Source organism: Chlorocebus sabaeus, chromosome 7 (assembly GCF_047675955.1).
Source record: "Chlorocebus sabaeus isolate Y175 chromosome 7, mChlSab1.0.hap1, whole genome shotgun sequence".
NCBI classification, from domain to species: Eukaryota; Metazoa; Chordata; class Mammalia; order Primates; family Cercopithecidae; genus Chlorocebus; species Chlorocebus sabaeus.
The window spans coordinates 61,944,911-62,082,875 of NC_132910.1; the positions used below are offsets into that span (position 1 = coordinate 61,944,911).

General features: G+C 37.8%; 1 protein-coding gene across 1 annotated transcript; it reads left to right on the forward strand.

The window, feature by feature from the left end:
* The first annotated feature begins 28,212 nt into the window (after positions 1 to 28,212).
* On the forward strand, positions 28,213 to 111,664 carry ENPEP (glutamyl aminopeptidase). The gene is made up of 20 exons (XM_037990910.2): positions 28,213 to 29,178; positions 41,058 to 41,199; positions 43,509 to 43,640; positions 58,775 to 58,895; positions 61,460 to 61,614; positions 62,051 to 62,164; positions 65,184 to 65,318; positions 67,133 to 67,198; positions 71,751 to 71,816; positions 71,957 to 72,108; positions 79,720 to 79,799; positions 91,519 to 91,655; positions 91,786 to 91,841; positions 97,333 to 97,483; positions 98,549 to 98,622; positions 98,732 to 98,836; positions 98,920 to 99,090; positions 102,531 to 102,671; positions 109,103 to 109,181; positions 110,855 to 111,664. The coding sequence occupies exons 1-20, from the start codon at positions 28,535 to 28,537 to the stop codon at positions 111,005 to 111,007; spliced, it is 2,874 nt and encodes a 957-aa protein (XP_037846838.2). The 5' UTR covers positions 28,213 to 28,534; the 3' UTR covers positions 111,008 to 111,664.
* Positions 111,665 to 137,965: the final 26,301 nt, after the last annotated feature.

Genomic DNA, 137,965 nt, shown 5'->3' on the forward strand with positions numbered 1-137,965 from the left:
CTTTTAGAATTGTGAATACATTATCCCACTGCCTTTTGGTCACCACTATTTCTTTTTTTAATTAATTAATTTTTGAGACAGAGTCTCGCTGTCACCCAAGCTGGAGTGCACTGGCGCTATCTCGGCTCACTGCAGCCTCCGCCTTCTGGGTTCCAGCAATTCTCCTGCCCCAGCCTCCTGAACAGCTGACAGTAGCCACCACACCTGGCTAATTTTTGTATTTTTAGTGGAGGTGGGGTTACACCAAGTTGGCCAGACTGGTCTCGAACTCCTGACCTCAGCTGATCTGCCCACCTCGGCCTCCCAAAGTGCTGGGATTAGAGGCATGAGCAACCACGCCTGGCCTGGCCACCACCGTTTCTAATGACAAGTCCATTGATAATATTAATGTGGTTCCCTTATACATACTGAATTTTTTTTTCTTGCTACTTTTAAGATGTTCTCCTTGTCTTTGGCTTTCAAAGATTTGATTCTGACATCTCTAAGTGTGAATCTCTTTCTGTCTATCCCACTTGGAATTCTTTGACCTTCTTGGGTGTATAGATTAATGTTTTCCATCATGTCTGGGAATTTTTGGGCTGTTATTTCTTCCAGTACAGTTGACCTTTGAACAATACAGGGGTTAGGAGTGCCAACCCCACACACAATAAAAAAATCTGCATATGTTGACTCCTCAAAAACTACTGTTGACCAGAAGCCTTACCTATAATATAAACTGTCAATTAATACATATTTTATATTTCATGTGTATTAAATACTGCATTCTTATAATAAAGTAAGCTAGAGAAAAAATGAAATTATAAGGAAGAGAGATGTATTTGTTATTCATCAAGTAAAAGTAGATTATCATAAAGGTCTTCATCCTCATCATCTTCACATTGAGTAGGCTGAAGAGGAGGAGAAAGAGAAGGGGAAGGGTTGGTCTTGCTGTCTCAGGAGTGGCTGAGGTAGAATAGGTGAAGGCGGGAGAAGGGGAGGCAGGGGAGGCAAGGGAGGGAGGCACACTTTGTGTAACTTTATGGAAATACATCATAATTTCTGTTTCCTTTTTCATTTCTCTAAAAATGTTTCTGCATGGTACCAATCCTTCTTCCACCTTTGCTTTGGTTTCAGTGCCTGTATCATGAAAGGACACATGTTGTAAAAGAAGTTAAAAGCAATCTTGATCAATCAGAACCCTTCTGCCAGATGGTCTCATGTCAGTTTGTTTTCTGGCACTGCTTCTACTACATCTTCTTCCTCATTGTGTAAGCCTGGTTTGGAAGCACTTCTTTCCACCAAGCTGCCTTCTGTTAACTCCTCTGTGTGGTGTCTATTAACTCTTGAATTTCCTTGAGATCCATGTCTTGAAACCCTTCACTCCTCACCTTTCTTTTTCTTTATTCTTTTCTTTCCTTGCCCTCCCTCCCCCCTCTCTCTTTCTCATTCTTTTGTTTTCTTTCTTTCTCTCTCTCTCTCTCTCTCTTTCCTTCCTTCCTTCCTTCCTTCCTTCCTTCCTTCCTTCCTTCCTTCCTTCCTTCCTTCCTTCCTTCCTTCCTTCCTTCCTTCCTTCTCTTTCTTTTCTTTGCCATAGCCACAATCTCTTTCATGATTTCCTTGACTGATTCTGTCATAAATCCTGTGAAGTCGTGCAAAACGTTTGGCCATAGTTTTCTCCGGCAGGAATTTATTCCTTCAGGCCTGATGGCTTTCCTGGCTTTTTCTATCACAATGATGACATCTTCCACGGTGTAATCCTTTCAGACTTTCATAATGTTCTTTCTTTGGAGTTCTCTTCCATAGCCTTAACAATCCTTTCCATAGAGTGTGGCGTGTAATGAGCCTTTGTGACCCCTGATCTACAGAATGAATTAGAGACACTGTTTTTGGGTCATGTAGACCCAAAAACTTCAGTGCCTTCAGTGTTGAACTCATGGGATTCTGGGTGGCCGGGAGTATTGTCCAATATCAAAAGAACTTTAAAAGTAGGTATGTTTAATGTGTCCCACAGGCGTTCATTTTTTTCCTTTTTGTTCATATTGGATCATTTCCAGAGACCCATCTTCAAGTCTGCCAATTCTTTTTTTCTGCTAGTTCAGATTTTCTTTTCTTTTTTGAGTCGGAGTCTTGCTCTGTCACCCAGTCTGGAGTGCAGTGGCGCAATCTCGGCTCACTGCAACCTCTGACTTCCTGGTTCAAGCAATTCTCCTGCCTCAGCCTCCTGAGTAGCTGGGATTACAGGTGCGTGCCACCACACCTGGCTAATTTTTGTATTTTTAGTAGAGATGGGGTTTCACCATGTTGCCCAGGCTGGTCTCAAACTCCAACCTCATGATCCACTTGCCTCGGCCTCCCAAAGTGTGTGAGCCACTGAGCCCAGCCTCTAGTTCAGATTTTCTTTTGAGCCTCTCTAGTAAGTTTTCCATTATAGTTTCTGTATTTTTCAACTTCAGATTTTCCATTTGGTTCTTTTTAAAGGTAATTTCTATTTCTTAATTAATATATTCTATTTGATGTGTTCTTGACATCTGCATTAATCTTTTTGGGTTACTGTAACAAAATACCATAAACTGGGTAGCTGATCAACAATAGAAATTCATTTATCAGACTTCTGGAGGCTGGGGAGATCACCCAAGATCGGGATGCCAGCAAGGTCAGGTTTTAGTGAGTACCTCTTCAGGATCACTGACTTTGGATTTCTCACCATGTCCTCACATGGTAGAAGAGACAAAGCAGGTCTCTGGAGGACTCCGCCCACATGATCTAATCACCCTCTATAGGCCCTATCTCGTTATACTATCATATTGGTAATTACGTTCAACATATGAATCTTCGGGAAACACAAATGTTCAGACCACAGCAATATCATGCTTTCTTTAATTCTTTAATTATAAAGTTTCTTAGTTTTAAAAACATATAATAGTTGCTTTGAAGTCTTTAGCATCTGGTCCCCTTAAGATGGTTTCCACTGACTTTTTGCCCATGTACATAGGTCATACTTTCCTGTGTTTTCTGTTTGTTGTTTTGTTTTTAATTTTGCTAGCTCGTGAATTTTATTGAAAGTTAGACATTTTAGAGACTAGATTATAACAACTTTCAGTTCTGATTCCCTCCCTCTGAGAAGTGCTATTTGCTGTTTGTCTGGTGATTTGCCTGGATGAATTCTTTGAAGTCTGTCTGCCCTGCAGTGGTGTGTTATCATTGATAGGTCTGGTTAGTTTTTGCTTCTCCCCTTCTTCTTCTTCTTCTCCTCCTCCTCCTCCTCCTCTTTTTCTTTTTTCCTTCCTCTTCCTCCTGTTCCTCTTCCTCCTCTTCCTCCTCCTCCTCTTCTCCTTCTCCTTCTTCTTCTTCCTTTTCCTCCTCTTCCTCTTCCTCCCCTCCTTCTCCTCCTCCTCCCTCTCTCCTTCCTCCTCCTCCTCCTCCTCCTCTTCTTCCTTTTAAACCAGGCTTCTTGGTATTTTCCTTGGATCAACACAACTCAGTAGTTAGCCACTCATTGGTCAGAGGACTTGCTTAGATACCTTGAGTCAGTAAGGCTTCTACCTTTAGCCACTGGCTCTATGTATGGCTTGGGAAATACCTTGAAACCTCAGGAAGTTCAGAAGTTTGCCTCAGATTTTGCCTTCTGCATGCACAAGGCCTCATGTTCAGACAATGACAGTTAGATAGCTGGAGCCCTCTCCAGCCTCTCCTGTGCGCTTGTGTGGCCTTGTGCATGCCTGCAATCTTCTTGAGCCCAAAGAATATGTGAGAGCTTATTAAGATCCTCTATGGCAGTCCCATTCATTTCTCCAATCTCCTTGTTAAATTTCTGATCTGGTGGTCTGTTACTTGTCCCAACTCGTATGGCTTCAGGCTAACTGCCATGTTGGCCTTCCCTGCCATTTGCCACAGAGATTATTTTTATCTATGCTATTTTTAGCTATTTTAGCTATTTTTATGCTATTATTTTTGTCAATGCGTTTAAGCATGCATTTTCCTGCATTCTGTTCTAAATCAATCAGCCCTGGCACTGAGGCTGGCTGTTCTCACAGCTTGTTCCACCCTGACAACTATGTGCCATATATCTGATTGGGATGGGGTGCAGAATGCCGGTAACTGTATCCTAAAACTCCACAGACTTTCTGTTCTCACAGTACCTCCGTAGTTTTTTCTTTTCTTTTTTAAATAACTGCTCCTCAAATTGCTGTGTGTCTGGTCAGTTTCTAGAGTCTTGAAATGATTGTTTTTGAACATTTTTGTCCAGTTTTATCATTGCATTTTGAGGCAAGTAGGTGCTAAGTGTCTCTCTCAGCTTTTGGAAGTTCTGCTTCCTGCAAGACCCTTTAAGACCCAGCTTTTAAAGTCACACATCACTTCTGCCTCATTCTGTTAGTCAAAGCAAGTCACAAGGCCAGGCATATTAAGAGAATGGGAAAATAGATGCTACTTCTTGATGGGAAAAGTGGCAAAAAGTTACAATGTTAAGTGGCAAGTATACAAAGACAGGAGAATTTGTGCAATCATGTTGCCAGCAATTTATTACAATGTGAACAGATAGAGCTAGAGATAGAGATATGGACACAAATATGAATATGGACACAGATGTGGATCTAGGTATAGACAGAGGTATACATTTAGGTAATTGTAACTTCCTTAAGTCTATCACTGAGAAGCAAATGACATGTTAAAGTAGAGACAGAAATAAAAGAAGCTATTGAAAATAAAGCTGCTATTTTAGACCTAGCATACAATCAAAGTCTTTGCAATGCCTAATTTAAAGTAAATTTAAGTAAAACATTATGTAGTATACATTTGAAAATGTGTTAAGAGAGTAGATCTCATGTTAAGTGTTCTTACACAATATTTTTTTAAAACTCCAACCTTTTAAATAAAATAGCTTGAGAGAAAAAAAAATATGTATGCTTATGAAGGGATACTGATCACTAGAATTTCCTAGTCTAACTCACTAGCACAGCTGGCTGTAGCATAGTCCTAATGAGGCCCTTTCAAAGTCCTCTAGTCATAGCTAGAGACCTACAGATGTGGGTCCCGTGCACCCAGCACTTTGAGCTGCTGTGTAGCTAACATCACTGCTGTGTTCTGGTTCCTCAAGGTTATGGCCCCTGAGCCAGTGAGGCCTCATGAAGGCAAAGGCTGCTATGCTGCTACACTCCACTGCTGGCCCTGTCTCATAATGGCCCTCCATGCATGCTGTGGCTGCTATCCCAGATGCAGTCCCCAATGACCAGCAGGTGCAGTGTTACCAGGGCTGGCCAGATCTGCTGTTGGCCTGATGTCAGGAGCCGGGTCTCTGTCTCTCTTGTACCCACAGGCACAGACAAAAGTCAAAGTGGGCAAGCTGAACTAAGAGACAGACACTGCTGTCTTCAGAAGTCTTCCTCCTCCTCCTGATGCTGAGTACTGGTCTAGACCACACTTGAGGGCCTACTTTCTTCCCTTAGGATGAATGTTTCTTTAAGAGGCAATTCAGCTTTGATGTAAACAGACTCTTGGAGGATCTGTACCACCACTCCTCAATCTAGACATACTGAGACAAAGTTGAGAGTCTCTATTAAGTTCTATTAAATTTAAGCTGCAATCTCCACAGTAATACTGTCTTTAGAAGCAGTGTTTGGCACTGCTTGATAGACACATCTGTGCAGACTGGGCCAAGACATTGACATTGAATTCCCATGTAACGAACATTATTATTCATATTGTACAAGTAGCAACAGATTGAAAAATACTTTTTCTGATGTCTTTTGTTCTGATAAATGTTTTCATACACAGGGGAAAGAATAACTTTCATGAAAAATATTAGACTGACTTTTTACCTTGATATGCTAAAAAATGTTTTTTGGTAATAAAACTTGGATAATTCATTTTGGGAAACTACCTATTTAGTGTAATTTGCTGCATCTGTGTGATTTTCAATGTGTTATTTTGCCTGGAGATTAAGGCATAATCTCTTGAAACAGTCTGTTTTGACATGAGAAAGGAAAGATGACTAACAAGCATAATTGTGTTTCTTGTTTTTGTTTTCTTTTGTTGGTCATATTTCTATGAGTGAATAAACTATTTCTTGGGGCAAAGTTAGCTTTTTATTTTTCCTAATGTTACATGCACTTTTTAGTCAAAGAAAATTTTGCTTAGTACATTAAGGCTGAATCTTAATTAGTGACCTAAAGGAGTAAACATACCTCCTATCTTGATTTATATCTTGCCCATTAAGTAATTTCTCTAATAGGGTCTAGCTCTCTTGAAGACAATAAGCATGCAGAATTGAATAGTTACTTTTCCCTTAAATCTGAAATGCTATAATGCCTGATTTTTCAACATATGGAAATGCTAGCAATAAGTAAATGATGTAATTACCTAGCAATTTTATTTTTTTAATTAAAATATTTTAAATATTACTCCAAGCTCTGTAGTGTTTTATGATTATAAAACTCATTTGATTTTTAAAGTATAATAATTCAAGAACACCCACTGAAAAGGTATTTCTTTTAAAAACAAAACTCACAAAGAACTAGAACCTACTAGTTCCTAAACATTAGTATGTTTACACATTCTAATGGTGGTTTTAAAAGTTATTATGCTTTTAGTTCTCATGCTCTTGGGATTAGTCACATAGAAATCTATTATTTGAATACAGTGGAAACATTGAGATTAATATTTCTTAAAAAATAGATAAATGGAAGGTATGGTTGGCATTTTCACTTTGAAAATACAGGACTATCTATATTTGGTATAGTTGCATGAATCATAATTAGGAAGTATGGAAATTTTTTCAAAAAGTTAGAAAGTAGTTGGGAATATTTCTTTTGTAGTGAGGGAGAAGAGACTGTAAATCAGGAAGGAGATTTACTTGGATATAACAAACTATTGGAATTCTTCCTAAGATTTGCATGCATGGACGACTCTGTTTAAATTCATGCCATCTCCTCCTACCACCGTTCCCTCTTAGTCTCATTTCTTTCAAGTACACTTTAGAGGAAAACATTTTTATAGAACTAATGTACACAGCTTCACATATGGTTACAACTATCTTTGTGTAATAGGCTGTAAATCATAGCATTTAAGTGTAAGCATGTCTGTGTGTCAGAATGATAAGGTTTTTGCAAAAGACAATCCAAATACAATTTCATCATGTGAAATCTGGAAGTAAGTAATTTTAATTCCACATCAAGTTAAGTTTTGTACAAACACCATTTATTTCAAACTACGCCCCGGGATTGTCCCCACAGAAAATGTTTCACATTCTAATGGTGGTTCTTTATGAACAGAGGGGGCTGGATTTGAGACTTCTTAAGTGAGCTGGGTTTAATGAGTTAAATCAATGTGTGGAATAGTACTTGGCACATAATAAATTCATATTTGAATTAGCTTTCACCATGTAGAATAGTAGGAGTAGTAGATAAAAATCAATGGATAAGAGGTTGTAGAGTAAGAGTTACATATTCATCACAGTAACTCCTCCACAACACAGCAAAATGCCAAGAGATAAAGTTTAGTAGAATCCAAAGGAGAAGGTTAAATTGGGAAGAATTTCCAAAAATATTTATCTTAGAACTATTTGATTTATTTTGTTATTTACTTCAAGAAACAGTTTAGCAGACAAAGAGATAGGAAACATGTCCACAACTTCCCCTACGTAACTGGAGTGTCGAAGCTTCAATTTGGCGCATAATAGCGGTCCCCTGGGAACAATCCAAAGTATGACATTCACTCTTATATGAACAAGAAGATCAGATTATCTTCCTCTCTAGGTTTTCTTTCCTTTGGTATGCCCCAGAGTCCCACAGAATGCTTACTTGTTACACAGACCAGCCATGTTTTCTTTTGGCATGCTACTGGAACTCAGATTGCCCCCCTTTAAGAATGACGAACTCTACAAATGCTATGAGAAGTTGGGGTCCAGAACCTGTTACACTGCTTCTACCTGTTGTTGTAGCAGAAACCTAGATACTGCGAGGAAATTCTACATTCATCCCAGCTGGCATGGCATCACAAATTAAAATTCTACCCACTGTCTCTCAACTCAACCCATGCAAAGGTGAGTATCTGGTAGATTTATTTTTTTAAATAGCACGTTCTTCTGTTCTGGAACTTTGTATAGTTTAGCTGCTTGCTTATGGATGTGGGATGGAATACAAAAGGGAGTCCAGTCTGGGATAGGACAGGAGAGGGATAAAGTCAACAATTACACACCAAAGATGCTGTGTGGACCTTTGCCAGATTTAGTGCACTATTCATACATCAAGTGGATGCAAAGCATCCAGCTCATGCCTGCATGAAACCTGAGTGATTCTCCAGAGTTATGGGGACTATTAGAGGAAGACAGAGAACTTACTCTCCTTTCTATGCATGAAAATGGACTGATCTAAGAAAACTCCTACTCCCTGTCTGAGTTTTTACAGAATATCTCCAAAGCAGAGATCATATTTTTAAAGAACCTACATTAGCTCACATGGAAATAAATTCATCTTTTAATCTTTAAAAATAATTTATGTTTCTTTATTTTAAAAGAAAATAGAGATAGGATCTCATCATGTTGTCCAGGCTGGTCTTGAATTCTTGGGCTCAAGAGAGCTCCCCAGTCTCCCAAAGTGCTGGGATTATAGGCATGAGCCACTGTGCCCCACCCATCATTTAATTTTTAAAATAACTTTGCAAAAATGACAGCTTAAGATGCTGCAAGGAATATTGAAGTGTCTAAAATGGGAGTGCCTGTGATCTAACAGGAAAATAAGTCACACATTTATCAAAAGTATCATAAGAGAAGAGGAGAGGTAAATAATGTAAAGTGCCAATTGGAGAAATGTCATAGGATAATCAAGTAAATGGTAAAGAAAAATGATAATATTTTTAAGTTCATATTTCAAATCATAATATTTGAAAGCTACGAGGGTGGGATGGCTTAAAGAAAGACCCACGGCCTCACGGAACTTGCAAACTTGCGCTGTATTTGATGGGATTTCAATGAGCAATTCTAAATTTTTTCGCCCACAACATTTGCTGTGACTTATTTCCATATAACTTTTGTTTCGTAGCATCATCTTTAGAGAAAAAGGAAAGTTTCAAGAAATGCGAATTGGCGATGAATATAAAATTTAGCATTCCCCACAGTAGAAACCCTAAAATATTACAACTTAGAGACAGTGGACTCCCAACTGCTCCTGGGCTCTCAGCTAGGATAGTACCACAAAACTGCTATTAAACTCTTATCTCACAAAGGTGGGGAGGGAGACACATTGTTCATAAGAAGGGCACCATGCACACCAGTTCATTGAGTCCATAACAGTGCGAGAAATTGCCCATCATTCTGATCGTTACCTGATTCAGTGAACATGACTAATGGACAAGAGTCAAGGCCTCTGCAATACTGCTGTGTATGTCCATGTGAGATTGGTAGCATCATTTTCTACTGCCTGTAGAAGTATCTTATAGACAGATGCTAAGAAAACTGCTGAATGTGGAAGTGCTTGCCGATGAAGCAGAGACAGTATGCTGTTGGCCTCCCCAATGGCACAGAAGAGCAATAAGGTTCTGCATATAGCAGATAAATGTTAAAAAGAGGTGGTGAAAGGGAACACTTGGAATTGGACAAATGAAGATAATTAAACCCATGAGGAAGCTATTTGCCTTCCTTCAGAGCAAAGGTAAATCAAGGGAAGTCAGACAAAGGTGCATACCTTTGGTGAGATAAGAGCACGGATAAATAGTCACTACAATTAGAACTTAACAGATGAGCCCTCCATTGCATGGCTTATAAGTGAAGGTAAAACATGCCCAAGGAATATGAGATTATTTTCCTAGCTTGACTTGATTGTGTCACTCAAAATATAAAGCATGAATTTCAAAACATCTCACATAAAGTTTGATATTTTATTGTATTTAAAAAAGCACAGTTGCCATTATAATTACTTTATAAAGGGTGAAATTTCAGAAAGTCTTCTTTAGTTTATTGTCCATTTCCTATTGCATCTGACTTGTAATGTTGAATTGAAATTTTCTCTCAGGCTGTGAATTTACCATGTAAATTTTCAAGTACTATGATTGCTTGAAGAGAGGACTTCATGCGATCATTATTGCATGAAATATATTATATCTGAAAATTATACTTTTCAGATACAATGTCAAATGTTTGTTTTTATTATTCTAGTACTTATCACAAATTTTAAAAGTACTTCAACCTAAAGAGTATGTATTGATAATAAAAATCCAGAAATTGTACCCTAATTTATTTTCCTTTTAAAAATAAGTACCAGCTGGGTGCAGTGGCTCACGCCTGTAATCTCAGCACTTTGGGAGGCCAAGGTGGATGGATCATGAGGTCAGGAGTTGGAGACCATTCTGGCTAACATGGTGAAACCCCATCTCCATTAAAGATACAAAAAATTAGCTGGGCCTGGTGGTGCATGCCTGTAATCCCAGCTACTTGGGAGGCTGAGGCAGGAGAATCGCTTGAACCTGGGAGTGAGCGGTGATCATGCCATTGCACTCCAGCCTGGGTGATAGAGCAAGACTCCATCTCAAAAAATAAGTAAATAAATAAATAAAGTACCACTATATAAATAAAATAACATTACTGCACTCTTCACATCAGTAGTGGAATTATGTACATTGTATTGTGAATACCAAGATGGATTCATGTCCCAGGGTGTGTTCGCCAAGCAGAGGTGACCGTGGAATGAAGCATGTGAGACAGATAACCATGTAAATTAATACTCTTGAAGCCACTGTGTGTGATACTTATGTTTGAGTTTTACATCTTCAAAAGACAGAGATAAATGAAAAGCACCAAGACCTTATAATCACCATTCCAAATTGAAGCCAAATCCCTAAATTCAAAAATGTTTTTCAAAACTTCATGTTAATTGTTGATTTACTTATTGCCAATTTTATTATTAGCTTTCTATGTGGAAGGCACTGTGACAGAGAAATATTAATATTGTAGAAATAGGCAAGCCTGTAACTAATAAACATCCAATCTTATTAGATGTAGTGGAAAGAGCCTGGGACTGGGTGTCTAAAGTTGATTCTGCCTCTGCCTGTCTTAGTGACCTTTGGAAGGTTCCTTAGCCTCACCCTGGGTTTTAGTTGTCTTATCTGTTATCTGCAATTATATCTAAATTGCGTTGCAGCCCTAAATTTTCATGTTCTTATGAAAGATAAATTTGTCTTTATTTTTAAGTCAATTGCAGGTGTAGGCAGTTATGGTTGAATACATTTTTAGGATGAATTAGAAAAATTGATTAGGTCATGATGCTAATGAAACCATGTTCATAATTCCGATTTTGACCTAAGTTCTAAAAGACACTATCCAGCCTTGCAGATGAACATTCTGATTGCAGATTAGGGCACAGGTGTGGTAAGAAGGCATGATAAGAACTTGGCTAGATAAGAGACAATTCCACTAAAAGCACCTACTTATAATAGCACTACAGTTTCACCTTTGTAGTCAAAGGACAACATGACATTTCACTGGTTAGGCTGATTTTCCATTACTGGAACGAATGGAAATCTCTCCAGGAACTTGAATGTTGAAGGGTGAGGTGAAATCAGACCACTGGCATTTTGGTGGTGGCCTGAAAAGACTCTAACAGTTTGAGAATGGTGACAGAGAAAGGGAAGAAACTAGGAGGAAGGACTCTCTCTACTCGAGAGAGTAGCAGAAGAGAGAAGGAAAATGTGCTCCTTGTTTCCTGAACAGTAGACCGTGTAGCTTTTTTTTTTTTTTTTTTTTTTTTTTGAGGTGGAGTCTCGCTCTGTCGCCCAGGCTGGAGTGCAGTGGTGCAATCTCGGGGCACTGCAAGCTCCACCTCCTGGGTTCATGCCATTCTCCTGTCTCAGCCTCCCGAGTAGCTGGGACTACAGGCGTCCGCCACCATGCCCAGGTAATTTTTTGTATTTTTAGTAGAGACGGGGTTTCTGTTAGCCAGGATGGTCTCAATCTTCTGACCTCGTGATCCGCCCGCCTTGGCCTCCCAAAGTGCTGGGACTACAGGTTTGTGCCACCGCACTCGATCCCACGTAGCCTTTTTTAGGAGCAAATAAGGTGCAGTACTGTGCACTACTCAAGTTAATTTTTATTAAATTCCAAAACAAAATACATGTATTATGTACTTGCTATCTATACCTAGAACATTTCTAGGCAATGAGGATACAAGAAAAAGTCCCCGCTTGGTGGAGCTTACCTTGTAGTTGGGGAGACAGAGAATGCACGTTAACAAAAAAGTAAAGTAACTTCAGATGGGGAAAAGGCTCTGAATGGAACAGAAAGGACTGAGGAGGAGGTAGAAGGAGATGGTCCTGTCTGGGGAGATGACATTTGAGATGAGGCATGAATGGTAAGAAGACAGGCTTGTAAAGATGTTGAAGAAGTGTGTTTTAAGCAAGCAGAATAGTTCAGAAATGAGACTCCAGAGTATTCACAGAACAGAAAGAAGGCTCAAGAGCATGGCGCCTGGGGGAAAAGAAGAAAAGAGACCTTGTAAGTACTTGCAGGCCAAGAAAAGTGTTTCGTTTTTGTTTCAATTGCACTGGGAAGCCATGGAGAGTTTTAAGCAAGAGAGTATTGCGATTTATGTTTTTAAAAGATTACTATGGCTGCTGTAGATACTGCACTTTTCTATATAAAGTTTACTTTTTTCTTTCTCATGAGAAAGAAAAAATCATTCCATACTCCTTTTTTGTTTTTTTTGTTTGTTTTAAGATGGAGTCCTGCTCTGTCGCCCACGCTGGAGTGCTGTGACGCTATCTCCCCTCACTGCGAACTCTGCCTCCCGGGTTCACGCCATTCTCCTGCCTCAGCCTCCCAAGTAGCTGGGTCTACAGGCGCCCGCCACCACGCCCAGCTAATTTTTTGTATTTTTAGTAGAGATGGAGTTTCACCGTGTTAGCCAGGATGGTCTTGATATCCTGACCTTGTGGTCCGCCCGCCTCGGCCTCCCAAAGTGCTGGGATTACAGGTGTGAGCCACCGCGCCCGGCCCATTCCATACTCTTTTCTTAGTTCAATAAACTGAATGAATCAAGATTTGGAGGAGTATTATTACAGTACAGGAAAGTAACAGATGTTAATAAACATCTTTAGTTTTCCAGAAGGACTTTGGCCCGTATACTGTTAATGTATGTGTATGGCTGCGTATGTTTATTTTTTTCATAATACTAAAGAAATATGTCTTCAGAAAAATACTCCAAAATAAAATAAAAACAACATAAAACTGTAAAAGAGGCCTGGTGCGGTGGCTCACGCCTGTAATCCCATCACTTTGGGAGGCCGAGGTGGGTGGATCACAAGGTCAGGAGTTCAAGACCAGCCTGGCCAACATGGTGAAACCCCATCTCTACTAAAAATACAAAAATTAGCTGGGCGTGGTGGCACATGCCTGTAATCCCAGCTACCTGGGAGGCTGAGGCAGGAGAATTGCTTACACCGGGACCCGAGAGGCAGAGGTTGCAGTGAGCCATGATCACGCCACCGCACTCCCTGCACTCCAGCCTGGGCTGCAGAGCGAGACGCCATCACAAAAAAAAAAAAAAAAGAAAAGAAAAGAAAAGAAAAAGCCACAAAAGAATTTTCCCATAGTTGTATATACTGCTCAAGAAAACCAATGTTTAATATTTTATTTTTTGATTTCCTCTCTTTTTTCTATGTATATATTTTTGCAATAACAGTTTTATATAAGTTCATATCATTTTGTTGCTTGCTTTTTGCACTTCATGTATATGTATATTAAATTACTGGCATGTTCTTCTTTTTCTACAATAAGGCTGTATTGGTTAGTAATTAAAACAGTTAAATATAACATCATAATAAAAATCCATTCATATCTTATAGAGGAAAGTTGGCTAAATGCTGTTATATGAACATAGCTAAACTTTTACATTTACAATTAAAACAGGAAATAAACTTTTTTTCAACTTAAGTTTGATCTGGTCATTATTTTATCCACTCCCAGATGATGTCTTCTATGAATTTGGTACCATGCAATGCAATGTGAGTACAAAGGGATTAGAAAACATAATGAATGATTCTAATCTCAAAATACTGTGTGGGGGGGAAAGGGCACATATTATGTCAAGGAAGTACAAAATAACATAAAATAGCAAATAAGATGGTGTACAACATAAGTTCTGCAGTACCTTGGAACAAAGAGAAATCAATTCCATGAAAACGAGGTTAGTTCCTTTGACCAAACACATTTTTGTGCCACACATTGTACAAAGTATCATGAACACAAACAAGCATAAGGTAGTCTTAAAGCTCTAGAGCTGTGCTGTCCACTAGGGTAGCCACTGGCCACATGTGAGTATTAAGGACTCAAAATGGTTAGTCCAAAGTGAGATGTGGTATAAGCATAAAACATACTAGGTTTTGATGTTATCCAACAAATGTAAAATACATTATTAACTTTTATATTAAGTACATATTTTTATTTTGAGCACATGAAACAATAATATTTCAGACATATTAGATAAATTGGGTTAAATCATAATATTGAAATTATTTTCACCTGGTTCTTTTTGAATTTTGAATGTGGCTACTAAGAAAGTTTATAGTTACATATATGGCTCACACTCTCTCTTATTAATCAGTGCTGCTCTGGATTTTTAAAATCCAAGCAAGAAAATGGCAAATTAAAGTTATACAAAATAACCTGTACCAAGTGCCAAGACATGAGAAAGAGAAGCTACAAATTGACAAGCACCTATAATATCCCTAGCAGTCTGTGAGAGAGAGGGAAGATCTTGGTTGCTACTGAGGAAAATGATTGTAATGCTGATGGAGAAATGAAACATGGCAAGCAGTGTGGAGCTACCGTGTTTCTGTGGGGACTGATACTATTCAGCTTTGGACCAACTGAATTGTTGGTGGAATACACAAGTGGACACAGGTAGGCATAGTTTTGACCTTGACTCTCAGAAGAAAATTCAGACTCATGATGAAATCTGTGGGTTCTTTAAGTAGATGTGATGGTTAAAGTCATAAGATTGAGTTATCCAAAGGCGCAAGAGGGAGAAGAGAAAATATCTGACTTGTGGAGGAAGTACACTTAGAGGGAGGAGGTGAAGACTTTGGAGAAGACAACATGGGGTGAGAAGAAACTGAGCAACGTAGTGTCATCGAAGCCAAGGGAGAGGAAGATGAGGGTGGGGGAATGGTTCATTCATTATTTTTTCTCCATGCTTTTATTTATATTAGTTCAATTTCATCAGCAACATTTATTAAATACCTACTTTACGTCAGGTATTGTGAGGATTTCTGGAGATACAGCAATAAATATGTGGTATAGAAAACAGTGTGGTGAAAGGGGAGACAAGCAAGGATGGCTACGGAAATGGAAAGAAAAATCTAGAGATTACTGAACTTTGCATCAACGGGTAACCAAAGCTACTGGGATCACACCACCACAACAAGAACCTAAACTAAGCAGACAGAATTGGAGGATTACTAAATAAGTTACATAAAAAAGGTAACCAAATTTATTTATTTATTTATTTATTTATTTATTTATTTATTTAACAGTGTCTCTCTCTGTTGCCCAGGCTGGAGTGCAGTGATACGATCTCTGCTCATTGCAAACTCTGCCTTCTGGGTTCAATTGATTCTCATGCCTCAGCCTCCCGAGTAGCTGGGATTACAAGTGTGGGCCACCACACCCGACTAAATTTTGTGTTTTTAGTAAAGATGGGGTTTCACCATGTTGGCAAGGCTGGTTTCAGACTCCTGACCTCAAGTGATCCACCCGCCTTGACCTCCCAATGTGCTAGGATTACAGGCCTCAGCTACCACACCTGGCCACCAAATATTTAATTACATGTATTTTTGCCAAATAAATACAGCTAAAGCAGAGTTTTTCAACCTCAGCCCCACTGACATTTGGACTAAACGATGCATAGGGAGGCTGTCCTGTGCATTGCAGGATATTTAGCAGCATCCAGGACCTCTACCCCAATCCACCTGCTTCCTCAGTTGTGACAATCAAAAATCTCCAGATATTGCCAAATGTCCTCTGGGAGGATAGCAAAATTACTCATTTTTTGTTTTGTTTTGTTTTGTTTGTATTTTTGAGACGGAGTTTTGCTCTTGTTGTTCAAGCTGGAGTACAATGGCATGATCTCGGCTCACTAAAACCTCTACCTCATGGGTTCAAGCAATTCTCCTGCCTCAGCCTCCTGAGTAGCTGGGACTACAGGCGTGCACCACCACGCCTGGCTAACTTTTGTAATTTTAGTAGAGACGAGGTTTTGCGCTGTTGGCCAGGCTGGTCTTGAACTCCTGACCTAGTGATTCACCAGCCTCTGGCTCCTAATTTTTTGTCTTTTTAGTAGAAATGGGGTTTCATCATGTTAGCAAGGCTGGTCTCAAACTCCTGATCTCAGGTGATTCACCCCCCTCGGCCTCCCAAAGTGTTGGGATTACAGGCGTGAGCCATCTTGCCTGGCCCAAAATTACTCTTGATTAACAACCACTGACCTAAAATAACAATTCAGAGACGAAATAAAACTAATACCTATGGTAAAGGGTATTCATTAAAGTCATGTTTGCAGATATTTCCTTCAGCTCTTGGTAGCTTAATACAACAGGCTTTTGTTTATTGCTCACATAAAGATCAGTTGGTGGTGTGGAGTTGGAAAGGAGGATATGTTCATTTGGAAGCTCAGGCTCCTTCCATCTTGTGATGCTTCCACCTTCCATATATGGCATTTGAGATCTCCCCGGATGGCAACATCAGCTGGAGCCAGAGGAGGGGAGAGCACAGGATTACACAGGTGGTTTTTATACACCAGGTCTGGAAGAGAATATACCACTTCTCTGCACATCCTATTAGCCAAAACAGAGTCACATTTCCACAGTAAAGACGGCTGAGAAATTCTGTTCAACTGTAAGTCCAGGAGGATGGGAAATATATTTCATGAACAATTAGCCAATCACTGCCAATAAGCCAAAAGCTACCTTGGACCTCAAATGTAATTTTGTCTTTGATTATCAAAAGTGAATGTCTACATGGGTCAAGTTAATCAAATTGTTAGACAAATGTACATGTATCTTTTTGCCATGTGTGGACATGGTTGTGTTAGAGTCAGCAGTATTGAGTTTCAGTTGCTAAAGAAAAGCAACAAAGCAAATAATTCTATACTAAATGACACACAGTCATTATGCAAATTATTTTATAGGCAATTGGGGAAAATGAGCAATGCCAGCCTTCAGAAAGATGCAGAATAGAAGGATCGAGTATTATGATTGAAATCACAGGATTGGTTCAGAACTTGAACTCATAGTCAGAATCATCACAGGAAAATGATGTGGCCAACTTCCTGGATGTGGATGTGGGTAAAGTTACTTTATATCTACAATGCTGTATTTGAAACACATAAGAAAAATCAATCATTGAGAAAGCAAAATAGACAATTAAAATAATCACATAATTAAAATCATCTAAAATTTGAGAAGACTTGATGACTTCTTATATCTATGATTTGTTTAAAAAATAGAATTACAATCAGTTTGCATTAAACAACATTAGTGCATCACACTTGGCTACCTTATTTTTGTTGTTCTTTCCATATTCTAACATTTGTCATCATTTAACATGTAAGCTACGCAGTATTTATACTACCTAAATTACAAGGCTGCTTTCTGAACACGCCAAGCAGTTAGGGGCACCCCCAGGACACTGGAGGACAAAAAGTAATGCAATGTCCACCTCAGTTGACACATGTTGGGGTGGGGATTCTCTCAGTGTATTGCTAGGCTTGGCACCCAGATAAATATATATGTTGGATCCTGTAGTACAGTTTTCTTTAGAAACTGTATTATAAATGTGATTTGTTGTCTATGCTACCTGCAAAGGTCTGGATAGCCGATCATGTAGCTAAAATACAAAATTATTCATGGAGAGGTCTGGACTAGGCCATAAACAGTACCAAATTCCTTCTATTAGATTTGGAGTCAGCCTACTACAGTAAGTGGCAGCTGGAGCTCGTAATAACAAACTCATAACTTTGCCGGATGCACTAAAAAGACAGCAAATAAAAGACATCTGGGACCAAGTATGTGCCATGAAGTTTGGTTCTATTTCATTCGGTTTCCTTCCTCTTTTCTTCCACCTGAATATAATTACCTTAACTCCCATCTGTTTCTATGGTATTCTGAAGTGCAAATAAAATTATCTTTTGGAAAATAAAATAAGAAGTTGCTGCACCTGAGCCATCTCTAGAAGCAGTGTGGGGTCTAGGGCAAATCACTTAGCATATGACCCCCTCACAGTAAACCAAGTCTGCTCAGGAAAAAAACAGTTAAAATAAATATTCAGAACAGCCATGATGAGAAATAAACATAAACTGTGAGCAAGTAGCTGAATAGTTTTTTTGCAAGTGTGAAGACAGGAGAGATTTTGCTTCTGTACAAATTTTTGCAGCAACAGTGAAACATTTTTCTTCTTATGGCCTGTCCATCTGAGTCATTGCACTGTACAAACAAAGTAAGTCCTAAAATGAGGGAAGGCCAGTATGGGACAGAGCGGCTAGGTGATCACCAAAGACACCTTCTCCTCTCTCTAAGGATGGCGTTGTTGATCTCTATGCATCCCAGCACCCCTGCTAATAAAAGTAGTCACATGGACAGGGCACAGTGGCTCATGCCTGTAATCTCAGCACTTTGAGAGGCCTAGGCGGATGCATCACTTGAGGTCAGGAGTTTGAGACCAGCCTGGCCACCATGGTGAAAACCCATCTCTACTAAAAATATAAAAATTAGCTGGATGTGGTGGTGCATGCCTGTAATCCCAGCTACTCAGGAGGCTGAGGTGGGAGGATCTCTTGAACCTGGGAAATGGAGGTTGCAGTGAGCCGAGATCTACACTCCAGCCTGGGTGACAGAGTGAGACTCCTTCTCAGAAAAAAAAATAAAATAAAATAAAAAATAAGAGTAGTCACATGATTCATACTGGCCAATGAGTGTGAGTGAAAGTGTGCATGACTTCTAGGCTGAGGTGATTTGTCATCCAGTGGAAGCTCCTCGTGCTCTTTTCTGTGGCATCCTCAGAGGCGATATGAAGAGGGAAGCACCACAGGATGAAAGGAGCCTAAATCCCTGAGTCACTGCTTGGAAAAATGCTTTCCAGTAGAGTTCTCCAGCAAAGAATATCCACCTTGGATGTGGCCAGAGTGAGAAATTCATCTTTACTCTGTTCTATCACAGATATATTGGTACTGTTTGGGCATTAGACTCGTCTTATTAATACACAGCATAATTGGCCAGATAGGGGTTGGTCTGAAGATAGCTGGCAAGTGAGTGATATCAAGTGTAACTATTTACAGGAGATGAGAGAAGGATTGGCCATTGTGGGTCTGTCCAGATCAATGAAGGTTTGCTCGGGAAGAGAGGTGAGTTGGGTCCTGAGAATGTATTAGAAAAGAGGGAGAGGAAAAGAAATCCAGGCAGGAGCATAGTGACGATAGAAATGTGTAATTTATATCTTAAGAAGTAAATAGATCAGTTTGGCTTGGAGGTAAATTTGAAAAGGGATTTTGAGAGACTAGGAACCCTTTGGAGAGAAAGGAAGTAGGTTTTGAGTCCCACACCCACGTATCAGTGAGTGGAACTCACTGAAGATGTTTACATAGTGCAATGGCAACGTGAAAGATGATTTTAGGAAAAAGTGAAGAGGTAGGAGAGAAAAAAGAAAAGACAAACCCAGCCAGTTAAGGTGCAGGGGAGGAAATGGGTGGCAGGTAGTGAACGACAGGAAGTACGAACTTCCCGTCCTCCTCAGCCCTGTCTTTCCCTCTCCCACGAGTATCTTGCATTGAGTCCATGTTTGTGCTCCTCAAAGTGTGGCAGCAGTCTTATCGTCTACCCCAAAGCCATTTCCCCCTTCTTATTTGCCAACAAATGTTCCGACTTTGTGGCAGCAATGTGTCCTGTTCTGGAGATGAACTGGTGTTATTCAAGTCAGTCGCTTCTATTACATTCCTCTCAACAGAATGTGGCTGAAACTACAGAAGGAACTCATGATTTAGGTCCGGACAAGGCGATATCAGGGGAAGCCTGCCGAGGGCTTCTGGGAAACATCTTCTTCACTGATAAAAGGAAAGAACTGTTTAAGATAAAATCTTCTACTCTTCTTCCCTCTCTCCACTTCTTGCTTTCGAATGATATTGTGATAGTTGAAGCTATGGCAGTCAGCTTGAGTCCACACAGTAGAGACGGTGGAATGGAAATATAGGCAGAGCTTAGTTTCTTGATAGCATCATTGAGTGCCAAGGCATATTGACAGTCTCTACCTCTAGACTTTGTTTTTTGAGATAAGGTCTCACTCTGTTGCCCAGGCTGGAATGCAGTGGTGCAATCAGAGCTCATTGCAGCCTCGACCTTCCAGGCTCAAGCAACTCTCCTGCCTCAGCCTCCCAAATAGCTGGGACTGCAGGCATGCACCATCACGCCCACCTAATTTTTGTATTTTCTGTAGAGACAGAGTCTAATTATGTTGCCCAGGCTGATCTCAAACTCCAGTACTCAAGCGATCTACTTGCCTCAGCCTCCCAAAGAGCTGGGATTACAAGCGTGAGCCACCGCATCCAGCCCCAGATTTCTTATGATGAGAGATAATTAGTTGTCTTTATAGAGTAAGCCATAATTGGCTAAGTTTTCTGTTATTTGGAACTAAAAGAATCCCTGACTACTCCAAAATAAATTCCTTCTCAAAAGGTATTAATATCTAAAGTTTTCATATGCTCCAACCCATGGTGGGCCGTAGTTGGTGATTTCACACATGAAGACGTATCTGAATCCTGAGTAAAGAGATTTAAGCAGTGAAGCTAAGACTCTTACAATACATGCACATAAATATCTTAAGCCCAGATACAAATGATAAACCAAGAATGAAAGAGTCATGTGAAAACCCTTTAAAAGCTGAACGGAAAGTGAGATATCAAAGGAAAGTATCTAAAATACAGAAGTCAAATAATCCACCAGACTAGCTATTATTGAGGACAGTAGAAATAAATGAGACAAAGTATTCAGAAGATGGAAGGAAATTACTGTATCTGCAAGAAATAGTGTTATCTTGCCCTGGATTTGTATATCATTAACCTTAAAAAGGCATCTGTAATTAAAGATTCAAAATCAGAGGTGGGTATAAAATTTCTCCAGACACAAATTTAATGAAAGACTCAAATAAAATCAGTAGGTGTCATATTGCTTATACAAAACTACATACAGCCTGTTAACTGAACAAATAATTTATTAACACTGTAAACAAATATTCTGCCATGAAGACAACTAGAAAATAAACACACAAAAATCTTTGAAACCTTGAGCAAAATACCTCCCAAAGAACAAAAACCAAGTTGTCAAGTATATCTTTAGAAAATTGGAAGTGAATGAAAAAAGAGAGTGTGTTCTTATTAAAAAGACTAATATTCTATCTCATTGTGATCCTCTTTCTACTTGAAAAAACCACTATTCTGTCCTGAGGCTATGTTTTCATTTGTGTTTTTATTTAGTGCTTTTCAACAACATTTGAAGTGCCTGGGACATTATGGTTTTCAATAAATGTTTGTTGAGTGAATATGTAAAATCTGCTGTACTCTTTTTCTGTGGCTGCTGTAACAAATTACTGCAGACTTGGCTTAAAATAACAGAAATGTATTCTTTCACATTTTGGAGGCCAGAAGTCCAAAATGAATATCACTGGGCCAAAATCAAGGACAGCAGGGTCGTCTTGATCCAGAGGCTATAGGGGAGAATTTGTTGCTTGCCTCTTCTTAGGACTGTCAGCATTCCTTGGCTTGTGGCTGCATCACTCCAATCTTAAAGACCAGTACCTTCAAATCTCTCTTCTCTGTCTTTACATCACCTCTGTCTGTGTGTAAAATCTCTCTGCCTCCCTTTCATAAGGACACATAAGATAGCATATTAGGACCAACCCTAATAGTCCAGGATAATCTCCCATCTCAAAATCTTAAACTTAATCATATCTGCAAAGACATTTAAAAAAAAAAACTATATTTTGTAACATGCACAGGTTCCAGGTATTATCATGTGGATATCTTTCAGAGGGGGGCATTTTTTTTAGCTTAAGACAAAAACATTCTAAAAAAGTCATAAACTGAAAACAGAAGAGATGCTGAATAAAGAGAACAGCAACAGGAGAAATAATGTTTCTATTACCCATATGGATGACTTTGATCATCTTAGTGCAGTTAAAGTCTTTACTTCCAAAGAAAACAAAAATTGAAGACAACTTTATTTGGTTAAAGTTAATGTGGCAATAAAGAAATTTTCAAACCAAACAGCTAGCACTAATAAATACAAATTGTAAAATTATAGGCCTTTCCTCTGAAATAAATAATTAATATTACCTAAGGTAAAGAATGGGTCTATTAGAATTTTGTGGAGAACATAATCCAAAATAATCATCGCTAGTATAACTCACTTGGACTCTTTATGGAGTAAAAGAACATTGGATTAAATAGTTTCCCTATACCAACATTATTTTTGCAGACTTGTGCAGATAGAAGAGAAGAAAATATTGCCTAGAATTCTGATACCATAAAGACTGAAAGGAAATGTTGAGTAAATTAAACATTTCAGGAAGTTTTAAAACTCTTCAGAATACAGAACCATTATTTAGTGCACTCAAAAAATATATATATAAAGATAATTTCAAAATTCTTAGAACAACAGAAATTTAGACTATATTATCACTATTATTTTTCTCCTGCTGTTTTTATATCCAACCACTTTCTCCCACTGTATTATGACACATTAGGGAACTCAATACAAGAGCAGTTAAAACTTATAGGAATCATGAATCATTTAGTTTTATTTTGTTTGCTTTTCTAAATATTTTCAAAATCTCTACATGCTGAGAACAAGGCAGGGCTTTACATATATGCCTTTAAGAATATTAAGAATATTCATTATTATTTCTTATAATGCTCACATTTTAAAGTTTATCCTAGCATTCCTTACCTAATAAATATTTGTTGAAAAGTAAATATTTATTTTGTCTACAAATATTTGTTGAGTTGTTGAATGAATTAATAAAGAAATAGTGGCTGAGAAACAGTTTTCTAGGCGGGGCGGGGTGGGGGAGGTGCGGGCGGGGAGCAAATGAAGTGAACAGATTCTCTCTATAGAGTTATCAAAATGGCTGACAGGAGCATAATTCTTGCTTGTGAATTGACATCTCCTGGCATTCAGGGATTAGCGGTCAGAGATATTATGAGCATCAGTCTGGGTATCCCAGAAAACTGCAGAGAATTCTCAAGTCAGCCTGGAAACAACAAGGAATAGAGAAGATAGAAACTTACTGTTTCACTGATTTTTATTTTTATTTTTTTGAGACAGAATCTTGCTCTGTCGCCTAGGCTGGAGCACAGTGACGCGATCTCAGCTCACTGCAACCTCACCCTCCGAGTTCAAGCAGTTCTCCTGCCTCAGCTCTTAAGTAGCTGAGATTACAGGTGCCCACCACCACGACCGGCTAATGTGTGTACTTTTAGTTGAGATGGGGTTTCGCCATGTTGGCCAGGCTGGTCTTGAGCTCCTGGCCTCAAATGATCTACTTTCCTTGGCCTCCCAAAGTGCCGGGATTACAGGCATGAACCATTGCGCCAGGCCTGATTTTTTTTAAAATTAAATTATGTTTGGATGTGTTTTCGAGGTTTATTTTCCTTCTCATCTATTTTGAAAGTCCTCCTTCTTTTTCCTCTCCCTTTCCTTTGCCTCTTGTCTCTTTCTTCTCCTCCTTTTCCTCATCTTTCTGCCATCTCCCTTTATTGCGCCAGTCATTGGACAAATTCATCATTTTCCCACCAATAAAAATTAGATGTGGCATGCTGAACATTTTCTGTCTTAAAACTACTCCTGACATCTGCATCAGTTTTCAGCTCTTGGGAAAAGTTAATCTAGTTCACTTAGTCTTAAAACGAATTGAACCTTTTAAAACAGTTGTTGAGGCCAAATAAAAGATGACAAATAAGGCACAGGCATTGGAAATACAGGCGAATTTACCAGCATCACAAAGAACATTGCCAATATGGATTTAGACCTCGTGGTTAGCCAAGTCAGTTGCAATGACTCTCTCCTTTTTCAACTCTCACAACTCTCACTAAACCTTTAAAGTTTGGAAATACCTGAATTGACCAAGGCTGTTTATAGAATTTATGTGCTTAATAATAGTGGCCCTGTGGCAAGATGGAAAGAAACTGGTTCATGCCCTCCTTGTTCCCTATATATACAGCCTAATTTGCAGATTCTATTTCTTCCATTGTGAATCTAGCTTGCCCCCCACCGTTTTTGTTTTTCTTTTTGAGATGGAGTCTCACTCTGTCGCCCAGGCTGGAGTGCAATGGCGTGATCTCAGCTCACTGCAACCTCCACCTCCCGGGTTCAAGCGGAATTCTCCCACCTCAGCCTCCCGAGTAGCTGGGATTACAGGCGCCCACCATCACACCTGGCTAGGTTTTGTATTTTTGTAGAGATGGGGTTTCACCATGTTGGCCAGGCTAGTCTTGAACTCCTGACTTCAGGTGATCAGCCCTGAACCATAGAGTTCAGCTCAGATCACTGATTAGAGTAAAGGGCCAGCCAAATAATCACACTGTAGTGTTAACTGCTGACTACATTTCCTGAGATGCTCCTGGTGCCCAGGTGAGCCAGCAGCACATGTTATGGTCTGGATATGGCTTGTTTGTTCCAATGGAAACTCAGATCCCCAGTGGCCGTGTTGGGAGGTGGGGTCTAATGGGAGGTGTTTAGGTGGTGACGACTCTGCCCTCATGGGTGGCTTGGTGCCCTTCTGTATTCTACAGCAGTAAATGAATTCTTGCTCTGGCAAGACTGAATTAGTTCTTGTGGGAATGAATTAGCTCCCGTGAGAGTGGGCTGTCATAGAGCCAGGATGCACCTTGGGTTTTGCCACTTTACACATGTCTGCTTCCCCTTTGACCTTCCCTAATGTTGTGATGGTGTGAAAGCTCTCACCAGAAGCCAAGCAGATACTGGTGCCATGCTTCTTGTGCTTCCTAGCCTACAGAAATGTGAACTAAGTAACCCTCTTTTCTCTATAAATCACCCAGCCTTAGGTATATGTTATAGCAACAAAAAACAGACTATACACAGAAGGCCCAATAGCTCTGTGGGATGTGTAATTCCTGGTACCTAATAGAAAAGCTTTAAATGGAAGCTCTAAGTGAAAAAGAGAGGTGCATACTTGGCCTTTGATGTTACAGTGAGTCTCTTGCATCAGTCTACCGGCTATGGGAAGGAATTTGCCAAGAATTTCCTCACCTACTCAAGATCAGATGTGATTTCCAGGTCCTCACCCCAGGAAATGTCATTCCAGTCTTTTCTGGAATTCGAACAGAGTTTCTCTCAACATTCCTGGCACGGTATGTCTATTAACCCTTCCCATTCTTGATTATAGTTTTTCCTTCCTCTCCTTGTTCATGTATTTGTTCATTTGTTTATTCACTAAGCAATCAATAAACATTTACTGAGTGTTAAATAGGGAACAGATATCTATTGAATGTTAAATAAGGAGCAGATACTGGAATTTTAGTACTCAAAGTAGATGATGATAATGTATGTGTCAAAAGGGATGGAGATTGTCATATAGAACTTACAGTAAATTGTTGTTCTTGCACTCCACTGGCTTGGACCTAATAAGTGGAAATTGACCAGTAGTAGCCTTTTGAAATTATTTCTATCCACTGTAGATTCATTCAGTGTAAGATTACCCAATATCAACTATTTAATCTAGGAGAGTGCCTGTGATGGTGCACATGCTGGCTCTTCTACCTCCTCTCATCTGGCTGTATTAGGTAACCCTAATACGCTGACCCTCACAAGATGTGGTGCCCTTCATTGAATGCAGTCAGCTCACACAGGTTGGTACTAGTAAGATACTGTGGCTAGAACTGGGCTGTGGACTCAAAACTTACACACACACACACACACACACACACCCCATATGTGGTCTTAGGGTACTTTACTTCTTCTGGCAAAAAAAAAAAAAAAAAGCATTTAAATAGTGTATTCCTTATGGTAGAATTTCAGGCAGAGTAGAAGAGCTATTTCATAGCAGGTGGCCATTCTTAATCTTCCTTAAGTGTACCCAATGCAAAGGTCTATTATCTTCTCTGTACATAAGACCTGGTGATAAGATTGTTGTCTTTCTAAATAAGGTCAAGTTTAAGAGATTTCATATATGTTTGCCACATCTGAGATTTAAAAAAAATACTTCCAGTTTAACATAATTTTATGTACATTCTTCCAAATACTTTTTGCTTTTCCCTTCACTACATTGAGGTAAATTTGAGCCACATTTTTGCCTTTCATTCCTAAGAAACATATCAAAATATTTGACCCATCAAACTTTTATTGAAATATCAGATGATCTTTTCAATAAAAAGGGGTTTCAAGGGCTAAAATTCAGGAAGTTAATGTGCCAAACTTAAACATACTATGATCTCAAGAAGTTTAGGATTGCTTCAGAAAGTAAAATTAATCAATACAAGATGGGTCTACAATTTAGAAAAGCATATCCCTTTTTCCTTTAGTTCTTTTTCTGTTACTACTATTTTGTGAGAAAAACAGTAGAAATGTTACAGAGTAAAAAGGACCTGTCTGCTTTTAAAGTTTTGTTTGTTTGTTTAGTTTGTAATTTAGAACAGTTTGAAACAACGTTTCTCAGAGTGTGCTCTATGCAACATAAGGCCCTCAAAAGGTACCTCCCCAGAAAAAGCTCTCTTGTCAACTAAATGGGGAAAGTACTCCATTGCGTTTCCTCTCTGGGAGGCTCATAATGTGTGTCACCATCTGGAGGCTCTGCAAGAATAGAGAGTAGTAAAAGAAGATTTTTCACTTTAACCCAGCAATGTTTGCTTGGCAAGTAGATCTGTTAATATCCATGGATTGCATTTGGGGAAATACGAAGTTTTTAATAGTTATTTAATCCTTGAATGTGTATCCTTTAACGAATATTTAACAATTGCAGTAGAATGCAATCGTTGATATATGGACTTTAATTTTTTAAAAAAATTTATTTGTTTGTTTGTTTGTTTGCTTATTTATTTATTTATTTATTTAGATGGAGTCTCACTCTATAACCCAGTCTGGAGTGCAGTGGCATGATCTCCGCTCACTGCAACCTCCGCCTTCCAGGTTCAAGCGATTCTCCTGTCTCAGCCTCCTGAGTACCTAGTGCTACAGACGTGTACCATCACACCTGGCTAATTTTTGTATTTTTAGTAGAGACAGGGTTTCACCACGTTGGCCAGGCCGGTCTCAAACTCCCGACCTCAGGTGATCCACCTGCCTCAGCCTCCCAAAGTGCTGAGATTACAGGCGCGAGCCTGTATATATGGACACACCTAGCCAGATATATGGACTTTAGACTCAGACAACCTGGGTTCAGACCCCAGTTCTGCTATTTGCCAGGTGTGTAACCTTGAGCAATAACTTAACCTCTCTAAATGTCAGTCCATAGCTAAGCCGACAGTAAATATGAAGTTCATTGCAATTTTTCTTCCTGACCTTGTCATTCAGAAACAAAATGATAGATTTGCATGGATGATGGATTTACCAACAGGTCAATTTTCACATCTGAAATCTACTTTAAACGTGCTCTACCTCATCAAAGTCTAAGGAAGTCAATCTCACTTGGAGGCACACTGCGGAGACAAGCAGGGCTTCTTCCTTGTCCCTCTGTCCTTTCAGACTTCTCCCCCTCCTGCTCTCTCTTCTTCTTAACCTTTCCAGCTCCACTACTGCTTTGGCTAATTTCTTTGGGATCCCCCTCGCTCATTCATTCAGCACCAGCTGAACTGATTTAGCGTTACCTGGCTATGCTTTCCTAATCTAATTCCACAAATATTTACTAAGTACCTAGGTGGTCCTTGAATCACCCTGAGCACCCAATTCCAGGATATGACTTCTCCAAAGGACAGATTTTGAATGTTTACATAATATGAGGGGGGAAAAATAAAAGAAAACATTTAGTTTCTTTGGCAAGCTATCTGATAAAATATCTGAAATTCAAGAAGCCCTTTAGTTAGGAAGGAGAGATTGTGAACACAACAGGAAGAAGCCCCAGGCTGAGTGGCAAAGGTTGAGATTTTCTATCGTAAGCTCACCTCTCCCAAACGCTTCCTCCCTGAAAGCTGCTGACGGAGCTTTGGCAAGGGCTCATCCTCCCGTTGGCTGATAAGCGAAGCCCTGTTTTATATTTAACTCGCTGCAGTGCAGGAGGGGTAGGAGTGGAGATGCGTCGTTTATAAGGGGAGCTGTGACAGTCTTCTCTCCAGCCCTCTTCCTCCCACTCGGCTCCTCTTACGGAGTCCTCATTCCACCCCCCTTGTTTCCTGAGTGGCTGGTGGGAACGTGAAAAGGGAGAGGAAAAGGCGCAAGAAGCCAGAGAGAGAGGTGTGGGAAAAGCGAAAACAGGCTGCCAAATCAGGGGATTCCTTCCAATTTAAAAAGGAAGTCTGCTGACGTTAGTTAGTTAAATTTAACATCTTTTTACGTGTAACACTTGACTTCGGAAGCAAAAATGAACTTTGCGGAGAGAGAGGGCTCTAAGAGATACTGCATTCAAACGAAACACGTGGCCATTCTCTGTGCGGTGGTGGTGGGTGTAGGATTAATAGTGGGACTTGCCGTGGGCTTGACCAGATCGTGTGACTCCGGCGGGGATGGTGGGCCGGGCACGGCGCCGGCTCCTTCCCACCTGCCGTCTTCCACGGCCAGCCCCTCAGGTCCTCCTGCCCAGGACCAGGACATCTGCCCGGCCAGTGAGGATGAGAGCGGACAGTGGAAAAACTTTCGACTGCCGGACTTCGTCAACCCGGTCCACTACGACCTGCACGTGAAGCCCCTGTTGGAGGAGGACACCTACACGGGCACCGTGAGCATCTCCATCAATCTGAGCGCGCCCACCCGGTACCTGTGGCTGCACCTCCGGGAGACCAGGATCACCCGGCTCCCCGAGCTGAAGAGGCCCTCGGGGAACCAGGTGCAAGTGCGGAGATGTTTCGAGTACAAAAAGCAGGAGTATGTGGTGGTCGAGGCGGAGGAAGAGCTTACCCCCAGCAGTGGAGATAACCTCTATCTCCTGACCATGGAGTTCGCCGGCTGGCTGAACGGCTCCCTCGTGGGGTTTTACAGAACCACCTACACGGAGAACGGACAAGTCAAGTAAATATTAATTTTTGTTTTACCTCCCTTAAACTCACATATCTGCTTTCCGTTTCTTTTCCTTTTCTTTTCACTCTCCACTTTTAATTATTATGTTGGTCTGATCTTGATCGACTCTTGGTTTCAATTCTGGCTGTCCATCTGGGAAGCCAAAATTGTTGCCCTGTTGTATTTCCAAACCCTGTCACAAAACTTGAAAGTAGTGAAAGAGCTTTGTGGAGTCAAAAGTCAATGTAAGTCTTTTATTCCATTAGCAGAAATAATAATATACTGCACCCTATCTTGAGGATTTCCGTACATTATCTCAGGTGTAAAAACTGCCTTTGGTAAATTTCACTAGTGATATTCCCAGGCTATGTAGCAATATATATATAGCAATGTATGTGAACTTTTAAAGTGGTATTACATTAAATTTACGTGAAACGTCAGTAAATTTCCGTTATTATTTTGTCCTTTTTTTTTTTTTTTGTCCAATGTCTCTTTTTTGGAGAAGAGAGACATTGAAAAATCACATGTGATCCACAGAATTGTCTTTGTGTCTTCATCTGGAAAGGAAGACATGACTGTTTTTTTTGTCTCCTATGGCCAGAACCATGCTTTGCACGTAGGCTTTCAGGAAATACCCATTAAGTCCACACATCAGTGGCACAGATAAATTTTGGGGCTTGTTGCTCATCATGCAATATGCAAACGTAATGCTAAACCTTTTACAACATAAAAGATATATTAAATAGTTAAATACATACAAATATTTTTATACAAATATCTATCTAGGTAGATAGATATTTATTCTACTTACCCACCTATTTAGCCTTTATATCTATCAGTGGCTACTACCAGAGCTATGTTAAAGGCATAAACTCTCTCATTGAACTCCAAAAATCTTCCTTCACACTGGGGATGTAGCCCTTGCATCAGGGAGAAAGGCTACACTACACCTTGTGTTGTCTCCGGACTGCTTTGCTGGCTTAGATTCTGAAGAGGTAAATGATTAAGAAAGCTTCGTGTCACAGTTTAGAGATGTGAGTCTTGGGCCAGTCCACCCACAAATATCCCTTTCTCCTGTTGTTTTAAGCATCTTATAGAGCAAGCAAAATTTTTGGTCAAAATTCTTTCTATTGTTTGTGAGACAGACCCATGGACTAAAACAAAACATTTAAATATTCCTATATTCTTGTGTGGTAAACTGATAAATCGAGTAGAAGTGATAGTTTGAAGAAAATATCTGGAGGGGTCATGCTTATATAGATCCTATATCTTAATATTGCTAGCAATAAAACACTCTTACCATTTACGTATTTTTTTATGTTCATAAAAATTACATCATTGAAAGCATAAAAATTATCAAAAAGGATAATCAAAAGAATCTGTAAGTAATTTCACTGCCCAGTGGTAATCCCTGCTAGCATATTAATGTATATTCTAATGTTTTTCTAGGCAGTCAAACCTTTAATTGCATTATATCTGTCTATCTATATGCCTTTTTAACTTAATGTCTTGGGAAGTTCCCCTTATTCTTACATGTTTTCAAGAATCTGTTTTTTGTTTTTTATGAGACAGGGTCTTGCTATGTTGCCCAGGCTGGTCTTGAACTCCTGGGCTCAAGCAATCCTCCTGCCTCCACTTCTCAAAGTGCTGGGATTATAGGCATGAGCCACTGCACACAGCTAAGAATCTGATTTTAAAGATGTGAAATATTCCATTGCTTGAATACATTGTAATTTTTTAAAACAAATTCTATTGTTGAGCATTTGAGTTGTTTTTAGTATTTTATTATTATAAACAAATCACCAAAGAACATAGTTCTAAATACCTCTTTGTGTGTGCATCTGTTTATTTCCTTAGGATATAGTCCTAAAAATAGAATTGCTGGGTCAAAGTGTACAAATATACCAAGATATTGTAATAGTACTTTGTTTATTGATAACATAAATAATATACATTTATTGAAGAAAACTCAGAAAACAGAGAAAAATTATAAGAAAAAATAAATTCATCCATAAATTCTTTACCCAAGTATAGCCATTGTTAACATTTAGACAGAGACTCTTTTAGTACTTTTCTGGACATAGATAGCTGTGGCATAATTATATTATACATAGTATTGTGGAACATGCTTTTTCAATATAGCATCAACGCTTTAATACGGTCATTTGGTGTTCTTCCACAAATGATTTGATGGATACGTTGTAGGCCATTGTATGAATACAATGTAGTTGATTCACTTTTCCATTAAATGTGGGTATTTAAGTTGCTCCTATTTTTTCACCTATAAGGATCTAGAAGAAGGCACATACTTATATTGACTATCCTTGTAAATAACTATTTATGAATATTTCCTAATATTTCTTTAAGAAAATTCCTAGGCCGGGTGCGGTGGCTCAAGCCTGTAATCCCAGCACTTTGGGAGGCCGAGACAGGCGGATCACGAGGTCAGGAGATCGAGACCATCCTGGCTAACATGGTGAAACCCCGTCTCTACTAAAAATACAAAAAAAACTAGCCGGGCGAGGTGGCAGGCGCCTGTGGTCCCAGCTACTCGGGAGGCTGAGGCAGGAGAATGGCGTGAACCTGGGAGGCGGAGCTTGCAGTGAGCTGAGATCCGGCCACTGCACTCCAGCCTGGGCGACAGAGCGAGACTCCGTCTCAAAAAAAAAAAAAAAAAAAGAAAATTCCTAGAAGATGGGCCAATACTACCTGTGTATAAACACGTGTATGTCTGTGTATATATGTGTACATGCATATACATATATAACATATATACGCATGAATATGTGTATGCATGTGTGTGTCTCCAAACTGACTTCCAAAAAACATGTCCCAAACTCCATTTCCACCAACAGTGTAGAAAGCGCCTATTTCTCTGAGCCTTATTAATAATACAATGATTTTTTAAAAGTGTTTGCCAATGGTCGAAGGAAGGGCAATATTCTGAAGAATATCCACCTTAAAGAGATTCTAAAAATTCATTAAAGTGAAAGTGAGTCAAGACTTTTTAAATATTATTGCTAAAACTTTAAAACTGCTTCTTAGATCATAAAGACAAGAGAAATTTTATCTGAGTAAAACCATCAAAATATTTATAAAATAATGAAATAAAATTTTACACATATTAGGAAGGCCAAAAATGGGAACTACATAGTTTTCATTAATAAGTTTGTATTATGTACATTATAAGTTTAAGAAAGCATTATATACACAAATACTCTCACTCTTTGAGTTAATTTTGCAGTACCAGTTAATTTTGCCATAAAATGTATACCAGAGAGCTGCCCTTCTGAAGCTCAGTTGACTTAACTTTTGATTGGAGAATGCAAAATGACGGCGAGATTGGTGAGGAAGGCTGATGCTCAGTTCAGCTCTCTCTGAGGATTGGTGTTCCCAACTCTGTGTGTTTCATTGGGAGCAGTTGAAGCTCTCACATTACAAAAGATGCTGCCAGTTCTGTACTGCACACACATGGTTTTGGAACAGATCTGGCGTCAGCTCAATAACCTCATTTAGGCTAAATGGAATACTTTTTGTTTTCCTTGTCTGAAATATTTCAAGCATATGAGAAAAGTGCATCATGCTTTTTTTTTTCCAAGCCTGTGAGTAATATTTTGGCAATGCAGCCTCTAGGAGTTCTCATCCACAGGCTCCATATAAGGGCCGCCAGAGGGAGTTCACCAGGGGCAGCGCCTTTCTTTCATACTATAGAGTGAGTTTCATCATATGTGATGTTTGTATCATTTTAAACATCATCATACATGTGAAGTACGGAGTCAAAAATTATATTTTCTGACCTTAACGTAAAATGTAACTCCAGGATTGAGTATTAGCAGTTAGGGATATTAATGTGACAACCACAATGCAAAATAAACAGGATTGCACTCAGTAGTCACCAAAATTACTTAATTTCTGCAAATACAATCAGGACTTTGAGCTTCACAAACTTCACAGCTACCCAAGATGCTTTCTCTCAAGATTGAGACATGGGGAAGAAAGGGGGCACAATTTAGAATTCCACATTGTCTTTCTGGGAACAGAGTTGTAGTGGGGCGTGGAAGGAGAAAGTCTGAGAAACATCCAGTCGCTTTTCCTTTATTGATCTACCTCTTCCTACTCTCTAGTCTATTCTTTAGGGTCTGAGGAAATTCACTTGGAAGGATTGGAACCTTTGGAATGTTCCTCTGACCACACCCTCCTTCTTCCCATTTTCTCACCATGTTATGTAGGATTTTCAGCTGTTCCCTTCCTTAAAAGAGTTTCCCTCCACTCAAACTCCAAAGTATATATTTTCTTCTCTCCAAGATTTGGCTTTTCCTTGTTAGCATTTGAATTATGCTTACTTAGCATTTCCCAAAGTATGGACCGCAGAATTCTAGTTGCATGGGGATCTCAGTGAATATTACCAGAAAAATAGCAGGGGAGAGATTCTGTGGCTAAATCAGTTTGTGCAATAATACTAAATACACAATGATCTGTTTTGGATTTTGTTCTTTAATTATGGAACTTTTCAGAGACTTTTTTTTTTTTTTTTTTTAAAGAGATGAGGTCCAGGCTGGAGTAGAACTTCTGGCTCGAACTCATGAGTTCATGAGTTCAAGTGATCCTCCCACCTCACCTTTCTGAGTAGCTGGGATTACAGGGTTTTCAGAGACTTTTATGTGATAATATCCTCTATGTAGTTTTCCAACTATCTGTGGCTATGGATTCTTCTGTGGGGTTCCTAAGAGTAGGGATATATGTCTCTCATTTATTGTTTGGCACACAGTGAACACTCAAATATTGTTAAATGGAATATATGGAGATATTTTCATATAAGCTCTCACATGACTAGTATCCTTTGGCAAATGCTGGGACACATTGCATTACCACAGCTCCTTTCCCATAAACGAGCCTAACTTCCACCAAGAACATCTCTACATTCCCACTTAGGTGAAAATTTTCCCTTGGTTCCTTTTCTCCCTACCTTGGGGAAAGGAAGAGTTTATGTGTGTGTGTGTGTGCGCGTGTGTGTATTTGTACTTAGGAATGCAAATTCCATAGTTTAAAGGCAGAGAAACAGTGGAATTGACAGGAAGTACAACCAGAATTTTAAAGAGATCATTTCTAGTTTGGGCTTCCAAGGTGTTCTTCGTAGCACTAGTAGGATTTAAGCTGAATTTTGATGTTATGGTGGGAATTCAGCAGCAGAGACCAGTGAGAAAGTAAAAGCAGGCATAAAGGAAAGGCACCAAGTCAGAAAAGCATAGTGGGGACAAGAAAATTAGTTTGTAGGGGAAGTTTATATGAAGAGGCTAGCTAGATATCACTGAGGAAAACTCATATGGAGGAAAAGGAAAAATAGCCATGATAGGCATTACGAAGGAGAAATTACCTGGTGACTTTTTGGATATGGATGGTGAAAGAAAGAGTTAACTTAACTATACACTTGGATATATGAAAGATATTAGAGCAATCCAGGAAAGAGAAGATAAGAATCAGACAGGAAAAGTGATTTCAGGATAGAGAAGAGAGTGCACAATGGAGAAAATAGTTTAGAGGTAAAGTAGTCAAGATTTGCAGATTGACTGACTATGAGGAAGGGTGAGTTAAAGTTATGGGTCTAGGATACCCCAGCTAGCCTTCACCTCAGTTGATATTGGAAATAGATGGGAAATAGCCACGTTAGAAGGGAAGGTTGTAAGTTCAGTGTCAGATGTGTTGATGGCTTGTCAGACATCTAGGAAGAGATGACTAGGAAGCACTTGCCTATGTAAGTCTGAAGCACAAGGTTAGAGCTTGTAATAAAGATTTAGGAGGTGAGTGGAAACATCGGTGAGATAATCATCATTAAGTGTGTGTGTGTGTGTGTGTGTAATGTATTCTTACGTGCATGGATGTGTATGTATACTCAAGCACATGTAGTTTTGACCTTGAAATTTTTATTGTATGTCAGTTTGTTGATTATATTCTTAGATTGGTATGCTGAGCTATTATCCCATTATTAATAAGAATGTCAATAAGGAATAGATTTTTGGTTGGGCAAGGTGGCTCGTGCCTGTAATCCCAGCCCTTTGGGAGGCTGAGGTGGCCGGATCACCTGAGGTCAGGAGTTCGAGACCAGCCTGGCAAACATGGAGAAACCCCGTCTCTACTTAAAATGCAAAAATTAGTGGGGAGTAGTGGCACATGCCTGTAATCCTAGCTACTCTGGAGGCTGAGGTAGGAGAATTGCTTGAACCCAGGAGGCAGAGGTTGCAGTGAGTCAAGATCGCACCACTGCACGCTAGCCTGGGTGACAGAGTGAGATTCCATCTCAAACAAACAAACAAACAAACAAACAAACAAATAATATATTTTCTTTTTGGTCTTGTTTACTTGTTGCAGGAGGCTAAGTAAATTTATTTTATTTTAGAAGCAAGAAAACAAAAAGAAATTTTACGTGACCTTGAATATCTTCTATATAGAAAAAAAGCAATTGGAAAATAAAGTTAAATAACCAACTGGATAATTCAAACCACCATAAAAATACACAGAAGTCTGAACAATCTAAAGGGGTTGTTTTTCACCAATCTGCTCCTGTACGTAATTCTGGAACCCTTTATTTAGTCTATATAGACTTCTAGCAATTGTGACTACCTGTTCTGAATCAGAAGCTCTGTGTTTAAGGATTTCACCCAAAACTTGCTGTTTATTTTGCTGGTTCAACTATAAAATTGCTCAACACAGCTGGAGAGTCTTCCCTGGAAGCAGCATACCAGATGATTTATGAGATAATTAGGTACCTTTCTTGGGTTTTGTTTTTCGAGTCGATTCAGAGTGATCCAAGCCACAGTTTGTGCTATCGTCCCTTCTCCCTCAGTTTTCTCTAAAGTCACCTTGATCTGATCCACTCAGAGGTGCCAGAGAAATGCTTTTCCCTTTTGGAAATGACTAAATTGCATATACTATCATTCTATTGTTCTAGGTCTAGTAAGTGACCTATTAATATGGCATAGGGGGCCCTTGTGGGAAGGTGGTATACTCCGACACATTTGCCTGGCGTGATAATTATTCAGGACATACCCACAAGTCACTCCTGAACATATTGTGCTATTAGTCAGCCTTTTTCTCTTAATTTGCAACACAAGTCATCTGATTTTAATCACTGAATAAAACCTTCCCAAATAAGTTGTGATCTAGAATTGTTTTGTATTGTTATCTCTTATTCCTTGTTTTCAACTTTGCATACACTTAGAAAAGTTTAGGGCCAACTGATGGAATTTAGGATATATAAAAAGGAGCTTTTGAGTTATTCTGAAGTTCATGAGAAAAAGAACAGGTTACCATTTTAAAAATGCTTGTATTGCATACAGTGTATATACACCAAGTAATTTTGTTCCAGTATATATTGCAGTCAAATGAAAGAATTTGAAATATTTCAGATTGTGAAAGTGCTAGGTCATAGTCAGCATTCTACATTTATAAGATGTAGATTCTTATATTCTAGATTTGTGAGATGTAGAATGAGGTATATCCTAACCGCATTATGTAAATTTTAAGGGAGTTTCAAATGTATTACTACATGTAATCTACCCCTTCTTACTTCCCCATAATGCTGTGAAGAGGCCATACATGCTCTGGTGACCAGGTTTTACAGATGAGGACACTAAAAGTCTGGGGTTTTGTGACTTGGTCAAGATCCCACTTAAGTAGCTGAAGTGGATTAGAATGTAAGAATGTTTGTTTGCTCTTAGAAAAGGGTTTTCCCCATAAAATCATATTGGCTCTGAACTTTAAAAAAGAAAAAGAAAATAAACATTATATAGCTCTTCTGGTTGATGAATGTCACTGTATCTATATCTGGGTCACTGTGATTGAGTTAGACTTGCTGTGATTGACATTTGCTGAGACGACCACTGAGCTGGACCAAACACACTGCACAGAGAAATCTCCCACACTGTTCTGTTCCATGTCCATTGGCAAGTTCAGGAATATGCTAGTTTAGAAAGGTAGTTTTTGCTTACAATCAAGCAGAATGTCTTTTAAAGAGAGAAGGTAAGAAAAGGATTGAAAATTATTTTCTTTCCTGGATTCTTAGGAATATATGTGTGTGTGTGTGTGTGTGTGTGTGTGTGTGTGTGTATTCATATTCTAGCATCAGCCAAGAGTAAAATAGAGTATTTGAAAACATACCCCATGGCTATAGCTTAGGAAAGTGTAATTCCACTCCCTCCTTCCTCTCACCTCCCACACACGAAGATGTGTGTGGTGCGCGCATGCACGCGTGCACACTCACACACATTCATTTTCTCAAATTAGCTGGCTTATTTCTAAGGTGTGACTCAGCGGAGACATTCTTGCAAGGAGTGACTTTTCCTTTTCCTCTGCCTCTGGAAGACATCAGAAGTCAGAAGAATTCAGAAGAAAAAGGCAGCTGACTAAACATGGGGTTGGAGCTTGTTGGATCTTACTATAAAACTTTCATACTCTGGGAAAGTGTACAGGCTTTTTTAGAGTCTGATATATTTGCAATTAACTACAATCTGCAAGGTGTTTAGAAACTTCAATAGACTAAACTGTTAATGTCACAAAACTAATCAATGATTATTCTTTTGCAGAATGAATTCTTAACTGAGGCTTTTCTTGGGTAACTTTATTGTGACATAATTTCAAACTCATAGGAAAAGTTATAAGAATGGTACTAGGAATTCCTAGAAATACTTAACCTAGATTCACCAGTTGTTTACATTTTAGCCCGTAACCCTTCCCCTTCCTTTCCAGAGCACATGGAAACATCCTCTCCCTTTATCCCTTAACATCAGAGCATATTTCTTAAGTACAAGGGCATTCTCTAAAATAAGCATAGTGCAGTTGTCAAAATGAAGAAATTTAACATTGATACAATTATCTAATTCACAGTCTGTAATAAAATTTTATCAACTAACCTAATGATGTCTTTTTAAATGATTTTTTTCCCAGTCCAGTACCCAGTCTGGAATGGTGCATTGCATTTAGTGTCATGCCCTTTTAGACTCCTTTAAACTTTAAACTAAAAGAAGTCCCTTAGTCCTCCTTTGTCTTTCTAAAGTTTAATATTTTTGAAGAATACAGGCCAGCTATTTTGTGAATGTCCCTCAGTTTTAGCTTGTCTGATTTTCCTCATGATTTAAAAATGCAAGTTAAACTTTTTATTTTTATTTTTTCTTTGTCAGGACTATCACAGAAGTGATGTGTCTCTCTCAGGAAATCGCATTAGAGACACACCGTGCTTGTTGGAACTCTTAATTAGTGATGCCTCCTTTGATAGCTTGCTTAAGGTAGTGTCCAACAAACGTCTCCATTGTAAAGTTACAATGTTTCTCTTTAGGTAACTTTCAGGGTGTTTTTTTGAAACCTTGCAAATATCCCTTCCTCCCCAAACTTTCACCTCCTTGTTTTGGCACCCATTGATGATTTTTAAAATCAATTTTCCTTCAAATATCATTAGTAGACAATCTACTGGAAGGAATAAATTTCCCTTGTCACTCATTTATTTATTCATTTAAAAAAATCAGAGTAAAAAGTCAGAGATTGTTAATTTATTCAATGAGTTATAATCCCATTGTTTATTTTGATGTTCCAATACTCCCATATTTGGCCAAAGGCAGTCAAATCCTTGACTGTAATAAATCCTTGAATCAAAATAAAATGTATGCTCTTCTCATGATCTCTGATATTTCCCTGATCTGGCCTCTGCTGACCTCATGTCCAACTTATCTCTGGCTCCAGTCCGTCTGGATCAGTGTTCTTTAGCCACACTGGACACTTTTCAATTCTTCAACCACATCAGGTTCTTTTTCATCTTAGCGACTTTGCACTAATGGTTCCTTCTACTTGAACATATTTCCCTGAACCTCCACTTGCCTGGCTTTTTCTTATTATTTAGATCTTGACAAACCAAGAGATTGTGACTACTCTACCTAATGTTGTTGCTTACCACTTTTCCTAGTCATTCTCTGTCTCTTCCAGTGTTTTATTTTCTATATAGCTATCATCACTCTCCTAAATTATTTATTTATTTGTGTATCTCTTGTCTAACACCCTGTAAGCCATCTGGAATCTTATCTGTACATGTAACCGCCCAGTCGGTTCACTGTGCCCGCTGCCTAGACAGAGCCGATGTATCAAGATAGGGGGAATTGAAACGGAGAAAGAGTAATTCATACAGAGCCGGCTGTGCAGGACACCGGAATTTTATTGTTACTCAACTTTGTCTCCCTGAGCATTGGGGATCAGAGTTTTCAAGATAATTTGGCGGGTAGGGGCTTGGGAAGTGGGGAGTGCTGATTGGTCAAGTTGGAGATGGAATCATAGAGGGTCGAAAGTGAGTTTTTCTTGCTGTTTTCTGTTCCTGGGTGGGATGGCAGAACTGGTTGAGCCAGATTACTGGTCTGGGTGGTGTCAGCTGATCCATCAAGGACAGAGTCTGCAAAATATCTCAAGCACTAATCTTAGGTTTTACGGTAGTAATGTTATCCCCATGAGGAATTTGAGGAGGTTGAGACTCTTGCAGCCAGAGGCTGCATGACCCCTAAACTGTAATTTCTAATCTTATAGCTAATTTGTTAGTTCTGCAAAGGCAGACTGGTCCCCAGGGAAGAAGGAGGTCTTTTCAGGAAAGGGCTATTATCAATTTGGTTTCAGAGTCAAACCATTAACCGAATTCCTTGCCAAAATTAGTTCGGCCTGAGCTCAGGAATGAACAAATATAGCTTAAAGGTTAAAAGCAAGATGGAGTCGGTTAAAAGCAAGATGGAGTCGGTTAGGGCTGACGTTTTTCACTGTCATAATTTCCTCTGTTGTAATTTTGCAAAGGCGGTTTCTACAGCAGCCAGAAAAATGTCTGCAAATGTGTGCATGCATGCAGAGGTGCTTGTGTGTGCGTGTGTGTGTGTGTGTGTGGAAGGGACTCAATTAATATTTCTTGGATGAATGGATAATGTAATAATTTAGCCTGATATTCTTTATGGTATGTCTTTCTTAGTTTTGAGAATCCTGAACAACAACATTTTTCCGTATACATATTATTAATGAATAGAAATTACCATTTCTTTACTTTTCTACTTTTTACTTCGCTTGATTTTCCAACAAGCAAATATACAATATTCTCTTACTGTAATATGTTTACATGTAAGAAGTGTATGCTTACTGATTTTTTGAGCAATTACTCAAAATAATATTTTCACCTTGAAATTATGAAAATAGTAAACATTAACATTTTAGTTTACACAAGCATACGCCTAGTTAGAGCCATAAAAATAAATGCTGCTGTCTCTTTTTAAGAGTGAGCTTTAATCTGGGACAAAGGTTACTTCACCTAGGAGATTACTCAGCACTGCCTTTACGTGGAAATGAAACTGGGGGTTTTGTCCCTGGTGTAACATAAATAACAAAGAATGTGCCATTAGGGGCAGGGACTGGGGACTCTGTAATAAACTCCACTATGTGACAGAAGACAGCTGTTCACTTCCCATAAGGGCAGTTAGACACAAGCTTTTAAGTTTGGCTTTCTGTTTATCTACTTGTTGCTCAATGGGTTTGGAGTGGAGAGAGTACTAAATCATAATTGGATTTATTTTTGCTACTCCACAGATTTTTAGTTATGGCACCAAAATAGCTGTTAGGTTGATGCAAAAGTAACTGTGGTTTTTGACAAATAAATATGTGAATGAAATATCTGAAGCAATCTGTCTCAGAATTTTTAAAAAATTTGTTAACCTAAAAATTCCAGGAAAACTTTTGACAAGTATTTGATAGTCTTCTAGATGGAACCTCACTTTTGGAAATGTAATAGTTATAATTGCATAGCTGATTTTTTTTCCCCCAGGAATAGAGACATAGGGGTTGTCAGAAGAAGCAGCATGCATTTTGTTTGTGTGTTTCTTTCTAAGGAGCATAGCGGCCACCGATCATGAACCCACAGATGCCAGGAAATCCTTTCCTTGTTTTGATGAGCCCAACAAAAAGGCAACTTATACAATATCTATCACCCATCCCAAAGAATATGAAGCACTTTCAAATATGCCAGTGGCGGTAAGTATTTTTTAAATGTTTTGTTTATGCAGAGAGTCTATTGACAACATTAGGCCAATTACCTGATTTTCTGTGAAAGAGAACCCATTGAATTCTAAAACTAAATATGCACTAATAGTTTATTTAGCCGAGTGAAATACATTTTGGCAATCTTTTTCTTTGAGTCCTAGAAGTCTGTAAGATACCACAGTCTGGCAAGAAAGGCACACTGGTGTTTCTATGCAAGAGACAATGCCGCAGACACATACATCTGCTTGGGCTCTGCTTAGCTGCCAGCATCCCTGAGTCGTGACAAATTGCAGTAATGGCAAGCTAATGGAGTTACAGACTTGAAAATATTTAAGGGCTACTCACTATTTAGTTTTCAGGTGAATATAAACCCAGTTTTTGTTTTTGTTAAAAAAAAAAAAAAGATAAAGTTACTATAAAAAAAAAAATCATCACTTAAACACTGGGTTGTGGAAGCAAACCAGGGAACACTTTGCCCATAGACTCTTTTGGTGAATGGAAAGTGCTTGTTAAATGTCTGGAGAAAAAAAACAGGCTATAAAAAAGGATGAGTTCATGTCCTTTGCAAGGACATGGATGAAACTGGAAACCATCATTCTCAGCAAACTAACGCAGGAACAGAAAACCAAACACCGCATGGTCTCACTCATAAGTGGGAGTTGAACAATAAGAACACATGGACACAGACACCAAGTCCTGTCAAGGGGTCGGGGGCGAGGGGAGCGATAGCACTGGGGGAAATACCTAATGTAGGTGATGGGTTGATGGATGCAGCAAACCACCATGGCACGTGTATACCTACGTAACAAACCTGCATGTTCTGCACATGTATCCCAGAACTTAAAGTATAATAAATAAATAAATAAATAAAATTAAAAAAAGAAAAAAGAGAAAAAATTTTTAAAAGGCTGATAATTTCTGCCTGTATAAATTATTCATTAACATAAAACACTTTTCTCTGTTATTGCATCTATCCCCATAATGGATAATGTTGTTACCTAGAGTTTCATTACCTCAAAGTTGAGGTTTACATACTTTATACTTTTGACATGTAAAAGGGTCAGGCTCATCTTTAGGTATAATAATCAGAAGGACACTGGCCCCAAATTATGTCTCCCATCTTTCTGATCCACTGTTTTAAATATTATCTTAAAATTCATCTTTTTAAATGATAAAATATTCCTTGAGAAAGCAACAACAAAATGAAGCAAATAAACACTTAAGAGTATTAAAATATACTCTCAGCAGCCATCCATGCCTCAGTGAGAATTAATTACCAATTTGTTTTCTTCTAAGGTTTGATTGGAGAAGAAAGGGGAAAGGATAAACTTAAAGTATGACACACCAATCTAGATGAAGTTGGGGGGGAAAATGGCAAATTCACCAACTTCTGCTTAAGATCTTCTGTTATGGCCTTTTCACTGTGCAGAGTTACACTTTACCTTCTACTAGATCCAAATAGTAGTCCTGGAAGTAGGAGAATATCTGGGTTCTTAGGAGATCAAAACTACACTACTACGTTTTTATGGTAATGTAGCCTGGAGCCCCACCACGATTATACAAGGGCATGCACACACATGCTTCAAGTGTCAGCGGCACCCATTCTAGTCCAGCCTCCTTCACTTAATCTCTTTTTAAACCATCCCAAATAGAGTGGCTGCAGGAGATGTGGAAATGTTTAATAATGGAAGCAGGATTCATGGTTGAAGTGTTAGGATTGGTGATCGACAGTGAGGACAACAGAGCTGGCATGGACAAAACAAGCCAGATAGGTCAATAGTTGTGTCAAGCAATAGAATCCTTCGCTCTGTCCATGGAGACTGAGGCACTGACTTCGGTGGCCATACCTTTGGTCTTTGAAGTAGACAACCAAAGATGGAAAAGAGAAGCCAATGTTCCGCTACACTGGGTACAGCAATTGCCCTCCTGCACAGTCGAATCAGCAAATACCTGAACACGAGCCTGTTTTTCATTAGGAGATTGCAGTACTCTCAAATATTATGGTCAGCATGGTGTGTTTAGTGTAGACAGACAAACTCCTATTCAACTGATAGTCCAGTCAACATTTTATTTCTCCCTGAAAAACCTAATACAGTGTGTAATTCAGTCAGTCTTTAACAGTTCTAAAAACGAAGTAAATTTTCCTATAGTCTTTTCCACATCACCACAAACAATTAGACTGCTAAGCTTTGACAAAGGACTTCTGACTAGAAAGCAAGGTTTGGGGCAATCGTTTGTTTGTCTTGTATATATATGATTGATATTTTGATAGCTAAAAGTTTGTCTTTTCTTTTCAATAGAAAGAAGAGTCAGTGGATGATAAATGGACTCGAACAACTTTTGAGAAGTCTGTCCCTATGAGCACGTACCTGGTGTGCTTTGCTGTACATCAATTCCACTCTGTAAAGAGAATATCAAATAGTGGAAAACCTGTGAGTCTCATTATATTTTAAACATTTACCACCTATGCATTTGTAATTAATTTTCTACCTTTTTTGAGTAGTTTTTTTTTTTTTTTTTTTCCAAACAACATGCCAGAAAAGCCCATTAGTTCCCAGGGTCTGAGAACTTGATAATACATAGAACAATATAGAAAAATGTAGGCTGAAAGGACACAGGTAAAAAATAAACCAACACAACTGACATAGGTATTTATGGCCTTAATTATTTCAAGGGAACATTTGCTATAAGTAAAAAACTAGCTCCTAAGTATACCAGCACAAATATGTTAACATGTTTGGGTATGCCCAATGTAAAAAAATGGTTGAGTATATGTGTATCTCTCTCAGATATAGACTAGAGAGAGAGGAGGAAACCTGAGGTAAAGGAATATGCTTTGAATGACGAGGCACTGAGAAGTTTATGGCTCCATTCCTATATGTAATCAAAATGGGTAGCAGCAAAGTATCCAAAAGCATTTTTTAAAAGTATGATAAAATATAAATAAGCTTTTTTAAAAGATATCAAGACGACTAGTTCAATAGTTTTCTTTTTTTTTTTGAGATGAAGTCTCGCACTGTCATCCAGGCTGGAGTGCAGTGACGCGATCTCAGCTGACTGCAACCTCCACCTCCCGGGTTCAAGCGATTCTCTTGCCTCAGCCTCCTGAGTAGCTGGGACTACAGGCGCCCGCCACCATGCCTGGCTAATTTTTATATTTTTAGTAGAGACGGGGTTTCACCATATTGGTCAGCTTTGTCTTGAACTCCTGACCTCAGGTGATCCACCGGCCTTGGCCCCCTAAAGTGCTGAGATTACAGGCGTCAGCCACCACGACCGGCCTAATCGTTTTCTTTTGAAGAACCACATACTTTTACCTAATTAATTTTTTTCATTTTGGAGGCCCCCATTTTGGTTATGTCCTGAACATATGTTTAGGTTGTCTATTAAGCCAGTTCTAGTTAATCCACCTCTGCACCATATATTTTAAATATATAAAGCCTCACCATCTTTGCAATATAATTTTATAAGGAGGAAATCATCACCCCCATTTTAGAGATAAGAAAAATTGAAGTTTAATGAATTTAGGTTATTTATTCAAGATGACCCAGCTGGCAGGTGGTAGAGACTTAAATTCCAAGCTCCTTCCAAATACTGTATCTTGCTTAGCCTTCTGAAGTGTGATATTCTGAAAATATCTTTACCTCTTCATCAGTCATTGGAGGAGAGAGGATGGGTTCCTCTATTTCCTGTGAAATTAACAAAGGGAAAATTTGCCTTTGCTTTGGTGTAGTAGGAGTTGATATTTAGATGTCCTCAACCTGGGTTGCCAGCATGCTGCCTATACTGTATCGAAATTATAGTGAGTGGGGGATGTCCACAGACGTTTTCAAAGGGGCTGCATATCGTGAGGACTCATCCATATTCTAACTTTCCCTTGCCATGTAGGTTGCTTTGATGCAAACTTCAGTCATGGTAAAGGGAACTACCAGTGGCTGACAGATAATATTAGGTATGAAAAGGAAATGGCTTCAGAAAGAGGAAGTTGTTTTTTCTAGATTGTGCTGAGTGCAGTCGATGGCATTCTTCTTGCTTAATATAGAGGTGAGAACATTAGTCAAGCTTGCTTTTTTCTTTCAGTCTAGCAAACATGCAATTTTCATCTGAAGCTGCTTTCTTCATCATTGACAATTCTATTGCATGGCTGTCTTTCATCATGTGCAGGTGTTTCCCACACTAAGTTTTAAAAATTATTATTACATTCTGGGCAAATTTCTCTATTTGAGGTAGAAATACCAAGAGGAAACAGAAAGGCTAAGCAATTGTACTAAAGATGACAGAGTCTCGTAGGTAAGAACAATGCATTTAACCAATCAGCAGAGGACATAGTATTTGCAGTTATTTTCTAATAATGACAGTGAGCTTGAATTTCCAATATGACTCTATCACCAGGTCCTCTGACCAAGGACATTTACTTGTAATATTATACTAGCTAGGTAAATCATTAAAGCCTGTACCAGTTAGTTAGCTGGGTTCTTGGGATGGGTTTTATATAAAGGATTTGAAGTGACATAATGAAAAACTACAGTTTTGCAAAAGATCCCAAAACGTCCTGTAGGTGGTAATTATTTCTTAAATGGTTCTTCTATGAAAACTGAGAGCATAACATTTTGTCTTAAATAAGTGATGCGTTCCATCATTTGGGAGGGAAACAAACATAATATTGTTTTAATACATTACTTTCCAGTCATCTATTTTATAAAAGATCAACAGAAGCCAAACTCTCTTTTGAAACTTCTCAGAGGCTCTGAGCCAGAAAAGTTTCAAGAAAATGAGATGTGCCGCTTTCCCCTTCCTCCAGCCCTTCCATAGAAGATAGGCAGCCAGAGTTTCGCCTCCTGAAAAAAACTGTGGGTCCGTTTCCTTTAAAAGTTGAACAGAACCTTATGGGAGAAATTTAAGGGATCTAGTGTGAATGCAAATGCTCCACAGTGAGTTCCTCCCATTTGGCATTTGGGAGCTTCGCCTCCTGGCTCCCTACCCACTCACTGTAAGTTGAAATCTAATAGTTGACACCCACCCAAGTACAAACTGCTCCTGGTATGATTTCCTACTCCAGAGAGTTACAGAAAAACCAACCTACTTAAATCTATTGAAATGTAACACCAGAGGAAACTCACACCAGCCTCAGAGTCCTACATTCTTAGAACTTAGCAGACAAGCTAAGAACAACCAGGTATATGAGGAAAACAAGTAACATAAAAGAAAAACATCTAAGACAAATAGAAACACAGTGGGAGAAAACAGTGATAATTGGAAAAACAAAAGAGAATTCCAAAAAGTCATAACAAAATTAAACATGCATACACACAACCTTTAATTAATATATTCAAAAATTCAAGAATATGATTGTCATAAAATAAAACCCAAAAAGTGATGAGAAAACAATCAGAACTAGTAGTCAGAGTTTTAGAACATGATTTCCAAAGCATGGCTTGGGTCTGATCCCCAGGAACCTGTTTCTGACCGATTCCTTCCAAAACTGGAGCTCAGTATGCTTATAGCTCCCGATCCTTATGTCTTGTTCCCATTTTTATATTTTATCACTAATTTCTGAGTATTAGTATTAGTGGGGTACATCAAAGCATCCCTTTACTGTACCACCTGGACCCAAAGTCATTTTATTACTTTTTTAGTAAAACACAAAAATAAAAAATGAAGCCATGTAGCTGTTTTGTACACCATTATTAGGTGACTATTCTTATCCACTCTTCTTCTGGTACATTAACCACCTGCTATTCATAATCAGATTATACTATGCAATCTAAGAATCTATAATGCCCTGATTAAACTCTCTTGGATATATTTGCCTCTCTGACAATAGTTCCTTTATATCAATAAACACAGAATCAATGCCTGCATTCTTAATTGTTTAGTTGAGGAGAGTATAGCCGACTTTAGAGTTGAACCATTCATTATGTTTAAAATATCCTTGTTGCTCATGAGAAAAATTAAATTGGTTTTGAAGGTAGCTCAGAAGTCTTTTCTCTCTTATATTCTCCTTTTAAATTAATTGCATTGCATTTTGATTCAATTCTAAACAGAGTAACATGAAGAGTTACTAAGAATAGTTTAGCAACAATTGAGGCCAGCCACTGATGGAAGGATTTTTTACAACTCTGCAAGAAATCTACTCCTGAGGCCTTCTTCAGGTTTAGTTGATTGATTAGGGTTTTACAGTAAATGAAATCACTGAATTTTACCACAGAAAAATAAAAAAGTGGACACACCTTGAACTGTGCATAGTATGCAGAGATTATATGACTTTTTAGTTATGTGAACAAACTGTCTAGTTACTGTTTTTAAAGAAAACAAAACGTAATCCTATTGTTCCTGCAGGCGTCATCAGAGAGGAAACAATATTCCCAATAAGCATGTCATGAACCTGAGAGTTCAGCACAAAGTTCCCCATTGGAATATATTGCAATTCATTTTCAAACCAAGGACAATGTACATTATAAATGTATTTTTGAGTTTTTAAAATTATAAGTTTAATTCATGTATATTATTGAAAATTGGAAAAACACAAAGTAGGAAAAAGAAATCACCCGTGTTAGTATACATAAAATCATTTGAAGTTGTTAGGTTTGTGATGCCTTCTGAGGTACAGTTGGTCTACAGTAACTTTCCCAGAATGCTTTAGCTTTGCATGAGTCTTTAAGGAATCAAATTCAGGACAAGTTAAATGACAATGGTGGCCGGGCGCTGTGGCTCGTGCCTGTAATCCCAGCACTTTGGGAGGCTGGGGTGCTCAGATTATTTGAGGTCAGGAGTTTGAGAGCAGCCTGGCCAAAATGGCGAAACCCTGTCTCTACTAAAAATACAAAAATCAGCTGAGCGTGATGGCACGTGCCTGTAATCCCAGCTACTCGGGAGGCTCAGGCAGGAGAATCGCTTGAACCCAGGAGGCAGAGGTTGAAGTGAACCGAGATGGCGCCACTGCACTCCAGCCTGGGTGACAGAGCAAAACTGGGTCTCAAAAATATAAATAAGTAAATAAATAAAAAATAAATGGCGTGAGTGATTCTGTTGCTGAGAAACAAAAATCTCAGGAGGCCTTGAATTTCTTTGGGCACATTTGGCATCTGTATTTTACAAAGAAGTATGTGTGCAAAAACAAGAAATTACCTTGTCGGAGATTATTTCAACTCTAGTCAAGTTTGCCTTGGCTTTCCTGAACAGAAGAGGAAGTTGGGAAGAATTATTCACTAAGAGAATGCTGGTGTAAGATATTATCCATTTAATTGGCTTATACTATGACCATATTAATTCTAATATCTCAGTAGAAGGGATTATGTTGTACTTTCTTCCAAAAAGTCTTACCGGATGATCGCTGAATAATTGCATCTGGGATTCTATCTGTGAATGGGGTCTTCTTACTGTCTGTGTCTTCTTACTTGCTTCCATTGTTTGGCTGGATTAGAAAGACTGGCTGAGGGCAGAGAGTATGTATGTATATATGCCATGGATTTTTTAAAAACAGCCTATCTTTATAATAGTTTTAGGTTTTGTGCCATAGACTTTGATTTATGTATTTCTCTTCATAGAAATAATCTTATTTTTTAAGTTTCATTGCTTTAATGCTCAGAGGAATATTTTTAAACTTCTTATTTTGAAATTTAGATTTACATGGAGTTGCAAAGACATATCAGAGTCTCCATGTAACCTTCCCTTAATGTTAATATCTTATATAACCATTTATCAAACATTCGTCAAATCTAAGAAATCAATATAATACAATACTATTAACTAAACAACAGTGTTTACTTGGATTTCACCGGTTTTTTCACTAATGTGCTTTTTCTGTTCCAAAATCCAATAGATGATACATCTACATTATACTTAGCAGTGTGTCTCCTTAATTCATTCTAATATATGACATTTCTCAGTTTTTTTTCTTTTTTATGATCCTGACACTTTTTAAGAGTACTATTCAGATATTTCATAGAATGTTTCTCTGTTTGGGTTTGTGTGATGTTTCCTTAAGATTAGACTGAGGCTTTGGATTTTGGAGAATACCACAGAGGTGAAGGGTCCTTTTCATCACGTCCTATCAGGGGGTACATGACATCCTCATGACTTATTCCTGGTGATGCTGACTTTGATCACTTGGTTGAGATGGTGTCTGCCAGGTTTCTCTGCTCTAGTTTACTAGTTTTCTTTTCCATCTTCTGTTTGTTAGAAGCAATCACTAAATGCAGTCCACACCCAAAGGGAAGAGTTAAGCTCCACTTCCTGGAGGGAGGAGTAACAAAGAATTTATGGATATACATTATGACCATCACAGTGATTAATAAATATTTAGGGAGTGATAATGAAAGGCTATGTAAATACCCTGTTTGTTCTTCAGTTTTTTTTACCACTTATTGTAGCATTCCGCAGTGGATGTCCACAACAACTGTTATTGTGGTGTTCTAAAGGTGATTTTTCTGTTTTCCTCAGAATTATTTTTGACATACGTTCATTTCATTATTTTAAAAAGTTATTTTGGCTGTGGCTTTGCTAAGTTTTCAGAATGAATTTGATTTCTAAAACATTTTAATTAGTGTTTTTTAAATTAATTTCTTTACTGGAAGGGTTATCTTTAAATTGAAGGTTATTAATCTTCCTTGAATGAATCTGTTTAATTTAGCAAGCCATGGAGGATTGCTAATGATTCTTATTTTTTATTTAAATTTACAAAAATATAAACAAAATAATAAAAATAATGTAAAATTTTATGGGGTAATTTAGATTTTTTTATGTTCATTTTTTAATTTCTTAAAAACTATACTGCAGTAATAATCACTAAGCATCAGACAACTTAAATTTTAACTTAAATGGAAAGTAAGCGGCCAGTAAATGCTTTGTATAACCTAATGGCCATGCTGAGTGTCCTCTCAAACAGCACTTCATAGCAGCTGAGTTCCGAACTCAGAGTTCTGAACATGTTTTGAACCAGCATAGCCACAGCAAACAAACAAAAAAAAAAGTGTTTTTTCACCTAAACTTCAAACCAAGGTTTTGCATATACATACTAATTTATCTATGAGGAAGGAGCAAACTAAAATTTAGACAGAGTATATCACATTGATAAGGCAAAACTTAAAAAGAAAAAAACTGATGTATCACTATTCCTTTCTACTAAGTACCTTCCTCTGCTAACTTTCCACCTACTGCTGGAAGAATATTTAAAAGAACATAAACTTTATAAAATTTAACACATTAATGGCATGTTCAGTAATACCAGCTATGCACCTTAAATATGCATTTATAGATTTAAAAACGATACAGATTTATTTTCTCTTTCTCATTCTGGCTACCTCAGTATTGATACTGAAACAGTTTCTTCAAACTGATTATTGTATAAGTCTTTATTGAGCATCTACTCTGTGCACAGGAGGATGCTAAACCCTGAAGGGAGTGAAATACGCTGATATCTGTACTTCAATTGAGATGTGCAACAGATATAGTCATCATTGCCCTGTGCCACCCAAGTGTGTTTTCAGGTCTTTCTTAGTGTTACTAGCCCTGAGAGTCAAGGATCTCAGCTTGTGTTTTAGGGATCCTTTAAGCACGCTCGTCATTTAAAATGATATGCCTCTTTGAAGCAGCTCAGATGACATCTCGCCAAGAAAACCTCAAGAGATAAATAGTGCTACTTCTGTGGGATGAGCAGCAGTGAAAAGTCAGGCTGCTGTCAATAAGTAGAGTGACCATGTATTTTATCATCTAGAAATATATATAACAAATAATAGAGGAGGTGTTATTAATTATGTTGGAACAAGAGGTATAAACAGGTAAGCAACAGATTTACATTCCAGGGACATTCCTAGGCAAACCTGAATGCATGGTCACCTCTATCAATAGAAAACACTCAATAGACAGGGACACTAAGGATGTGGATCCAGGGCACCGCGGGGCTGCAGCACTCCCAGGTGGAACCCTGCAGGGCCCTGCCTGGCTTCTGACCCAGGTGACGGTGCAAGTGGTAATGGGCAGTCTGTTTAAGCTGATTCTGTTCTGTTCACATGGTCTTTCCAAGTTCAGTGTCCTCATCTCAGTGCCCTCACACTCTTTTAGGATCTGTTTCAGGTCTTGTCCCTTCAACTTTCCCTTACTTTCCTTGGCCCAGGTAAATTTTGTCTAGTTTTCTGACACAGAGTAGCCTGGACATCTCTTTATTCTCTTTTCGATCTATTATTAGAGTGAAAAACCCTGTGGTTTGCTTTTTTCCTGGCCTTCTGTTTTTATTGCTAAAAGTCTTTTGGAACCAGGCCCTTGCAATCCAAAAAGTCTGGGCTTTTAAATTTGTTGTGTGGGCATCAAGAGCGTATTTTGAAAGTCAAAACCATAACATTTATTTTTTTCCCCTGCATTTTCATAATGTTCTTACTGGCAATGTGGACACCACAGTGTGAGTATCAATCACGTACAAGGAAGTACGCACACAGAAAATTACAGAGGTTAATAAGTCAGTGTATTATCTCTAATGATACTAATACTTTTGATGGGACACATAGAACTATTACATGTTAAACATTGCTTGTGTGTTATCTTATTTAATATTCGCAATAACCCTATGTCATAAGTGCTGTTGTTATCTGTATTTTACAGCTAGGGGAAGTCAGGATTCAGTCCTATAAGTAGAGAAAATAGGCAGCATGATATAGTGAAAACAAACTTTGTCCTGAACTCTAGCGTCAGTCCTGTCTTAGACTTCATTTTTCTCATGTACACAATGAGGAAATTTATTTTCAAATCACCTTCGAACTCTAAAATTACAAAGAGGTCTACAATCCTTATCCCAAACCCTCATGACCAGTTGTCTGTTGGAATTCAGAAGTTTTCAGATTTGTGAAAGGTAATGTAGTTTGAATACTATATGTTAATGATTAACTACAGTGGGATTTGGGGCAACGCTTTATGATCAGTGATACTTCTGCAGCAACTTTTTTAGTGAGAAAAATAAAGATTTTCGAAAACCTCTTAACAGTTCAGGTCATATGATATTGCCAAATTAGTTTGCTTAAACATATAAAAAGCTTTTGATTTTTAGAACTCATTGGATTTATTAGTGTGGATTAGGGGTTGTGGGAACTGGACCAGTGAAAGGATTGGGGTAATTATCAGTGATGCAACACAGTTTTTCTATTATTATTAATAATTCTGGATTCATAGAATTGATGTGTGGAGTAAAAGAAGTGTTGCATGGAAAGTGCTTACCACATTCCTTGAAAAAATTTAAGTTCTCAGTAATAAGATTAATAAGTAATCATAATACTCCTATCTCTGAGCTTTGTGCTTGGTTTTGGTTGCAGGGACGTAAATAATCGCTGAAGATAAAGATGGTGCACAGCCGCATTCAATTGTTCAAGGAAGGTTGATCTAGTGCATCTAGTCATGATTGTCAAGTAAAGTCAAGTCTGGCAAAGGGACACTTAAAGGGAGTAATGGTAATCAACCAGGAATCAATTCTCATGGTCTTAAGTTCTATCTCTCAAATGGTTTGAGACACTTGAATGAAAGGGATAACACAACGAACTCCAACAGCCTACATTACAGTAGGCTCCAATATGAAAGGGAAAAGCAACAGCTATGTTAAGGCAGATATATCAAAACTCCCAAAAGAATATCAGCTGAATAAGGCTATAGAAAGCCCAAACTTTTTCCACTGATACTAGCTCCATAGATTTAGTGCTTTGAAAGATGACTAATGGTATCCAACAGTGGTATACCAGGTAATTTAATTTGCCTCTGTCTTCAAAAAGTAAATATATACATAAAAGTTAGGTTCTTGAAGCCTTACAAACTTCATATTTTTGTTTATACATAATGTTTACATATAAAGTGATAAAGTAGACATGCAAACTTTATATTTAACCTTTAATAGGGTTCTTAAATTAAAAAAGAAATGTATGACTCTTTAAAAAAATAAAGAAGAAAGAAAATACATGTATGCATCCCTCCTCACTCCATGTTATTTCAATATGGGTAGTCATACACTTAAAAAATCATCTCGGTAAAGTAGGCACATAAACTAGAAAAATGGTAATTATTAAATAATGATGACAGGTCACAGGTAATTGACTGGACTTTATCATGGACAGAAGCGCTGAGGCTTAGCAGATGATAGCGGAGAGTCAGTCACCTCTGCCAAAGCCCAGAGAGAGGAGAAGGAGATGCAGATGGAGCGTACATTAAAGGTAGGGTGAGAGAGCAGGAAGTGTGGTGAGGATGAGTGAAGGCATCAGCATAGGGAAGGATGCTTTTTAAAATCACCAAATCCAAACATCACAGATGTTTTATTGCTACATGGATTACAGAAACCATGTTGGAGCTTTAAATGACAGAAAATGTTAGTGTGTTGGTAGAGTCCTTAATATAAAAATGTTTGTGATATATGGTAGTTAAGATGCAGTTATGCTTTGGCTACTTATGTTATAAAATTAATGGACTGTAGCTATATATTCTCTGATTGTTTGGCTCTGTTGATCAAAGTAGCAGTTATAGAATAAAATTTATGATCTGATTTTTTTTATGGTAACTTTCTGTAAAATATTTCTTTTTTAAACTTTTATTTTAGGTTCAAGGTATATGTGCATGTTTGCTATATAATAAATTGCATGTAATAGGGGTTTGGTGTACAGATTATTTCACTTCTTAGGTAATAAGCATAGTGCCCGATAGGTAGTTTTTCCATTCTCACCCTCCCCCTCTCTACTTTCAAGTAGGCCCTGATGTCTATTGCCTCTTTCTTTGTGTCCGTGAGTACTCAATGTTTAGGTCCCACTTATAAGTGAGAAGATGTGGTATTTGGTTCTCTGTTGCTATGCCAGTTCTCTTAGCTTTATCCATGCTGCTGCAAAGGACATGATCTTATTCTTTTTATGGCTGTGAAGTATTCCCTGGTATATATATACCACATTTTATTTATACGTCTACTGTTGATGAAAATAGGTTGATTCCATCCATGTCTTTGCTACTGTGAATAGTGCTGTGATGAACATATGGAGGCCTGTGTTTTTATGGCAGAACAATTTAATTTCTTTGGGTGTATATTCTGTAAGAAGATAGCTGGATCATTTGGTAATTCTGCTTTAGTTGTTTGAGAAATTGCCAAACTGCTTTCCACAATGTATAAACTAATTTACATTCCCACCAACAGTGTATAAGTGTTCCCTTTTCTCTACAAGTTTGCCAGCATGTTATTTTTTTGACCTTTTAATAATAGCCATTCTGACTGGGCGAGATAATATCTCATTGTGGTTTTGATTTGCAGTTCTCTAATGATTAGTGATGTTGAGCATTTTTTCATATGCTTGTGGGCCATATATGAAAAGTGTCTTTTGAAAAGTGTCTGTTCACATCCTTTGCCCATTTTTTAATAGGGTTGTTTGTTTTTGCTTGCTGATTTGTTTAAGTTCTTTATAGATTCTGGATATTTTACCTTAGTTGGATGCATAGTTTGCAGATATTTTCTCTCATTCTGTAGGCTGTCTGTTTACTCTGTTGATAGTTATTTTTGCTGTGCAGAAGCTCTTTAGTTTAAGTCCAAGTTATTTTTGCTGTGCAGAAGCTCTTTAGTTTAAGTCCATTTGCCTACTTATGGTTTTGTTGCAGTTTCTTTTGGCATCTTTGTCATGAAATCTTTGCCAGGTCCTATGTTTGGAATGGTATTTCCTAGGTTATCTTCCAGGGTTTTTATAGTTTTAGGTTTTACACTTAAGTCTTTAAACTGTCTTGAGTTGACTTTTGTTTATGGTGTAAGGAAGGGGGTCCAGTTTCAGTCTTCTGCATATGGCTAGTCATTTATCCCAGCATCATTTATTGAATAGAGAGCCTTATCCCTATTGCTTCTTTTTGTCAACTTTGTTGAAGATAGGATGGTTGTAGGTGTGTGGCATTATTTCTGGGCTCTCTATTCTGTGTCCTTGGTCTACGTGTATATTTTTGTCTTAATACCATGCTCTTTTGGTTACTGTAGGCTTGTAGTATAGTTTAAAGTCAGGTAACGTGATTCCTCCAGCTTTTCTTTTTTGCTTAAAATTACCTTGGCTATTATATTTTTGGTGCCATATAAATTTTAAAATAGTTTTTTCTAATTGTGTCAAAACTATCTCTGGTTGTTTGATAGGAACAGCATTGAATCTGTAAATTGCTTTGGGCAGTATGGCCATTTTAACAATATTGATTCTTCTTATTCATGATGTTTCTTTATTTTTGTCTGACTGAGTTAGTTTGGGGAGCCGGTTTTTGAGCTCTGAGATTATTTCTTCAGCTTGGCCTATTCTGCTGTTAATAATTGTGACTGCATTATGAAATTCTTGTAGTGTGTTTTTTAGCTCTGTCAGGTCACTTTGGTTCTTTCTTATAACGGTTATTTTGTCTTTCAGTTCCTGTATTGTTATATTGTAATCCTTAGATTCCTTGGATTGGGTTTCAACTTTCTCCTGAATCTCAATCATCTTTCTTCCTATCCATATTCTGAATTCTACTGCTATCATTTCAGTCATTTCAGCCTGGTTAAGAACCCTTGCTGTGGAACTAGTGTGGTTGTTTGGAGGAAAGAAGCCAGTCTGGCTTTCTGAGTTGCCAGAGATCCTGCACTAGTTCTTTCTCATCTGTGTGGGCTGATGTTCCCTCAACTGTGGTGGCAGATGTTCCCTCAACTGTGGTGTAATTTGAGTACAGTCAGTTGATTTCTTTCCTGGATGTTTTCAGAGGACCAAGTGTTTGTGCTGGGTCATTATTTGTGGCTGAATTCATGTCCTTGGTTTCACAGGGGTTTATGTTAGCAAAGTATTTTTGGTGCTGAAGTTTGGGCTGTGATCCAGTAGATGGTGCTTAAGCATAATGGCCAGTAGTTAGGCTCTTGCTCAGCCACATGGCTCCTCTGTATTTCCTCCTGATTGCAACTGTGCTCTCTCTCAGTGCTCTGAAACTGTGGGCTCCTCTCCCACTCAAGTGCTGGCTGCAGATTTCAGCTTGGCACTCCTGGGCTACTCACCACAGCCTTGGAGCAAGTTCAGGCTTTATGCTCCTTCTGCAGCTTGGAGGCAGCAAGGGAAGGGACCTTGGCAGTCGTTGTGGCAGAGGGCTTTTCACTGGTCTTTTGGAACTCCACCCCAGAGAAATGCAGAGCCACTACTAATTGGTGCAATCAGCCCAGGGTCAGGTGGTTGTATCATGGGCCCAAGTCAAGGGCCTGCCTGGTGATGAGCAGGGGTAACAGGGGGTTGTGGCTGGGACAAACTAGCTTCTTCTCCTTAAGAAGGGTGGCTGCAGCTTACTGGAGGTATGGTTAAAGCACTTGGTCTTTGATCCGTTCCTAGTCCAAGGGCAGCAAGGGCAGTACCATTGCAGCAGCCATGACAGAGGGGCTTTCAGTTGCCTCTGGGAGATCCACCTTAGAGAAATGCAGAACTGCTGCTACTGGGAATGTTCAGCCAGGGGATGGGGCCGCTGCACTGCCGGCCTGAGCTGAGGTCCCTGCTTGGTGAAGAGCTGACCCTGATTATGAAGGATCATAGATCACAGATGATCTGCAGACTGACCAGGCTGCAAAGACAGAGCATATTTCTATGGACTTGAGTTTCTCAGAAACAAAAGAGGAAGGGACTGCTTTTATTTTGATTGAATTTACATTAACCATCGATCTTCTTTAAACATATTGCCTTCCACTGTCACCAACAGAAATACAGAGAAAGAAAAATAAATTACATTGTCTCAGAAGCATACTGCTTAAAGGGAGTTCATTTACTGACATGGGAAATGAGAAAATGTTAGCAGAGAGAACACATTGAGTCTTTCTCCTTCCCATTGCTCCACCTACGGTGGGAGACCTCACCATGATCTTTCATCTTCTTTCACAATTCTCTTTCGCTCCCCAAATATTATGTGCAGCACCAAAGCACTGAGTGTGTAGACAACAGTGGAGCGGGTCAAGAGGACTGCCTTTCCGGAAGTTTTTAATGGTAGAGAACACACGTGATAGAAAATCTGAGAGTTTTGACACACCAGTTAGTTCACAGAGGAAAATTCTGAGACTCTTGGTTTATGACATGGCAATCCTGTATGAACGTGGTGACCTTTATTTTAGATGGTCAATTCCCTTTACTCTGTTCAATGGCCAAAAACTGGGGCCTTAGTTTCATTCACCTTCTTGGAAATTGCCTGTCATTGTTCACAAAGAGGACAGGAGGGTAATCCAAACAGTTTCACTTTTTGATTGCTTAACAACTATTAGAGGAAAATGTATCATCGCTTCTGTAAGAAAAAAAAAAAAACTTCTAAGAATATTGAGACAATTGAGTGAGTTGTGCCATCTTCGGAGGTGAAGATGAACACATCTTTATTTATGCAAATAAAGCAAGAATGCCAATTACCCAATGGATGTGAGAATAGTGAGCCAGCAATGGTAATTTAAGGGATGTTCTTTCAGAATGTGTTCTTTACATTAGTGAATCATTCCAGTGTTCTTTGCTTCTAGGAAAAGGTGGTTCAAGATGTGTGCCTAAATGAATACCAAAACTAGCAATGCATTGGGAATAATAAAGAGAGTAGGCAGTATTTTTTTTTTCTTGTTTAAATCCTGAGTCAGCTGTTCTAATTAGATAAATGATCTTGAACTTACTAAATGATTACATCTTTTGCTTTCTTTGAGGGTTTTGAATCAGGTTGTAGGCTTAGCAGGTATATTTTATTTGAATTTCTCACAAACATTTAGCAGACACTAGTTGTCTGAGGCACTGCTTCCTCTTTCACATATTGAGAAATGCCTAAACACCTGTGATATTCTTGTCCGGAGACCACACCTGCTTTCATGACACTATGTTGAAGAGGATTCTTGAAAATTTTTTATAAAGTCAGACACGCTTAGAATTGGGGACAAAAATCTGTACTTGGTTTGATTTATAAATTACGTCAAAAGGACACAAAGTAGTGACTTAGGGAATTGATGTAGCTTACCAAGATGACTTTCTCTCAGGAAAAGTTTGGATCATTATATTTTAGGCTCTGGAGCTGAATAGTTGGAATATCAGAAGGGTTATTTTGAAATAACTAGATAGAATAGCACAAGTGGAAAACATGTATTCAGGAGCTCTTTAGATGAGAAAAATTCCATTAATTCAATTCCTCAAGGACAAATTACACAGAGAGAAAGAGACAGAGAAAGAGAAAGAGCACGCAAGAGAGAAATTGATAGGTGAGTATATGGATGGATGAATAGATACATTCATAGATTTTAAGAAGATAATATATGTTCTAAGTAGAAAATCTAATAACATTTTTCAAATGTCTGGGACATTGTGCCAACCGTTCTGTCTTACATTATTTCTAGTCATTAGAATCACTTAGTGAGTTGTGAAGTTTTATTAACATTTTACGTAAAATTCCTCCAGAGTCTCAGAGATGTGAAGTGATTTATGAGACAACACAGCTAGTAGGAGGCAGAATTGGAATTGAAATTAGACATATTTGGCTCCAAAGTCCACTTTCTTTCAAGTATGTTATGCATCACAGTTTTTGTATTTTGTTGAATGAAGAATAATTTTCACTGAATTTTTTGTGTTTTGTTTAATAGCTTACAATTTATGTCCAGCCAGAGCAAAAGCACACAGCCGAATATGCTGCAAACATAACTAAAAGTGTGTTTGATTATTTTGAAGAATACTTTGCTATGAATTATTCTCTTCCTAAATTAGGTGAGGATCATTTTTAAAATTTTCTTATTTTTAATATTGCCTTTGTTTTTATTTAAGTTAACTCATTTCTTCTAATTATGTCACCATCAGTTAACAGTTATCCTTAAGTCCTTTTATTATATGCCTACAATATCTTGGGCTTAAGTGAGCCGCCTGCCTTGGCCTCCCAAAGTACTAGGATTATAAGCATGGGCAACCATGCCCAGGCTGTACTCTGTTCTTATCTGATAAATATATAGTCTTGTGTTTCTAAATAAAGATGAAAGTATGTGCACAAAATTGCAGAACTTGGTAGTGATGGAGTCACAAATAGCAACCTAGATCAGTTGATTTCAAAATCAGCATTCATCCCAATACTTGGTCTGCCTCCCTGTCATCAGTGAGTTAAAAAATAATAGGGATAAATGATGTTGTAAGAGTCCCAAGTGCTTACAGTCTTTCCATTGTTGTATAAGGCAAATTCTAGATTCCCCAGCAGTTTAATGAAATACTGGCACTCCTTCCAGCAATAATTTTTTCCAATACAGAGGGAAGCATGCATTCTTCTTAAAGCAAAAGTGGGGCTACAACCAAGATGGTGTGCATATGACATTTCTGTCAATAGTGGAAATGCTTTATTAATAAGCTTGAAAGCTATTAACAAAGACTTTAAATATAACACCCATATAGATGTTTGTAGGGATAAAATGAAGGCAGTAAAACAAATTAGCCAACAGTTGGCCTCCCTGTTTCTGTTTCTGCCTTTAGTTTAATAAATTATCAATGCAAACAAGAGGAATGCCAAGTTCTTTGCATGGGAATGGCTGTGGCTCAGAGCAAGCTTGTAGATGCTGCATGTCTCTTCAATGGATACAGTTCTATTTTTTGATTGCTTAACAAATGTTAGAGAAGGAGCTGAAAAAAGAAACAAGTTTTCATCAAAATCAGAATATTGGGCCAGGTGCAGTGGCTAACGCCTGTAATCCCAACATTTTGGGAGGCCCAGAGGTTCAAGACCAGCCTGGCAACATGGTGAAACCCCATTGCTACAAAAAATACAAAAATTAGCCAGGTGTTGTGGCACACACCTGTAGTCTCAGCTACTCAGGAGGCTGAGGTGGGAGGATCACTTGAGCCCAGGAGGTTGAGGCTGCAGTGAGCCATGATCGTGTCACTGCAGTCTGGGTGACAGAAGACTTTATCTCAATGGAAAAATATCAGAATAATATTTAATAAAATTTTGTGCACATGAATTTAAAGATCCTTTTGCCTTTTATCTCAGTTGTAACACCCAGGATAACCTGAGAAGTGGAAATCTTACAAATTTATTACTCTCTTCTTCTCTCTTTCTTTCTTCTTCTTCCCAATTCCTTTATTCTGTTTTATGTGCATTTTCAACCCTCTCAGAATTAATTATATCTTAGACTCCTTAGAAGTGACTTCTGCATTTATTAGATTCCAAAGAGTTAAATATACACGAATTAGTTAGTTATAATGCCAATACTGACCAAAAAAAAAAAAAAAAAAAAGAAATTGCAAAAAATTCCTTTTGTTCAAGGATTAAGTGCAAACTGCACTCCGCATTATGAAAAATACTGGCCCTTGGGGGAGATACTTCTCTACCTTTGAAATGACTGTTTCGTGATAAAATAACCAAACCTAAAAATGACGATAACATGAAAAGGAAACTACTATTGTAATCTTGACCTCTATTTAAGATACATCCCTCTTCATTCTTTTATAAAAAGCTTTAAGAATATTTATTTTAACCAGAAAGAAAGGACTTTCTCTTACATGTTAAGTGAAAGATCAATTTATTTTCATTTCTGTTCCTCATTTAAATTATATGTAACAATAAAGAAATTACATTCTGTTCACCGCTCATTAACTGAGGAAGCTGTATTTTGGCCACTAATCAACTGAGCATTTTCTTTCCTGGAATTTAACATAGAACTGATCAACACTGCCTCCTCCTGTCAGATATTATGTATAAGATTATAGAAACTCCTATCCAACATTTTAGAACTGTAAGGGAATTTAGAGAGAATATAGTCAACTCCATGTTTCTCCAACTGATTTAATACATAAAAGCAGATGGTAAGCTATTAGATTGGTAGAGAATCAATTAAATTTCATAGAATTAGAGAAAAATAGAGTTTTATGTTCTCGACTATTCTGTGACTTTGGATGGAAAACTCTATCTGTACACTTGGAAGCTCAGAACTTCTAAATACTAACTTGAAAACTTCTCTTTTTCCTCACAGCTTATCCCTGAAAACAGATGTAGCTAACAAAAATGAAATATGGAGAGAAACAAAAGACATAAAATTATAGAGGCGTTGCCATTACTGTCCTTCTTTAAAACAAAAACAAAGCATTGATATCTGGAGCCAGCAGGGAATGCTCTATGGAAATTCTGAGTGCATTAGGACTGAAATGTTTGCACACACGATTATAGTTCTTTACTCTAAGAAATTATTTTTAGCCTTTTAAAAAACATTCATCCAAATAACTTAATTTGGTAAGAAATGCTATGAACAAATGGACAGAATGTATTTCTCACTGGACTCTTTCTTCTTCTATAGATAAAATCGCTATTCCAGATTTTGGCACTGGTGCTATGGAGAACTGGGGACTCATCACATACAGAGAAACGAACCTGCTTTACGACCCTGAGGAATCAGCCTCATCAAACCAACAGAGGGTGGCCACTGTGGTTGCCCATGAACTTGTACATCAGGTATAGAATCTTATCACTGAATCAACTTGTTTTTAAAAGTGGCTTAAGACCACAGGAATAATTCAAATTATTTATGACTTAGCAAATAAAAAATAGCCAACTCAGAAAAACTTGCATGAAAATCTTTCTTAGTACTAATAAACATTTAGCCATAAAGAGACTTTGAAACACATTATTTTGCCTTCAGGAAATACACACAAGGCCTTCGTTTAAATTTACATACCCCAGTAATAACTAAATAAAGGCAATAAACTAAGGACAATTTAATATCATTTAAATAATCAGAATAAAGGAGAAAATAAATATTAACTACAATGCCTGCCACTTCTGTCACAGTGACAACATTGGCACGGACAAATAAATGTTTTGACATTTTCTAGGCCTCTTTACCATAACCATCAGAATGTAATTATCTCTTTATTGCTTATAATTTCAGTGGTTTGGAAATATTGTGACCATGGACTGGTGGGAAGACTTGTGGCTAAATGAAGGATTTGCTTCTTTTTTTGAGTTTCTGGGAGTAAACCATGCAGAAACAGACTGGCAAATGGTGAGTCCTAGACACATAAACTTGAAATCTCTCCTTTCCTCATGCAAAGCAGATAGAAGCCTTTGTACTATGATCATGGTCCCAAGTCAGATGGCAAGTACAGTGGTGAACGGGGAATTCCACTGTGAGGGATAGGGTGGAGCCAATTGACTTCCACTGAATCCACCTTGCCCAGAGCCTTTGCCCAGTCACTAGAAGGGCAGCTGATCATCCCAGTCTGGGGATATCCTTGACAGAGTCACTCAAAAACACATTATCAAGGCAGGAAAAAAAAATAGGTGGCAAAGAAAATGTGAACTCTGTGTTCCAGAAAGTATTTATAGCACTAACCCTTTGAAAAAATGTCAGAGTCTCATTTGTGAATGATTTATCTTATTTCAGACAGACTGTGGAAATAGTGTGATGAAGAAATAACATAAACTTAGTAGTTAGATTGAAGTTCAAATCCTGAACACATCATTTCTTGGATGCATGACAGGGAATATGACCTTGAGCAAGTTACATAATATCTCTGAGTCCATTTTCTCCTTTATGAAATAGAACATTATTTTCTATCTTGTAAGCTGAAAAGCTCCCAAAGGCACATGTAATGACTATTAACATGTAGTGTGTCCCTCAGAGGCCTAGAATAGAAACTTTTGTGAACCCTAAAATTTTTTTTCAGAAAAGCTAAGTATATTTGTTATTTATATTTATATCACGGGAGTATTCTTATCTGATTGTATATGTGAATGTACAAATATGTGGATGTGTCTAATTACCAGAGGTTTTGTACTATGTGAAATACCGCCCTCTACTGGACAGAATAAAAAAGTTAAATGCTTGAAGCCCTTACTGTTTCCCTAGCCTAATTTACAAAGTGAAAAGGCTAATTTACAACAATTACTTCTTTAAAAATCTTATCTACATATGGGTTTTTTTCAACTATGGAACTATTCATAGTTTGGAGTAGATAATTCTTTTTTTTGTGGGGGACCTTCCTGTGCGTTATATGATACTTAGCATCCCCGACTTCTATAATTGCCAGTAACCTGCCAGTTCCTGTGGTGACAACCAAAAATATCTCCACATATTTCCAGGTGTCCCATGGGGGACAAAAATCTCCTCCAGTTGAAAACCACTCATCTACATGGAAAATTGCTGATTTTATAATTTATTGAAAATAAACTGTATACATGGAAAATTACGTCCTTTATTTTCTCCCTTACAGTGTCCTGAGGCCCTTATAGCAAACTGTTATAAGAAATTATAACATTTTAATATTGTCTAATATTCCAAGTTCTGTGTTTCAAAAGCAGTGACTAAATTCCAGAAAAATTTGCTATGCACTTCTTAAATGAAATTTAATCACATGGTTCAACAAAACAATTCATTCATTCCTTCATCTATTCATTCATTCCTTTTTTTTTTTTCTTTTTGAGATGGAGTCTCGCTCTGTCGCCCAGGCTGGAATGCAGTGGAGCAATCTCGGATCACTGCAACCTCCACCTCCTGGGTTCAAGCGATTCTCCTGCCTCAGCCTCCTGAGTAGCTGGGACTACAGGTCCTCACCACCACTCCTGGCTAATTTTTATACTTTTAGTAGAGATGGGGTTTTGCCATGTTGGCCAGGCTGATCTTGAATTCCTTACCTCACGTGATCTGCCTGCCTCAGCCTCCCAAAATACTGGGATTACAGGCTTGAGCCACCGAGCCCAGCCCATTCATTCATTCTTCATTCAGCAAATGGAGGACCCCAAAATGAATAATGAATAAAACACATTTCTTGCCCTTAAGGAGTTCTCAATTTAAGGTCTTGTGGATGGAAGGGTCAGATAAATAAAGATATTTTATAAGTGAGCTCAATAAATACCACAATCATGGACCCTCATTTCACGGGTGAAAAATCGGAAGGCCAGGAAAGTGATGTAACTTTCCAACATCACAGAGATAGCTGGTAGCAACATCCCAAACCACACACACAGTTGGTATAGTCAATCTTCCTGACACTGAGGACAGGATCTTTCTTCTCACCATGCCTAAACTTCCTAGGTATACAAAAATCAAAATCCAAGTCAAAATTATCTTGATTGGCAGTCATCACTTGACAGCAGTACCTTTCCTGTTATAAATGAAACCCGCATAATTGGAAAATGTAAGCTAATATAGCAAACTCTTCTTTTGGAAATATTTTTAATTAAGTAGAGCCAATGAAATTTTTAAAGTTAGTAGTGATTTAGCAGAGTTAGATTTCACAATCTTACTGCTTAAGAATCAAAATAACTATAGCAGCTAATGGGTTAGGTTCTCATTCTGTGCCAGGTACTATGCCAAGTACTAACCATGAATTTTATCATTGAATCCTGTGCACAGTTCCAAAAAGTAGAGGCCATAATTACTTCTATTTAATGGGTGAGGGAACTTGCTTAAACTTACATATCTAGAAAGCAGAAAGACTGAGCTTTGAACCAAGGAAGTCTGTCAGTACTGCTGGGCCTGTCAACCACTCTGTATTGCTGACAAAACCTAGGAGGGAAACAAGACGTGATTAGAACTAATGGATAAACTGCTAATATTTTCTTTCATTAATTATGAATTATCCAAATTCTGACAACAAGGTGATTTTAAAAAACCCCGAACATCAATATTTGGCAAATTGATATGCTACCTCACTTAATGCTTAGACCAAATCTGTGGGGTCATGTCATCATTCTCATTGCACAGATATAGAAATGGGGCTTGAAAAGTTTGGCACATGTCCAAAAGTCATACAGAAGTAGCAGAAGCAGAATTCACAGAAGCTGATGTCTTCTTGGCCCGTCATCTGGGGGAAAAATTAAAAGGAATTATTAGTAGAAGAAGGGAATGAAATCAATATCGACCAATCAGTGCAAAATATGATTAATTTGAAGATCTAATGTTTAAGTAACTTAAGTCATTTATATTTATTTTCCTCCAATTTTTCTTATATATGGTATTTTAATTTATTAACTAGTACAAAGAAAACACTATATTTATTTGGCTCATTCTTTCATTTCAGCGTGACCAAATGTTACTTGAAGATGTGTTACCTGTACAAGAGGATGATTCTTTGATGTCTTCACATCCAATTGTTGTGACTGTGACAACCCCTGATGAAATAACATCTGTTTTTGATGGAATATCCTATAGTAAGGTGGGGGAAATAGAACATTGTTTTGAACATCTTCCTGTTTAGTGACTTTTCTTTTAGTAGATGCCTAAAAATGGTAAGAATGGTCACACTGTGCCAGTGAGCTTTGGAAAACGGTGTAGAACTTATTCTGAGTGCTGAATATTCAATAGTTCGTACTTTTCAGTAGAATGTATTGCTGGTCATTGTCACAGGATTTTAAAAGAGATTTTTAAGAATTTCTCTTTACACATTTGTTTATAATTATTTTCATTCTGATAATTGAGTATTTAGACTTTAAACATCACAATTCAAATTGTTTTATTTGATTTTTCAAAAGACAATAAATCTTTTTGTTTTGTGTGGTCAACAAGAAATGCCATATATGTGCACAGCTTTTGTAGTAGAACCTTTTAGTGCCTGCAATAAACATTTAAATCCAACTCAGAAGGAAATATTTTTATTCCTTTTTAGAAGGTGTAAAGATGAATTTGTTAGCATACTGTAGGTGAGGTTTATTTCTCCACTAACATTTTATGAAAAGTTGCTGAAAATCTATAACTCCAAGATTTATGTGACACGTTCTGTCCCACTATATTTCATATAGTCTCTCCTTCAAACATATTCCGTATCTGTATGTAACATAATTAAAATTTTTATTTTAGTCATTTTCTACCTCAGCTTCTCATGGTTTTCCCACTACATTAAGGTGCTTAGAAGCTACTGCAAACTAATATATTTTGTTATCCTGAGTGATACCTAAAGTTTTACTTGAGTCAAAAATATTATAATTATTAAAATGAATACTTGAGTGAAAAAAACTTCTATGTATTAGCATTTGAAATTTTTAGCATCATATGTTTTGACTTTCCCTCTCAAATGATTCCCATGGTGTATGTTCAGCCTTCTTGTATTCATTTTTCTTTGACATTTTGAATGATTCCTTTTATCTTTATGTTAAAACGAAAATTTCAAAACCACTTATAGCCTAGTCTAATTATTCACATGGGAGAAGTTTAAATTTATTGAACCATTTTCCCCCTTAGTCCTAGATACTCCTCAGGTTTAAGATATCAAGTCCAAGATAAATAAATTTTTCTAGGCCTTTAGCTTTCTAAATAGCTATAAAAGTAATTTAGAATGCCTAATAACTTACAGTAAAAATTACTAATTTAAGTTGGGGACAGTTTTTTTTTCATTCAGTTACTTGAAAATTGATTTAAAATATTATAAATTGTGCATTTCGGTACTAACCATATAACACATAAAAAGAAAGTACAGAGCCAAGGTGTTCATCAGATTCTTCAAATGAAAGAAAAGCAAATGAGATAGACCACTGAGAAGATAAAGATGGTATGCCTAAATTATGTATCCATGTATATTAAACTGTTTGACCAGATAATTTCTTGACTATCTACTTCCCTCTGCTAAATCTAATTCTTATTTTCAAGTATGAAAATATATTTAATAAGTTGGCAGAATTTTACCCTGAAACTACTTTCCTCATTCATCAAAGAATGTGATTTTTTAGACTATTTCTCTTTGATTAAGAAAGCCCCATCTGCTGGTTTATTTGGGGAAGTGCAATAATTATTTGAATCTGAAGTCCCTGAAGCAATTTCTCTTTACCTTTTAGTTATTTTAGAAGCATAGATACAGGGGCTGTGCCAAGTGGCATTTTCATCCTCAAATCATAGAGCCATATAATTTAGCACAATCATCTTGAGGAACTAATCTCACAAATATGATCATGAAATACTAGTTGCAAGAGTAATAACTGATAATTGTTCCTTATATAGCCTTTATTAGTTTCATTTGTCTTTTTTTCTCCATTGTAGGGAGCTTCCATTTTGAGAATGCTTGAAGACTGGATAAAACCAGAGAATTTTCAAAAAGGATGTCAGGTATGATTTATTACTTTTAGTGATATCAAAAAATAAACTACACTGATACGTGGCTGGTGACTGTTAAGATATGTGATTAATCAAGGATAATTTCCCTTTTATTCTCTTTACTGAGGCATAGATAATATAGCAAAAGATAAAAAGATGGTTTTACATCCAATTGGGTACCTGCATTGTATCTGTAATGATCATTTAGCAGAAGTCTCACGGAGAAGTTGAAACAAATCACTTAGTTATTTTTGAAACTCCTTACATGTGTTAGTCAGCTTGGGCTACCATAAGGAAATACCATAGACTGGGTGGCTTAAACAACAGAAATGCATTTTCTCGCAGTGATGGAGGCTGGAAAGTCCAAGATCAAAGTGCTGGCCGATTCAGTTTCTGGTGAAGCCTCTCTTCCGGGCTTGCAGATGGTAGACTTCCCACTGTGTCCTCACATAGCAGAGAGAGAGGGAGAGAGAGAGAGAGAGCACTCTGATGTCTCTTATAAGGATACTGGTTCCATCATAAGGGTCCCAGCCTCATGATCTCATCTAAATGTGACACCTCCCAAAGGCTTCGTTTCTAAATACTATCACACTGTGGGTTAGGGCTTATGTGAATTTCAGGGAATACGATTCTTTCCACAGCAACATGATATAAACATTTAAATCTGTCTATAAAGGTCATCCCTTACACTGAGTATAAGATTTTCCCCTTATTATTAGATTAGAAAAGATCAATATTAGTATGCTTATTACAATGGAGTCAATGAATAAAGAGGCTTCCTTTTGGTAACAGAAATGACAATAAACTTTCTGAAGCATTTCACACATCCTATTTAAGTGTATTATTTATTCCAGCAGATGTTTCTGTTTCATTTTCATTCTTTTAACAGACCCTAAGCCAATAGGCCCCGGTTTGTTTTTATTTTTAATTTTATCAAAGTAGCTACAATGTGTCCCTATAACTGCGGTCTCTGCAGGTTGGCCCCATTCCAGCCTAGAAATGAAGTTCTCTTCGTACTCTTTCCCTTCCACCTCCATCCTGCCTACTGCGGTAACCCAGGTAGTCAGGCGCAGCAGTGCTGATGGTATCCAACCCAGAGAGCAGAAAACAGGTTGGAGAAACGCCTCCTGCTGGCTGCCGCAGAAAGTACTTCTTCTGTATGTGATTCTCCAGGAGAAGGTCACCATTCCCATAGATTTCACTCCCATCAAGCCTTCTTATGTGGCATTTAGCCCTCTCTACACTACTCTAAAAGAAAATGGCCCCCTTCTACCCAATAGTGCAACACCTAGGTGATTATTAAAGTAAGAAATAAAGTCAAGAGTTAGGAAATATTTGGGAAGTGTATCAGTATATTTTAACCCTTTGTCTATTAGCAAAATATTTTGTAGAGACATTAGGTGCAAAGAGAGAAGCTATGTGCTTGTGCTTCTGCATACATGAGAACATCTTGTAACTTTTCCATAAGTTTCAAACTCAAATTTTATCATATCTTCCCTCATTGTAAGCATTATCATTATTATTATTGAGACAGAGTCTCACTCTGTCACTGAGGCTGGAGTGCAGTGGCTTGAACTTGGCTCATTGCAATCTCTGCCTCCCAGGTTCAAGCAATTCTCATGTCTCAGTCTCCCGAGTAGCTGGGATTACAGGCACCACCACACCCGGCTAATTTTTATATTTTTAGTAGAGACGGGGTGTCGCCATGTTGCCCAGGCTGGTCTTGAACTTGTGAGCTGAAGAGATCTGCCTGCTTCAGCCTCCCAAAGTGCTGGGATTACAGCCATGAGCTGCTGTGCCCAGCCCATTGTAAGCATCTTTAATCAGGAACTCTGTCTTCTATATCTTTACCTATACTGCAGGGCCTAGTTTAATTACACATATTAAGTCGTCCTGAAAATGTTTGTTAAACGAATGAACAAGTGAATAGTCTATAATAAATTATACAGAACATAGAAATAAAGAAAATTCATTTTCAAAAATTAAGTTAAAATTCGATTTGTATAGTTTGATTTTAAATTAAATTGTAATTAATTAATAACATACTTTTGGCATCTTCAGAGCTGACTTCAAATTAAATAATCTTTCATATTGAGTTTTATAGAGAAGTACCAAGAGTCCTTGAAAATGAATAGCTACCCTAATAATTCAATAAAACCTCATATTTCCTTTAACCCAGTATCTATGTTAAAATTAATTTTAAAAACCAGTTTTGTTTAAAACTAATAATTCTCAAGTTAAAAGTCTTCCTTTAACTGTGATCACAGATGGTGTTAAAAACTGAACTAGGAATAATAGATATTGATATTTCATACCATTATAGTGCTATGGAATGAATTTACACAAAACACCCAAACACTCTTTTCCTTCAATCTTCAAACACTAGCTAATATCTGAAAATAGTATATGATAGATATAGGCCACATCCAATAAGAAATCAGACCAACTGGAACATAGTTCCATAGTTCAGATAGTTCGAGCATCCCAACAATATCCTCCTTGAGTTGTCATCATCACTCTATGATTGTTGCCCTGAAATCCCACAGTCTGTGAATGAGAGTTCAAGGTATTTCCATTGCAAATACTAACTTTCTTCCCAAAGTGACTCTTTGTTAGCTAACCTGGTGTGGAACTAAATATGGGGGTGGCCAGTTGTTTATTCTCTTTCATGCTCATCACTTTGCCCCAAACTCAACCTCAAACAGCAAAATAGGCGCAGGATGGGGGAAATAAGAACAAAATTATCAACTGGAAAATCTTTAAGGCTATACTTGTACATAAAAGATGTAATAGAGAAGGGGGCATTCATAACAATATGTGGTCATGATATAGAAACAGAATATATTCTTCCTTTCTTTTTCTTCTAGTATCAGTAGTACTGTCCATAAGACAGGAGTGGGTCAGCTGGAAAATGTCTTTTCCCTTCTTGGAATACTAGTAACAGAAATATTGTTCGTTTCCTATTGTGCTCACTGATTCTAATTAATAATGAACTATGACCTAGGTCATCATGTAATTTGGACTTGAACGACTACATGATTATTCAAGGTGAAGAGGGAAGTGTCTTAATATAGAATATTCAGAAGCACTAATCTAGACAATATAAAATTAGTACCTTTTAATATGCTGATTACATAAATTTCCATTCAGCCTGTGGTTCATGAGAAGCAAGAAACTGCAATTTTAAAACCAGTAACAACAATAACAGTGATGAAAACCACACACACACTGATTCAGGGTTCAGAATTCTCCTCTCAGGCAAATCTCTTCACCTCTGAAGGCACCCAGGTAGTTAGGGGGAGCAGTGTCCTTCACCTCAAAATGTGGGAGCTCTATTAAAAATATTTAAAGTCCCTTCCAATTCCACGAATGCATGTTTCTAAGCTAAAGACATTGTAGTAGTCGAATAAACTCTTCTAAATTAATTTTAAAAGATGCTATTCAATAGAAATTGTCATCAAAACACAGCTATGGTTATAATTATTACTATACAAGTATTCAATTATTATTATTTTAAAATATTAGACATTTGATTTACCAAATATTCAACTATTTTATTAAGATACGATGAATGATTTGTGCAACTCTGTAATGAATACCTAAAAGTGATTGCTGCTTCTCCCTTCCTTTGCCTGCCCTCTGGTGGTAGTGCCAAGAAGTGAATTAACCAAAAGAACAAATATGGAGGCAGCATTCCAAAGTGGCTTCACCCCTCTTCCAGGCTTCTTGGAGTCCTGCTAATACTGTTTTATCTCTATGCCTGAAAAGAAGAGGCATTTAGGAGGTAACGTGATTTAGGTACAGCACCTACTGAAAATTGTAGCAACTTAGAGCGAAAATGATATGTGCAAAGTTAACATTAAGAACACTGAAGATGGTTCCATTTCTATCAAAGACCTCCACTTTCAGTCAGGACAATTCCAGAAAGCAACGGAGCAGTGATACAGCAGGAACTTTGGAAAGTTTACTGGTAAACTCCAAGTGGCTCCCAGTTACGGGATTAGAAGACTGGGAATTTTTTTCTGGGGATAAATCACACTATATTTGAAAACTCACATATAGAAAAAGGTTTTGTAAAGAAAATTGTCAAAAGAAGCTTAAATCTAAAAACTTGTACTTTAAAATATTTGAAGAGTGAAGACTTATGCTTTACAGTGAATAACGTCCCCAATTCATCCACCACCACCACCACCACCACCACCATCATCATCATTATTCAAAAGGTTGTGTATTTATTTCCTTAGAGCAGAGATCAGCAAGCTACTGTCTTCAGGCCAAATCTGGCCCACCATCCATGTATTTTTTAAGGCCCATAAACTAAATATGGTTTCCACATTATTAAATGGTTGAAAAAAATCAAAAGAAGAAGAATATTTTATGATACATGAACATTGTATGGAATTCAAATATCAATGCAACAGCCATGCTCATTCATGTACATGTTGTCTATGGCTGGTTTTGTGCAGTAGAGGCAGAATTGAGTAGTAGGGGTTCGGTTCATCTTATGAAAGGATGAGAAAAGCAAACATTGACTTCTAACATACTGATTATCTTTTACACACAGATGTACTTGGAAAAATACCAATTCAAGAATGCAAAAACTTCTGATTTTTGGGCAGCACTGGAAGAGGTAAGGAAGAGTGTATATCCCCAAATATTTCTTTGTCTGATTTACAAATGGCTTACCAATCATTTTCTAATCTAACTATTCTATCCTTTTATTTCTCATATTTGTTAATTAATTAGTCTCCATTTTGTTTTCAATCTTAGGCAAGTAGGCTCCCAGTGAAAGAAGTAATGGACACCTGGACCAGACAGATGGGTTATCCTGTGCTTAACGTGAATGGTGGCAAGAACATCACACAGAAACGGTTTCTGCTGGACTCAAGAGCTAACCCTTCTCAGCCCCCTTCAGATCTTGGGTAAGGCTCTATAATGCATTTGAAAAAAAAACACAGAAATTTGGCAGAAATATTGGCCATTTGTTTTATATCCTATTCTTGAGTACATGATGGATGACTGATACACAAGTATAAAGCCACAGTGCCTTTAGGGGAACAAGGGATTCAAAAATAGCCAAGTGATTTCCAGGTTTGAAATGGTGGGCAGAGCACATGCATCCATGTCCTGTTCTTTACAGATATTGAAGAGAGGAATGGAATCACCTAAAGAAATAAATCTACAAGAATAAAGAAAATAAAGGGAGGGGCCATATGTATCACAGAGTTCTGAAGAAGAAAAGCAGAAGGAGAAATACAGTCTGAGGAAAATACAATCAGATAATAATAAGGGAACTTCCCTATCCCTAGACAGGTTCTAGGTTCAGTGTCAGCATGAAGACTGAAGAGTAAGAGTGAGAAGTGAGGCTGAAAATAGGGCAATGAATTGATAGTCTAGTCCCAGGACAATTGTGCCAGTTGGACCACCCCTCACCCCGACTTTCTCTCCGCCACCTACCATTTCTTTGTCTCCACAGAGCTCTCAGAAATCTGGCAATGGCCCCAGGCAAAAATACAGTGGGCTTGTTTTCTAAAGAAATTGACTAAAACAGTAGAGGAGAGCTAAGGATTTCCATTTGGTTGAGACTCTCAGAGTAAAGCCTCCCTTATTATGTCATTTGCAGGATGGGTGGGCTGGAGCTGACAGCACCCCTCATACACACACACAGAGCTCCCAGTCAGACCTTCTGCTCAGCAGAGAAACTTATTTCATAAATACAACTCCCTTCAGCCTGGGCAACATAACAAGAGCCCGTCTCTACAAAAAAATTTTTAAAAGGCACTGGAGTATGGTAGTTCACGCCTGTAGTCCTAGCTAGTCAGAAGGCTGAGACCTGAAGATGACTGAGTCACCTCAAGTCAGGAGTTTGAGGCTGCAGTGAGCCATGATCGCACCACTGCACTCCAGCCTACGTAGCAGAGCAAGAACTCATCCCTAAAAATAATAAAATAAGATAAAATAAATAATAATTATATATACACACATTTATATATATATAATCCCTTCTCGATAATAGAGAGAGTACACACCAGCCATCCGAATCAATTTAATTCTTTCTTAAATATGAATGACAAAGATCATAAGATACATGAAGACAATTTGGAAGGATAAAAGCTTAAAATTTCATGTGAAAAAACAAACAAATCCTGACTTTATAAGATGCATAACTAAGGAAACAAAATAAATGTATGAGATATATTCAGAGATGAAGAACTATTACACCAGTGAACTAGGAGCAGAATGTCTTAGAAAGGACAAATTGAGAACACAAAATAACTCTGAAAGATTAAATTTCTGATTCTCAATAAAAGTAATAGACCAACTAAAAATAAATTTGGCAAATCCTCCAAAAGTATAGGGCAAACACACATAGAGTTGGCAAATACGAAAGAGAAGACAAATATGAAAAGTCTAGCACCCAACAGATAGGCGTTCTTTTTGTTTGTTTGTTTAGCTTTTTTTTTTTTTTTTTAAGACAGAGTCTCACTCTGTCACCCAGTCAGCCCACTGCAACCTCCGCCTCCTGGGTTCAAGCAATTCTCCTGCCTCAACCTCCCGAGTAGCTGGGATTACAGGTGCTTGCCACCACACCCAGCTAATTTTTGTATTTTTAGTAGAGACAGAGTTTCACCATGTTAATGAGGCTGGTCTTAAACTCCTGACCTCAGGTGATCCACCCGGCTCGGCCTCCCAAAGTGCTGGGATTACAGGTGTGAGCCACTGTGCCTGGACTAGATAGGATTCTTTTTCCCATTTCATCCATGCCCAGTTTTTATTGCCCCCTCTTTCAACATTTGAATACTTTGTTTTAGTAGAGAGAATCTTTCACCCATTCCCACCCAGGTGTCCTATAATCTCCACTGCCTGATTGCCACTGAAGAGACCCTTTGTCTTCTTTTTCTCTTTCTTAAGGATTTCATTGACATAATTTTATGGTCACATATATAAATTATTGTAAGATCAATTATCCTGTAGCAATTAGAATAACAAAAAGATGTTTTAGAAAGTCTTTAATAACTCTAAACTGGTTCCTTTATATTGTTTTATGTTCTAGCAAATTAGATTGACCACCTCTAATACCACTAGAATATTTGGATATTAAATCTAAAAATATGTCTCTTGTCAAACAAGCTTCCATTTGGAAAGTTTCACAGTAATTATTCTCTCTTACTATACGAGTCCACTGATTTGCTGAACCTTAATTAATTGGGAGAGGGAAGCAGGAGGTGGAGTAGGGTAGGGAGGGTCACAGAAGGCTTTCTTTTCCAAGGATGTGATATTTTAGGTGAGCAAATCGGTGTGGGGAAGTGACTGTTTCAGATGTTCAAAACAGAAACTATGGCTGGGCGTGGTGGCTCATGCCTGTAATTCCAGCACTTTGGGAGGCCGAGGTGGGTGGATCACTCGAGGTCAGGAGTTCGCGACCAGCCTGGCTGACCTGATGAAACCCTGTCTCTACTGAAAATACAAAAATTAGCCGGGCATGGTAGCACACACCTGTAATCCCAGCTACTTGGGAGGCTGAGGCAGGAGACTCGCTTGAACCTGGGAGGCGGAGGTTGCAGTGAACTGAGATCATGCCACGGTACTCCAGCCTGTGTGACAGAGTGAGAATCCATCTCAAAAAAACAAAACAACACCCCTACCCCGCAAAACAGAAACTATAACATATATGAAAGCCCCAAAGTCTTGTACACATGATTTACAACACTTATTGAACATTGACCAAGTGATTGGTACTATTTTAAGCACTTCAGATGTATTTTATTTTATAGTAAATGAGGAATTTGTGGCCAAAGTGATTAAGTAATTTGTTCAAGGTCACACAGTGTGAATAATGGAGCCTTGATGTGAACCCAGGCAGTCTGGTTCCAAGAAACGGGATAGCAGAGAGTGACTGGGAAAGTGGTGTGAGGTGAAGATGAAGAGGAAGGCAGGGACCAGGTATGCAGACCATGTTAAAGATTTTGGAAAATAGTGTGCAAATTTGAGGATTTTAAGGAGAGAATTGGCAGGATCACATTTAAATTTTTCAAAGTTCTCCTCTGGCTGCACTGTGGAGAACTGATCACAGATCCTGGGCAGTGGGGCAGGAGTGGAGGCAGGGGGACCCATTAGAACAATACTGCAATGAGCAGCCCACGTGACAGTTGACAGAAATGATAGGCCTGGACTAGGTAAGAGTGGCTGTGGGCTGGAGGGCATGGTGGATGTTCCAAAGATTTTGTTGAGCTAAAATTCCTAATTAAAGAACAATGTGGAAGGAATTCAATCAGGTGAATCGGCAGAGAACAATCTCCTTTTAGAAGATCGTTCTCATCTTGCACCATTGTGATCGTAGTCATATTTTTTCAGAAGAGAAAGATCTTTATAGTCTCATTTCATGATGAGTACTGTATAAGGGGGGTAACAGAGCCTGTTTCCTGGATTACAGTTCAGGGGTTGGGGAAATAAGTCACACTACAGCGCACTCAGGTGTTTCCAAAAATTAAAATTGCCGAAGCACTTGACTTTCCAAGGCATCAGAGAATGATGAACTCTCAAAGTTATTAAATTAGCTGCTTCCAAGATGCCAGTTGACACCTGAACTGGAGAAGCCTTGAGAAAGCCATTGTACTCACCTCGTTGAGGCCCATCTTTGGCCTCTCTTCCTAGAAACCTCAGGCACCCATCCTCCCACACTAAGTGATACTCAGAGAAACTGGGAATCCTGCTATAATGCAAGTTTTGAAAATCAATAGGTCACACTACAACAAAGGAAATTAGACTACTTAGACCAATATGAGGTCCCTTCAGGGAGTGTCTGTATACTCCCTGAACTACAAAGGTAAGTGTACTCCTTACCTTTATTTTAGAAAGGAAAGATTAGATGATGATGGAGAAAACCTTTGTTTTTCACATTTTCCTCTTCATGATACGTGAATTGAAACATAGATCTGACTTGTTTTCAGGTGATAATTCAACTACAAAAATCATAGAATAATCTCTGTGATTGTTCTGTTAACAACTGTGAAGTGTTTCTTTTATAGTTACTGTTTTGTGTTCCAGCAAATTAAGTTAACTATTTAATACTGCTGGAGCCTCTGGATATTAAAATTTAAAAAGTATTTCTCTCTAGAGAAATAAACTTACACTGGGAAAATTTCCCAGTAACTGTTACTTCCTCTCATATGTATCCATTAATTTGTTAAGCCAAAGACAGTCAATAATTTAAACTAAGGAGTTTTTTAAATTAATGAAGTTGGATTTTTAAAAGCTGCTTGTTGGTTATGAATTTCTCTCCACACAAACCAAACAATTTTACTGCCAAGTGAACTAAATATATCATTAGGTATAAAATCACCTTTTGTAACAATAAATTTAAAAATTTTATTCACCAAGACTTAGAACATAGAACTGTATTAACATTTATACTTTCTTTAATATTTGTCTTCAGTTTCCACCTTCAAATACTATTTTCACTTTATTTATATTCATAGTTGCATGATTTTTTTGTGAAGGCTTATTATAAATTTAATATGTTCATTCTATTTTTTTTTAAGAAGTCATATATGCATAGGAAAAGAAACTTAGAAAATAGGTTCTTCTCTGTTGAGTACGTTTGTTAAAAATCAGTAGTAGCTTCTAAACAAATAAGAAAGAGACATTATAGCAAAATGATTCTTCTTCATTTAAAAGAAGAATTTGATCATAATAAATGCCTTCATGCACCCATAAAGGAATTAGCTTTTTTTCCCGACCCTAACTTTCATCTGCTTTCTGTTCAGATGTATTCTTGTTTGGTAGACAGTGTGACCAGTTAAGTTTTACTGTAAGTTCAATGGTCTTCTCTAAATATTTTCTCACTGTTTAAATAATCCAAGATTAGGGAATTCTTACTGACTAGAATCTTTTTATAATTTAAATGACTCACCCATGTATAAGTTATTGCTTTAACACCATGTCCTTAACCATCTCTTAGAAACGAGCCAGTTTCACATCTCCATCCCGGGATGTCTCTCTCAGGAAAACATACGTGCCTTTGATAGTCCACTCCGTGTAAACAGGCAGAGGGAATGGGAGTAAGTGTGTCACCTTGGTGCAATCAAAGTCAGTTTCCTTAGAGAAAATTAGAGTGGCCATATTTCATATTGCTAGAACTTCTTACATGGTTAGTGAACTATGTCTATAAAAATGAATTCTGATACTCCTGAATTTTAGCCAATATGAAGAAAACACAATCATTTCATTTATGTAATTTCCATTTCTTCACATTTTGTACTCTCAAGTCTGTCATTTTACTCAGCTTAGATTACATTAGATTATGTGATTCTAAAACTATAAAATTGTATAGCTTCAACTTTCTATCATTTCTATCTTGTGATACTCTTAAAGGCCTCAGAGCAGTAGTTTTGTACATGACCTTAGAATATCTTCTGCCCTTTTGAGGCATGGTGTAGTCCCAGGGGCCATGTTTTAGAGAGGATCGTCAAAATAGGAAATCTTAACTGTGGGCCTAGGTCATCCAGACACTGCCTGCTCTGTTGTTTCAGTCAGATTGGTATTGGGGAAAGAAGAGGAAGCATAAAATGTTAGTTTACGTGGCAGCACCAATTCAGCAGAACAGTGAAAGTGAGATATATAAGTAATATGTGGTGTTTTAGCAAAGTTCTTCGTCGGTCTTCTGAGAAGCTGCAAGGGCTCTTAGTTTGGTGTCCCTAGAAGCAGACCCTGAAATGATCATGTGCATGAAAGTGACTTGTTAGGAAGTGTTTCCAGGAAAGATCAGTGGGGGAGCAGGCAGTGGGATAGAGAAGGAAAGGAAGCCCAGCAAAGGTGCCGTATGAAGCAGGTCCTGAAGAGGGTAACTTTGACTCAGTCCTGCAGGAAAGTCCTGGAGCCAGTGCAGATCATACTTCAGAGTGCTCCTGATGGATGGGGCAGGAAACATTCTCACACCTGTCAGTCATTGCTAAGGGCCACATCCAGAAGGACGTAAATTCCCAGGAACTTTTAGCTTTCCTTGCTCAGGTAGCTGGCAGGCAGTCCTCTGTCAGAGAGACCCAGGTATTGATTGTTGGCAGGGGAAGCACACTGGTATCCAGGGTGTACAAAAATGACAAAGGGGGCTGGGCGCAGTGGCTTATGCCTGTAATCCCAGCACTTTGGGAGGCTGAAGCAGGTGGATCACCTGAGATCAGGAGTTTGAAACCAGCCTGGCCAACATAGTGAAACCCCATCTCTACTAAAAATGCAAAAATATTGGCTGGGTGTGGTGGCAGGTGCCTGTAATCCCAGCTACTTGGGAGGCTGAGGTAGGAGAATCACTTGAACCTGGTAGGCAGAGGTTGCAGTGAGCCGAGTCCATGCCATTGCACTCCAGCTTGGGCAACAAGAAGGAAACTCCATCTCAAAAAAAAAAAAAAAGAAAAGAGAGAGAGAGAAAAGGGTCTAAGGAGATAAGGGGGAAGCACCAACAGTGTCCACTATAAGGCCCAAGAAGCAATTTATGTGTTGGTTTTATGAAATGTATAGCCAAAAACATTGCACTGCAATAAAATGCTCCAAAGAAGCTGATTTAAAAAAAAAAAAAAACTCAATCCTGTACAACACTTCAATAGTTATAAAACAAGGGATTACTTCTTTCAGGCATATAGCAAAAATATATTCTCCTTGAACGATATAAATTTTGTTATATCTTGAAAAGGTGAAATGTTAACCCTAATTCTCTGTTAGGAAATTGAATCTGTCAGATAAACCAACTTTGAGTTGAAACCTAAACCAGCCAATGGTACGTAGATTCACCTTCTCTCCAGATCTGCATTTTCTGATATGAGATGATATAAGAACAAACCATCAAAAAAAATGAGATTTTAAGACCAAACTGTTAAGTATATATATCAAAATACAAAGTTAGCTCCCACATACCCACTCTGCAAGAAAATATTAAGTAGCTAAAGAGAAGCACTGAAAACTCCTGAAACGTGCTTACCTGATGATTCTTCCCTTGAGCACATCAGTTCTAGTTCTAAATACGGGATATTTAGGGGACAGTGTGAGAGGCTTTAGGGGATGATGGTGGTGGTAGAATTTTAGCATAATTTTTAAAATGTGTTATTTCCTTTACAGAGTTTACTATTTGTCTTCTAATTTCTAAAAATGTTTTGTGTTCCTTGATGGAAATGGTAGCATATTAGACTGTGTGCAAGTATGTGTGTGAATGTTCAGTATTATAATAAGATGTGCTGTATTTGTGCAAGTTATGCAATATCTTTATTCTAAAATGCCAAAGCATTTTATTGAAATAATCTTTTTCATGCTTAGCTAATTTTTGATGCAATTTCTAAATGTTATAGATTTATAGAAATTGAAAACAGTTATACAGCTTATCTTCATCCCTAAAATGTTGTATTAGCTACATTAATTGTATAGTATGGACTAGAGAATCACTTAAAAGGAAAATACACTCGTCTATTGCTTTTTAGTGATTTTTACTCTTGAAATTTTATCTTTTAGTAATAAAAGTTAAATTTTTCTTTTTTAAAAAATTTTAGTTATACATGGAACATTCCAGTTAAATGGACTGAAGATAATATAACAAGCAGTGTGTTATTTAATAGGTCAGAAAAAGAAGGTAAATATTATTAATTGATTTATTTCTTCTTTGAATTGATGTACCACATTAAACTAATATAAGTATAAAGATGCAACAGTAAAGCTGGAACTTTGTAAACTTCAGCTGAATGATCTCTTAAATAATTTATTGATGATTCCAAATCGTCATCTACAATGAGAACTGTTCTATCTTGAGATATTCTTTTCAGTGATTTATCATGACTGACTGATTTATCATAAATACCCATATCCAAAGGAGAAGGGTCATATGCCCAGCCATTGGAAGATCAATGTGTAAGCTTGCTTCCTTCCTTCCTTCCTTCCTTCCTTCCTTCCTTCCTTTTTGTTTTTTTCTTTTCATCAGATAAATAAGCCATTGAATTTCTTAAACTGTTATATGACAAGCCTGAGGATTTTCTTTTAATGCTCGCATTAAATTAGACCATTTTTTGGAAACATCTTTGTGTTCTATCTGCACTGATTTATTTTTTCCTTACTTGAAAAATGTTAGAGTTATATAAAAACAAGTAGAACTTATCACGAAATTCCAGATTGATGAAAAAAATAATAGATAAGGCAAGCTTTAGCAGCAATCTCAGAAGAATCCTTCTTTTTATATTTTTTCCATTGTACTTATTTTGGTGTTTCAAAACTATTTCTTTTCTAAGACAAACCAGACTCATCTTTGCCCCATTTCATGAGGACTTGATTTCAGAATAGCATTTAGTACGGACTTTCACCTGGGTCTTCTTGAGGATAAAAGTAGATCACTCATTCTTTATTTACATATGCCTCGTTGTTCCTGTAAAATATTTTAAAATATTAATGAGGTATGATTTCTCCTGGCCAATACATTTTTACTCTGTTTCCAGTAGATTGCCTTTTAAGAACAGCTTTACTGAGATATAATTCACATATCATAAAATTCACCCATTTAAAGTGTACAATCCAGTGGTTTTTAGTATATTCACAGATGTGTAATCATCACCACAGTCAGCTTTAGAAGCCCCATACCCTTTAAGCTATCATGCCTGCAGCCTCCCATACGTCCAGCCCTAGGCAACCACTAATGTGTTCCCTACTTCTACAGATTTGTCTCTTCTGGTCATTTCACGTAAAGTGTATATGCAGTATTTTGTGACTTTTCAATTAGCATAATGATTTCAAGGCTCATCCATGATATAGCATGTATCACTACTTCATTCCTTTTTATTGCCAAATCATATCCCATTATATGGATATACCACCATTTGTTTATCTATTTTTCAGTTGATAGATATTTGGATCATTTCCACCTTTTCTCTGTTATGAATAATGCTGCTATAAACATTTGTGTATAAGTTTTTCTGTGGATCCAGCGTTTTTTCCACCTTTGGGCCTTTTAAGAAAATGTTTATTGTTAACTGTTTTTGTAATTTTTTACTATTACTACAAACTACCAGCTTTGTCATTGTAGAGGTGAAACTCCTTCTGAAGCCCTTCTGCACAGGGATTGCTATTACAGCAAACCTTTCTCTTGATTATTTATGTTAATAATTATTGTAATATCGTGGTCAAAAAAAATTCTAAATTTTTCCAGAATTCCCAGATCAATGCCACTTTGTCTTCGTATTTTATGCTGTGTTTGAGTGCCAGGCTCTATCTTTGTGGTCTTCTAACCATCTTCTTATTCATAAGGACATTTGCCGAAGGAAAAGGGAGAAGACAGGGGGAAAAAAAAGGACATTTTTAACAATGTGTAACAGCACTGATAAAAGGCATCATAAGAAGGTTAGAATTCCACTGGAAGGTTTTCAGTGGATTTGGTTTAACTATTACTAAATATTTTCCCCATTGGTCACCATAGTTAATTGAGGATTGGAAGAATATCACGGCAGCTGTTTGATTTACTGTTTACAAGTTTGAAAGCGTGAATAATTCATCTACCCTAGTACAGTTCACCCAGCACTTTCATGGAATGAAGTTTCCATACAAGTGAATTTTCCAGATAACTAAAGCTTACTCAAGTGCTTTGTAGAATGCATTTCAAGACTTCACAATAGACATTGTTCTAATATGTATTATGTATTTCTTAGAATATTTGGAATAATAAATTTAATCCTTAATTACTAAATTAATTCTTTCAAGCATGTATTGCTTACATGCCAAGAACAGAGAAACAATGGGTGTAGTGCTGGGGCAAAAAAAAAAAAAAAAAAAAAAGCAATCCTAACCCTTGCATAGGTGATTGCCTAGGGATGGGTTTGCAGGCAGATGTAATGCTGTGTCCTAAGTGCCTCTGTGGCAATGCAGATCACCAAAAGCACTCATAGAAGCATCAGCCCAGGTTTGGAGGTTTGGGAAGCATTCCTAAAAAATGCTTAGAGTTCAGAGGCTAAAGACAGAGTATAAATGGGTGATAGAATTGACTGAATGTAGAGGAGACGTGTGCTCTGGACAGAAGCATGACTGTGAAAGTGAAAGAGCAGGGAGTTCTCACACTCCTTCATATCCCTTTGTCAATACATTTCACACATTTTTTCGTTCTAACTATTGACCTATATAGGTCTCCCTTCCCCACAGAATATTCTTTGAGGAAATGGAGCTTGTTTGTTATTGTTGTTGTTCTGGATCTACAGCAGGCATCTAATAATTGTTTATTGAATACATGAATGAATAAACAAATAAATGAAGAGGCTGATAGTCACAGAGCTTTGATGACAAATCTGCCTTTGTCTGAAACTTCAGAATCATGTCTGGTCACTGAGCCAGAAGCAAACTAGAGGTCTTTTTCTACTTCAAAGTGCCTGCTCCATTTTTAGGCTGTACAATAAGTTCCTGTTTCCTGTTTGAGGACATCTTCAGCTCTCAGCTTAGAGCACGGATGACGAACATGTCCTGAGTGTACTAAATGGGCAACCAGCTCATGTTACCAGTCCTACCTCCCTCCTCTTGGTTTCTTTGATGATTCATTAGTTAGAAATTCTTCAGGCAATAGTGGGACTCTCCCCAAGGTCTTTTATTTACATTTCTATTGTACGTGCTATTTTAGGCATTAAAACAACAACTAAACTCATAATTTCTAACAAAAGAAGAGAACCTCTATCACAAAACCTTTTCTAGCTACTCCAGTTACCCTGAATAATCTCTCCTGTCATCATCTCCTGACATAAAATATAGTATATTTTATCCTGTCAGTTTCATCCATCCTTATTCCTAGTATTATTACTTTATATTTTAAACAAAATCATTGTTATTAAGCTTCATATGCTCTGTCTTTTCTCTCTCTCTCTCTCTCTCTTTCCTTTCTTCTTTTTTTGACAGAGTTTCGCTCTTGTTGCCCAGGCTGGAGTGCAGTGGTACGATCTCAGCTCACTGCAACCTCTGCTCCCTGGGTTCAAGTGATTCTCCTGCCTCAACCTCCCATGTAACTGGGATTACAGGTGCCCACCACCACGGCCGGCTAATTTTTTGTATTTTTAGTAGAGATGGGGTTCACAGTGTTGGCCAAGCTGGTCTTGAACTCCAGACCTCAGGTGATCCACCTGCCTCAGCCTCCCAAAGTGCTGGGATTATAGGCGTGAGCCACCGCACCTGGCCTTTCTCTTTTTTTCCTCAACTAAATTATAAGCTTCTTGATGACACAAACTACACATATTTCTTGTCTCCTGTCCACCTTATTATCAACAAGATGCTTGTACATTCTAAGGGTTCAGAAAGTCCTAGTTTAATGAAGGGTTGTTTGCCCCAGACAGTTGTACTTTTAGAGGTTAACTGCATGTATTTTAGTTATGTCTCTGTCTTTTAGTGTCAGCTGCTATTTTGGCTATTGTCAGTGCATCTACATTTAGTAGCATACCACCTTTTTGCATTTAATTTACTGCTTTCTAACATTTAGAAGGATTGAAGGTTGTTATATCGTATCAGGTAACCAATCTTGCTAAACATTATATTTTAAAAGAGACATTTCTAAGTGCATAGGATCTGGGCGAGGTCTAAGGTCTAGCAGGTGGTGTAGACTCTGCAATAGCTGTTTTCGTGACTCTTACTTCCAGATTTGAGGGTGTCCCTGGATGGTTTGGACTATCCAGACTGTCCAGTCAGTTTCTATGATAGAAATAGATTTACTAAACATCTATGATAGTTATATATAAATATTTAATACCAAAATAATGATGGGCATATATTTTTGTATTTGATGACAAAGAGGGAAACACTTTCTTCATTTTTTCAAGCTAAGCCTCATGGAATGCACAAGCTTTGATTGGATGATTATGGGTTCAGTTTTGCTGGTTTAGAAACTCAATTTGTCAGTTCAGCTGTGGTCAACCAAGTCTTGGAAGATTTACTCATCTAAAGCAAACATACAAGAGATTAAGAATGCTAATTTGTTAATTTACACAGTTAAAATATATTTGTTAGTGAATCCGAATACTCATGTCTCATACCTAATTAGGTATCTCTTTCCCGGAAGAAAGTTACTAAGTAAGAATTAAGGGGCCAGGTGTGGTGGCTCACCCCTGTAATCCCAACACTTTGTGAGGTCAAGGCAGGCAGATCACCTGAGGTCAGGAGTTCAAGACCAGCCTGACCAGCATGGAGAAACACTGTCTCTACTAAAAAAATACAAAATTAGCCAGGCATGGTGACACATGCCTGTAATCCCAGCTACTTGGGAGGCTGAGGCAGGAGAATTGCTTGAACCTGGGAGGCAGAGGTTGCAGTGAGCTGAGATTGTGCCATTGCACTCCAGCCTGGGCAACAAGAGCAAAACTCTGCCTCAAAAATAAATAAATAAATAAATAAATAAATAAATAAATAAATAAATAAAGGGAGAGTTAAGGTAGATTAACTATTTTACAGAGGTCTTTAAATTGTGATAGTGTGATATACTGCATTAGCCAGGTTAATCTAATTGTTGCACTTTAGAGACAATCAATAGTGTCTTGGTGCAATAAAAGTTTCTTGTTCATGCAACATCTAAAGGAGATATTCCTGACTGTCATCTCTTCTAGGTGGCTCTCCACCAGATAATGACTTGAAAATCCTGTCTTCTTCCTTCTTATGGCTTTACCATCCCCTGCATCTTGAAATCCCTCACTGGATCTTTTGCATCTAGCCCAAAGACAGGGGAAGAGAATGAGGGAATCAGGCCTCGAAGTGCATCTGTTACTTCTGCCCACATTTTATAGCCAGTTCTCAATCATGTCCTGCAAGGAAGGCTAACAGAGTCCAGCTCTGTACCCAGGAAGAAAAGGGAACTGTGTGGTAAACAACTAACAGGCCTCTGTCACATACACTGTTTTCTGTAGGACCAGACCTGTCAAATAGCCTGAAACACATGTTCCAGCTCAATTTGGCACCTATTTCCCTGTGCACACTGGAGACACATTGACAGATCTTCACTACCCAACTCTCCTTTGCAGCTCTTTTTTTTCAACTACCAAAATTATTGCTAATTGTTATCTTTCCTTATGGTAATTGACTTGCATTTTTCCAGTTTCCTATTCCTTGCATATTACATATTAAAGCCACAGGCATACCTGAGAGATACTGCAGTTTTTGGTGCCAAGTCACTGCAATAAAGCAAATATCACAATTAAGTGAGTTACACAAGTGTTTTGGTTTCCCAGTGCATATACAAGTTATGTTTACACTATACTGCAGTCTACTAAGTGTGCAATTGCCTTATGTATAAAAAAGTATATATGTTAACTAAAATAATTTATTCCTAAAAATGCTAACAATCATCTGAGCCTTCAGCCAGTTGTAATCTTTTTTACTGATAGAGGGTCTTGCTTCAGTGTTGATGGCTGCTTGCTAATTAGGGTGGTGATTGCTAACGACTTGGGTGGCTGTGGCAATTTCTTAAAATAAGACAACACTGAAGTTTGCTGCATTAATTGACCCTTCCTTTCACAAAAGGTTTCTTTGAAGCATGTGATGCTGTTTAATAGAATTTTACGCATAGTAGAACTTCTCCCAAACCCTGGTGCTGCTTTCTCAATTAAGTTTACGGAATATTTTTAATCCTTTGTTGTCAGTTCAAGATGCTCATGGCATCTTCACCAGGAGTAGATTCCATTTCAAGAAACTGCTTTTTTTGCTCACCCCTAAGAAGCAACTCCTCACCTATTCAAGTTTTATCATGAGATAGCAGCAATTCAGAGACATCTTCAGGGTTCACTTCTAATTCTAGCTCTCTTGCTATTTTCACCACATCTGCAGTTACGTCCTCCATACAGGTCTTGAACACCTCAAAGTCATTCATGAGGGTTGCAATCAACTTCTTCCAAACTTCTGTTAATGTTGATATTTTGACCTCCTCTTATGAATCATGAATGTTCTTAATGGCTTCTAGAATGGTGAATGCTTTCCAGAAGGTTTCTAATGTACCTTGTCCAGATCCATCAAAGGAATCACTATCTATGGTAGCTATTGCCTTACAAAATGTATTTCTTAAATAACAAGACTTGAAAGTCAAAGTCAATCCTTGATCTGTGGGCTTCAGAATAGATACTGTGTTAGCAGCTGTGAAAACATTAATCTGCTTATACATTTCCATAAGAGCTCATGGAGGACCAGGCGCATTGTCAATAAGCAGTACTATTTTGAAAGGAAACATTTTTGGTGAGCAGTAGGTCTCAACAATGGGCATAAAATATTCAGTAAACCATTCTATTAACAGATGTGCTGTCATCTGGGCTTTGTTGTTCCATTTATAGAGCACATGCAGAGGAGATTTAGCATGATTCTTAAGGGCCTTAAGATTTTTGGAATGGCAAATGAGTATTGGCTTTAATTTAAAGTTGCCAGCTGCATCCATCCCTAATGAGAGAGTCAACCTGTCCTTTGAAGCTTTAAAGCCAGGCATCGACTTCTCTCTAGCTGTGAAAGTCCTTAATGGCATCTTCTTCTAATAGAAAGCTGTTTCATCTACACCGAAAATGTTTTTAAGTGTAGCTGCCTTCAAAAATGATCTTAGTTAGATCTTCTTATTAACTTGCTTTAACTTCTATATCAGCACTTGCTGCTTCACCTTGAACTTTTATGTTTGGAGATAACTTCTTTCCTTAAACCTCAAGAACCAACCTTTGCTAGCTTCCAACTTCTCTGCTGCAGCTTCCTCACCTCTCTCAGGCTTCATAGAATTGAAGAGAGTTAGGGCATTTCTCTGGATTAGGCTTTGAATTAAGGGAATGTTGTAGTTAGTTTGACCATCTATCCGGAGAGCTAGAACTTTCTCCATATCAGCAATACAGATGTTTCTCTTTCTTATCATTCATGTGTTCACTGGAGTAGCACTTTTAATTTCCTTCAAGGACTTTTTCTTTATGTTTAGAACTTGGCTAACTGTGTGGAACAAGAGGCCTGGCTTTCAGCCTGTCTCAGCTTTTGACATACTTACCTCACTAAGCTTAATCATTTCTATATTTTAATTTAAAGTAAGAGATGTTTAACTCTTACTTTCATCTGAACACTTGGGACCATTGAAGGGTTATTGATTGGCCTAATATTGACATGGTTGTGTCTAAAAGAATAGGCAGGCCCAAGTCGGGGGACGAGAGAGAGAAAGAAAGAGAAAGAGAAAGAGAGACAGGGGAATGGTCAGCTGGTGGAGCAGTCAGAACACACACAACACTTACCGATTAAGTTCTCACCTTATGTAGGTGTGGTTCATGGCTCCCCAAAACAATTACAATAGTAACATCAAAAATCTCTGATCACAGACCACCCTAACAGATGTTATAATAATGAAAATTTTGAAATATTGCAAGAATTATCAAAATGTAACCTAGAGACATGAAGTGAGCACATGATGTTGGGAAAATGGCACTGATAGACTGGCTTTGCTACAAACCTTCAATTTGTAAAAAATGCAGTATCTGCAAAGTGCAATAAAGTGACTTCTGTCTAGCGCAATAAAGTAAGGTATGCTTGTACACCTTTCTTTACAGGCAGATTCTCTAGGCCACTTGCTGAGATTTAGAATGGACCCTGTAATTATTACTAAAACAATCACTAATACTTTCTTGAATGGGTAATTTGTTGAAAGCATTACCACAAATGGATAACCGATCCATTTTATTATGGATCATATTAGCTTTAGTTTCAGAAATTAAAATTTTCTTCTATGACCCCAAAGTCTAATAATGCATTCTACTTGAAACTTTTAGGTCTTCAAGTATATTTTGCATGTCATTAGTTAAAAAATACTACTCGTATCTTTCAGTTGTTTTTTGTTTTCTTAAATAAATTGAGATGGGGGTCTTGCTATGTTGACCAGGCTGGTCTCAAAATGGTCTCAAGCAGTCCTCCTATCTTGGCCTCCCAAAGTGCTGGGATTACAGGTGTGAGTCACTGTGCCCAGTCTCAGTTGTTTTACTATCAAGTGATACACAAAATTTAGTAAGAGGTACACTCTGTAATTTTACATTGAAAAATAATTCGCTTAAAGGATTAGTGCAACACGGCATTTATGTCACCTAAGAAAAATGTTTTTTTCGCGGGGCGCGGTGGCTCAAGCCTGTAATCCCAGCACTTTGGGAGGCCAAGACGGGCGGATCACGAGTTCAGGAGATCGAGACCATCCTGGCTAACCCGGTGAAACCCCGTCTGTACTAAAAAATACAAAAAAAAACTAGCCGGGCGAGGCGGCGGGCGCCTGTAGTCCCAGCTGCTTGGGAGGCTGAGGCAGGAGAATGGCGTGAGCCCGGGAGGCGGAGCTTGCAGTGAGCTGAGATCCGGCCACTGCACTCCAGCCTGGGCGACAGAGTGAGACTCCGTCTCAAAAAAAAAAAAAAAAAAAAGAAAAATGTTTTTTTCTCTAGGAATCTCAGGCTATCATAAACTGTCTACTTGTCTAAAATTTGTTACAATTATTTATAATAGATAGTAACATTAAAGAACTGTTACTTGTGCTCTGTTACTGAAATCTACCAGGATTGAAATTAAAGAGGCTCTGGATGAAATTTTGAAAAGGTAATTATCACTTTTCTCTATCATCTAAGCAAATAAAAGAAAAAAGTAAGAATTTTCTAGAAAGAGCTCCTACTCAGAAATAATTCATTCAATACTTTTTGGCATAGATAGAACTATTAAGAAACAGAATAAAACAATTTTTAAGTTGATACAGCATTATATGTCCATTAAGCTTAGATTTCCAAATATATAAAATGAAATTGCAAGGTGTTTAAAATATAACTTCAAATGAAGAAGGATTACTAATAATAAAAAGTGTAGGGTCCCATTATGTTTGTTGTGTGTTTGTGCATGTGTGCATATAGAAGATACACACACACACACACATACACACACACAACAGGTAAAAACATGCTAACTGTGGTGGGTAATTTTTATATTCTTCTTTATACTTTTTTGCATTTTCCAAGTGCTCCATAAAGAATACATACTATTGTTATAATCAGAAAAAAAAATAATAAATGGAGTAACAGAAGGAAACATACAGTATATTAGTCCTGTATTTTAATCTTACTAGAGTATTTTAGTTCTACTCATTATGTAACTAAACAACTGAACAGTATTTTGCTGTTGACAAGTGTTCCAAAAGTAGCATGAACTTGGAAAGTCCTTAACTACTGACTTCCTGGATCTCAGCTTCCTCATCTATAGAGTGAGAAAAATCACAGTAACTCTAGACAGGCTTAACTAGGTACATATAAAGCACACTAAAATATGGCAGTATTTAGATGGATTGCCAGGAACTTCTCAATGTTATTTATATTTGCTTCGCTATTTATAGAACTGGCAGCATATCCCCTTTCATTATAATGGGGATAGCTACCATCTGTTGGATACATAACACATAACTATGTGACCAACACTTTACCTATGTTATCTTATTTAATCTTCACAACAGCCCTGTGAGGGATTTTTGTCCCTGTCTTCCTTGGGGTGAACTGGGACACAGAGGGGTCAAGTGATCTGGCCAAGGTCACACAGCTAGTAAGTCACAGAGCAAGGATTTTATCCTAGGTCTGTCAGACTCAAAAGTTCATGCTCTTTCTCCTGTAACATATGGCTTTATGCTTAGCAAGCAACTCTCTTTCTGATACAAACATTCAAAGTGTACAGATGCCAAAAGATTAGCTTCCTTTCAACAACTTGTCCATGGGAGGATGACAAAGAGAGAGAAATTCTACATGAGTAAGGGTTTATAATTTATCAAATACCTACTCCAAAAGTTCCTAAAGAAACTTATTGTCTTGTTGGAGAGCTTATTCATATATTATGAAAAACTACTGTGTCCTGGATATCTTCCAGACCTTGCAAACACTTCCAAAATTTAAATCATATTTCCTCCCAAACTGACTCACCTTCCTCTATTCTCTACTGGCAAAACCATTATTCATCCAGTTGTGCAATCCATTTTCCCCTCCTCTGACTGTCCACATCAAGTCAGAAAAAGGATTTTGTTGATTTTACTTGTGATATGTCTTTTGAATAAATCAACTTCTTTCTAGTTTCATCATCTCCACATTAGTGTAAGCCCTCATCCTCTATTGCCCTACATGACTACAGTGGACTCTAAATTAGTCTTCTTGTCTCTAGAATCGCCTCCAAAATGTCTCCCATACCACTATTGAAATTAGCTTTCCAGAAAATAGACTTGAGCACGCTACTTTTCTGCTTAAAACTCTTTTCTCCTCTCATAAGATGGATTCTTAACATGGCATATGACTCTTCATACTGGAGGCCTGACTTTTATTTCCAGCATCACCTCCTATTTTCCAATTCCACAACCTACATTGTTGGTACCTTAAAATATTTGAAACTTCTCAACTATACTGTGTTCCTATAGCATTATTTAAATTGTATATTGTCCATGTAAACAAAAGAGTGTATGATGTATGAATTGAAAAGTATAGGAGTAATGCTAACAAACATGGTTATATCAAAGCATAGCTATTATTTTAAGTACATATCTTTTACCTAAAACATAAGTCTCTGCTCCTTCAGCATTGGGCTTCTAAAATCTATACAACAGAGCCTGACATATATATGGATGTTGTTTTAGAAAGAATGCTAATTTGATGAATCAGTTGATGGAAAAGTATGTTGTAATCAACTGAAATAGGCAGTAGACGGCTTCACAAAGATAGATAAATTGGAAAAACAGGTATGAAGTCGATTACAAAATCAAGAATGTTTCATTCGGATCTCAATTCTATTGCAGGTCTTCTTGATACAGTAACATTTTTAAAGTGTTGCTGATTATCAATGATTTATCCTGCTTAGCAATAGCCATTTCCATCAACTTCAATGTTGATTTTAATAAACAAAGTCTTATTTTGAGTGTTTACATTTTTATCCCCTCCCCAGGCTGCCCCAGTGAATATTCTTTGTATAATTAGTCCATTATGACTAGGGATCTATAGACTACCCCTGAAGGCATGGACATATCTGTCTGGAGGCATTGTTTTCTTATACTGATGGATTGACCAGCACAAAATTATTTCACCCATTTGGCAAGCTTCTGCCAGTAAAAACTATCCATCATAAATTACAGTGTAATTATTTATATTACTTATTTCTTTTTTAGCTCTCTCATTATAGTGACATTCTAAAGTTAGGCAACTAAGTAAAAATTGGGTTTTGGGTTTTGGATCCAAATCAAACCAGCCTCCTTGAGCTAATATTTCTTTTCTTTTATTTTCTTTTTGCCCTCTGGGTCTAATTTCTCTGTGTTTACAGTGCATGCAAACATGTTGCTCATTAGTGTTTATTTACTACCACAGGAATCACTTTGAACTCTTCTAATCCTAGTGGAAATGCTCTTCTCAAAATAAACCCAGATCATATTGGGTTTTATCGTGTAAATTATGAAGTAGCAACTTGGGACTCGATAGCTGCAGAGCTCTCCTTGAACCACAAGGTAAGAGACAGCAATGGTTGGAAACTGTTTTAGTTTTGTTCTAAGAACAGCATCTTAATGATATTAATTTTTTTCAACATGCTTTGCCTTAAGAATTGTGTTTTTTATCTCTCTTTCTCCCTCTTCCCAGACATTTTCTTCAGCAGATCGTGCAAGTCTTATTGATGATGCTTTTGCCTTGGCAAGGTGCGTTTCCAAATGAGACTAAATTACCTAAAATACTGTGGGTTTTGTCATAAATCTTTTAAAAATGAATTAAACATTGCAGTATTAATCAATTTTAGCTTAAACTATCCAAAGCCACTATTTAAAACATTATCGTTTTTCTTAACTCTCTTTTCAAAAGTTCACATGAACCTAATAGTCAAAATACTGACATTAGCCCTTACGGTATACACAAAAACTTACCTAACCTATTGACTTTGAGTATGGTTTGTCTATATCAGGATCCTTGAGCTAATTAGGAGTGACATTTGCAAATGATCGAAAGTGTACCTTCATAATTTGATTTAATAAAAAGACAAACAACGTGTTTTGTTAATTCAGTTCTGTGAGCCCAAGCCCCGTGTAAGATTTTATGGCTGGAATTGTCAAATCTTATTCAGGTCACTGGGGTAAGAAGAATGAGCTATGGTGCTTTAGAACTGATCAAAATTAGGGGACAATTTGGAAAATTTGACTCTTTTTCTCATAGTCTGAAGGTAATTTGCTCTTTAGAAAAAGTGTAGATTGGGGGAACTAAGTAGTATCCATGATACCTCTAATTTTTTTTTTTTTATTCATGTAGTCTAACACCAGTAATTTAACAAGCATTTATTGAGTTCCTGGCACTTTGCAGAAGCTGGAGACACAGCCAGTTTTATTTCTCTGGCTTTGCAGTGACCTCATTCTAGATATAAGCCATGTACTAAGAATGAGGAGCCACTTCCCTCAGTAACCTCCCATGGCCTCTTTCTCTGGATTGGGTATCCTTCTTAAGGGACCCTATATTTCCTCATAATACTTTACTGTTATTGTTTAATAATTGTGCATTTCACCCATCAAACTGAAAGTTCATGAGGGTAGGCACCCAAACCCAGCTCCTGACTGTATGTGGCCAATAATAGTTGAAAATAAATACTGACTAAATAGAGAGCTGGAAGAATAGTATAGTAGTACTAAAGGCATGGGGAAACTATTTTACATAGAGTTCCTAGATAGTATATTGAAAGTCAGAAAACCTTGACATATTTCAAGGAAGGAATTATGAGTTTGAAAACAGGCTCTTGAACCCCATTAAAATCCTGGTTCCATATAGCCTTAAGTGAGTCTCTTAACCTCTCTCTGGCTCAATTTTATTATCACCAAAGTAGAGATGACCTTATAAGACTTCTGTAAGGAATAAATGAGATAATGGACATAAATCACTTAAAAGATTGTCTGGCATGTAGAAACTCAATGCATTGTATTACATGACCAAAATGCATCCACCATTAATTAGTAGTGAAGATGCATTTAGAAAAGCTCTTCTGAATTTGTAATCTACACTCATTTTGTAGCTAATAGACAATATGATGTTCTAGTGAATCTCCAAGTTTAACCTCCTGGATATGTAATAGATTATTTTCACTATATTACAGTATACCACTCACTCATTTAATAAACAAACATTGAGGACCTATTATGTGCCAGGTACTGTGTAGAATAGAATCTGGGAAATTAAATGATGAAATAAGATGATCAATAAGTATTTTAAAACAGAATCATTTAGTTTTTATTTTTAAATTGTCCTGTTCCAAAGCTCAGCTTCTTCACTGTTAGAAATTACAAAGAACTGTACTATCTCTACAGTTTAATTTGCATCACAATGTAGGAGGTCCTTTCTATTCCAAGATGAAGTGAAAGCCTCTTGAACAGCTCTCTCTGAGGAACTGAGTATCAAGCAAATAACTTACACTACTGAAATACTTCCTCACGTTTGCTCAGCTCCTTGGCCACAGCCCCATAAAATTGTGAAGAGCTGTGGAGAGGAAGAAAATGAAACAAATTTGAAATTCAAAACATATGTAGGATCGGCCGGGCGCGGTGGCTCAAGCCTGTAATCCCAGCACTTTGGGAGGCCGAGACCGGTGGATCACGAGGTCAGGAGATCCAGACCATCCTGGCTAACATGGTGAAACCCCGTCTCTACTAAAAAAAAAAATACAAAAAAAAAAAACTAGCCGGGCGAGGTGGCGGGCGCCTGTAGTCCCAGCTACTCGGGAGGCTGAGGCAGGAGAATGGCGTAAACCCGGGAGGCGGAGCTTGCAGTGAGCTGAGATCGGGCCACTGCACTCCAGCCTGGGCGACAGAGCAAGACTCCGTCTCAAAAAAAAAAAAAAAAACAAAACAAAAAAAACATATGTAGGATCACACAAGAGAGCTAGAAAATACCTGCACTATCACCTGGCTCAGTGATGTTCTGCAGCACATGAGGAAAATGGGACTCGGAGAGAAACAGATTCAACCGGCATTGGTTAGAGCCAAGAGGACAGCTTCTAAGACTACTTAAGCTAAGACCACTATGCAACTTTGGTGGAGGGGGTGGAAGAGAGAAGAAATGTATAGTTAAACAGGTGAGCAACTGTGGCAGGATTAGAATTTATATAAGTCTACTGAGGTATTCAAAGGAATGTAGTAACCACTATATTTAATAATCAGAACTAAATGATACATCTGAAAATAAATGTATTTTTTATTCCCCTGTCTCTTCCAACTTGATCTGAAGAGGTAGTACTCTTACTGCCCTGACTGGGCATATGACTCTTTTGGTCAAGGGAAGAAATTTACTCATCACCACTAGTTCATCCAAACCCTCTCAATTCCATAATTTGCTCAGTCAAGTAAAATCATCAAAGCTTCATTTAAAGCTTCTCCCTGCTCCCACCTTAGGCCAGGTTCAGGCCAGTCACCTGCAATGAGAATGGGGTGATTGATTTCCTCTTCATTTCTCTGTTTGGAACTTCTGCATCTCCCCAGTCACCGTGCTGCCTCTGGTTTCTCCAAAGTTAAGGCAAAGAGAACAGGGAGAGAGAGTAGGTGAGAGGGAGAAAAATCCTGATGTGCTGCCTACTTTTGGTCCTCTCTGAACTTTGTTGATATTTAATGCTGATTCTTTTCCTTGTGTTGTGTTTTTATGGGATTTTTGTCACCCATATTTATTCCATTGAGAAGGATCTTTCTCCTGCAGTTTCCTTCAGGTGGGCAAGTGGAAACGTCTGACCCATTTCCGATCCATAGGAAGTTGTCATGTATGCTTTGCCCTGACAATATGTGGAAGACCAGGCCACCCCATGCAGTCCCACCTCTCCACTCTGAGGCCAGAGCAGCAGCCAAATAGCCTCTCGTCTCTTAGGTTTCTCAGGGTTTCAGACACCAAACCACTGTGCCTCCAAGTTCCAGGAGACACAGGTAAACCTCTTCGAGTGGTTCCACTGAAACCTGTCTCCTGAGGCTTAATTAGACAGAAAAACATCTGGTCCCCTAGCCCTTGGAGGGGAGAGCATTTACAGTGTACTCAGTATACTGACGGCACTCTTTGAAAGGCCGCCACTAAAATGTTTCTCCTTAGTTTCTTCAACCTTATTTATAAGCTGGTGTTGGGCTATCAGCAAAAAATCACACAGTCCTGTTCTTGACTATGTTAGTCCTGCTTTGGGGTCCTACTTCTTTCTTTGGAGCATAGGCCAAGAGACTTAGTCTTGGGGCCTTGCCAAAACAGACACAGAAATAATTCTTCCCCCCACCCCATCCCCTGCTTGTTACAATAGTTTTTTGTTTTGTTTTGTTTTTTGTTTTCTCTTTGCAATTACTTGATATTGTCCTCTTCAGCCCACTTCTTGCTACAGTCTGGAGAGGGTGGGTAATAACATAAGGGAAAGCAGATCCTGCTGTCTGGTAAGCCTGTGGGTGGGGCAGGAGTCACTAGGTAAGGGAAGAATGGCAAAGGGAACAGCTGAAAGGACCACCTAAGCTAATGATCTAAGCAGAATTTCAGCCAGGTTTCAAGGACCCCTGGCTCCAAGGATATCCAAGGTAACAGCCACGTTAGCAAATAAGAAGCAGCAGGTGAACATCAGTCAAGCCAAGATCATGGACTTAGATACAAACATTTTTGTAAGTGTTTGCAGAGATAACCAGAGAACAACACAGAACTCTAAAAGCAACTTTTCCTATCCTCTCATGGACTTCCCTTAAAGGAAGTGAGAAGATGGGGAATGGGAAGAGAATCCAAAGGTGATTTAGTTAATTGCAAAATGACTGTTTTAAGCCAGAAATCTGAATTTAATTGGCAAGTTCAGTTGAGTGACTAGACAGCTGGGAACTTTTTATGCCCTTCACACCAGCTGAAAAACTTGCCGAAGGACCCAAGCACATGGGGTCAGTTTTACTCACCCAGGCACCTCTCTCAGCCATTTTTGTTGTCCCTCTAGAGAGTTATGTTTGACAAGACACTATACTTAACTACTTAACTCAGGCTTCTCTAAGAAGGACTGTGCAGTCTTTCCAAATTACACTCAGGAAAACAAAAAACAAACCTTCTGCTATAAGAGTCCCCCAACCTTCCTAGGTGCCTTAGCCCAATATAGAAGAGCAAGAATGCTCTCATATGACCTTTGTCCTCTTCTCCATTTTATTTGGTGGAAATTTTAAGCTGTAACTTCCAACCTCTCTACACTATAAGATATAGTAAACTTCTATAATTTAAGTTCCCCAGGCTGGGCTCTCATTATATAAAAAGAATATTTTTGAACAAAGAAAAGTCTCAACCAAGTCTGGCCTTCAGAATTGCTCTTTGCCTATGGACTTAAATGGAGTTTGAGACCCAAAGTTGAGTAAGAATGCTAGCAGTCTTGAGTTGAGTTCCCTAGAAGCAGGGTCAGAAATAGAGGTTCTTGTACCATGGTTTCTTGAGAGAGTAATTTCATGAGACAGGGAGTTAAAAAAAAAAAAACAAAACAAAAAAAAAAAAAAAAAAAAAAAAAACAGGACAGGGAAGTGGGAAAGCTGAGCTGATTTCAAAAGGTTCAAAAATTCTTTTGAAAGGAAAAGAAAGTTGATTTTTTAACCTTTGAAATGTTGATAGTATCTTCAAAATTTTCTAGAAGAGAAAAATTTACTTTTTAAATGAGTTTTACTGGGAAATGGATAAGAAAGAAGATGTTATAAAGGAAAATAGAAGTTCAATTTGAATGTTTTAAGCATTCAGGATTCATGAATACTGTTATTTATGTTTCTTCTTCATAAGCAAATGTAAATAATTTCAACAAAATACATTTATAATGTGCGTTTCTATGTTATAATCTGCTTGGGAACCTAGAATTTAAAAGTTTCTATTTATGAATATTAACTGTACAGCTAAATGGCTTTTGTTTTATTTGAAATTTTGCTCTTGTGCTTTTTCAAAGGTACATGTTAATGCCTTTCCTCCTCCTTACTATTGAATGTATGAAAGCACTACTATATAATTTTGGACAAAACTTTTTGATTGGGCTTCAACCAATAAATGCAATTCCTTGATTGTTGAATGGAAGAATCCTCATTAACATGGAATGCTTTGATCGCCAAAACTTTCAGTTAAATGGAAACTAAAGTCTGTGATTTTTAATTAACTGTGGGGTTTTTGTTTTGTTTTGTTTTGTTTTTTTGTCTTTCTCAGAGCTCAACTTCTAGATTATAAGGTGGCTTTGAACTTGACCATGTATCTCAAAAAGGAAGAGAATTTTTTACCATGGCAGAGAGTCATTTCAGCTGTAACCTACATCATTAGCATGTTTGAAGATGATAAAGAGCTATATCCTATGATTGAGGTGATGTTAATGCTATGGTATCTTACCAAAGTAAATGTTTAACCATTAGTAGAATAGGATGCTTTCTGAGAGAAGGAGCTCCTAGGGACATAAACCATGTTTGGTTGCCACGTGGAATCAAAAGAAAGTGCAATGACTTGACTAATCAAAGCAAAGCTACACCGTCTATTCTTTTTCAATTTGAAGTACATCAGAATTTATGGTTCTGCATACATACCACTTAGGTGCATTTTAGTGTTAGAAGGAATACAACAATTAATATTTTACTTAAAATATACAACATTTTAAACAATAAATACTAATTAGATCTTTTTAAAAATGGACTTTATCTATGTTAAAATGAATTCTTCTTCTTAAATATAGTATCTTCTTATTCTTACTGCTGATATTTCTACACTGAGATTTTATTATAAGTAGTCATTCTAAATACTGTTTCTTTGCTTTATGATTTCTGTAGCACATAAGTAGGACACTTGTATTTTTGAACAAATTCTGGATTCAAATCTCTAGCTCTTCTGTTTACAAAATGAAAGATCTTGAACAAATGATTTAACATTTGTGAGTCTGAATTTCCTTTGTACGTTAGGAATGCCAACACTTGCCTGCCTACGGTAATGGTATAGTGAGGATCAAATAATATGAAAGTGCTTTGTAAAACCTAAAGCAATATACAAATATCAGTTATTTTTATTTTTTCATATATGCTTAAGCAATCTTCTTAGTGCAGAAAGTATGTTGAGTGTTTTCCTATTTATTACATATGTTAACTAAGAACTAGGGGTTAAAAGGCCTTGCCCAAACTTGTATAAAACATTACAGGAAGGTCCAGGGTGGTTTATATTTTTCAGGATTGAGGCAAAATTGCAATGTGATAAAAATCAAATACATTGTTATTTTAAGGACAAGCGCAAGTTCTCTGAATTTGCAGGAAAACCGATTATAATAGGGGCTGCTGAGTATAATAATTGGGATACTACTGATACGTAGTAAATTAAGTAATAATTTATGCTTTTATTTCAGGAATACTTCCAAGTAAATTATGCTTTTATTATGCTTTTATTTCAGGAATACTTCCAAGGTCAAGTGAAGCCTATTGCAGATTCTCTGGGATGGAATGATGCTGGAGACCATGTCACAAAGTTATTTCTCACTTTTTAACAACTAAAATTCATTTAACATTTGTTTTTTGTTTTAAGACTTGTTGAAAAGTGCTTAAGGCCCTGGATTTGTGTTTGTTTGTTGTTTAAGGTTACTCCGTTCCTCCGTGTTAGGGTTTGCGTGCAAGGTGGGAGACAGAGATGCCTTGAACAATGCTTCCTTTTTATTTGAGCAGTGGCTAAATGGGACCGTAAGGTGATTACTCACATTTTTATGTTTAGAAGACACAATTGAGAAAAGAGTAGTTGAAATCTCTGAAACACTGTTTCTTCTTCTAGTCTTCCCGTAAATCTCAGGCTTCTAGTGTATCGGTATGGGATGCAGAACTCTGGCAATGAGATTTCATGGAACTACACTCTTGAGCAATACCAGAAAACTTCATTAGCTCAAGAAAAAGAAAAACTGCTTTATGGATTAGCATCAGTGAAGAACGTTACTCTTTTGTCAAGGTAAGTTGGGCTTTTATTTCACATATATAAATGGTATTTAATAGTTTATGTGTCACAATCTCTTTAAGAGTCTGATTAAAGTATGATGTTTTGTTGCCAAAAATATCCATAAAAATTATTTTCCCTGCAAGAAACAAAATATCCATATAAGACTGGCCTAAACAATAAGGAAATGTAATCTCATATGAAAACATTCTGGAGGTAGGTAGCTTCCAGTTGTATGCAGCGGCTCAACACTTTCACCCAGGATCCAGGCTCTTCTCTTTGTGATTTTCCATGATCGACATGTTGGATGTCTCACGACTTACAGAGCTTGAAACATTTTGTTTTTACACAAACATGTGTAATGGAGGTAGGACAGGAGCAAAAGAGTTTCCTCACAGGCTCTGTCTGTTATGCCAACAGGATAATTGTCTCCAATTCCCCTCATAATCCAGAACTGGGTCACCCTTCATCATTGTGGTCCACACTCTGGGACTATTACTTGATCCTTTGCTCACTAGGGGGAACTTGAATTCCTTTGGCTGATTTGAGCCCATTAGAATTATCTGGGACTGGGGTAGAAGTCTGCTTTACCTAAGATCAAGGATATCTAATGGTATCAGAACAAAACTGGTCTCTGTATTAGAGAAAGAGGAGTGTCTGCCGCAAATGTATTTACACTTTACTCAGAAGGCACAAAGACCACTTGAAGCTCATCTATGACTCATTTCCCACTCTGCATTTATACTCGAAATCAACAGGCTTCTTCCTTAATTCATTTTTTGCTTAGTTATAGTGTCTGAGTTATTTACTTCATTTATTTAACCAACACTTATGGTGTCCTTTCTATGTATAGATATGTAGATTGTGGAAATAAAAATGAATAAAACATGAATAAAAATGACATCTATCCTTGAGATACTTACAGCTTCATGGGAGAGGCAGAATGTAAACAGTAAATTACAATGCAATACCAATTTAAAAGGACGACCAGAAGCAGTTTGCTTTTACCAGGTAGAGCCAATAATATACCTTCAGCCTCTTACCTCAGGGCTATATATTAATTCTCCTGCTCTCTACCATGACAGTTCATCAAGAACCTGATCATCTTGGCTGGGCACAGTGACTCGTGCCTAGAATCCCAGCACTTTGGGAGGCCGAGGTAGGAGGTTTTCTTGAGCCCAGGAGTTCAAGACCAACTTAGGCAACATAGTGAGACCTCATATCTATTTAAAAAAAAAAAAAAAAAAAAAAAAAAAAGGACTTGATCATTTTCACATTTCACAAAACATCACTAATTCATTACTTTGATGGCATTTTGCTGATTGTTATCTGGTAAGAAAATTAGCAGGTACTTTAGATGCCTTACTAAGAACCTTGTGAACTAGGGGATGAAAGATAAATTGCACAAAAATTCAGGATCCCACCACTTTAGTGCAGTTTCTGGAAGTTCAATAGGTTAGAGCATATCATAATATTCCCTCCAAAGTAAAAGAAATTTGTTGCACCTTGACTGACATGCCACAGAAAAAGATTATTTTAGTGGGTTTAGTAATCTTTTTTTTTTTAATTTTGGAAACAGCATATCTCACATTTGAGTATGTTACCTTAACCATTTACAAAGTCTTCCAGTTTCAAATAATGACCAGAGTAAAAGAAGATTCTGTAGCAAGTCCAGGCTGCAGTACGAGCTTCCTTGGAATTCCTTTCTTATTTGAAACATGTGATCGATACATTGTATTTTCATATAAGTAGATTTATCCACACAACTGCAAGTGCAAAGAAAATGTACGACCTTGATTTTCTATCTGGTTATTCCCAAGAGTTCTCACACTGCTGGGTGATGAACCCGTGAGAGGGAGAACAACTGATGTTGACTATTTTTGTCTGCCCATCTAGTTTTTAAATGAGTCGTTAAACTAGAATTCTCATTTAAATAGTCTCTTGGAGTAAATGTTCAGACTTCTAGAGTTCCTTCCCTACCTCATGCTCCTTCTGCATAGGGAGACATGCCACCTTTGTGGTGATGGAGAAAGAGACCTCTGATTTTTGCTGCTTTGGCCTTAAGGTGTTTACCTATTTTGGTCTGGGCCACAGTCCATTGAGTTTTCATTGATCACATTTTACCTTCTGGTACACTATCTGTCATCCAGAGATGAAAGCAGTGGTCCCAGTCACTTGCTTCTGTTCATGAAGTACCTGTGCTCTGTGTATGGTATTTTTGTTTTCCCATCATGTCTTCCAGCATCCCTGCCTCTTATTGCTAGGCTGAAGAAACTGATAGGACCCCATAAACAGGACCCACAAGTCAAAGGAACCAGGATCGTTAGCTTAAACTCATTCATATATTCACCTCACCTTGTCTATGCTATGATGTACTATCACTGTCCCATGCCATTTTGGCATAGTGCAAAGGTACATGCTGAACTACAGACCTGTTCTTAAGGGGTTGTGTTTTCCAGTTTCCCATGGGGCATGGACTTTGTTTAAGCTTGAGTTTTTTCCAGTCTCATTTAGGGTAAATTTCTATGTCAAATATGCTAAGGGTCTTGATATATTAATAAAAACATACGTAATTTAGAAATATGTTTTCTCTTTGACAAAGGCTGACTCTCAAAGGCTCACAACTCAAGTTGAACAGTGATCCATTTGTTGTAGTTATTATCTTATATCCTCCTAAAGATACAAAGGAATTAAGCCAATGGGTAGGATGCCATGGGGCAGCAAGACTTCAGTAACATGAAAATACATCTAATCTATCAGTAGTAGACATCTATTTTTGAGGTTCCCTTGACACAGTGAATAAAATGTGTGCTGACCTTATTTGGAAACACTTTTTCGATAAAATATACCCTTGTAAGGTCTTGGGCTAGAAATGCTACTCTAGGTATAGCCATGGCATACAATTAAACCTATCCATTTAGTCATTTAATTTATCTTGTACTTATTTGTGTTCTTAATTATTGTCAATTAATATAACCATATAGGTTACATTATAGGATTATTTCTTACAATCTAGGGAAGAGCAAACAACTGCCTTCCTATAGAATATAAGAGCATAGATACATTCTCTTAATTTACTGGATTCTTTTAAAAATCCAGTTGGATAATAGGGAAGTGTGTGAAGTAGTCTATTCAATAAATGCTGTTTTAAAATATTAATGGTTAAAATTCTGTGTTTTAAAATGGTTTTTGATGCTTCTAAAATAATTTAATTTTAAATGTTTTTATAATTTACAGTCCACTAGTCTTTAAAATCATAGGTTGTTCTTTAAAAACAGTTAAGCATATCAGAAGATTTCAAGTTGTCTTTCATCATTTGTCATATTTAATTAACTTTGTCAGTTGATACCTCAAGAATTGAATTGCTGGCATGAAAACTATTTTGTATTGGAATTTAGCTAAGGGTGAACATTATAAGTTCACTTTGAATTGTTTTTCTGTTTGGCTTCTCTTAGGTATTTGGATTTGCTCAAGGACACAAACCTTATTAAAACTCAGGATGTGTTTACAGTCATTCGATATATCTCATATAACAGCTATGGGAAGAACATGGCCTGGAATTGGATACAACTCAACTGGGACTATCTAGTCAACAGGTGGGATGATCTGATAATGGTCTGCTGTTCTCTTTGTTTCATACTATCTACTGGTTCCTCCATTTTTCTTTGGGCCACCGTCTCTGACATCTATACAATATCTAAAATGGCATATTATTAGAGGTAAAGGATCATAGTATTGTCCTCCCAGGGAAGCAATGTACTAGTTAATTTTAAGAACAGTTTTTTTCTGGAAATTATTGTTTCAACTGACTTATAGGATTCTGAGATCTGGAAGACTAAATTGCATTATTTTTAGTTTGGTTAAAACAAGTTAATACAATTCTGCCTGTTGTGTTAATACCTAGCATAATGCCAGGCACCTATTTAGTTCTCAATTACTATTTGATGAAAGCTAGGTAAAAATTACTGGACCTGGGTTCAAATTAGAGTTCTATATCGTACTGAGCTTATATGGGTGATAACTATTACCTATCCTGACCAGATAATGAAAGTTCAAGTATTTTGAATGGTTCTTAAAAGGGAATTATATTTCCTAGGCAATAGAAATTTTCAAATGGGAAATAGCAAGGACAAAAGCAAAATCAGTTAAAGAGATGTCTTTCCAAACTTCATATTTCTTCAGCCCTGTGCAGAAGAAATATTGCTGCTCTTGGTTCTGATACTCTAAATATAATGCACAATTTCCATCCAAAAGGCAGTTCTTTGACAGTATAAAATAGAATAATGTATATAAATAATTCTATAAAATAGAATAAACGTATGTCCCAAATAAATGTATAAACATTGATGAAAAGACCTTTACCATCTGTAATCCCTACATTAGGAAGTAGCCTGTGTTATCTCCATAATGACTGCCTTATGAGAAATACCAACTACAATGATAACTTTTAATTATTTTCTCTTTTCTACCCCACAACTCACCAGAGTGCTATTATCTCCATTTACATTTCTTTTCCTTCTGAGATTCAGATTCTATCTCTAGCTCCCAACCAAAATACACTGCATTGCTTCTGCCTGTTTGTGATAAATCTTTACCTTTTCTATTCTTATAACTATTAGAGTGTCACTGTTCATCCATCTCTATGAAGACTGGTTGGTGTGCATGTGAGTGTGTGTGTGTGTGTGCATGCACTCATGTGCATTGTTAATCTTTTATGATTGTTTAAATGAAATGCTTAATTTAGAATGAATGAATCTAGCTATTAAGAATATGTTATTATCTAGATGTAACAGTTTATATCATGCAAGGTAATACTCTCCATTTTGAAAAATATATGGTTAGTGATAAATACTGCGTATTTTGTTTTAATTGAAAAGACCATAAAACTATCTCTTTTTTTGTGGTGTATGGTGCAAGAAACCTATGTAGATGAAGCATAAAATTTACTTTTGAGTTATTATGAAAAGATAAGTAAATAATCTTTTTTGCATAATAAAATGGCCATTAACTTATCATTTATTGAATAAATATTTCTCAAGGCCTATTTGAGTAGCTTTGCTGTGATTTATTTCAAATAATGCATTTTTCATTTTTAAAAATTAGTTGTTACACTTCAAGAAAATTAAGAAGTAGAAAAAAAAATAGGTTTTACCTTGTCATAAAGTTCATATACGTATGGCCTTAAAATAAATGTATTAGGCCTGAGAGATTGATTATTTTTCAAGATTAAAAAAAAGAAGATAAACTATTTCCAGAAGTACTCCACAACTTTTGACCAAGGCTTTTAGCATTTCTTCATAATCTAATGATCTCATTCTCATGAGATATTATTTCAAATGACCCAAACATAAAATTTCATAATAACCTCATGTCTAATACACACAAACACCCAATATTAATTGTACTTGGCTTGAATAAGCAGAATTTCCCCATGAAAACTGGATAATAAAAATTAAACAAAAATGAGCCAAACTCTATCCAAATATTTCCAAACACTTGAACGTTTGCCAGATTTCAGGATGAATAGTTTTACTCTCTCCATTTCTGAACAATTTATTGTCATCCTGAAATAAATAAGCTTTTATTTAAATAAAGCTTTTGTCATGTGATTTTTATGACAACTGATGGCCACACTACTAATGTCCTTGCCAGTTTGAGACTTAACCGCAAAGTCCCAAAGATACTTCAGAAATTATTCTTTGCTTTTGTTTCTTCCAATAAACTCTTAGATGAAACGGTGAAGTTGAGTTGACTCAATAATAATGTGGTGTGATTTTAGCTTATGACGGTAGATGAAAAATTAAGTCAATAGGACATGATTGAAACCCTTCAAATACTACCTCATAAACCAAACAATTTAATAAGCACTTCAAAGTTTTGTGTGTATTAAAATTATTTCTTTTGGATAATGTAATAATACTTGTATAAATATTGAATCCAAGAAGACAATATATGTACAATTTTTTTCAAATTGTTTAAAATATAATTAAATCCTTATTTTAGTTTTCAAAAATAACCAATACGATAAGCAAGCAGTATATTTTCCCTTATTTTCTATGCTTTATATGATATTAGTTTCCTGGGATGTACATATTTTGTTCTGGCCTTTCTGGTATTTAAACAAGTAGTTGCAGTTTTCACTCAGTATGTTCATTGCTAATTTCTAAATATGTCCTTTAGACAAAACAAAAAAAAATTACAGAAATTATAGGTCACTGAAAAAATTGTTTTATTAGCTGCAATTAGCAGGCTTTCTTTGAATCTATAGAATCTCATCAAAGCAACTCAGTGTGATTTGCTTTTTTAAATTCCTAATTTCTTATTGTAAAACTGATATGTGTTTTTTGCACAATGCATATAAGCAAAAATGAGTATAAAAATTACCCGTAATGCAACCACCAAGAAATAACTCCTATTGTCATATTACTGTTTCTCCTTGAGTTTTTCTATGTCTGTTTACTTAATTTACAGAAATGGAAACATATTATAAATATGGTTTATAACTTGCTTTTTTTCTCATCATCCTATATTGTGGGTGTCTTTTCATGTCTTTAAGTGTGCATCTTCAATGTTATTTTGAATGGCTTAATAATGTTTCAATTTGTACATATATCTTGGTTTACTTAGCCAATCCCTATATGTTGGACAATAGAATTGTTCCCTACAACTATACATAGTGTATTGATGAACAGTCTTTTACACTGAATCCTTTGCTGTTTTTTTTTAATGTCCTTGACAATTTCTTTAGAATACAAGTAATAGTAGAAGTAATACTACTGGGTGAAAAGATGTGTTTATTTTTAGGGTTTCTGGTAAATGTTGCAGAATTACTATTCTAAAAAATTTTGCTAGTAACTGCCTATTTTCCCAACCCTTTTCAATGCTTGGTGTTGTTATTTTTACGTATCTTTGCTAATTGAATATATGAAAACTGATATCTCATTTTAAATTACATTTCTTTCATCCAGTAAGTATTATGGAGTGCCTACTCTGTGCTAGGCATTATGACTGGCATTGGGGATGCAATAGTAAGGAGAAACAGACCTCGTTCTCTGTCCTCATGAAGCTTTGAGTAGAGACAAATTTTAAGTAAACAGTCACACAAATACATGTATACTTTATTAGACATAAATTATTAAAGTATAAAATAGTTCAGATCTTAGGCAAAAATGTTATTCAAAATGGTAGACCATCTGAACTACATAAAGAAATAAATGAAAGAAAAGGAAAAACTGATGGTTTAAGAGATAGTAGGGATGGGGATAGTCAAAGGACCAGAAATCCAGGTAAAGTGAAAGAACAGTCACAGTGGAAACTGAAAGATATAACATGCCATAGAGGGTGAAGAAGTTAACAATTTTAGAGGCAGATGACTTATGGATGATCACAAAGTATCATAGGAGTTTGGTGGCTGAAGTCGAGTGAAGAAAATATCATTGAAAATAAGGTTAAAGAACTAAGAGAAGAGATGGTATATCATTCATCTGTGTGGACCTGGAAATTACCTAGGATGATGGCATGGCTTGGAGGAGTGAGGTACCAAAATGTATCATTAAATGTGAGGGAATAACATAGGGAACAGAGGTTTTTAAAGAGGGTGGAGGAGTGCTGGTCTGGAAGCAGCAATGGGGAGCATGAGCACACTGAATCCATTTCCTGACCTGATACTACAAAGGTTGTGGGAATATAAACATTCTCTAAGTGAGAATGAGAAGTAGTGTTTCCTGTAACGGGACAGTTCCAGAGGGCTAGGTGAAAGGGTTTGAGAGCCTGGGGAGATTTAGGAAATGTGTCAGAGGCAAGAAAGTACACGCATTTAGGGGCAGCGTTACTAATGCCTCAGAATCACATTTTAGATAATGACTGATGACATTAGGGATGAAAAACATATTGGCTTTAAATTCAGTGGCATCTGTGATAAGAGTGGGCACGGCCTGGTATGCTGAAATCATGCTTGATTACTAGAACATTTTATTCTTTTCCCATTGGTACATTTTCATTCCTTTGCTAAATTCATGCTGGCATATTTCTCCCTGTTACCAATTTGGAAGGGTTCTTTACATGGCAAAAATATTTGCTCTTTATCATTTATGTTACAATGATTTGTTCTCAATTAGTATTTGGCTTTTAATTTTGTATATGGTAGGATTGTGTGTGTGTGTGTGTGTGTTTGTATAAAACTCTTTTGTTGCCCAGACTAGTCTTGAACTCTTCGCGAAGCTCAGTGGATCCTCCCATCTCAGCTTCCCAAGTCACAGTGATTACAAGGGCAAACCATCACCTCCTAGCTCAGTATAAAAGTTTTTAATTTGCATAAAACAAACTATCAGCTTTTATCTTCATGATTTCTGCTTTTGCATATATATGTGTGTATATATATGAAGGGAAACATTTAATATTTATATAAAATTATATATATGTACTATATATATATAGCTATATAAATTTATTTTTGAGACAAGGTCTCACTCTGTCACCCAGGCTGGAGTGCAGTGGTGCAATCTTGGTTCACTGCAGCCTCGACCTCCCCGGTTCATGCGATCCTCCCCACCTCAGCCCGGCAAGTAGCTGTGACTACTTGTGGGACGCACACCACCACGCGCCCAGCTACTTTTTGTTTTTTTGTTAGAGATGGGGTTCCCCATGTTGCCCAGGGTGGGCTCGAACTCCTGACCTCAAGCGATCTGTCCACCTTGACCTAGCAAAGTGCTGGGATTACAGGCGTGAGCCACCACACCTGGCCTGTAATAATTTTTAAATGTAAAATTTATCCTATTGCTGTGTACATATTTTCTTGTGTCCCTCCTCAACATTCCAGGGGTTTAAGGTTTATACATAATTTTGTGGGTTTCTTGCACTGTGACTAGTTGTGATGAGATTTTTTTTTACCTCTATCACAACCATTTGTGGTCTATAAGGAAACTTCTGATTCTTGCTCTTTATGAAAGAAAATGCAAAAAGAACAGGGATAGAATATCATCTTTTTTAATATATACTTTAAGTTCTAGGGTACATGTGCACAATGTGCAGGTTTGTTACATATGTATACATGTGCCATGTTGGTGTGCTGTACCCATTAACTCATCATTTACATCAGGTATATCTCGTAATGCTATCCACCCTCCCTCCACCCCACAGCAGGCCCCGGTGTGTGATGTTCCCCTTCCTGTGTCCAAGTGTTCTCATTGTATCATCTTTAAAATTCTATCTTGGAACTTAGCTTTAGGTTTCTTTGCTTAGGCAGACTGATATAGATCATAACCCCCACATGCCAGCAACTAATAAAGCTTTTTGAAAGCAGAATAAATAGCCTATATTTAAATTTCAGTACCAGCAGGAAGATGCATAGAGTATTAGGATAACGATGCTGGAGGTGTTCTGCCATAACGGAAACATAGAAAGGCAGCCGCTGAAAGGGCATGTGTGGGTAATTAGTTCTCACTACGGTGAGACTCCTGAAGTGAGTGGTCCAAGTTGTGAGTGGGGTTCTGCTTTGTGAGGCCAGGCCAGTATCCTATCTGCATGGCTGAAGCCGTATCACTGGTATGTCCATGTTCTAGCTTGGAGGAACGGGAGAAAAAAACCAAGAAGTCTAGGCAAGCAATTTCCCTTTATTTAAGCAATTTCCCTTTATTTATTTAAAGAGGCTGCAGCTGAACATTGTGCTAATGTTCTGTTGGTAAGAATTGATTACCTGTGGACATCTACCTATGAGAGAGCCTGAGAAACAGCCTCTAGCAGGGTGCTCATGTGTGCAGAAAAAAAAGAAAAGATTTGGGGATGACAACAAGCAATCTTCCATATCTGAGAGGGTTGTGTCAATTTGTCTACAAAAAGAAGTGCAGAATTTACTAAGAATTTATCTTGAATGGAATGATTTGAAGTAAAATGGGTTTTCTTACTGTGTTTTATTTACTTTGAAAGTTACTTTTACAAACTATGAAATAAGAAGGAAACATCTGCATTTAGAGAAAATACATAACATTCTGAGCACTTACACTTCCTTTTCCTCTAAATTTCTCTCCAGATTTACACTCAATAACAGAAACCTTGGCCGAATTGTCACAATAGCAGAGCCATTCAACACTGAACTGCAACTGTGGCAGGTATAAAGATAAATTCCTCTGCATTTGTCCAAGAAAGAACAGAATGAAAAGCTTTAAAAAAAATTGTACTTTAAGTTCTGGGATACATGTGCAGAATGTGCAGGTTTGTTACATAGGTATACATGTGCCATGGTGGTTTGCTGCACCCATCAACCCGCCATCTAGGTTTTAAGCCCCCCATGTGTTAGGTATTTGTTCTAATGCTCTCCCTCCCCTTTCTCCCCACACCCTGACAGGCCCTGGTGTGTGTTGTTCCCCTCCCTGTGTCCATGTGTTCTCATTGTTCAACTCCCACTTGTGAGTGAGAACATGCAGTGTTTGGTTTTCTGTTCCTGTGTTAGTTTGCTGGTTTTCAGCTTCAACCATGTCCCTCCCTGCAAAGGACATGAACTCATTCTTTTTTATGGCTGCATAGTATTCCATGGTGTATATGTGCCACTTTTCTTTATTCAATCTATCATTGATGGGCATTTGGGTTGGTTCCAAGTCTTTGACATTGTAAATAGTGCTACAATAAACATACATGTGCATGTGTCTTTATAGTAGAATGATTTATAATCCTTTGGGTATATACCCAGTAACGGGATAGAATGAAACTATTTTTCCAAATAGAAATGATATTTTCTCAATTCAAATCACAGAAGACAATGAGAAAGAGAATTCTTTTTGGTTTTGTATTTTTAAATTCTATACATTTAAAGTGTAAAACATGTTTTTATTTATCTGGATAAGTATACATAGTGAATTGAGAAATAATTCTTGTATCTAATAAAATGTATGCCTATTTTTTTTTCTAAACATAAAACAATTCAAAGAACCTCTAAGACAGTTTAAAAGCTGAGAAAGTTGAGGCCGGGGGTGTTGAGAAGGCCACACCAGACAGTTTAGCTCACGAAAGCATGGGCAGAAAGTCTCGCCTCTCCTGTAAATGTAACTCTGGAATAAGTTGGTCAAGATTTGATTCCATTCAGAATTCATAGTTTTGCAATTTCAAAACTAATCTCAAATCTTTCAGGTTTCAAATATCTCAAGTCCAAAGGAGGAAAAATGTCTGTTAATGTTGAACAAGTAGAGATTGTATGAAGTTTCAATATCTGTGTGTTAGATATTAGGATGCTAAGAGTTTTCTGTACATTAAAAACCAAATTATTCTTATTTTTATAGCAAATAATCCTAGTGCTTGAGTTTGGGGTAGGGCTTTGGAGGTCAGAGGGAGGACGGTACTAATTTTAACAAAGATTTGTTTTACGAGTCCTTAATAAGTGAACTGAAAGTATATTAAAATACTCCAGAATCCTGGAGTGAAAGGCTAAGCAAAACCATCACTGCATAGGTCAGACTTTCCAGGGAACACTTTGGGGAATTCAGAGAAAATAGAGAAAGCAGCAGAAACGTAAATGGGCATGCTAGCAATTGACATGCTGCCATCCTTCCCCCAAAATATCAGAGCCTATTTTGGCTTGACATGCTGCCGGGATCCAAAAACCATGGGTAACAGTTGCTAATCTGAGAGATGGGTTCAGTCTGAATGATGTGCCAGAGGTGTAGCTCAATGTTGTACAGTAATACTGAATTTCTAGGTAAGAAGGAAGCAAATCCAGTTTGTGAATGAAATTCTTGAAGACTAATTTGGCTATAAATGACAATCCTAATTACTCCTCTCTCTTTTCTAGATGGAGAGCTTTTTTGCAAAATATCCACAAGCTGGAGCAGGAGAAAAACCTAGGGAACAAGTGCTGGAAACAGTGAAAAACAATATCGAGTGGCTAAAACAACATAGAAACACCATCAGAGAATGGTTTTTAAATTTACTTGAGAGTGGTTAATGTGTTCAAATGTTAGAGTTTAATTTTGTGAATCTATTATTTCTCCTCTTAAGCATTTGGTGGCCTAATTTACAAGCACGATGGAGAGAGCCTTATAAACAGATAATGTTTTTACTAAGCACAGTGTTTATATGTCTTGCAAAGCCTTTAAATTGTTCCTCTTTGTTTATGAAGAAAGATACTAATAGAGTATTTAATATACTCAGGGATTTCTTCTAAGTGTACTTCATAGGAGATTCTTTACAAACTGAAGATAATGTAATAGTTATTTTAATATCTTTAAATATCATTCTTTGTATCTTAAATCTGTGAAGTAGAACAATTTGGTCTTAGCTTTACATTTTTAGTACCAAAGAAACACCACTTAATCTTCTCTCTTGATTGATTTTTAAAGTTTAAATACCAGTACTTGAGGGACCAATATTACCATCTTAATCTTTATTTTATTATTCAGAATTACACAGACCTAATATCATTTTATTCACATATGTCTTACTACTTTAAATCCTACCAAAGTAACCTGGGCTTAAGTTTTACTTGAGGATTGCATGAATTAGCCAAAAGAATGGCTGACTGTTGCCTTTGCTCTTATAAAATCAACAAGAGAACTCTCCTCTCCTTTTAAAAATAAACCTAAATGATTATCTTGAAAAAGTATTGTTTTCCAGTGTCACTTTACTCTTGAATAAAAATGACTGCAGTGTTCCCCATATAATTTAACACATTGCAAATATGATTCAAGAATCTGGCCTTTTTCATGCTTGGTACTCTCTTACCTTGCTCCATTCCTTACAAAGCTCCTTCAAATATGCTATGAAATTAGAGGGAACATAGTGCTTAACTCTGCTTCATGGATTTTAGAGGAAAAAAGCTAAATAATTGGAAACTGTTCAGGAAAGAGAGAAGGCAGATTATTTCTTAAAACTAAATGGAATTAGAATTTAGCTTTGACTTCACCTAGCAATCTAAGTGTGAAAATGGGGAGACCCGTGGGCATCCCCAGCATGACTCTGCATGTCTGAGCATGTATCTCCTCATAGATCAATTTTATGTATAAACCCTTAGATCCTAATCCATACAGAATAGCACTGATCAAATTTATATGCATGACTTGATTAAAGACATCAATTTCATAGAAGCTGGTGGCAAGAATATGTTTAATATAGCACTTGATGCCTCCTAGATCCATAATGTAAGTCCAATAGGCAGAAAAGATGGTAAGTTACTATGTTTCAATCTGCTATATCTATAAAATCTAAATTTATTTGGAACTTTCAAAAATGTAAGGTAATTTGGAATAGGCTTGATGAGAATTGAAGCATATGGAAACAAAACCTTAGCTTTAAGTTTATTTATACAATAATGTGCCTAATCATGTACTCTGAAACTTTATAAATTTTCCTGTTGCTGTTTCTTAATTATCACTTCTCAATCCATACAGCCAAACTAGTAAATTCAAACGTAGACTGGGTTGTGGGTGGCAGATATAGAAGAAGAAATTTCTAGACCAAAAAAAATTAAATATGATTTTAAATTATTTCAGAAGCAAAAACATATTAACATCATAACTTACCAGAAAAACCCCACTATCCTCATAAGACTTAACTTAAAATTCTGACCACAATCAGAACCAGCACTTGAAGTCTATGTATTGTTTCAAGTGGACATATTATGAAGTGAGATGGTTTATCCTTCTGTTCTATGAAATTAATACATTTTAGAAGAAAAATGTTAGTTTAAGGGTGTGGTAAATAAAACAGATTTCAACTTGCCTACAAGACATTCTATTTCATGCCTTTTCCTTTTGTTGTTCTATTTCATTCTATTTTAAGCATTAAAACTGAGAACAAATTGTTTACTTCTTTTCACTCTACATGAGAAAGAGCTATATATACTTTGTCAGAATAAGTCTTCTAGATCATCAGGTCCTTCTCAAACAATACCTGTTTTTTAGAAGACTGATGCCTAATAGATAGATCTGTGCCAAGCACAGTTTATTACTTCGCTTGCGTGATTTTGCACAGTATTCACAGGGGACAAAAAATTTAATATGATGTTTCCAAAATTAAGCCATAGTAAATTTAAATAATTAATTTTAATTGAAAAAAAGTAACCATCTAATTTCAAGAATAAACTGGAAAATATGGGAAGCGAGGTCATGTAGCAAAAAGCAAGGCCAGTATTACTGCCTCCCTTCTAGCCAGCCTACTCCTGTATTCCAGATCATTGCTATGTACCCACATAATTATAAATTAGGATTTTAAATAATAAAACATAGATGTAAAACTGACAGGCAAGGAAGGTTTGGGAAGCAGGGGTGAGATGTATACCTGGGTTGAAGGCAATGATACTCCTACGGTTTACCCTCCAGGTTGGTGAAGTGTTAGACCAAAAACAGAAAAAAAAACAGAGTAGGGGCAAAAATCTAGAACAATAATTCTCAAAAGGGATTGGGGGATGAGAAGGGAGCAGAAAAGAAGGGATTCAAATTACCAGTGGAGCTTTCTAAAATATGGTTAGGTAATCATCATCATCAAACTTTTTTTTTTTTTTTTTTGCCAAACATTGTTATAAACACTAGCGCAGAGCTCCATATACATTAATTTTTACAAAACCCCCTTTAAGTAGATATTGTTATTGTTCTTATTTTAGAGTGGAGAAACTGAGATGGAGAAGTTATAGAACTTGCACAAGGCTATAAAAGTTGTATTTGGCACCAGCCAGTATTTGAACTCAGGCAGTTTATCACTCTAATCTACATTTTAATCTGTGTTAGAGTAAAAATATGCTTTTGAAATCAGAGTGACCTGGGTTGGAATATCAACTACTTGGTAGTTGAGTGCTTTTAACCTCTCCATTGCTGTTTCATCTATAAAGTAAGGATCAAAATAGTAGCCACCTTAATGGTAGTTGTGAGGATTAAATACAAAAATGCATGTAAAGGACATATGTATAGGAAATAACAATCACTCAATAAGCATTAGCTCTTTTTATTGTTACTATTATATCTCCCCGTCCCTACTTAAGACACTAGTTTGAAGAATAAAATAAACTTTGGTTCAGGAATAACCAAACCTAAGCAACTGAATGCATTAAGGTAGGCAATGTGTTAGCTTGTGTTATTGTTCATGAATAGTAATTGCCCTGATCTGGAAGAGGATTCTATATCCTACCCCATTGTAGTCTAGCATGGTATGTGACTTGCTTTGGCCAGTGAAACAGAGTGAAAATGATGTATGTCAATTTCAGGCAGAAACGCCCAGAGCCAGCACTTGGTTAGTCATGTTCTCCATGTTTCTTCTGCTCCTAGATGCAGCAGTATTCCAGATAGAGGCCGCACTATGAGCCCACATTCCAGGATGAAAACAACATGGAATAGAACTTAGCCAGCACAGAGTACACATGTGCTGTAAATGAGAAATGCCCTTTTGTTATTGTAAATCACTGAGATTTTGAGGTCGTCTGTTACTTCAGCATAATCTAGCCTAATATAAACCCCAAACTAATATACTCCTTTACCATAGTCATTTATTTCCTGTTCTTTCTCCTCCTCCTTCCTCTATTTCAGGGTCTAGTGACCGTTTGCCTGCCTGTTTTTATAAGGCCTGAAAGTTAAACATAGTGTTACATTTTTAGAAGGTTGAAAAAATCCAAAGGAAAATAATAGTTCATGATGTAAAAATTATATAAAACTTAAATAAATGTCAGTATACTTAAATAAAGTTTTATTGGAACACAGTACATACATTCATTTATGTATTGATTATGGCTGCTTTTCCTGCCACAACAGAAGTGCTGAGTAATTGCAATAGATTTTATGGCCCACAAAGTCTAAAATATTCACCATCTGGCCCATTACAGAAAGTTTGTTGACCCCTGCTGGATATCATCTTTACTCCTTCCCTCCTTTTGCATTTAATTCCTTCCTTCCTTCCTTCCTTCCTTCCTTCCTTCCTTCCTTCCTTCCTTCCTTCCTTCCTTCCTTCCTCCCTCCCTCCCTCCCTCCCTCCCTCCCTTCCTTCCTTCTTTCCTTTCTTCCTTCCTTCTCTCTCTCTCTCCTCTCTCTCTTTCTTTTTTTTTGATAGAATCTTGCACTGTCGCCCAGGCTGGAGTGCAGTGGAAAGATCATGGCTCACCACAGTCTTGATCTCCTGGGCCTAAGTGACCCTCCTGCCTCAGCCTCCCAAGTAGCTGAGATCACAGGCATGTGCCACCAGCCCAGGCTAATATTTTGTAGAGACAGGGTCTCACTATGTTGCTCAGGCTGGTTTCAAACTCCTGACCTCAAGCAATCCTCCTGTCTCAGACTCCCAAATTTCTTTTCTTTCTTATTCTTCCATACTCTAATCCAGAGTTTCTCAACCTCAACACAATTCACTTTTGGGGCCTGACAATTTTTTAGGGCTATTCTGTGTGCGGTAAAGTGTTTAGCGCCATCCTTGATCTTTATTCTCTAGTTGCCAGTAACACCTCCTCTAACCAAAAATGTCTTTAGACATTGCCAAATGTCCTCTGGGGGGCCAAATAGCTTCAGTTAAGAATCACCACCTAACCCTAAACTTGTGAATAGAAGCTGTAGACATTATTTAGGCACCCTTAATGGTAAGAGAATGCTGCTGACTTAACGTAGTCCTACCTAAGGTTGCAGAAATCAAGAGACAAAAAATGGCTGGGGAAAGGAGCAATAATAAAGAAAATGCTAGCATCAGTCAGGGTTCTCCAGAGAAATAGAACCAATAGGAGCTATATCTATATATAATTTATATGTGTAATGGAGATTTATTTTATTTACATATAAAAGAAGATGTATGACATAAAAAAGAATTTTATTTTGAGGAATTGGTTCATGTGATCATGGAGACTGAGAAGTCCCACAATCTGCCATCCACAAGCTGGAGATCCCTAAGTCTGAAGGCCTGAGAACCAGAGAAGCCAATGGTGTAAATCCCATTTACAAAGGCAGGAAAAGATGAGATGAGCTCTCCCAAGTCAAGCAGTTAGATAGAAAAAAAGGGGGGAAGGGATGGGCAAATTCCTCCTTCCTCCATCTTCTGTTCTATTCTGGCCCCCAAAAGATTGGATGTTGGATGATGCCCACCCATATTGGTGAGTACAATCTACTTTCATGAGTCCCATGGCTCAAATGCTGATCTCATCTGGAAACTTCCTTACAGATAGACCTAGATATAATGTTTAATATGGGCCCTCTGTGGCCCAGTCAAGTTGACATATGAAGCTAGTCATTACAACTGAATAAAGTACTCATTCATTCATCCATTCAAATAACTAACATTTACAAAGTTTCTGTTATATAATAAACCCTATTTTAGGTACCGGTTGTCCTACATTACTAAGCAGATTTAGAAAACAATTGGAAAGAAAAACTAAGTTAAGAAAGTAATGGGATAGGATGAGACAAATGGAACAAGAAGAATGACTAACTTCAGCAGTTGACAATATTTTTGCCTGATATTCCGCTAGAAAGTCCTCAAATATTAACTTTTGCCATGTACATAAATAAAATGTCTATGACCTAATGGCAATTTAGATTGTAAATGGCAATTTAGATGTAAAGATCTGCTAGATAATGTCTACTGGCCCTGGGCCACCATTTCTCCCACCTTCTATATCCTGTCCTCCTTAACTGCAGGGCTGGGATGATAAAGACTGCACTCCCCAGGCTTCCACATGATTTAAGTTCCACTGATGGTGTGCAGTTGTATGAGATTTGGAAGGAAATGAGAGAAGAGGTTATTCTTCTTTCCATGACAGTTCAGGGGAAAACAATGTTGAGGGTAGACATGAATTGGCAGCCTCTGAACTCTATGTCACTGTCTATTTACTAAAACTCTGTGGTACAGGTAAGCTCAAATATATTCTCATAAAGTCCTAATATCTGGGTGATCTTAGCAGTTTTTAATGTTTGGATCAGAAAGGTGGAGATATGCCACCTTTAAACCAAAAGGCTGGCATGTGCCCTCTAATTTCTATTCCTCAAGACCTTTTAATGGCATGTAATTGCCTAATCTCCTGAAATAATCCATTTCTGCTTGGAATACCTTGAGGAGTCCTTGCACTAGCACCTGAATTATAAAAAATGGAACTGCAGATTTTATTTTGGTTTATACTTTCATTTAATTCTGTGTTCCTTTCCTGCCCATTGCTTTTAGCATATAAAAAACTGCAAGCAGGGTCTTTCACTTGGCACAGACTGGTGGACTGGACTGACTCTCAGAGAGTCTACTTCAGCCTTGATAATTTTGGGAGTATTAGAGAAATGATTACATGTAGCATTTGGAACAGATTATTTCCTGTGGTAAAGGGAAAAGAGATGGACCAATGTGTTTTTCTTTTCTGTTAGGACACATAGACCTATTTGAATGCACCATCGATAAAACCATCAAGATTGACTTCCCTAGTTCCTCAAATGTTAAATATAGAGTTACCAAATGATATAGCAATTCTACTCCTAAGAATGTACCCAAGAAAAGCAAAGCCCATGTCCACACAAAAACATATACATAAATGTTTACAAAAGGATTATTCAAATAACGAAAAAGCAGAAATGGAAATAATCGAAATGTCCATCAACCGATGAATAGGTAATCCAAAGATGGTATAGCATAAGAATAGGTAAACCAAAGATGGTATAGCCATAAAATGGAATATTATTCAGCCATAAAGAAGAACGTAATGACACATATGTTACAAAGGATGAACCTTGAAAATATGCTAAATGAAAGAAGCTATTCACAAAAGATCACATATTATATGATTCTATTTATATGAACTGTCCTGAATAGCCAAATCTATAGCGACAGAAAATAGATTGGTGGGTGTTAGGGGTTTGGAATATGGGGAGAGACTGCTAAAGCTTTTATTTGAGGTGATAAAAATGTTCTAAAATTAGATAATAGTGATGGCTGCACAACTCTGTAAATATACCAAAACCCACTTAACTGTATACTTAAACGGTAAATTTTACAGTATATGAATATACCAAATTTATCTTTCAATAAAGCTACTGTTTAAAAACTTATTTTTCCTCCTAGGCACTTCACTAAAATAAATCACAGAGTGGTACTGGCTCAGGAAGAAGTCTTACAGTACCTGCAACAGATAGTGGTAATTTTCCTTCTGTCAAGGTGCTAATGAAGTTTATCTCCTTAAAATCGCTTCTACTTTCAGGTTTAAGAATTTGCATCATTAATTCTGAAAAATCTTTGTATTTTTATTCAAAGATAAAACCCATTTACTGGATTCTTCATCATCAGGACTCCATGTGATCTTGGTAGAATTGAAAATCACAGAGCTTCATTTTCCCCTACTTCCCACCATAATATCCCATCCTCCAATTGCAGTAGTAAGTTCAGGTGTATTCACTTGATCTGAACAGAGTAAATTAATGTATTTATTCAGGGTTATGGTACATAACTATTAGGGTGAAAAGTTTCTCTTTCTGCTTGGGTTGCTAATCTAGGAAATTCCTGGAGCTATTGCTGGTCATTTTACTACTACATGGAGAGAAACCAAGTAGAAAAAAGCTGAGATAAGAGAGGAAGGATACAGAGAACCTGACATTACTTGGGACCCTGAATGTATTTAATAGCTGCCTGTATATAGACATCCCCTAGATCTTTGAAATAAATGAGCCTATAAATATCGAGGTGTAAGCTGGTTTAAGTGGAGCCTCTCTCAGTTTCAATGAAAAGAGTCCCCCAATGCAATATTTCTTTACATCAGCCTAAGAAAAATTTACAAGCTAGGGAAGAAAGTTATGGAAAATAAACTGTTAAGACTAACAAAAGAAACCAGTAAATATTATTGAAAAAAAAAAAAGGAAGGAAGGAAGGAAGGAAGGAAGGAAGGAAGGAAGGAAGGAAGGAAGGAAGGAAGGAAGGAAGGAAGGGGCAGAAAAGAGGAAGGGAGGGAAACTGAAGCAAAGATGGAAGAAAAGATGCAAGTGAGGGAATACTTGAAAAGAAGATAATAAAATTGTCATAATTATCGCCATATATCAACATGTGAATGGAAGGAATCTCATTTCTTTTCCAATAATTTACTTCCCAAAGGGAAAAATTACAGGCATTTTATTTTTCCATTTGAAAATTTAGAAATAGAAACATTAAACAGTAGTCCTAGTAACTGAGACCAGTGTTATATGCATTATCATTAAAATAAAGGCAATCAGTTGTTGAAATTCTAGGTCCATGTGAAATACAAATAAAAACTCTCCCCTTTCACCTATAAACCAAGACTAGTACTGGGGAAAGCAGCTAAACTACATAAAGAAAAAATAAAAACAAAATGAAGCGGGATAAAACACATAGCTTAAAAGATATTAGTTTGTTAACTTAATCATGTGTTGTATTAAATTATGTATTTTTAAATGCCTAGGGAAATTTTTAATTTTTATGACAAGCACAAATTTTTACAAAGCTTATAGCATGTTACTTTTCTACAAGAAGGAAAAAGACTGTCAACTGCAAAGCCTCATTCTGTATTCTTGAATCTTCAGCCTTTTCTGAAATGTACATACTTGTCTAATGAAAAGAACATGATCTGGCCAGATGTGGTGGCTCACGCCTGTAATCCCAGCACTTTGGGAGGATGAGGTGGGTAGATCACGAGGTCAGGAGTTCGAGACCAGCCTGACCAACATGGCGAAACCTTGTCTCTACTAAAACTACAAAAATTAGCCAGGCCTGGTGGCACGTGCCTGTAATCCCAGCTACTCAGGAGGCTGAGGCAGGAGAATAGCTTGCACCCGGGAGGCGGAGATTTCAGTGAGCCGAGATCGCGCTACTGCACTCCAGCCTGGTCAACGGAGCAAGACTCTCTCTCAAAAAATTTAGTCTCAATAGTTGTTTCTGATCATCTAAAATTTCTTTCTTGTGCCCATTCTAATCAGACTTTCATCCCCACTCTTCCACTAACACTGTGCTTGCTGATGTCATCTTCCTAATTTCAGTAGTCAGTTCTCAAGGCTTTCTACAGAAAGTCAAAATAATAATGTCCAAATACAGACTTAATTGATAACTGGCTAAGTCTAAAATTAGATTTTAGAATATGTGACAAATTAAATGATCTATATTCTTCAGAAAATCTCCCTAAAATACTCAGTTGAATTTTGGTAAGTTTCATGAAAACAAGTGAGTTTGAGTATAGATGTTCTCTATTGCTGCTTTTGCAGTCAGATGAACTGAGGAAATGTTGACATATTCTTATGAAAGTTGAGCAGTAGCTATCTCAATAAAATCCACTCCAAATATAGAACCATTGTGCAAAGGTAAGGTTTTCTTACGTCAATAATTTTGCATGCATGTACTCTAACACAGAGGCAAAATTATTAAGTTCCCCAAAATCACAGGATGCAGAACATGGCCCCAGTTGTTTTAGTCTATAAAAAGTTTTAAGAAAACATTGCTGCTCTTCCTCCTCAGCCATCTCCCCCTGAAGAAAAATAATAAAACAACTCTTGATGAAGTAACATAAAATCTATAACTTTAATCAATACATGTTTGCAATTAACACAAGATAAATTGAACATGTATTATAATTGAAAGGATTTATGTCAAAATTATAACAATGATTATGCCTGAGTGATATAACTGGTTCTTATCCAAAGAGTTAAAGGTCTAAGTCTAAGGATCTTTAAAAGCTCAAATGAATGTATGCTTTTAGTGAGAGATTTATGCACCACATGATTGTGAAGAGAATACATGCTCTCTAATTTTTCAGAAAAGTTCAAACTTGAAGTTTATCAAGAAGAAAGTTATAAAAATTTAGACAAACTGCCTGGTAAAATGAGGAGGGGCTTCAAGATGGCAGACCGGATGCATTTGCTGCTCGCTTTCTTCATGGAGAGAAACCAAAATGAGTAGATAGTCACCCTTCCGATAGATCATCTAAGAGAGAACACTGGAATTCAACAGAGAAGTGATGGGAAGCACCTAAAGCAAGTAAGGAGGGGGAAACAAGGCAGCCTGTTCATCTGGGATCAGCTGGGAGGCTGAAGAGGCTCCCTAATGTGGGGAAAGGGCAAATGAGAGACCCACAGCACTACAGGTCCCTATAATTCTAGGCACAGAGAGCCCCTTGAACCTTGAAGACTTCGAGAATAACACAGGGAGCTGCCTGCAGACTGTAAAAAGGCACTGCTCCAGACAGACAGCTCATGCTGGGTCCCACCAGCCACTGAGTCTTAAGCAGCTGCAGCATGGTACCATTTTGAGAGCCCAGCCCCCGGTAGAATGCATCCTGTCCTGGGGTTCAACAGTCTATGAATCTCCACATCCCTGGAGCCCCACTGACATTGCCAGTCCACAGTGACTACCACCTGAGCTGAGGCAGTAGCCACAATCAGCAACCCTGGCCACCCCAGCAAAGGAGTGGTTGGGCATGTTCATGTGTCCTGAGGACAAAGTCCACTGTCTGCAGCTGCCATCACTGTGATATCCCCCATCCCCATCCCAAGCCACCTGCCTATGGCTGCTCCCTCTTAATGCCACTCTGCTCTCCCCATTAACAGGGCCACAGTACAGCCACTGTTGCCCCCACGTGAGCATTCAGCCAGAGGCCTCAAGATTACCCTGTCCCTGCTTCAAGGGCCATAACCTGCACATACTACAGGGGCCTGAATGCAGTACTTCCCAGCCTGGATCAGTCCCCCACCCTCGTACTTGAGCACACCATCCAAGGGCCTGGGGATTGCTCAGCCTAGTCCACTGCTTTTGATACCTGACCACTCCTCCCAGGGTCTAAGTTTGGGCTTTCTCAACCTGCTGCTACCAACACATGTGGCACCCACCCACATGTGACACTTGTGGGCCTGGGGACCAATCTGCCCAGCCTGTCACAGCCACCAACACCACCAGAGCAGATCTCTTGGGCCCAAGGGGGTTGTCTCACCACTGCTACTGATATCACACACACCATGCCCACTGCCCAGGGGCTCAAGAACCTGCCCACCTGCCTGGCCCACTGCTGCCATTCCTGGTGTCCGAGCAAGACACTTGGAGGCCCAATAATTGGCCTGCCAGGACCCACTAACACCAGTGCCAACATACACCACTCTGAAATCCAAAGATAGACATGTTCAACCCATTGCTGCCACCACTGGGACCCAAAGATTGGCCTACCTGGCATCCCACTCCCCAGCAGAACCTGCCTCCTCTAATAACTGCACCTTAAGCCTCTGAGGAAATCACAGACACCACTGACATTGTTTACAGCCAAAGAAATCATATAGAGACTACACTACTTCACGTACTCAGAACTAAAGCTGAAGTACCCTACCTGATCAATGCCATAGATCCATCTTCAAAAAAAAGTCCTTCCCTGGGAAAGCAAATTCAAATAATTAGAATAAGTGACTGTTACATCAGATGCACAAATATTAAAGTATGGACACAGGAAACATGAAAAAGCAAAAAAAATAAGACACACCCCAAAAATAATTAGCCAGGAACAAATCTCAGCAAAAAATCTCAGTGAGATACACAGAAATACTGAAAAACAATTCAGGATATGAATGAGAGATTTACCAAAGAGAGATATTTCATAAAAACGAACCTAACAGAAATTATGAAACTGAAGAATTCATGGAATGAAATACAAAATACATTCCAGAGCTTCAACAATAGAGTAGATCAAAAGGAAGAAAGAATCTCACAAATTGGGGGCAGGTATTTTGAAATAATCTAATCAGACAAAAATAAAGGAGGAAGAAGAAAGAAGAAGAAGAAGAAGAAGAGGAGGAGGAAGAAGAGGAAGAAGAGGAAGAGGAAGAGGAAGAAGAAGAAGAAGAAGAGGAAGAAGAGGAAGAGGAAGAGGAAGAAGAAGAAGAAGAAGAGGAAGAAGAAGAAGAAGAAGAAGAAGAAGAAGAAAGAAGAAGAAGAAGAAGAAGAAGAAGAAGAAGAAGAAGAAGAAGAAGAAGAAGAAGAAGAAGAAGAAGAAGAGTAGTAGTAAAGCCTAAGTGACATACGGGACACCATAAAGTGACCAAATACTTGAATTTTCAGTGCCCCGGAAGGCAGAAAGAAAACGAAAGCATTAAAAACTCCATTTAATAAAATAATAGATGAAAACTCTTCAGGTCTAGCAGGAGATTTAGACATCGAGATACATGAGGCTCAAAGAGGCTCAAAGAGCCTCAAACAGACACAATTCAAAAAGATTTTCTCTGTGGGACATTATAGTGCAACTGCAAAAAGTTATAGGCAAAGGGAAAATTCTAAAAAGAGGAAGAGAAAAGCATCCAGTCACTTATAAAAGAACCCCCATCAGACTAATGAAGGATTTCTCAGCAGAAACCTTACAGGCCAGAAGAGAATGGGATGATATATTCAAAGTGCTGAAAGAAAAAACTTCCAGCTAAGAATACAATACCCAGCAAAGTTATCCTTCATAAATGAACAACAAGGTAAAAACATAACCTGTGAATGGAAAAAAATATTTGCAAACTATTCATCCAACGGGGGACGAATATCCAGAATATACAAGCAACTCCAACAGTAAAAAAACAAATAATCCCATTAAAAAGTGGGCAAAGAGCATGAAGAGACATTTCTCAAAAGAAAACACACAAATGGTCAATAAGTAAATGAAAAAATGCTCAACATCATGAATCATCAGGGAAATGAAAATCAAAAATCAAAATAAGATATCATCTTACCTCAGAGTGTCTATAATTAAAAAGCCAAACGATAACAGATGCTGATGAGGAGGTGGAGAAAAGGGAACCCTTATACACTGTTGGTAGGAATGTAAATTAGTACAGCCACTATGAAAAACAGTATAGAGATTACTCAAAAAACTAAAAATAGAACTACCATACGATCCAGCAGTCCCACTACTGGGCATTTATTCAAAGGAAAACGAATCAGTATATCAAAGGGATACCTGCACTTGCATATTTATTGCAGCACTATTCACAATAGCAAAGATATGGAATCAACCTAAGTGTCCATCAATAGAAGAATGGATTTTTAAAATGTGGTATATACACACAATGGAGTACTATTTAACCATAAAAAAGAATGGATCCTTTTATTTTAAACAACATGGATGGAACTAGAGGTCATTACGTTAAGCAGAGAAATAAGCCAGGTACAGAAATGTAAATTTCACCTGTGCTCACTCATTGAGGTAGAGAGTAGAATGATAGATACCAGAGACTGGGAAGGGTATGTGGGTGAGAGTGGAATAGGGGGGGGAAGAGAGGTTGGTCAATGGGTACAAACATACAGATAGATAGAAAGTATAAGTTCTAATGCTCAGTAGCAGACTGGGGTGACTATAGTTAGCAACAATGTAGTGCGTATTTCAAAATAGCTAAAAGAGAGAACATGAAATGTTCCAACATATAAGTGATAAATATTCAAGATGATAGACACCCCAAATACCCTCACTTGATCATTACACATTCTATGCACGTAACAAAATATTACATGTACCCCATAAATATGTAACATGTATCAATAAAAACTTGAATGCCTGGTAAACTAAGAGATCCATAATTTGGGGTAAGTAAAAGGCTGTGCTTTTTTTTCTTTTTAAACAGAAAGTAATAAACTATGCTCTGGATCCAGCTAAGATTAATCAATGACTACATAAAGTTTCAAAATTTAGCTTAAACCCTTAAGTCAAATGCGCAGTCACAAAATGAGAGTAGAACAGAGCAACAGAAGATCTATAACATTTAGAGCAGGTGGGCTTGATTTATGAAGCAAAGAGTCCCGGGTTTCAATTGAGATCTAATCTTTGTCATTCACCAAATTCATGCGTCAAGTAATTGTGCCCAGGAATCCACTTTAAATCCTGGTTCTGACTGCCATGTTTAAATTTTTTCACATGGATTATTTTTTTTTTCATGTTTACATTGAGAGGAAGAGGTTCTTTATTTTGAGGCAATAAGGAAGAAGATTTAAGTGTGACAAGATCTGATGCGGATGCTTTGATTTCAAGTGGTACCTCACACATAGGCCCATAATTTTAGTTGTGCCTTGTTTTGTTAACTGCTAATGTTTTTCAAACCAACAACTAGAAACTATAACTATGAATTCAAACTTATGGGTATCTACAAAGTAAACTCAAGAGTTAGGTTAATCTTTGGGCTATTTTAGAGACAGTGGAGGGGAAGGATTCTTTCTTGAAGTTTTTCAGAATACTGAGCCAAGTGCTATGAGTCCCTAGGAAACTCCTCAGGAAGAAATCTTTCCTGACTGTTAGGTGTGAACTTATTGCTAACTCCTAATGTGTCCTCTAAAGGGGAGGCACCTCTAAACAGAGCAAAACTACTGGCCTTTCTCTGCTCCTCACTCATTCCCTCCTTTTTAGGAGCAGGAATAAAGCATAAAGGGGTCAAATTACCCTTTATTTTTTCTTCCAGGGATCTTCTACTTGTTCCAAAAAAACATGTGTTCTAATATGCTTTCAGCAATGAAGCAAACTTAGCAATAAAGGCTCCCTATGGGATAAGGGAAGTGAGGATGACGGTTCCCAGAATGGCTGTGACAGAGTGGCGAGTCTACCTAATTTTTTGGGTTCATTGTTATTACCATACACCTAAGCTATGTCCTCCAATCTAGTTTTAATCTGTAATAACTCCTTACTTATCTCTTGGTTGGCTGAAAATTCAGCTGGAGGAAAAGGAGGCATGTAAATTATGGATGCACTGAAACCCACTATCAATATGGAGTTCCTTCTGGAGCAGCACAAAGTTTTACTTGCTTAGCTACGTCAGTTAACTAATGGTCTATGTAGGATTTTTAGATAAAGGCAGGATTGCTTGACTACTATTATTCAGAAATCGTCCCAATTTTCCACTTTTTGCCTCTGTAGATACATCTTTAAATGTATATTTGTAAATAAAACTAAATTGTTAGCTTTTAACTGACATTTTAATAACCGAAGGTAGTCTTAATTACTAGTTAGAAGAGACAAAGTCCTAATGGAGGCAGAGCTTAAACTTCACCTTGAAGGATAGTAACATATAGCTAGAGGGAAACACAAAGAAGGAAAAGGAGGCTGGAGTTTTTCATAAATTTGATATATGGAAGAGAGAGTAAGGGACAAGGTAAATCTGAATTGGCATAGTAGGGCAGAAAGGTAAATCTGAATTGGCATAGGAGGGCCCAGAATATATGAAGTCTTGAAAGCTAACCCAAGGCCTTTTTCCTACAGGCAATCAAAGAACCACTAAAAATTTTGGAACAGAGAAATAAAATGCTGAAAATAAAAAATTAGAAGGAATAAGTCAGTAACAGTGGCTCAAACCTGTAATTCCAGCACTTTGGGATGATAAGGCAGGAGGATCGCTTGAGGCCAAGAGTTTAAGACAAGCCTGGGCAACACAGCAATACCCTGCCTCTACAAAAAAAAATTTTAAAGTTGGCCAGGCATGGTGATGCATGCCTCTAGTCCCAGGTACTTGTGAGGCCGAGGTAGGAGGATCACTTGAGCCCAGGAAGTAGATGTTGCAGTGAGCCATGATCACACCACTGTACTCCTCCAGCCTGGGTGACAAAGCAAGAACCTATATTAAAAAAAAATAAATAAAAGGAGAAAGACTAATTTAATATATTTTTTAAAAAAGCAAGATGGACAGAAGTAGCCAGAGAATCAATACAATTAAGCAAGAAGTCTGAAGCGATGAGAGCCTCAACAAACCACCTTCCCAAAACCACCTTCCCTTCCATGTCCATGTGTCATCAAGTTTATTTAAAGTAAAACCTATGAATGGTCTGTATTTGGTCTGCTACTATGCACTCCTTCATCTGCCAAAATAGGATTTCTGCATCTGAAATGGTTCTTGCTAAAGTATCACTGACCTACTAGTCACCAACTCAAGAGGTGTGTGTGTGTGTTTTTTTTACATTTATTATCTAACCAGAACAATCATTAGTAAGATGGGCCAGATATATAGTGGCTCATGCTTGTAATCCTAGCACTTTGGGAGGCCAAAGTGGGAGGATCGCCTGAACCCAGGAATTTGAGAAAACCTGGGCAACATAGCAAGACGTTATCTCTGCAAAAATTTTAAAAAATAGCCAGGTATGGTGGTGCGTGCCTGTGGTTCCAGCTATTTGGGAGACTGAGATGAGAGGATGGCTTGAGTCCAGGAGGTCAAGGCTGCAGTGAGCCAAGATCACACCACTGCACTCCAGCCTGGTTGACAGAGCAAGACTTTCTCTCAAAAAAAGTAAAATAAAATAAGCAAGATGACTGACCACTCCCTCTTATTAGTTTGTTAGGGCTGCTGTAACAAAGTATCACAACCAAGTGGCTTAAACAAGACAAATGTATTGTCTTACGGTTCTGGAGGCTTGAAGTCCAAAATCGAAGTGTGGGGAGGGTTGGTTTCTTCTGAGGACTGTGAGGGAAAGATCTGTTTCAGGCGCATCTCCTTGCTTGTAGATGGCTGTCTTCATGTTCACATGGTATTCTCTCTGTATGTGCATTTCTGTAGCCACATTTTCCCTTTATCTAAGGATATCAGTCATACTGAATTAGAGTCCACCCTAATGATCTCACTTTAACTTGACTGCACCTATAAAGACTCCACCTCCAAATAAGGTCACATCCTGAAGTATTGAGGGTTACAACTTCAGTACTTGAATTCTGGAGTGCACAATTCAACTCTTAACACCCTCCTTGAAATTTTACTCCCCTGGCATCCTTAGGACCCTTTCTCGTACATCTTGGACCACTCTTTCTCATTCTCTTTTTCTAGATTATTTTCCTCCACCTGCCCCTTAAAAGTTAATGCTTTCTATGATTCTGTACTCCTTTATTTTTAGTTTCTGCTTTAAAAAATTTATTTTAGGTTTAGGGTTACATGTGAAGATTTGTTACATAAACAAGTGTCATGAGGGTTTGTTATACATATTAATACATCACCAGGTATTAAGCTCAGTACCCAATAGTTATCTTTTCTGCTCCTCTCCCTTGTCCCTCCCATCAAATAGACCCAGTATCTGCTGTTTCCATCTTGGTGCTCATAAGCTCTTATTTAGCTCCCACTTATAAGTGATAACATGTGGTAATTGGTTTTCTGTTCCTGTGTTAGTTGGCTAAGGATGATAGCCTCCAGCTCCATCTATGTTACTGCAAAAGACATGATCTCATTCTTTTTTATGGGTGCATACTATTCCATGATGTATATGTACCACATATACATCATGTCATTGATGAGCATTTAGGTTGATTCCATGTCTTTGCTGTTGTGAACAGTGCTGCAATAAACTTATGAGTGCATGTGCTTTTATGGTAGAATGATTTACATTCCTCTGGGTATATACCCAGTAATAGGATTGCTGGGTCAAATGGTAGTTCTGCTTTTAACTCTTTGAGGAAACACCATACCGCTTTTCATGATGGTTGAACCAATTTATACTCCCAGCAACAGTTTGTAAGTGTTTCCTTTTATCCAAAACCTCACCAGCATCTGTTATTTTTTGACTTTTTAGTAATAGCCATTTTGACTGGTGTGAGATAGTATCTTATTGTGGTTTTGGTGTGTATTTTCCTAATGATCAGTGATATTGAGCTTTTTTTCATATGCCTGTTGGCCTCATGTATGTCTTCCCTTGAGAAAAGTGTATTCGTGTCCTTTGCCCACTTTTTAATGGGATTGTTTTTCTCTTGTAAATTTGTTTAAGTTCCTTATAGATGCTGGATATTTGACCTTCGTCAGATGCATAGTTTGCCAAAATTTTCTCCCATTCTGTAGGTTGTCTGTCTACTCTGTTGATAGTTTCTTTTGCTCCGCAGAAGCTCTTAAGTTTAATTAGATTCCATTTGTCAATTTTTGCTTTTGTTGTGATTGCTTTTGATGTCTTTGTCATGAAATCTTTGCCCGTTCCTATGTCCAGGGTGGTATTGCCTAGGTTGTCTTCCAGGGATTTTATAGTTTTGGGTTTTACATGTAAGTCTTTAATCCATCTTGAGTTGATTTTTGTATACGTTGTAAGGAAGGGGTGCAGCTTCAATCTTCTGCATATGGCTATTGTGCTCCTTCTGTTTTTATACCACATGCTATCCCTAGGGCTTCATGGCTGCATACTTTTAACTGGCATCTGTATAGGGATGCCTCTAAAACTTGTATTTGAAGGCCAGTATCTTGCCTATGTCTTACCTAGGCATATATATTCATTTATTAACCTAATACATATTTATTGAGTGCTTATGTGAGTTACACATTATTCCACACAGTAGGCAAAATAGACAATGTCCTTGTTCACATGGACATAAAGGGGGAGAAGTAAAATCTAATAAATATATAATATCAGATCATGATGAGCTATATTATACCCCAAAACAAGGCAAAATTAAGGGGATAGAGGGATGAATGCTATTTTAGATAGGGTTGTCAGGAAGTCCTCTCTGACGAGGTAGCACTAAAGAGACCTGTACCTCCAAAAGCTAAGTGAAAACCTTTCACGGGATAACCCCCAAGCACCCCAAACTTTGTCAAGTTTCAGTCCAAAATGAAACTTGTTGTCCACAACCCCCACTAATATAATCTTCCTGTATTTCTGATTCTGGCCAGTGGCATAATCACTTTTCCAGAAACTTCTGAATCACAATTCTACTATATCCAATTAATTAGTCACTAAATCCTATCCATCTATCAATTTAACTTCTGAAATATCTCTCAAATATAAGCCTTTTTTCTATCCCCACATTGACTACCTTGGTTCTTACCAGTTCTCATGTAACCTATTACAATAACCTTTCAATACCCTGCTATACTACTAGCAAAGTAGTCTTTCTTAATGAAAATCTTGGCATGCCATTCACCAGCTTGCACAGTCCCTTCCTTTCACCCTGTCTTAACAATAGACTTCAAAGTACTCAACTTGACACTCACAATCTACTGGGATCTGCACCCCTTCAGCCTCAGTCCTCATTGCCAAGCCATTGCACCCTAAGTTCCAAAAGTGAACGAACCAAACACTGTTCCTGCCCAGAGGGTCTCCTACAAATGTTATCATTTAGCAAATACTTATGTCATTTCTATGATGGTGCTTTCTTTCTCTCCCTATAGAACTATCTACTCCAACCTTTTCTTCCCACAAACCTGTAACACGTATCATATCTCACCACTATTCATTTCCACTTATTAAGTTGTCAGCTTCTTAAGGGCAGCACTCTAGTTACACCTTTGTAATCCTTTTATCTATATAATACCTGGTACACAATAAAAATTCTATAACTGAAACTATAAAACACTTGTGAAAGAAATTTTTAAAAATCTAAATAAATGAAGAGAGATTCCACGTTCATGGATTGGAAGATTCCACATGGTTAAGATGCCAGTTCTTCCTAACCTGATCTATAGATTTAACATAATCCCAATCAAAATCCCAGAAAGCCTTGTAGTACCTACCAATAAATGAATGCAAATATTACCTGTAAGGTAAAATACCTAGAATAGCCAACACAATACTGAAGTAGAAGAAAAAAGTTGGAAGTCTCACACATTCTGACTTTTTTTTTTTTTTTTTTTTAAATGAGATGGAGCCTCCCTCTGTTGCCCAGGTTGGAGTGCAATGGTATGATCTCAGCTCCCTGCAAGCTCTGCCTCCCGAGTTCACACCATTCTCCTGCCTCAGCCTCCCAAGTAGCTGGGACTGCAGGCGCCCCCCACCATGCCCGGCTAATTTTTTGTATTTTTAGTAGAGACAGAGTTTTGCCCTGTTAGCTAGGATGGTCTCGATCTCCTGACCTCGTGATCTGCCCATGTCGGCCTCCCAAAGTGCTGGGATTACAGGTGTGAGCTACCGCACCCAGCCATGGTCTGACTTTAAAAATTACTATAAAAATACAGTCATCAAGACAGCATGATATTGGTGAAAGAAGAAACATAGATTAAAAAAACATACACACACATAGCAGAGAGCCCAGAAACAAGCTACAAAGATAACCAACTGATATTAGACAAAGGAGCAAAGGCAATTCAAATGGAGAGAATGTCATCTTTGCAGCAGATGGTGCAGGAACAATTGGAAATCATATGCAAAAAAACTGAATGCAGACACAGATGTAAGTATTCACAAAAATTAACTCAAAATGGATCATAGGCCAAAATGTAAAATGCAAAGCTATAAAACTTCTAGAAGAAAATATAGAAAACCTTGGGTTTGGTGATAATTTTTATATTCAACACCAAAAGCACAATCCATAAAAAAAAACTGGTAAGTTGAACTTATTACAATTAAAAACTTCTGCTCTGTGAAAGATACTGTTTAGAAAATATTCGTAAGACATATCTGATAAAGGTCTTGTATAAAAAGCACAATAGCATTCTTTTTTGCTTTATTTTGGTTTTTTGAGATGGAGTCTCGCTCTGTCGCCCAGGCTAGAGTGCAGTGGCATGATCTGGAATCACCGCAGCCTCCACCTCCGGTTTCAAGCAATTCTCCTGCATCAGCCTCCAGAGTAGCTGGGATTACAGGCACCTGCCACCATGCCCGGCTCATTTTTGTCTTTTAGTAGAGATGGGATTTCACTCTGTTGGCCACACGGCTCTTGAACTCCTGACCTCGTGATCCGCCCACCTTGGCATCCCAAAGTGTTGGAAGTCCAATTTTTAAATGGGCAAAAGATGTGTATATTTTATCACAATGAAAGATATGAATACATTTTCATCTACCTCTACATCTATATCCATGTTCTGTATCTAGTATTCACTAGGATTGTTCACAAGGTTTTGATTGTTTACAAGTTTTCTCTTTTTTGGGCCAATGGTAGAATTGCATCTTCCCACAGCAATAATCAGATATGGCCATTGCACTTGGTTTGATCACTGAAATGTAGGGGTAAGTATCATGTGCCATTCTTAAGCAAAAGCTTCCAGAGCAAACAGAACTTCAATATGTTCTGTTTTCCTTCTGGCGCAGCAACTGTCAAAGTTCTAGATAGTGGCTGCATTGACCTAGTTTAAGAAGAACAATTATGTATGAAAAAGAGCCCTCCGCCATACCTCAATGAACATTTAACATGAGTAAGAAGTAAACATCTTCCCAGAAGTTTGGGAGGCTGAGTGGGAGGATCACTTGAGCCCAGGAGGTCAAGGCTGCAGTAAGCCCTGATTGCACCACTGCACTCCAGCCTGAGCAATGGAGTGAGACCCTGTCTCAAAAAAATAAAAATAAATAAAAAATAAAAATGTAAGAAGTAAACTTTTGATGTATTAAAGTAAAAAAAAGCCTGAACAAATGGTTTACCAATGATGATCTGAACGACAGTTTACTGATTAAAATATGTAGATGGTAAATTAACATAAGAAAACATACTCACCATTATTTGTCATTAGGAAACTGAAAAGTAACATATCACTACAAACTTGTTAATGGCTAAAATTAAAAAACTAGCAATACCAGTTGATGTGGAGCAATAGGAAGAAACTCTTTTTTTTTTTTTTTTTTTTTTTTTTTTTGTGAGACAGAGTCTTGCTCTGTCACCCAGGCCAGAGTGCAATGATGCAATCTCAGCTCACTGCAACCTCTGCCTCCCAGTTTCAAGCAATTCTCCTGCCTCAGCTTCCCGAGTAGCTGGGACTACAGGCTCGTGCCACCATCCCCAGCTGATTTTTGTATTTTTAGTAGAGACGAGGTTTCACCATATTGGCCAGGCTGGTCTCGAACTCCTAACCTTGTGATCCGCCTGCCTTGGCCTCCCAAAGTGGTAGGATTACAGGCGTGAGCCACCACGCCCCGCCAGGAACTTATTCATTGGTGCTGGGAATACAAAATGGTACTTTTTGGATGACAATGTTTCTAACAAAGCTAAACATAATCTTACCATATGATCCAGTAATTGCACTCCTACACATTTACCTAGCTTATTTGAAAGTTTATGTCCACAAGAAAACCTGCATATGAATGTCTATAGCAGATTTATGCATAATAGCCAAAAGTTGAAAGCAACAAAAATGCCATTCAATAAGTGAATGGAAAAACAAACTATGATAAATCTACAAAATGGAATATTATTCCTCAATAAAAAGAAAGGAGCTATCAACTTATAAAAAAGCATTAATGAATCTTCAATGACTATTACTAAGTGAAAGAAGCCAGTTTGAAAGGGTACAAGATATATGATTCCAACTATATACAGTTCTGGAAAGCAAAACTATAGAGATGGTAAAATGATCAGTGGCTGCCAGGGGCTTGAGGCCAGGGGAGAGGTAAATAGGTGAAGCACGGGGATATTTCAGGGCAATTAAACTACTGGATGATATTGTGATGGTGGATACATGGCATTAGGCATTTGTCAAAACCTAGAGAATTTACAGCACAGGAATAAACCTTAACATGTGCAAAAAAAAAAAAAAAAATTCATTTAGGGGCTTAGGGGGCTCCCAGATGAAATACAAAAAGTAACCAAAACTCTAACTGTATTACAAGTACATTTACAACCTCATTTAAAGGGGTTGGGGGAAAAGTGTTGACCTCTGTAACTATGAAAATGAATGAAATTTGTAAGATTGAGGGCAAAAGAAACTATACATAAGCACTGTACTTTAGTTGACTGTTATTTCCCATGGGAATATTGGTTAACAATTCTGATACTGCTATACACATACGGTGGAATTGAACAATTATGCAAATAGACAGAGGATAGCGGGAGCCTGGTTTCACATTACTTTAGTGGGAGGTTACAGACAAGCAAGGAAAGGAGGCTAGAATGAGCCATGTGGTAATGGATTAGAGTTTAAGGCATCAGTATAAACTTAGCTTAATGTAGAGACAAATGGTCACATGTAGAGATATTTATAGATATGCGTACATATAGGGGTCAGTATATACACATGTTTTTCCTTGCTCTGTCAGTTGACAAACACTAGAAGCAATGACACAGTAGTATGCAGCACATTTAGCACCATTCTGCCATAAAAGAAACCAGGGCTCCTTGGAGAAATGACTCATTCTAGGACTGGGGCAGGAAATATACAAGATGAGCTGGTAGCATCTTATAGCGTCAGAAAGCAAGGAAGTGCTCAAAAACCAAACGAAGCAAAATAAAAAAACTTCATGACTGGAGTATGTCAGAGGGACACAGAAGTCAACTGAAAGAGCTCCCAGTGGCCAAAGCTGGAGCAATTGGAGCAAGAAAACAAATAACGTAGTATTGAATTATAACCCAAAGTATAAAATAAATATCCATGAGTCCATATTGATATAAATAAATGTATAAACTAATAAATTGGAGACACAATCTCCTATGCAGAAGTCCAAATAAGTGATGTAGTTGCTTCTGCCTCAAGGAAGTGAGGCATAGCTCCCCATTCCTTAAAAGCAGACTGTGCAGAGTGACTTCCTCCCAAAAAATACAGTAAAAAAAAAAAAAAAAAAAAAAAAGGCGGGGGGGGGGGGGGGAGATATCTGGGCCAGGTGCATAGATGAGAGTTTATTAAGTAGTATTAACTCACATGATCACAAGGTCTCACAATAGACCAAGGAAGCCAGTCCGAGTTCCAAAGTTGAAGAACCTGGAGTCCAATGTTCCAGGGCAGGAAGCATCCAGCATGGGAGAAAGATGTAAGGCTAGGAGGTAAAGCCAGTCTAGCCTTTTCACATTTTTCTGCCTGGTTTATATTCTGGAAGTGCTGGCAGCTGATTAGATGGTGCCCACCCAGATTAAGGGTGGGTCTGCCTTTCCCAGCCCACTGTTTCAAATGTTAAACACCCTCACAGACACACCCAGGATCAATACTTTGCATTTTTCAGTCCAATCAAATTGACACTCAGTATAAACCATCACAGCAGGTCTTGTATATTATGTAGAAGGCTGAATGTTTATTTGAAGTCTCATGTTGCAGATTAATACTTTGCCATCTGACACTTAAGCGGTGGGCATCACTTGTCAGAAATTCAAATACTTTTTAATGCAATATGCCTTTGATAAGAAATAAAGCCTCTAGACACTATTGGAACTTTTCATAAAACTTCACCTTGTACTCATCCTGTATTTGCTTATTTGAGATCTAATTATATCTTGCCTATTTAGAAAGTCCTTTTTGAATATTCCTTATTTTATTAAAAAGGGAATAGGAAAGAGAACAACCATTTAATTCACTATAATGGTTAATAAGAAAAGCGATGGAGACAATGCATTTTGGTCATAAACTGTGCCTTAATAAAAGATGGGTTTTCTTTCAAACTGCAAAAAGAAAAATTTAGTAACAGCAACCAAAAACACTGTAAGCCTATATGCTATGCTAAAACACAAAAGCATAAGCCAAAACTAAGAGTGTCTTTATTTTCTATTTGGATGCAAGCCAAAACCAAACAGAAGTGACATAGCACCATTCTGCCTCCCCTATGAAGGAAGGAAGGAAGGAAGGAAGGAAGGAAGGAAGGAAGGAAGGAAGGAAGGAAGGAAGGAAGGGAGGGAGGGTGGGAAAAAGAACAGTTTGTGGGAAAAAGACATCAAATAAAAGCAAAGGAATGCAACTTCCAACGAAATCTTCAGTTCCTTACTGACTGTGAGGAAAAAAAACTTCTCACTGGATTAGTCCTGACATATTAAGAATTAAGAGCAGCCTCTAGTGGCAGATTAAAGATTTTACAAAGTAGCCTTGCAGAAACCAAAATGCCTTCTATTTCTTTTACTACTTGCTCTAAGCAAGCTCAGAGCCAAATTAGCTCATCAACTTTAGCAAGTATGAATAATTTCACCCGGCTTTGAGTGTCCTTAATACTTATATTCTATTTTATTCTTTTTTATACGTAGTTTAGCTAGACTATTATGATATCATGGTGGGGTGGGATGTGGTGGGGGAGGATTTTATTTCAAGGAACAAAGGATTGACTGAAGCCTAAATGAAGACAGATTTGATGAACTGAAGTCCAGTTCTCACTTAGCCTTTTTTATATCCTTAAATGAGGAGTGATCAAAACTAGAAATATCCTAAGGAAAACAGAAGTACCTGAGAAACAATGAATTTCCCTGAACTTCATCTTTCCAAAAGGAGTGCCTTTCTCCAACACTGAATATGCTAAATGTCTCGTTTTACACACTTGCGTTACTCCTTCCTCTGAACTCTATCATCCAAACCCTTGGTTTCTCATCACTTATGAAATTAAAAATAAATGAATAAATAAAATGTACTTCCTCATCAGTTATTGTTACAAAGACGTTGTTATCTTGGGATAAACTCAACACGCCGTGATACGGTGTGAGGATTGTCTATAATGGCAGCTGTCCACTATCCACAGAAACAATCAGAAAGTTTTAGGAATACCCAAGGGTAGGTTTTTTTTTTTTTTTTTTTTTTCTTTTCAGATTTTCACAACGGACAGTACCAGGGAGCCGGGGGAAAATTGCTGAAAGCTGGGACACAAGCTGGCGACTCAGAGTGGATAGAAGTCACCCCACCAGAGAGACCAAGGAACTTCACCTACCACCAACCACTTCCTTGGACTTTTTTTGTTTTGTTTTGTTTTTTGACGGAGTGTCTCCCTGTCGCCAGGCTGGAGTGCGCTGGCCCGATCTCAGCTCACTGCAACCTCCGTCTCCAGGGTTCAAGGGATTCTCCTGCCTCAGCCTCCCGAGTAACTGGGACTACAGGCGCCCGCCACCACGCCCGGCTAATTTTTTGTATTTTTAGTAGAGACGGGGTTTCACCGTGTTAGCCAGGATGGTCTTGATCTCCTGACCTCGTGATCCACCCGCCTCGGCCTCCCAAAGTTCTGGGATTACAGGCGTGAGCCACCGCGCCCGGCCGTTCCCGTGACTTTTAACCAGACTTTTGGATAAAGTGTGGACTAGTAAAAGGCCGAAACTCTAGCCTGCTTTCCCCTGGTGTGGACACCCTTCCCGGTGCTCAGAAGCCTCAGAGGATCACCCTCTCCGCCCGTTCCTCTGGGGCCCCGCTTGGGAGCGCAGCGCAGGCGAGGCCCGACCCGGGACGCCGCAGCCCTGGCCCACCAGCACTTCCGGCCCACCTGTTCTCAGGATCCTGTGCATCCAGCGTTGGGCTGGTGCATCCTGCAGGTCAGAACGCGGTTCCACCTAGGATGCAGGAGCAACAGATGTGCGCGGAAAGGCTCCAAGGACGAGGACGAAGCCTCAAGCTTCTCAAAATAAATGGCGCGCTTGGCCTTGGAGGGAAAGGAGGAGGCCTCCCGGAAGATGTAAAGGAGACCGGAAGTCCTGACCAGCATCGAAGTGGGAATTGCCGACCGAGGTTTCTGCCTGGAGGAACTTGTGGGGCGGCCACATGGAGCCTCATGCGCGTGCCCAGCGTGCGGGACAGGAGGTTTCTGCTGTTGGCGGGGTCCAGTGAACCCCAGGAAGGGCTGGGCTGGGTGCCTGGGGCGACGGTTATTCTTGGCCTGGGACTTGGTCACGTCTCCGTGGAAATATTGCTAATTGTTCCTTCACTTGAAAGACGAGACTGTAGACGAAATATTTTTAAACCTTGATGAGCCTGTTATTCCCAAGAGCTTCTCTTCAAATTACTTGGAGGTAGAATGAACCATAAAATAATATTGCCTTCTTTCATATCCTTATATAATCATTTATTTTTTTAGAGCTTCTCTGCTTCTCTTACACATGTGCTTTCAAGTAAATTAATCTAGATTTTATTTTTTTATTAAAAATCCTTACCTCTTCATAGGAATGCTACAATAATGAATTAATATTTGCTAAGCACTTGGAAGGTGAAAACTACATAAAATTTGGTGGAATTACTCTATTATTATTGATACAGGAAAACAGTAACTTGATGGGACTGGTAACCCAGGCCATCTGCTATGTTGAATGTAATCATTATTGTAAAAATGCTTTGCCTATTCAGGCAAAGTGGTGGAATACAGAAATAATTATCTGGGTAATTCAAATTCCCCCAGAAAATGCAGTCCTACTTGGAAGGAAAAGTGGATCTCCTCACTGATTTTGTTTTGTTCATCTCTATTATTATTGTCACATTTAAGTTAATCAGTT

Bases quoted from the DNA above. Each gene is read 5' to 3' on its own strand.
- ENPEP (XM_037990910.2), top strand. From the start codon at position 28,535: ATGAACTTTGCGGAGAGAGAGGGCTCTAAGAGATACTGCATTCAAACG. The intron at 71,817-71,956 runs GTAAGGAAGAGT...TTTCAATCTTAG, and splicing joins TTTGGGCAGCACTGGAAGAG to GCAAGTAGGCTCCCAGTGAA. The intron at 99,091-102,530 runs GTAAGTTGGGCT...GGCTTCTCTTAG, and splicing joins AACGTTACTCTTTTGTCAAG to GTATTTGGATTTGCTCAAGG.